This window comes from Lynx canadensis, chromosome F1 (genome assembly GCF_007474595.2).
Source record: "Lynx canadensis isolate LIC74 chromosome F1, mLynCan4.pri.v2, whole genome shotgun sequence".
Lineage (NCBI taxonomy): Eukaryota > Metazoa > Chordata > Mammalia > Carnivora > Felidae > Lynx > Lynx canadensis.
This window is the reverse complement of record NC_044319.2, coordinates 67,377,936-67,500,853: the sequence shown is the minus strand read 5'-3', so window position 1 is coordinate 67,500,853 and position 122,918 is coordinate 67,377,936. Positions and strand designations below refer to the sequence as shown.

The 122,918-nt window shown below is 49.8% G+C and overlaps 4 protein-coding genes and 2 long non-coding RNA genes across 6 annotated transcripts; 5 read left to right on the top strand and 1 right to left on the bottom strand.

Moving 5' to 3' along the window:
- The first annotated feature begins 2,899 nt into the window (after positions 1-2,899).
- Positions 2,900-19,087, top strand: DAP3 (death associated protein 3). Its single transcript, XM_030302080.1, is given in 19 exon segments — positions 2,900-3,430; positions 3,432-3,462; positions 3,583-3,636; positions 6,823-6,945; positions 8,798-8,899; positions 10,913-11,021; positions 11,336-11,428; positions 12,401-12,531; positions 13,743-13,823; positions 13,913-14,065; positions 14,486-14,491; positions 14,565-14,624; positions 15,663-15,854; positions 17,424-17,622; positions 17,921-17,970; positions 17,972-18,006; positions 18,008-18,036; positions 18,767-18,805; positions 18,808-19,087. Coding segments are annotated over 19 exon segments (1,575 nt in total). The 5' UTR covers positions 2,900-3,386; the 3' UTR covers positions 18,852-19,087.
- A 5,276-nt stretch (positions 19,088-24,363) lies between these two features.
- Positions 24,364-28,365, top strand: MSTO1 (misato mitochondrial distribution and morphology regulator 1). The gene is given in 24 exon segments (XM_030303362.1): positions 24,364-24,484; positions 24,573-24,648; positions 24,651-24,711; positions 25,015-25,092; positions 25,184-25,260; positions 25,502-25,571; positions 25,637-25,774; positions 25,952-26,027; positions 26,029-26,070; positions 26,148-26,171; positions 26,173-26,196; positions 26,198-26,284; positions 26,374-26,410; positions 26,413-26,433; positions 26,436-26,507; positions 26,510-26,523; positions 26,747-26,815; positions 26,818-26,880; positions 26,952-27,136; positions 27,359-27,463; positions 27,536-27,659; positions 27,899-27,934; positions 27,936-28,044; positions 28,047-28,365. Coding segments are annotated over 24 exon segments (1,740 nt in total). The 5' UTR covers positions 24,364-24,400; the 3' UTR covers positions 28,115-28,365.
- On the bottom strand, positions 27,718-100,469 carry GON4L (gon-4 like). The gene is given in 34 exon segments (XM_030303274.1): positions 27,718-28,580; positions 28,583-28,631; positions 28,633-28,662; positions 29,046-29,148; positions 29,244-29,859; positions 30,307-30,505; positions 31,481-31,594; positions 32,640-32,759; positions 32,862-33,005; positions 33,495-33,638; positions 35,187-35,384; positions 36,128-36,312; positions 36,874-37,129; positions 37,638-39,287; positions 39,655-39,771; positions 44,049-44,199; positions 45,733-45,877; positions 47,275-47,446; positions 48,386-48,472; positions 48,974-49,172; positions 51,503-51,606; positions 52,118-52,158; positions 57,467-57,568; positions 66,004-66,196; positions 69,719-69,889; positions 70,462-70,581; positions 71,555-71,650; positions 71,972-72,022; positions 74,702-74,752; positions 74,935-75,009; positions 75,704-75,897; positions 91,374-91,559; positions 97,733-98,263; positions 100,417-100,469. Coding segments are annotated over 33 exon segments (6,636 nt in total). The 5' UTR covers positions 98,238-98,263; positions 100,417-100,469; the 3' UTR covers positions 27,718-28,512.
- Positions 35,509-36,692, top strand: LOC115505651. Its single transcript, XR_003966079.1, has 3 exons — positions 35,509-35,704; positions 36,069-36,136; positions 36,509-36,692. It is a non-coding gene; the product is annotated as an uncharacterized LOC115505651 (long non-coding RNA).
- LOC115505652 lies at positions 38,845-39,499 on the top strand. The gene is made up of 2 exons (XR_003966081.1): positions 38,845-38,927; positions 39,076-39,499. It is a non-coding gene; the product is annotated as an uncharacterized LOC115505652 (long non-coding RNA).
- A 1,636-nt stretch (positions 100,470-102,105) lies between the features above and the next one.
- SYT11 (synaptotagmin 11) lies at positions 102,106-118,781 on the top strand. Its single transcript, XM_030303337.1, has 4 exons — positions 102,106-102,392; positions 108,191-109,017; positions 117,160-117,283; positions 117,841-118,781. Exons 1-4 carry the CDS (start codon positions 102,359-102,361, stop codon positions 118,149-118,151), a joined length of 1,296 nt encoding a protein of 431 aa, XP_030159197.1. The 5' UTR covers positions 102,106-102,358; the 3' UTR covers positions 118,152-118,781.
- Positions 118,782-122,918: the final 4,137 nt, after the last annotated feature.

The window sequence follows — 122,918 nt, the reverse complement described above, 5'->3', positions numbered from 1 at the left end:
CCAACTGAGCCACCCAGGCAACCCCAGATTTACCATCATTTTTCAGTGCACAGTTCTGTGATCTCAAATACACTCACATGTTTGTGGGCCATCACGACCATTCAGCCCCATAATTCTTTACATCTGTACAATCAGTCGGTTTTAATAGGAAATCTGCCCCTTACGTACTTTCCAGTCGTAAGCAATGTGTTTAATTTGTGCTCATGCAAAAGACATGAAGAAAAACTGAAAGGAGAAATCAGTACTCAAGTTTTTCATAGTACGAGTGGCTCTGAGCTTTTATCTTGCAACGCCCTGATTTGTGTATAACCTGAAAAGTAGAATGAGCAAATATTCCTCCCTTCTGCGTTCATTTGGCCTGTCGATAAAGAGTTTTGCTGCAAACAGGTATTTAAAAAGCTGGAAAATGTGGTTTAGTCCACGTTGTTTGCTTTGAGATCAAACTTTTGAGATTCCCCATCCCCCCTTTTTAAGGCAACTTCTGTTATTCTTACCTAAGTCGTGTGTGTGTGTGTGTGTGTGTATACATACGTGTACGTAGCCTTACTTTTTTTTTTTTTTTTTTTAATTTTTTTTTTTCAACGTTTATTTATTTTTGGGACAGAGAGAGACAGAGCATGAACAGGGGAGGGGCAGAGAGAGAGGGAGACACAGAATCGGAAACAGCCTCCAGGCTCTGAGCCATCAGCCCAGAGCCCGACGCGGGGCTCGAACTCACGGACCGCGAGATCGTGACCTGGCTGAAGTCGGACGCTTAACCGACTGCGCCACCCAGGCGCCCCCGTAGCCTTACTTTTAAAAGCAGTGGGAAGGGGCACCTGGGTAGCTCAGTCAGTTAAGCACCCGGCTCCTGATTTCAGCAAAGGTCATGATCTCACAGTCATGAGATTGAGCCCCGAGTCAGGCTTAGTGCAGAACCTGCTTGGGATATTTTCTCTCTCTCTCTCTCAATAAATAAACAAACAAACTTAAAAAAAAAAAAGCAGTGGGGAAATACTGAAGGATTTTAAAGAAGACTTCAGTGGAAAAAATGGATTGGAGAAGTTCATGGCTAGAAGCTGGTAGACCAATTGTTGTAATATGGATACAAGATGACAGTGTCCTGGTATAGAGAGCTGGTCACATTTTCCTGACCAGCATTTCCCGTACTGTCTAAATCATGGTCAGACTAATGGCCCCAATGGCCATAGGCACACGTAGGGGAAGAATTGACCTCAGGACCATGTCATCTGCTCCTTTCTCTCCGGGACCCAGCCCCCCTCCAAAGCTGCAACCCACAGCTGTCCCTTATTGGTGGTTGTACCGGGACACATTGGGAAGATTGGGGAAGCAGGTGGCGTGGGCCAGACATTGTTGGAGTCATGTTGGGATCCTAAGTGGTTTTGGAGTAGAGAAAGTCGAGGTTGAGCAGAGGGCTTAGGGCTGGGAATGAGCTGCTGTGGAAGGTTAGAATTGGCATGGAGGTTAGCTGGCACGGATGGGGGAAGGTGGTGCGAGAGGCGGACAGCTGAGGTAGTTTAGGGGAAGATCGAGGAGAGTTGAGGTTAAGAAAATTGAGCTGGTCAGAGGTGGCACTGGGTGGTGTTGGGTACCGGGTGGTGGTCAGTTGTTAGGGGGTGATGGATGCTGGGTGGTCGTAGTTGCCAAACCCCTCCCAGTTTCCAATTCTCTAGGAGGACTTCAGAGTCAGCACATAGTAGTACTTACCGCTACGAGTTATGGCGGCGAAAGGATACAGCACTGGATGAGCAAAGGGAAAGGACGCCGGGCAAAGTGGAGGAAACCAGGCGCAGCCTCCCGGAGTCCTTTCCCAGTAGAATCACACAGGGCACAGTTACTTCCGCAACAAGGTGTGACAACGGCGTGAGATGTTGCCGGCCAGGGACACTGATTAGATTCACAGTGCCTGGAACTTGGGGTCATGTAGCCCTTATTTTCTTAGCATTACTGAAATAACAGACTCCCAGAAGGAAAGCAGGTATTCAGCCTAAACCACGCGGGCTGTTTCTATAAATACTGTAGACATGGTGAGCCACTCTTACCGTTTCTGGGGATGCTGGGGACTCTCCTGCAATCCAGGTTCCTGGACGGCTGCTCAGAGGCCAGCAGGTGAGCAGGCCTCTCTGGGGACAGCAGCCCGGGGCCTGCCCTTTCGCCCCTCTCTGTGGGGTCCTGGCCGGCAGCAGGTGGGCGGGGTGTGGGGCCGGGTGAGGCAGGGTTCAGAACAGACAGGGTGCAGGGAACAGGGGGCGCCTCCCCTCTGCCTGTGGCGTAAACAGAACTTCGTCTTCAGGCCTGGGTGCTTGGTCACAGCCTCACTCCACCAGCATCCAGGACAGTGATACTAGTAATTTGCAACAACAAAATACTAAGGTTCGAAGACCAAGTGAATTTGGGTTAAAATGAAATACCTTTACCTAGTTTTTCTCAAAGACTTGAAATGTGAAATATGCTAATACGTGTTGTAATTATTCAAGAAATTAAGAGCTGTTCAGCTTTTCTCCGATTTCTCAGCCATAAGAGCATCGGTGCATTTTCTGACTAGTGAGCATTCACCCAAACTCCTTTTGGGAACTGCTGCCATATCGACCTCTGGTTTTCAGACACGGCCCAGGAGCCCTGGAACGCCACGGGTAAAAGGGACCCAAGTCAGTAGGGACCGTGCCCGTATGGTTCGTCACAGTGCGTTGTGCGCCGCGTGGGCGTGTGGCAGCACATCACATGTTTTTTGAATGACTGAATTAAAGAATGCATTGGCATCTTTATTAAACGGTAGACTTGAAACTCGTCTCTTTCCTGGGAAGCCCCCCCCCCCGCCCCCCCCGCCCCGGGTCAGCTTATTCACGGGGCCTGACACACAGCAGGTGCTCTGTCTCGGTTGGATGACTGGAGCACTGCTGTGGCTTCAAAGATTTTGGCTGGAAGAAAGGTGAAAATTATTAGCCAAAAGGAAGCGAAGTGTTACCTGGAGATTCGATTTAATTACGTTATATGAAGAGTTGCGTATAAGTATTTTAAACATCTTTCAGCTCCCAAGAGATTAGGGTTATTTTTCTGAGATATTTTCAACATACAATTGAATACAAAAAAACACAAGATACAAAAATAGTAAAACAGAACTCCTGTCCCCATTATCCAGATTAGAAGTAGATCATTCCCATTCTCTGTGCTTTGCACAGTCCTGCCCTTCACCTCCGCCCAGGAGTCAGCATTATTCCCAATGTGCTGATCCTTTCCCCTCCTCTGTCTCCCAGTGTCACCACGTATATGTATATTCCCCAATGAATGAATGAACGAAGATAATTGTATCTGTGCTCCCGGTGACAGTGTGTCCCCAGGGCTTCACAGCCTCTGTGACACTCACTCTTGTCCTCCTTTTTCCCAGCATGCTGACTGAATGGCAGCTCTCTGTGCTGGTTTTGCTTACATTTCCCGATTTGTAATGAGGATGAAAATCTTTCCGTGAGTTTAGTAGCCATTTGTTTTCCTTTGAAAAGTTTTCTGTGTCTTCTGCCCTTTCTGTACATATTCTAGGTACGGATCCATCACCCAGGTGACTTTTCCCTTTCCACTGTGTTTCAGATCGCAGCGGTGATGCTGACCAGGACGTCAAGGCTCGTGTCCGGGGCCCGGCGGGTGAGTCCTGACTGAACCGCGAGCTCTGTGCAGACTGTCTGTGGGTGGGTTTCTCATTTCGAGACGGGTTCGTTGTGTCCAGAACGAAGTCCTCTGGAGAGCTTCGGCCAGCCAGCGCTTCGGTGTCCAAGCTGACGCTCGGAGAGCAGCCACAATTCCTTTCCTCTGCCACGCGCTTCGCTGCAGGCCGCCCTGCCACTCCGCAGGTAACCGGTCTCAGCAGAACGGCGGTGTTCCAGAATTCACCCTGTGGTTGGAGAATTAACATTAAAAAAATACAGATAAATAAGCTTGGTTGCGGTTCTTTATTAACTTTTATTATTGTCTACCTGGATTAATGATTATGAAAAACAAGTTGCTGGGCGCCTGGGTGGCTCATTTGGTTGAGCATCTGACTCTTGATTTCGGTTCAGGTCATGATCTCCCCATTCATGAGATTGAGCCCCATGTCAGATTCTGTACTGGGTGTGGAGCCTGCCTGAGGTTCTCCCTCCCTCCTTCCATCTCTCTCCCCCCACTTTCTCTTCCCCCCTCCTCCCCTCTCTCCCTCTCCCACTCCTCTTCCGCCTCTCCCCCACTCCCACTCTTTCTCTCAAAATAAATATATTTTTAAAAGGGCCCAAGATGGAGTCACTTATAACAAAAATAAGTAAGTTGCTTATTTAGACTTTCAGCATCTGATTGTTGAATAAACCATAAACCATAAATCAATGAATCATATATAAAAAAGACCATTATGTCACCTTCCTCCATTCTTTCATTTATTGAGCACATATTTTCTCAGTACCTGCCATGGGGCAAGTGCACAGGACTCTAAGGGGACTCATTTCACCATCGATGGTTAATGCCGTGTTGGGCATTTGTCATGTGCCAGGCACTGTGCTAAGTGCTTTATTTCTTGCGATCTTCATGGCTGGCCCGGGACGGAGAGAATATTGTTGCTTCACAGATGCAGAAATTGAGGGTTAGAAAGGCTAAGTAAGTTGCTTCAGGTGACACTGTGTGAAGCTGTGGAGCCCAGACCAGATCCCTGGTCCGTCAGCTGCAAAGCCCGTGGCCTCAAGCGTTGTGCCGCGCCGCAGGTCATGGCCCGTGCTCTCCGGGAGCTCAGGGCCCGGTGGCGGAGTCACGAATAAACGGAGGCTGCGGGGTGGTGCTGGGACACCCGGGCGGGATCAACGGGGCCCCCAGGGAGCCCCCGGACCCGAGTGCTGATGGGTGCGAGCCAGGCCAGGAGGGCTCCACGCTTCCATCCGCCCTTTTAATTACAGCCTAGATGGTCCCAAGGGGGAGCCCTTCTTTCCGTAGGACTCCTTTTCCCAGGGGTTCGTGATGAAATGTGTGCAGGTAAAATAACCCATCGTTAGAAAATAAAATGAAAAACACAAAACCAAGGCTCAGAGGGATGGATTGTGGCCTCAGCTAATCACATTAAAGGGTAAAATTTGTTCTTCCTCAGTGGCGGACAAGAAAGACCTGAGGCTAGACTGCAGTGAGAAGTCAGTGAGTGGAATTCTGCGCTTTTTGTAGATTGATTTAAAGTAACCTTGATCAGGGGCGTCTGTGTGGCTCAGTCGGTTGAGCGTCCGACTCTTGATTTCTGCTGGAGTCATGGCCCAAGGGCTGTGGGATCGAGCCCCGTGTCAGGCTCCGGGCCGAGCATGGAGCCTGCTTGGGATTCTCTCTCTCTCCATCTGCCCCCCTCCCCTGCTCGTGCGTGCTCTCTCTCAAAAACCGAATGTTGTTCTGCTCAGGAACCGCATGATGTTCATTCTGGAACATGCAGAGATTGTTTTCCCTGCAAACACGACACTGGGCGGTGCCGTGTATAACATTGTAAGGAGTAAGGAATCCATTTTGCTAGGTTTTAATTTGCTGCAAAAAGCAGTTAACTAAAAAAAAAAAAAAAAAAAAAATCATAGGATTCTTGTAGAAATACCACCACCTTGTGGCCCTTGAATAGCTTTAATTTTCTGTTTGCTCCTCTTAGAGACCTTGTGCTTTGTCTCCGGTTAGAATTGAGAAAACTGGGTAGTACCAATACCAGGGCGTATTATTCAGGTTGCTGTGCTGATGTAGCCGACCCTGAATTCTCATTGGCTTAACACCACACGATGCTGTTTGTGTCGTTACGTGTTTTGTTTGGCTCTTGCCACCGCTGCATCTCCAAGATGGTTTGCAGGCAAGTGCCGTGTGGGAAGCGGTCGTGTGGGGTGAAGGCGCCATCTCGGCACGCTGAGTTTAAGGCTGGAACGATTATTTTGTGCCACCTCATAAAAGTGTACTCATTTGGGTTCCCCGACAGCTTTCTAGCTGGTATTTTTGCCTCTAAATTGCCTCTTTGTCTTTCGTAGTCCCAAAGATCTGTCCTCCCAACGAAAATGTTTAACCTGCAGCTAATCAGAAAGCATGGCTGGTGCCCTGCCCATGTCGAATTAAGACTCAAAGCGTCTGCGTGCTGATCACGGCCACGGGGGGGGGGGGGGGGGGGACTTCAGCCTACCCTTCTAGTCTCTTGCTGCGTAAACTCCATTTTCCAGCCCTACAGTGAATCTTTTCATTCCTACTAAGGCCTGTTACCCTTAAGCTCAGTTTTGGGGAGGGTTCTCCAGTCAGCATTTGCTCAGATCTGTCTCTGGAATATCACCCCCCCCCCAGCCTGACCTCTCCTCAGTTTGGGGGTGTCCGTGAGCCGTGTGCGAAGTTGCCCGCAGAGCGGATTCCTTCATTCCTCATCATACATCCTTAACCAGAGATGGTTCCAGGGCACGGCTGGCAAGAGAACTGCTGCCGAGAGTGGGATAATACCCCTCGCCTGGGAACGCTGCACTAACCCCGTCAATGACAGAGGCAACCCCGATTACTGGGCGGATGAGAAGGGGGCGGTCCCGGCCGTGGCCGTGGACGAGGGCACCCTGCCCCCGGCCGGCCTTGGCCGTGCTGTGCTCCTGAACGGTCTCCGGATTTGTCCGCTTCCATGTGGGACAGGGCCCTGTCCCCACAACATGAGCCTCAACAGAGTCCGAGTATGAGTAACGGGCTTGGACTTTGAGAATTATGAAAATAAGCGTTCTTTTGACGTAAAACTAAAACGTGTACCACAGTTTCCCTGTTGCGGACATGGCTCGAAACCTCAGTTTTGTAGCAGGCATTAACTTTACAACATGGAAACGGTTTCTTTTCTAGTTGGACCCTGGACGACTTTTGCACGCGGGGTCCCAGGCCCCCCAAAGCCTTGCCGCTCCCCTGGACAACCAGGCCCCAGATGATAGTCCCAGAGCAGTTTCCCGCACCAGTGAGAAGGACCCGGTGAGTTGCTGGCGCGTATGTGGATTTTCAAGTCTTGCAATTTGTGTCTCTATCGTTCTGTGTATCGGGAAAACCGAAAGCGGGAGAGACCAGGCAGGTCTTCATGCGGTCACTCAAGAGCGCGTTCCGCGGCCCAGAGCGCCTCTTCCCCGTCACGGGCTCTGGTAACCTAACACTCGGCTGGGCCAGTCCACACCTGTTCTGGCTTAATCCCTGCCACAGAGGCCTGCTCGTGCCCAGGATTTGGCCGGCATAAGGCGGGTACGCAGTACATGTACTGCGTGAATACTTAAGCTGGTAGTTGTCGATCTTGCTGTGCGGTGGGTCGGCAGACATGGCCTTACGGACAAGGTAGTATTTCAGGCTTATGAGCCAAAGTGGTCTCGGTCACAACTGCTTAGGTGTGCCATAGACGAGTGGGTGTGGCTGTGTGCCAATAAAACTTTATTCACAAAAATGGGTACGCAGCCATAGTTTACCGACCCCGGTATGGAGAGTCCGAAAGAAATCAACTTGCTTGCCCAAGATCACATAGTAGGGCACGTACAGAACTCAGTTTTCCCATTAGTCTGTCTGGTGCTATTTTCCACCTTCCTGAGTGGACTTCCTAGTATCTGGAGGGAGCACTAACTTGATGCGCTGAGAAGAACACAGTGTGTTTGTACCCAGCAGTACCCAGGGTTGCATTTTCTGGCACAGGCCCCTCAGGCCGGATGCTGATTTGTCCCTTTCCCCGGCGTTCGTGGCCTCTCATAAATGCCATTAGTCGTGTGCTCTGTGCTTCCATGTGAAGGGAACCAATAGCTTTTCTTCTCCTTTTTTGTACCTGGCCTGCCCCCGGAGTCTCCCCACCTTAACACACGCTGCGCACGTGGACGGGGTGGGGAAGAACTCGTCACCCGAGACACCGTCTCAGTAGGGTGTTTTGTGTATGTCTCTAGCATTCACCTACTTTCAAAAGCAGAAAATAAACTGAATAAGTGAATGAAGTCACTGAAGTGTTTTTGAGCTCTCCCTGTAACTGTAGTCCCTTTATCTCCAATTCCTCTGGAGTTTCTATGGAAACAGCGGTATGCAGATGATCTTGTCACGTGACTGGAACATCTCCATACCCAGCACAGAAGAATCCAGATGGCAAGAATTGTCTCTTACCTCCACATGTAGGGTGTATGTTGCCGAGCAACTGGCTTCGTCATTTAGGCCGAGAGCAGCTTTATATACACGCTGTGGATTTGAGGACAACAGCCAGCCAGCACTTTTTGTCTAAGCTAAGAGATGAAAGACAGTGGGGTGCGTGGGGGGGCTCAGTCGGTTAAGCGTCCACTGGCCCAGGTCATGACCTCACGGTTCGTTGAGTTCAAGCCCCGCGTCGGGCTCCGTGCTGACAGCTTGGAGCCTGGAGCCTGCTTCGGATTCTGTGTCTCCCTCTCTCTCTGCCCCTCCCCTCCTCACACTGTCTCTCTCTCTCAAACACTAAAAACAATTTTAGAGGCTTCCAGGTGGCTCAGTCAGCTAAGCGTCCAACTCTTGATTTCAGCTCAGGGTATGATCTCGCAGTTCGTGCGTTCAAGCCCCACATCAGGCCCTGCGCTGACAGCTCGCAGGCCTGTTTGGGATTGTCTCCCTCTCTCTACCCCTCCCCTGCTCCCGCTCAGTGTATCTCAAAAATAAATCTCTATTTCAGAAACTGAAAAAGATTTTTTTATTCAAAAAAAAGAAGAAGAAATGAAAAGAGCTCGTTCCTAGCCCTGAGAGATGAAGTTTCCCTAGTATGGTCTAGTGGGCCCTTTCCATTTAAGTGTCACTTTGTCTCTGGCCCCGTTCACACCTGTCTGCATTTTTTGTTCTGCAGGCCAGGCATGGGGAGCAGCATGAAGGTCTCCACTACAACATCCCCCTCCAGGACATGAGGACCCTGTTCCCCCACAGCCTGCCTCCTCGCTTTTCCATGCAGGTGCTCAGGAGGGGAGGGAGAGGGAGCTGCCGGTGGCGGAGGGTGGGATTAAATGGGTAGAAAACTATAAAAGATGGAATTTGAATCTAAAACAGATGAATTCAGCTATTGACTATCTTTTGTGAATAGTGCTGTGACTATCGTTATTTTAAGTCAGCGTTTATTTGTGGTTAATCATCGGAGGCAGGCAAAAATGTTCTTAGATAAACCTGTCGCACTGCTTTCGTGTTACCCACCTAACAGATTTCTAGAGACTTCGGCGTTCAAATAACTATAATAAATTTAAAATCTGTCTTAGCAAAACACCACGAAAATGACCGCCATGCTCTAGAAAACAAAATCATGATGTAGAGCCAAGCAGAAGTGATACTTGGAATAGACGCATTATTGTTCTTCATTCTCCTGGGTTTTCAGAAAATGTAGTTTCGAGGTTGTAACTTCAACCCAAAGATGTAATCTTGGGTTGCTTTGCAGACACTGAAAGAATTCATGATTAACTGCAGGCGTGGTTTGTTGGCGTAACTGGTCCTTTGGACTAATCCCGCTGAATTACTTTCAGCCTCAGAAATCGTTCCTTTCTGAAAAAGCAGGCTTGATGGTGCAGGTGATTTTAGCTCAGGAGCCAGAGGACGGCTTCCCTCTGTGTGCTTTGTTTCAAGAGAGGAGACGAGACACTACTAAGGGAGCTCATTCTAGGCCACAAACAGCCTTGGCATCAAAACTCTTAAATGTGGAACTAGGGCACAGCCAGAAGAAGTGGTCTGTAATGGCACTTGAACCGTTTAAAGACCTTTGCCGGGAGGCCTCTAGCTGGAGGGCCGTGAGGGCCCAGCGCTAATCGTCTCCGGTTGCTTCCAGACCAGCGTGACCACCAGTGCTCTGCAGAGAATTACTCCTACGTTCTTTCCATAATTGCCATTTATGTGAAGGCCAACCCCCTCACCATTGTAGTTCTGTCATATTGCCTAATATGGCATTGCTGTTTTAATGTCTGTATCGTGTTCTTGAAGGTTTCGCTTTCCGTTAAGTTTGAACTTGCCCGTCAAGTCCTTCTCCGGTCCAATTGCGTGGTTAGGATTTCTTCAGAAAACACCAACGCAATTTTAATCCTTATCTGATACACTTGTGAGTAGTTCTTGTTAGATATTTGTTCTTGTCAGCAGACATTGTTGAATACTTTATGTGCACAGTGGTGTCACGCACACCTGTGCTTCCCAGATTTTTCCACGGAAGTACTCCTGGTGACCAGAGACAAGCAGGGACGGAACTTTCTGTGTCAGTGCTCTGGCATGTCTGTGTGCCGGTGTGTCCAGCATGGGCGGGGCAGCAGCTGGTCACACCTGCTCCTGAGCTGTCACGTATATATTTCCAGAGAAATGTCCAGATGGTTCCAGTAATAAGAATTAGCTAAAAATAGATTTAAAACAATTAACATTTAGAAGCACCTGGGTGGCTCGGTTTAGCGTCTGACTTCGGCTCAGGTCATGATCTTATAGTTCGTGAATTCAAGCCCCACATCCGGGCTCTGTGCTGCCGGCTGGGAGCCCGGGGCCTGCTTCGGAGTCTGTGTCTCCCTCTCTCTCTGCCCCTCTACTTGCACGCCCGCTCTTTCTCTCTTAAATAGAAACATTAAAAAAAATAAAATAAAACGTTCGTTAAATACTTACCATGTGTCAGACACTTTGTTAAGGACTTTACATTCTTTTATAATACTTTTATTAATCCTAACTGGTATACACAGCTGTGTTACAAGATATCTACAGACGTTTGTAGATTTCAACTAATGATGTAGTATCTGCTTCATTAATAGAAATAATCAGAAGGTGACTATTGTGTTACTGGTGTGGGACAGTGTGTTTCAGATTTAGCCAAATTATATGGGTAGATTTTCAAATTCAATAGCAACCATCTCTTCAGTGACTAAATGAAAACTAGGCACTTGGATGCTCTGGCTGCTGCATCAGGCTCAGTGTGTCGCACACCCCATGCCCCCTCCTCTTCTTCATCCATTAGGTGAAAACGTTCAGTGAAGCTTGTCTGATGGTAAGGAAGCCAGCCCTGGAGCTTCTGCATTACCTGAAAAACACCAATTTTGCCCACCCTGCTGTGCGGTATGTTCTCTGTATCCTTTCCGGCCTGCCCGAGCTGTCTTGGGCCAACGGGGGGAAAGAGGAAATCAAAAAGTGCTATTTGGGGGGCACCTGGATGGCTCAGTCGGTTAAGCGTCCGACTCCGGCTCAGGTCGTGATCTCGCGGTTCGTGAGTTCGGGCCGCGCGTCGGGCTCTGTGCCGACAGCTCGGAGCCTGGAGCCTGCTTCGGATTCTGTGTCTCCCTCTCTCTGCCTCTCCCCTGCTCGTGTTCTCCCTCTCAGAAAGTGCTGTTTGTTGACAGAAGTGTCCTTCCAATGACATTTTCTTTAACCACAGGTGCTTTAGATGGGGAGAAAGGGACAGGAAAAACCCTCAGTCTTTGCCATGTTATTCATTTCTGTGCAAAGCAGGACTGGCTGATCCTGCACGTTCCGGATGGTAAGAACTTCCTTTCCTCACTGTTGAGGTGGTCGGATGGGGCCCGGGGGGCCCACGGGGGCTCCGAAGAGGCCTCTGCTCCCGATGCAGGCCAGTGTGAGCTGCTCGGTCATGACCTCATGGTGGCCACAAGTGGGGTGCATGGTGAGGTCAGCGTAGCACCAGGAGGTTCAGTGGAAGCTTCCTGGAAACTTCTGAAGTAAGAATGGAGCATTCTGGCCCAGCAGTCCTCACTTTGATGTAGCGCCCAAGACCGTAAGCTCCCTCCTTCGAGGTCAGCACAGGCTCTGTTGCCTTCAGTGAGCAGTTCTGATTAGCCGGGGGAACTCTGACACGGGCTGTTCATCAGCATTCCAGAGTCGTCAGCATGGGTCTTAGAACTCTCTTCCTTTGCATACACCCCACGTTTTATTTGGTGTTGTGTGAGCACCCGTGTTTTCTAACTACGTTTAAAAACTGCCAGGAAGCTACAGTGACCTTTCGTCCACGTGGTGTGCCTCGTGTCCAGACTGTAACCAGAAGGTCTGATCTCACAAGGGCCAGCCCAAAAGTGACCCTTTGAAGCAAGGAGACTTCAAGAAATATGCAGTGGGTTCTTAACAACACGGTTTAAACTGTGCTGGTCCACTTACACACAGATTTCTTGGAGTAAATAGTGTCTTGTAGATGTACTTTCTCTTATGATTCTCTTAGTCACATTTTCTTTTCTCCAGCTTGTTTCACTGTGAGAATACAGTTTGTAACGCATATGGTATCCAAAATGTTTGTTAATCGACACTGTGTTATCAGGAAGGCTTCTGGTCAGCAGTAGGCAATTAGTAGTTAAGTTTTGGGGGTCAGAAGTCATTCACAGATGGTCAACTGTATACGGGAAGCTAAAGCCATTTCCCACAACTGAAAGAGGCAGAGAGGATTTTGAGTTGAATACAGTCAGCTCCTGCCTGCTTTGTTTCCACGTGTGTTTGTTTCCAGCTCATCTCTGGGTGAAGAGCTGCCGGAGTCTTCTGCCCTCCACCTACAACAAGCAGCGTTTGGACCAACCTGCAGAAGCTTCCATCTGGCTGAAGAATTTCAAAACTACAAATGAGCGTTTCTTGAGTCAGGTGACCAGATTCCCAGAAGCTTGATGCCGGACAGTCTTTATTTTATTGTTTTATTTTTCAGTGTACTTATTTGAGAGAGAGAATCTAAAGCAGGCTCCAGGCTCTGAGCTGTCAGCACAGCCCTATGTGAGGGTCGAACCCATGAGCCATGAGATTATGACCTGAGCTGAAGTTGGACATTTACCAACTGAGCCACCCAGGCACCCCTAATTTTTTTTATTGTTTATTTTTGAGAGAGAGAGAGAGACAGAGTGCAAGTAGGAGAGAGGAAAGGAAAGAGGGAGACTCCAGGCTCCAGGCTCCCAGCACAGAGCAGGCTCCAGGCTCCCAGCACAGAGCCCAAAGTGGGGCTCGAACCCCTGAACCGTGAGATTGTGAGCCAAGCCAAGGTCGGATGCTTAACCAACTGAGCCACCCAGGCGCCCCAATGCGGACAGTCTTTCAATAGACTTTATCTTCTTCGTGTCTTGAGCATTTCCGTGCAAAGAATGGACTATGGAAAACTAGCATTGTAGCTGGGATCGCTATGCCATTCTGTATTTCTTTCATATGTTCTATTGGCAGCTCACAACCTGAAACTTGCTCGTCTGTGTGAAATAAAGAAGCGCCATGAGCTGTCCCCGTGCAGTCCAGATGGATTCATTGACTTTTCCAAAGCTACAGCCTCAAATTCTCTAAAGCACATTTTCAGCTACATAAGTTTCTCCAGATGAGGTCTTTCTTGAAACCAGAAATGTATTGGTAAAATGGTTCTTTGCTCTAGTGATTCTCGGATACAATCTCTAGGCCAAGAGTTTTCAACTCTGGTTGTAAATCAGAGTCTCTTCGGAGCTTGTTATAAATGTGGATACCAAGGCCTCATCCCAGACCTTTTTGGTCAGAATCCCTTGTGGGTTTTGGTTTTAAGCTTTAGGCAGAAAAGGGCTAGAAAGCATTCCCTTCCATACTGAAGTCTCTTACAGGGCTTAAAATATAGGGACGCCTGGGTGGCTTGGTCGGTTAAGCCTCCAACCCTTGATCTGAGCTCAGGTCTTGATCTCAGGGTCCTGAGTTCAAGCCCTGTGCTGGGCATCAAGCCTACTTTTCAAAAAAAGAAGGAAAGAAAAATAGATTAAACCCGACTGTAAACAACCTTACCTTCCTCCCTTCTCAGGTACAGATGGGTTCATCTTTAGGCTAAGTGGCCTTTTTTGGTTTTTGTTTGCTTTTAGATAAAAGTTCAAGAGAAGTATGTCTGGAATAAGCGAGAGAGCACGGAGAAAGGCAGCCCTCTGGGAGAGGTGGTGGAACAGGTATGAAACAAGACAGCGGCCGCCCTGTCCTCTGTCACAGCAGGGGAGGCCTCTTCTGGGACCGCCAGCCCCACCTCTCTCCCCTGCAGGGCATCATGCGGGTGAAGAACGCCACGGATGCAGTCGGGGTTGTTCTCAGAGAGCTCAAGGGTCAGAGTTCTTTGGGCGGGTTTCGCCTCCTGGTGGCAGTGGATGGAGTCAACGCTCTCTGGGGAAAGACCACACTGAAAAGAGAAGATAAAGCCTGGTAGGAAAACTGGGTTTCTCTACTCTGGTTACTCTGACTCCGGCACTGGCACACGGAGGCCGGGACTTGGCCTTGTAGCCCAGGCGGCATGTCGCCTCGCCTTAGGAGTATTTGAATTAGGAGAGGGGTCCGCCGTCCATTGAAAAGGGAGAGCGTCTAGAAGGGCACGGCACAGCAGAAGCTGTTTTGTCAGTTTTTTTCCTTCTCTTCTGTCTCCTCAGTGGGGCTGAGTGATGGCTTCTGTGTGCAGGCGGTCAGACCATGCTTCTGCAGCCAAGAGCAGAAACATCGAGGGAGGCGGTGGTGTGGGCCCAGGCCGCTCTCTCCCTTGCTGACAGGTTTTAATCAGAAACCTGGCAGAGTGGGGCACGTGGCCGCAGGCAACGTGGTCACAGAGCAGTGCAGGATTTTGTAGTCCTTGGTCTCGGGCGGGCACCCACACAGACCAAGGACTGACCTCGGCCCCGTCCCCCCCCTTCCCACCGACCCGGCAGGTGGCCCCCGAGGAGCTTGCGCTCGTGCACAACCTGAGGAAAATGGTGAAAAACGACTGGGTGAGTATGTGCGACGCCTGATAGTTTTCGGCTCCGATTTTACACCCAGAAAGTTCTTGTATCTTCCTTAATTGCCCTAGCAGTGCCGAAGTTTAAAATCGGATATTGGGGGCGCCTGGGTGGTGCAGTCGGTTGAGCGTCCGACTTCGGCCAGGTCACGATCTCGCGGTCCGTGAGTTCGAGCCCCGCGTTGGGCTCTGGGCTGATGGCTCAGAGCCTGGAGCCTGCTTCCGATTCTGTGTCTCCCTCTCTCTCTGCCCCTCGCCCGTTCATGCTCTGTCTCTCTCTGTCCCAAAAATAAATAAACGTTGAAAAAAAAAAAAATTAAAAAAAATAAAATAAAATAAAATCTGGATATTTGGTTTCCTATCTTCCTGCTCGCCTTGAATACAAGCCACTGTACTTAAATCCTGGCATACTTTGACTCTGCAGTTGTTCAGGGTGGTTTTATATCTTACCAACTTCGGAAAAGATTTTGATAAATTGAAGATCACATAGCAGTTTGCCGTCAGCGCCACACCAGAAGTGATAACCTACTTAGTTGCCATTCAGCTGTACTAAAAATCGACAGGTAATTAAAATGCACTTTTCTGGGGCGCCTGGGTGGCTCAGTTGGTTAAGCGTCCGACTCTTGATTTCAGCTCAGGTCGTGATCTCAGGGTTCATGGGATAGAGCGCCACGTGGGGCTGAGCAAGGGGTGTGGAGCCTGCTTGGGATTCTCCCCGTCTCTCTGCCCCACCCCCATGCATGCTCACACTCTAATTAAACTTCTAAAAAAATAAATAAAATGCATTTTTCTTCTTTGCATTTTTTAAAAATATTTTTTAACATCTTTATTTGAGAGACAGAGAGAGAAAGACACAGATTCCGAAGCAGGCTCCAGGCTTGGAGCTGTCAGCATAGAGCCCGACCCTGGGCTCAACCCACGAACAATGAGATCATGACCTGAGCTGATGTCCGTCACTTAACCAGCTGAGCCACGCAGGCGCCCCACTTTTTCACCTTTTTCTAATTCAGCTTTTTGTCCTTTCTTTCAGCATGGAGGCACCATCGTGTTGACTTTGAGCCAGACTGGATCCCTCTTCAAGCCACGGAAGGCCTATCTGCCTCAGGAGCTGCTGGGAAAGGTCCAATCTTTAGAAAATCTGGTTCCCCTTAGTCACTTTGTCAAAAGAGATCTCTTTTTCTTTTTGGACATAATTACAGACTTGGAGAACAACCATATTCATGTATGACTTCACCCAGATTCCTGAACGCTAACACTTTACCATATTTGCTTTCTTCTTCTCCATTTTTCCCCTGAATTATGTGACAGTAACCTGAGACACGATGCCTCTTTTCTTAAATAACACGTATTTCCTAAAATCAGAGACATTCTAAATATAGAACCACAGCACAACTGTCAAAATCAGGAAACTGGCATCGACAGAACGCTGTTACCTAATCTGTAGGACTTCTAACTTTCCCAGTCACCCCACATCCTTCACAGAGACAGAAAGTCCCCGGATCGTGCGTTTGATGGTCTTGCTCTGTCATCTCCTTCAAGGGGGGACAGTGCTTCAGTCTTTGAATATTTAGATCTGTGTGTTTGAAGCGTACTGGCCACTGTGGGTTATCTTACGGCTTGGCTGGTGTTGTCTCCTGATCATGTGCAATGGTAGCCGGAGGGCTGGGTCTCTATGGTATCCAGCATCGGGAGGCGCCTGTGAGACCCAGTTCTCCCAGTGACTCCAGGGGGAAGGTTGGACACTTGGCTAAGGTGCTGTCTGTCCATCTGGGTTCTCGGCAGTAAAGTTACTATTTTCCTCGTGTAACAAGTACGAATAAATGGACACCTACTTTGAAACTAGGTAAATACCTGTTACTCCTCAAGCCTTCCCTTACTGGTTTGAGCATCCACTTGTGATTCTCCCCAGAGTCCAGTGGAGAGATTTGCAAAATGGTATTTTCTAGCTCTCTTGTGTCTTCTACACGGATCCCTTGGCTTTCTGTCACGTCCAGGAACTTTCCTTCCCCACTCCTTTCTTTCCAGGCGGACATACAGGCTCCTCTTTCATGAGCTTCAAACCTTTACTGTCATTATTGATTTGGGTGCTTCATTTGTCCCAGATCTGGCCTGGAAAAGCCCCTTCGGGGTGGCTTCTGTGCCCTCTGCACATGCCCCCATCAGTCTGCAGGCCCTGATTTACTTCTTGGCAAGAAATAGGTTCCACACTCATCTCGTCCCTTCTATGCCCCCGTCCTAGCCATTCCTCCAGGCAGCCCTGATTCACGTTCGAGGAGAACGGTTATTTACTTACCACGGCCCGGGAGGCGCCTGGCTGGCTGAGGTGGTGGAGCGTGCGACTCGATCTCAGGGTCGTGGGTTCAAGCCCAACATCGTGTGTGGCGCCTGCTCTACAGAAGTGTTTAAAATATGCTCCCTTTAAGAGGTGGAACCAAATTCCCCACCTCTTGAGCGTGAACTGGATCTTAGGTACCAAGATGTGAGTGCCAGGTGTGCTCATAGTTGCTGGGGCATCGCTGCTAGGAAGTGTGAAAACAGACACACACGTGTGTACTGTACTCATATCTGTGTCCGTCTGTACACACCCATACTTGTCTAACATTGGTTAGAAAACCATGTGTTCACACGGATACGGGCTCGCATCACAGCGTCCCCTTACCCCTTCCCCCTTCCCGTACCTGGAACCCTCACCTCCAGCAGTAAGAAGGCCACTCTCGCATCCCGTGGACGTGTCAGCGCAGTCCGAGGTGGCAGAGTAAGCTGCGTGACCTCTCGCCCTGGACTCTGTGAGAACGGAGCCGCAGACTGGGGGCCAGTGTCTGCCCAGCGTGGCCGTGTCCGGCTGCGGGGCCCCCGGGCCAGGGCTCTGTTCGGAAGCTGGGGGAGTGTCCCTCCTCTGCCCGTGTTCGGCCTGAGATCTGGAATCCAGTTTGATCTACTTGTTTCCGTTCACGTTCCATCTACTGGGTCTTTTTCCGCATCCTTATCAAGTTTGTTTCCTATTTTGAACTTACGAGGGGTCAAATGGTTGTTGACTACTGGAGTCAAAACCGTAAAAAAATGTTTTAAATAGGTACGTATATCCACATGTTGAATATCCATGTAAACCCCGCACGCAGAAGACTCCTGTCTTGTGCATACGGCCCAGTGGCCGTGAGGGGCCGGGCGGCCCGTGAGCAAGCAGAGGGCGGAAGAAAACAGACCTTGCCGTCCGCATGTTCGAGTGCATTTGCTCTCTCCTCCGGCTCGTCACTTAACGGACACTGTCTTCATCCTTTCCTTCTCCAGGAGGGATTGATGCCTTGGATCCCTTTATTCCCATCCTGGTTTCCAACTACAGGCCCGAAGGAGTTTGAAAGTTGTATTCAGTATTTCTGAGAACAGTTGGCTCCAACATGAGAAAGGTAGGTTAATTTTTCGGGGTTTTATTGTTCAGAGTCCCACTGAGTCAGAGCCATGACCTCTTCTTCCCTCGGCAGCACCTGTAACTTGTACTTCCCTTTTTCCCTTTATCCTGACCCCTCTCTGGCTGGCTGCAGGGTGTGGAGAGGGGTGGGGGAGGGGCAGTTAATTTACAAAAAACAAGGACATCTCTCCCCAGATTCTCATGGTCCAGAATCCGGTGCTCGCGGAAAGAGGCGGCCAGGCCAAGGCCAGCCGTCCGGGGAGGGCGGGGGGAGCTGTCAGCTCTACCTGCCCTGTGTGCACGCAAGCATTCAGCAAGCATTCAGCCGAATGCCGTCTGTTTCGGTCTCGCCCCCCCTCTGGGCGCGGGGGGGGGGGGGAGACGAAAGGCTGACCGCTCTCTAGGTGGTCGGGGTGGGTTATCCGGGAAGGGAGGGAAGGGTGTGGAGCAGCTCCTGCACATGGCGGGCTGGGGGCACGGCTGGGGAGATTTCTAAGGGGGTCAGCAGGGTTGACAAGTGCTAGAGGCCAGATGTTCTTGGCTCAGAGGGAGGCAGATGCTGAGCCAGAGGAATAAACACAGAAAAGGTGGTCGCTTACCGGGAGAAAGGCTCTGGAAGCGAGGCCTTGGGAGTGTCACGTGGCCGGTGCCGACAGAGTTTTTGGGGTAACGGTGCTGCAGGAGACAACTGCCAGCTTGTGTGGTCTGCTCCCCGCCCCCCACCTTAGCTCACACAGAAGAAGGGAAAAAGGAGCTTCTGTTCCTGAGTACGCAAACCCTGGACAGCTGGAGCGGCTGTGCGCCCACCTTTGAGCCACGGTCACGACGCGCGCGGACGACAGTGGACGTTTCCTTTCACAGACCCCGTCGGGTGGGGGGGCCACACGGTCCACGGACAGAGGCCCCTGTGCCGCAGGCGGCTCCCCGTGAAGTGACCATGTGGCAGTAAGGTGTGCTCTTGTTCCCGAAACTCGTGAGAGCTTATCAGGGGTGGTTTTCGTACTGTAAGTGATTATGGATCTGTCCTAAAAATAAATGATCCTTCTTAAGTGTTGCGTTAGATTTTTAAGATGGAAAGAGCCTTCCTTTGGCCAAATTGAATTTCCCTGAATTCTGCTTGTTAGGAGTCTGAAGAGACCAGACCCTACAGAAATTTCCGTGAGTTCTATTTCCAGACTTGATGTGCTCAGGAGACCGAGATTCACACCGTAACTCCTCCCCCACAAGCACCTACACCGACTGCTCACTTCTTACTGACGCTGCCACCACCTGCTCCCGGGAGCCTGACCGAGGCCCCTTTCTGCAGGTTCCGGACACGGTGTGGAGTAAGGAGGGAGCGTGGGAGAGTGGTTCTGTCTACACAGCCACCTTCAGGGGACCGGAGGAAACGGTGACTCAGATCAGCCTCGGCACAGAATTCTCTCCCCTGCCCACACCGGTGGTGTCAGAAGGTTCGAGTCCCGGCTGCCACTTACCTGGCGGTCTTAGGGCCTCGCAGCCGATCTGCTTCGCCAGTGTCCCCTGACCTCTGCTTCACCTGGTCTGAGGGCAAGAACGCCCGCCGTCAGGGGGCCGTGAGGACTGAACCACACGGCATGTGGACGGGGCCTCACACATGGCAGCTGCTACGTTCGGGACTTGGATTTGAGGGAGACGGTCTCCCCTGGAGAGCCGGCTTCCCCTGCCTGACCCTCCTCCTCGAGGATTCCGTCAGAAGCAGAGCCTCACCCGACCCAGCCTCGGTCAGCGCAGCCAGACTCCGAGGCGAGTGCCCTACAAGCCTGCGGGGTCAGCCGCCACCACTGGAAGGCTCTAAGCCCTGTGACAAACCCCTTTAGTGTGGTTCTGCCCTCTGAACCCTGACTGACCCCCCCCCCCCCCCCACTGGGGACGGTCATGGCCAGGTTTATCTTACCCTGAGCTCAAAGCCCTCGGCCTCTCCATCCGCTCCATCACTTCCCGCTCCAGCCCCTCTCGTCCTTTGTGCCGGCCTGCTCTCCACCCCCACCCCTGCCTCCTCTCTCCCAATGCTTCTGAGGCCCTAGTGAGCTGTGCTGCGGCCCGGGTCACCCAGGGGCCTCAGTCCACCTGTTCCTGTGGTTGCCCTGTGTGCGTTACAGTTCAAGCCACAAAAATAGATCTCAGGGAAACCAACCTCCTTCCTCTCGTTCCCCTTTTCTAGAAGCAACTTCTGTTACCAAATCCTAGACCTAAAACTCTACACAAAAAGGCTTTTGGGGCACCTGGGTGGCTCATTCGGTTAAAAGTCCGACTTTGATTTCGGCTCAGGTCACAATCTCACGGTTAGTGGGTTCAAGCCCCGCGTTTGGGCTCTGTGCTGACAATGCGGAGCTTGCTTGGGTTCTCTGTCTCTGCCCCTCCCCTCAAACAAATAAATTAAACTTTAAAAAAAAAAGGCTTTTTTTTAAAGCCTTTTTTTTTTTTTTTTTTTTTAAGTTTATTGAGAGAGAAAATCCCAGACAGGTTCTGCGTTGTCAGCACAGAGCCCAACATGGGACTCAAACCCACGAAGCGCAAGATCATGACCTGAGCTGAAGCTGGACGTTTAACCGACTGAGCCACCCAGGCGCCCCTAAAGATTTTATTCTTAGTAAACTCTACACCCAGCGTGGGGCTTGAACTCACACATCCAGTGTCCAGAGCCCCACGCTGCACCAACTGAGCCACCCCACTGCTGTAAACCCCCAGCCCCCGGCCTCTGCCACTGAGAGGCCGCGGCTCCTCTCCTCCCAGGGGGCGTCTGCACCCCACTGGCAGACCCGAGCCTTAGCCGCAAATGAGGCTGGGAACCCGGCTTCCATGTCTGGGTGGCTAAAGCCATCGTCGATAGGCCTCATCTTCATTGACGAACGTGGAACAGGAAGTTGTACGGCTGTCCCACCACAGGTCCTACTGAAGAGTTACCATCGTTCCTTCTGTCATTTGCTAAATGTAGACTCAATTTTTTCCAAATCCTCTATCATAATCTACCCCGTCCAGTCCTCTTTTTCTTAAGATCCTTCTACTATAGACTCGATCCTCATGCCCCGATTTCTACTGGCTCCTTGCTAAGCCTGCCGCATAGTCTCTTAGAAGGGCTTCTCTTAATCACTCAATTGCATTGAGTCCAGATTCGAAAGTAAGAAGTAAGACTGTCTTAATTTTCAGATGACAGCCCTGTAGAGAGAAAATCTTAGACTCAAAACATCTAATATAAGTTCAGCAAGGCCACAATACAAGATGAATACACAAAAACCAATTCTGTGTCTCTGTTATAGCAATGAAATAAAACTGCAATTAAGTAATTTCAAAGAGCAGGAATACAAAGTATTGGCAATTTTAACAGAGGAACTGCAAAATTATACACCAAAAACTATAAATTATTACCGAGGGAAATTAAAGAGGATCTAAACTGGAAAGACGGTCTGTGTTCACAGGTTGGAAAACTCAGTGGGGTTAAGATGTTAATTCTCCCCAGACTGGCCGATAAGTGCAATCAGTATTAAAATTTCAGCAGGCTCTTTTGCAAAAATTGGCAACTGACCCTAAAGTTCATACAGAAAAAAAAAAAAAAAAAAACCTGGAGTAGTCAAAATGATTTTTTAAATAAGCAAACTGGGCAGACTTACTCTTCCTTTTTTCAAAACATAATCTAAAGCTACGGTAACATGACAGCGCGGTCCTGGTACAACCACAGACAACACTGAGTCCAGACAGAAGTCTCGTGTTTCCGGTCAACTGATTTTCAACAAAGATGTGAAGGCAATATATTGAGGAAAATCCCCAAAAGATTGTGCTGGGATAGCTGGTTATGGACAAGCAAAATCATGGATTTGGACCACAGATTTACACACACACTCAAATGTATCCTGGGGCTAAGTGTAAGAAGTAAACTATAAAACACTGAAAAGTGGGGCGCCTGGGTGGCTCAGTCGGTTAGGTGTCCGACTTTGGCTCAGGTTCACCGTTCATGAGTTCAAGCCCCACGTCGGGCTCTGTGCTGACAGCTTGGAGCCTGCAGCCTGCTTCGGATTCCGTGTCTCCCTCTCTCTCTGCTCTTCCCCCACTTGCACCGTCCCCCTCTCTCTCTCTGCTCCTCCCCTGCTCATACTCTGTCTCTCAAAAAAAAGTAAAACATTAAAATTTTTTTTTAAATTATAAATAAAAGAGAACAAAAGCTCATGACCTTACGTGGGACAACAATTTCTTATATATAACACCAAAGATACGGTCCATAGAATACTTGGTAACTAGACTTCATGAAATTAAAATTTTCATTCCAGAAAAGATCCCACTGATTAAATTAAAAAAGAGAGGCGCCTGGGTGGCTCAGTTGGTTAAGCGTCTGACTTCTGTTCAGGTCATGATCTCACGGTTCGTGTGTTCGAGCCCCCACGTTGGGCTATTTATTTACTTGCGTCACCATTTGAAAGGAAATTGCAGACTAGTCTTTTATCACATTTCTCCTAAGAATAGGATATTCTCCTATATAATCAAAATTCCATTACCACACCAGAGAAACCCATCATCAATATAATGTTCAATAATACTATGCTTTTTTAAATTTCTCCAGTCATCCCAACATCTTCATGGCTACCCGCCCACCCCCCACCCCCCGTTGCCAATTCGGATTCCAATCAATGTTCACAATTACATTAACAATGAATATCTCTTAAGTGTCCTGTTACCTTCAGTAGACGCTCTGGGGTTTTGTTGGTGTTGTTATTTGACATTTTTGAAGACATCTGGCCAGTTGTACAGACTGTCCACATTCTGGACTCGTCTAATTGTTCCTGCAGATACAGGTTAAAGGCTTTCGCGAGCACAGCGGGTGGGTGACGTATTCCACTGGCCACACATCACATCACTTCGGTTGGTTCCATTACTGGTGATGCTAAATTTGATCACCTGGTTAATTCTGACATCCGTCATCATAAAAATACGCTCTCGCCATGTGATCAACAGCCTAAGTTCAGCTGTGGCATGTTTCATTGAAATCTGAAACCTTCCCGTTGACCGACAAATTACCACCCACTGTGATCTTCGTCTGAGTAAGTTCTTACATTGATACCTGCAATCTAAATCGAAATTCTATCCTTCCATCTACATTTACTAGCTGCTGTTCTGTCACCCCTAACACTCTCCCCTCTTTTTTTTTTTTTTTTTAAATCTCCTTGGGGACATTTTGAAAATACGGTGTTTAAATACCCCGTGAAAATTGGAACAGACCAACAGAACAGGATCGAGAGCCCGGAACATAACATGAAAAGCATTAATATTTGAAAGGTCCATGAATGTGACTATGTTTTAAAAAGCAAGCAAACACAAACTCTATTCTTCTAAAAACTTCCTTTAAGGCAGTGAAAAAAGCAAACAGAGGCGTAGTAGATACTTTCAACACACACAACTGACAAACGGCTTGTATCCCGAATCAAGTACTGACTCCCACAGATCAGTAAGACGATCCAAAGAAAGACGGGCAAGAAACTTGAACATGCACGTCACATAAATGGATCTCCACCTGGCCGATAAACGTACGAAAAAGTGCTCTCGGCCTCGTTAGCAGTTAAAACCCGTGATGAGGACTACAATCTTTAAAGGTAACGGTGCATCGACTGAAAACTCGCCCGCACCGGTGGTGGAGGGTCACACCGGTAGAGTTTGAGAAGACAGGTTTGTGCTATTTACCAAGCTCGAGGACAGCCTCCACTCCGACCCAACGCGTCCACTCCAGGTGCGCGCCCCGCGGAAGTGCGTGCAGGTACAGCGGCACGGGGGGGGGGGGGGGGGGTCTCGGGCGCACGCCCACCAGCCGCCAGCTGGGGCGACCTCAGGGCACCCCTCGGCCGCGGCGCGCCCGCACAGCGGGGCCACGAGAGGAGCTGCAAGTACGCGCAAGGTTGGGGGAGAGTTTCTCAGACGACATCGAACAAAAGGCAGACGCAAAACACTGCCAAGGGCGCCTCCTTCACGGGACGTGACAGACAGGCAGTCAGGCCAGCCCGCACTATGGGAGGCGACGCCGACGCAGCGACCGCAGCCTCCTCCGCTCGGCCGCCGGCGGGACCCACGCGAGACGCCAGGCCCCGCCCACAGCGCGCCACGAGACGCCCGGCCCCCGCGCCGGCCACTTCCGGCCGCGCCGGGCCCCGCCCCCCAGCGAGAGCTGGGCCCGCGCCGGCCTGGCCCGAGTGGAGGCGGGGCTTCCGAAGCCCGACGAATCGCTCGCCCTACGGGAAAGGACGTACGTGTGGACCGGTACTTGCGCGGGGGCGGAGACCCCGCCCACAAGCCGACGATCCAATCGGCCCCGAGCGGCGAGTGGGCCGCCGCGCCTGCGCGACCCAGCGGAGCCGGGCGGCATGGCGGGCGGGGCCCGGGAGGTGCTCACGCTGCAGTTGGGCCACTTTGCGGGCTTCGTGGGGGCGCACTGGTGGAACCAGCAGGTGAGGCCTGCGGGCGCTGCCGCCGCGGGGCCGCTCGGGGTCTCCAGCCGCCCCCGCTGAGGCCAGGCCTTCCCCTGTGCACCCCCAGGATGCTGCGCTGTGCGCCCCGACCGGTGCCAAGGAACCGCCGGGAGAGCTGTGTCCCGACGTCCTATACCGGACCGGCGGACGCCCCACGGCCAGGAGACGTACACGCCCAGACTCATCCTCATGGATCTAAGGGTGAGGCGGCGGCCGGGGGTCGGCCAGCGCGCAGGAGCCCCCGGGCGTGCGGACCGGAGACAAGCAGCCGCAGGGACCCGGTGGACTGTGGCCCTCTTGTGGGACCCCGCGGTGCTCCCTTCCCACGGCCGCCACAGCTCACGCCCAGGCTGTGGATGGAGGAGATCTGGATTCTCCCAGACGAGGGTTTCGCCGGGCTCAAGCGTGTGCACGAAAGCTCGGTGGCAGCAGGCTGGCAGGCAGATTAGCCGGAGGCGGGGAGGAGCGAGGCCTGGACCCGACGCTGCCTGTTCTTTTTGTACAGGTAGCCTGAGCTCCCTAAAACAAGAAGGCGGACTCTACAGGGACAGACAGCTGGATGCAGCAATAGCATGGGTACTGGTGACGTTCGCAGTGGGAATGTGCACAGGAAGCTGGACAGCTGCGAGGAACGGTCACTGAAATCCTTCTCCGTTTTTTTTTGTTTTTCCCCCCCAGGCAGGGAAAGCTTACCACACACAGGGAGGAACTCTAGTCCCCAAATCCCTGGCCTCCAGGACCTTCTGAGTGCAGAGGTGAGGGCCTCTACTGCTAGAGCTAGAGTGGCCTCCACTGGGGCAGAGAAAAAGGATTTTGATCATTTTAAAATACCTTGGGATGGCATTTTGGGAAGCAGCACTTTTTTTCCTACAGAATGTGACTGTTGGGTGAAGGCAGGCTGTAGACTTGGTCAGAATCCAAGAGAATCAGTCAACTTTTGCCTGTAGACTGCCTGGAACTAAATGCAGATTTCTCTCTGCCCCTCCCCCTCCCCAGGAGTGTTGAGTAGTGACGGGATCTGGAGGGTCAAGTCCATTCCCAGTGGCAAAGGTGAGACTTCCACCAGGTACTACAGGGCAGGGAACCGGGCAGAACAGCAACAGGAAGAACACTTCTTTCGTTTTTCTTCAGGTCCCCACCGCTGACCACTGCTGCAGCCCCCAAACCATTCACCCCCACAGAGGACAGCATCAGAGTCTGGTCGGATTTCCTCCGGGTCCATCTACACCCCCGGAGCATCTGTATGATTCAGAAGTACAACCACGATGGGTACGTGGGCCCCAAAGGGTGTGAACCGAGAAATGGGATCCCCACCGGTGTTGATGGGGCTCCTGAGGCCACCTTCCCCGCTGTCCCTGCAAACGGGATCTTGTAGGGCTGGGGGGGGGGGGGGGGGGGGTGAGGGTCGGGGCTCCTGCAAGTCCTGGTTGTGGTCACGTCCGGCAGGGAAGCAGGTCGCCTAGAGGCTTTCGGCCAAGGCGAGAGCATCCTGAAGGAGCCCCGGTGCCTGGAAGACGTGGAGGGACAGGCTGCACTTCTACGTGGAGGAGTGTGATCACCTGCAGGTAGCCGTGTGGCCAGGCGGGGGGGCCTAGGCAGGGACCTCGGCCTGCCCCCGTCTGCCATCACCGTCTCCTTCCAGGGCTTCCAGATCCTGTGTGACCTGCAACAACGGCTTCTCTGGACTAGGTGGCCAAGGCCGCCGAGTTGCTACGAGACGAGTACTCAGGGCGGGGAATAATAACCTGGGGCCTGCTCCCTGGGCCCTACAGTCGTGGGGTGAGGACACACTTGGGGAAAAAGTCCTGGGGCGTGGAGCGAGACCACCCAGGGAGAAACTGCGTAACAGTCACTCTCCCTTCCCCCAGGACCCCCTGAAAAACATCTATCGTCTGCTGAACACAGCGTTGGCCTGGTGCACATGTCCGCCCCAGCTCTCTGGTCTGCCCCTTATCCTTGGGCGGGAGCCTGGGGCTGCGACCGGAGCCACCCGTCACCTTCCCCACCTGCACTATGACGTAAGGCTCGAGGTTCCTGTTGGGACTGCAGCCCCCACCCCAGCCTTTCTCTGCCACCAGCCCTGTTCTCGAACCGCCTCCGCTTGTACTCACCCGTGACACGGCCCCTTTGGAGCACACTGTCCTTTGTCAAAGCGCCCGGACGTCTCTGCCATTAGGGTTCTGCCTTCACACTCTGCTTTCCAGACCCTGAAGGCTAAGTGCCCTTCTTGTACCTTCACAGCCCTCCCTGCCCTTCCACTGTGGTGCCATCCTGGCCACAGCCCTGGACACCGTCACTGCTCCGTACCCTGCCTCCGTTCCTCGCCAGTCTTCATGGCTCGCCTGGCAGACATGCTGAACTTCTCTGGGAAGAAGGTACGGAGCGCTGCACAGGCGCCGGTCGCAGTGGAGAGAGAGCCGCTACTTGATCTCTCCCTTCTCTTTAGGTGGCGACCACAGCGGCCACCATCCCCTTCCCCTTGGCCCCAGGCCAGTCCCTTCCCGACGCTCTGGTGCAGCTGGGAGGGGCTGCCGCGTGGACCCCCCTGTCTGCATGTGGGAGCCCTTCTGGAACGTGCTGCTTCGCCCAGTCGGTGGTGCTGAGGGGTCTGGACAGAGCGTGCCACGCCAGGTGAGGGGGCAGGTTCAGGGAGCCTGTCGGACTTCGGACTCCCATCCTGGTCTTGCACACACCTCTGGACATCCTGATGGCATCGCCCCACTCTTCCTTCTTCTGCCCCTCCCCCCCTTAGAAAAGACCCTCAGCGTCCTGCTTCCGCTGATGGCCTACAAACAGGAAAATCCCTAGTTCCTGGTCCACAGATTAATGGTGGTTTGGGCTCTGTTCCGGCAGCCAGCTGGCCCCGGGGACCCCTCTGCCCTCGCCGCTGCACGCGTGCGCCACTGGGGAAGACGTCCTGGCCCAGTATTTACAACAGCAGCAGCCCACAGTCAGGAGGTCAGTGCGATGCCCACTCCCCGCGCCCAGACCTCCTTCAACTTCTCGCTCACCTCTGCTCTCGCCCCACAGCTCTGCCCACTTGCTGCTGGCTCCCTGCATGGTGGCTCCCCCGTACCCCCAGCTCTTCTCCCCAGGCCTCAGCCAGCACGGTTTGGTTGTGGATGGACCCCCATCTGGGGCAGGTACGTGGGCAGTGAGGGTATGGGAGAGGTTTACCGTATCCCTTCCTAGATGAAGGTTCTTGACAAGCCCACGGTTAAACATCCCTTTATTCACTTGGTGGCCCCTGAGGGACGTGGCCTTCCTCTGGAGCACTGGTTTACCGAGGGGGACGGCACACAATCCAGTGAGTTTCACTCTCCCGTCCGGTCTGCGCGGCAGAGCCCAGGGTAGAAAAGCCATTTTCAGGCCTCCTTTTGTGTCCCTCCACAGCCCGTGGAGAGCATCCCAGTGCTTGGGGCCCTCTGCCTCCTCCTCGTCCTTGAACCGGACCCTGGGAGACCTGGCTAGAGAGCTCACCAAGCTCGATGTGCGGCGCTGGGCCAGCTTCCTGGCCGCCGGCGTGGAGCAGGGGGACCTGACGAGGCCCTGCAGGAGCTGCGCAGCCTGGCCCAGTGCTACCGGAGTGGGGGTGGCCTCGTGGACTAAGGCTTCCCAAGAACAGGAAAGAGCTGGTTTACAATAAAAACTGCTGGGTATAGGAGCTCAATGTTCTGGGAACTGGCTACACCAACACAAGCACTTCATACGTCCAGAACCACTGTGGTGGGATCACAGAACAATAAATATGTGCCATCAGACCCGGGCGGGGAGGGGGGCGCGGGGAGAGGGGAGGTAGAAAGGGAGCCGAGCCCACTCCCTCGATGCTGTTCACGAGTACGTTCAGAAAGACCCAGAAAGACTCGTAAGCTAGCAGAGCCATCCGCCCCCAGTCGGCCTCAGCCCCCGCGCCTTCCGGCCCTGCAGCCTGAGCTCCGGGGTGGGGCGCCAGCCAAGCACAAGCACCGCCGCCGGGGCCAGCACGTGACACCGCCACGCGCCCAGGGTCACGCGTCCAGCTCCTCCTCCGACAGGAGGTCCCCGCGGTCAGACAGCTGGTCTGTGTTGCTGGTGCTGTCGCGTCCTCCTCCTCCTCAGAACTGGCCTCACAGGCCGTGTGGAAGACGCCGCATGAGTTCCCGGAAACGGTGGGAAACCTAAGGCCAGAGAGGAAGGTTCTGACGTTGACCAAGCAGTACGTGCCGATCGAGCAGTCAGGGTCTGTTCCCCACAGTGAGGTCGGGAGGGCTGTCCCCTCCCCACACGAGAGGGGACTCCGGTCAAGAGGCTTGTCGGCATCTGGCCCCAAAATCATACGGCTCCCGAACACGACCTGGAACGTCTGTGGGCTCCTGACGGTCCACCGCCCTCTCTCAAAACTAAACCAGACTCCCTGACGAGTCGGGCCCCTCCTTGGGGCCCACCTGTACAGTCGCGCTTGGTGTCCCGTCTCCTGCTTGGCCAACCCAGCCTCTCCTCGCCAGTCCGTGTGCTTGGATCCCCTGGGGCCCGGAGCTCTGGCAGGGCTTTCGCCACTCACCTCGGTCGGGGTCTTGTTTCCCAGCTGCTGGGAGATGACGCTGAAAGTCTGTGGCTGTGCCCCCCGCTCCTGGCACATGGTGAGAATCACGCGGTCAGCTTCCCTGGAACCCACATACCACGATTGACTCCAGATTAGCAAAATGGACACGTGCCCTCATTTTCCGGATACACACGCAGCGGCCCCCCCTCCACCTACCTGGTCCACAGCACCACCTTCTCCCCGGTGGAGCTGACCTTGCTGTTGTTGGCACAAACAGTAGCTTCTGTGGTCTTCGGCTGCTGCTCTCCCACGGGAGCCTTGCCCTGCACTCCACAGTCCTTAACCAAACCTCCCCTAGGGGCTTTGGAAGAAGTCTCTGAGGCGTCCGTTCCCGACAACGACTCGTGGACGGGGGACATCCTGTGTGCGGTCTTCACCCCGGCTCTGCTCGACAGCAACCAGCTCCCCGGACTGTCTGAGACCTCAGACAACCGTCTCCTCCCTAAGTCTCTGGTCCTTGAGGAAACGGGACTCAGAAAGGAAGCAGGGTTCTCCTCGGTTCCAGGCCATTTCTCAGTTTCCGGAGCATCCCAGGCGGGAACGGAAGCCCCTGGCTCACCCACTGCCTCCTGGCCCTCCCCCTCATTCCGAAGTCTAGGGGACGCCTCAGGGCAGGGCAGGACCTCACGCTCAGCCTGGTTTCTCCTAACCACGCAGAGCACAACTCCAGGGCTGGAGGAAAGCTGAGGAGTCTCGGGTGAACAGGGCGGTGGGCCCCCCGGGACGAGCTGCTCTGTCAGGGTCGCTTCCTGCGTGCTCCCCACTGCTGATCCTGCTTAGGAGGAAAATAAGGACCTAAGAGGATGGATGGGGTCAAGGTGCCCTGGGACGCCCAGTTACCACAGGGCCACACAGGTGGGCTACTGTGATGGAGCCCCAATCTCAAAGAGTGCGGTGGGGCTGGCTGAAGTCACTTAAATGAAGATAAAAGCCCGACTGTCAAGGCCCAGAATGGCAGTCTTCAGGACGCAGATGACCAGGGTCCGGAGGGCAGGGAAGGAACGCAGTCACGCTGCCTCGCACTCCCAATTCCTCGAGAGGACAGAGGCCACAGCAGAGCAAGTTAAGGCCGGACAGAAGGATCTCCTGTTACTTGTTAGTAAAAGCGGGGGTTCTCCGTCCAAGAAGGACTTGCTCGTCCTGGCTCAGAGACGTTCTTGGTTGAAGCACTAAGGACATGGAAAAGGGGGGAAAGAGGCGGGGCTGGCAGAACACTCACCTGGAGTAGGCAGAGGTCCCCTGCCGGGCGGGCCCTGGGCAGCCTCAACGCTTTCCCGCTCGTCTGGGACTTCCTCCTCCAGCAGGTCCTTGCCCTGCCCGGCCTCCTTAGCACCAGGCACAGGGCTGGCCTCGCGGTGGGGGCTGCCGCCCGCCGACTCATGGGGCTCCTTGCTCTTGTAGGATCTGCCGTCACAGACCTGCAGGAACAGCCTCCTTGGTCAGGGGTCTCCTGACTGCCTTTTTCTCTGGTGACCAAGCCCTGCCCCCACGTCCGGCAAGTACACCTGCTCCACCAACTTTAAACGACCCAGAAGGCGCCTGGTTCCACCCGCCGTTCTCCGAGCAAGGACTGTATCTTTGCTGCCAACCAACCCTACTCTAGAGACCCGGCATTACTTCGAGGGTCTGTTTTCTTGACACAAGTGTATCTCATTAAAAACAAGCAAGCAAGCAAGCTGAGAAATACTTGAAGCAGTTCATTGTTATCCAATTCCAAAAGCTTTACCCACGGGACTTTTTTTTAAGGTGTATTTATTTTTGAGAGAGAGGAGAGTGCGTGCACGTGAGCACGCAGGAGAGGGACAGAGAGGAGACAGAGGGTCTGAAGCAGGTTCCAGGCTCTGCAGTGACAACAGAGAGCCCGATGCGGGGCTCGAACTCACAAACCTTGAGATTGTGACCTGAGCTGAAGTCAGACACTTAACCGACTGAGCCACCCAGCCGCCCCATCCACAGGATTGTCTTTAAAAAGCAAATCCAGGGGCGCCTGGGTGGCGCAGTCGGTTAAGCGTCCGACTTCAGCCAGGTCACGATCTCGCGGTCCGTGAGTTCGAGCCCCGCGTCGGGCTCTGGGCTGATGGCTCAGAGCCTGGAGCCTGTTTCTGATTCTGTGTCTCCCTCTCTCTGCCCCTCCCCCGTTCATGCTCTGTCTCTCTCTGTCCCAAAAATAATAAACGTTGAAAAAAAAAAAAAAAATTAAAAAAAAAAAAAAAGCAAATCCATTGCACACGTGTAAAAGATTCTATTTTGACTCAAATAGCGCGTGCACCGCCTATCGCGTGGGTGCCGTCCTTGCAGGAGCTCAAGGCGGTACCCCGTGCGGGAGCGGACCTCACCCCGAACGGGGAGGCAGTGCGGACGCCCGCCCCTCGGTGCGGCCCGGCCCGGCTCACCCTGCTGCTGCAGCGGCTACACCCTCTTCTCTTGCTTTTCTTCAGCTTGGGATCGGGGCCTCCTTCGTGGCAGGAGCAGGCACAGTCCCGGGCGCCATCCGGCCACTCGGCCTCCTAGGAGATACCGGGCTTGGTTAGCCGCCCGGCACGTCCGGGACCGAGAGAAAGCGGAGTCGTGAGGCCTCAGAACAGGTCGCCCCAGCACCCACACCGGCCTCCTCTTTCATGAGCCCCCAACTCTCCAATCGGCCCAGGAACTCTCAATCCCAGCCTGTTCTAAATCCCCGAAACCACCCTTAAATGACCCAAAGATGGACCTCTCCCAGTTGCCCAGATGTTTCAAGAAATACGTAAGTCACATACAATCTGAGGCAAAGTCCCAGGAAAGGCCGTCACAGGGTGTGACCTGACTCGACCACCTTCGCTCCTGCCTCCCCGTGCCTTGAGCTCTGCCCCCTCCCAGCCCCATTGAGGGGGGCTTTCTTTGTGCTTTTGGAGGCCCCCACACGACACTCTGTGTTCAGTAATCTCGGATGCAAGTTATCCCAACCGACAACAAGGAAACTGAAACCGAGAGAGGTGAAGTAAGCTGCCCAAGGTCATCCAGCTAAGAAGCCGCTTTCCGCAAGGGAAAGTAAAAGACATTCAGGAAAACAGACTCCTTGGAGAGCAGCAGAGGGCAGGGAGTCTGTGCAGACCTATTCGCACCCCAGCACAGCCACTTATGGACACGAGGCCCTGGCGACGGCCTCGCCATGAATGTCCGTTTCTGCCTCTGTGAAATGAAATGAGAGCAGTCTCTTGGGGGGACTGCCATGGGGCTCACCGAGAGAACGACCAGGTACGTGCCTCTAGGAGCCACGTGCACTCTGTCACCAGTACTGCTAAAGTGGGGGCTCGCTTCTGTATCTTCATACCAACAGAAAGGAAGAAGACAAGACCCAAGAGAAATAGCTCCGAGCAAGAGAGAAGAGGGGGAAACCTCCTCCTAATGGGGTGGCCGGCGGGGTGCTCTCCAGCATCCGCACTCCTCCCGCCAGGGGCTCCACGGCCTGACCTCGGGCTCCTGCAGCACGCATGGCACACTCGGCCAGAGAAATGCTCACGAAACTCAAGGCCTGATTCACGAACGACAGATCACGCCCAACAACCCGGATACCTTATCGTGATTTTGGACCCCGATCTCTTTTCTTCTTTTGCTTTTTGAGGCCGTGGGCATCTTGGGGGGCTCCTCCTCCTCTTCCACATCAGGCAGGGCCACTTCTTCAAAGCCATCAAACTGGAGGACGAGTGGGTGCTGCTCAACACAGACCCTGGGCAGGCACCCCGCGCTCCCACGGCCATCCCGCTTCCCAAAGCCCCACGGCCCCTGGCCCCGCACCTCGTACTCCTTCTCCTCTGTCCAGTTGATCTCTTCAAAGTCGCCCAGCCGGCTGGCCGCTGGGCGCAGGTGATCAAAGAAGACGGAGAACTCATCTTGCAGGTGGTCGTGGCCCTTAAGGAGCTGCCACATCTGTGTCTTGAGCTGAGAGGGTGTCAAGGGACAGGCACGTCCCCCAGGCTTCTCCAGGTGGCCATCCCGCACCAGACCCACATACTCCCAAGGCCCACTTCCCTGGTGCCCTGAGGGACACACAGAAGCCTCTCTTTGAAGGCTAAGGGTTCTTCACTGCCCCCTCCCTGCTCGCGAGCCTGCGCTGGAAGGGTGCTAACAGTACGTGCGACCCCCAATGACGACACTAACGATACGTGTGACCCCCAGCTCAGGCAGCATCACCTGCTCCCTGCACCTCCCTCCCAGGGCACTGAGGGCACCTTGAGGCAGTCAGGCTCAGGTTTCAAGGGACAAGCCCCCCCTATTCCAGGACCTTAGGCTTTAGAAAAGCCCCCAAAGTCCTCCCCTTCTACGCCCCTCCAGACGTCCACAGTCCCGGCAGCCAGAGAACACGGCCCGGTCAGGGGACGGCGGGAGGCGCAGGTGCGCAGGGGGAGGAGGCAGGACGGGCAAGGGTACCTCGCTGATCTCCTGGGGCAGGCAGTCCGCGCAGCTCTGCAGGACCTTGATGATCTTCTGGTGGTGCGAGGGGTTCTCTGCAAAGCAGATCTCCAGCTGCCGGAGAAACTTGCGGCTCTTCTCAAAGGCCTGCTGCTCCTCAAACTACCACAGGGGAAAGAAGGCGAGAGAGTCCCCTGCGCGGCTGAGCAAGACCAGAGTGCTCTGAGCAGAAGGCAGGAAATGCGGGCCGGGGACTGACGTTGACGGGGCTCCTTTACAACCGCGAGACGGACTTTAAGACCTGGAGTCCAGGGCGCCCGGGCGGCTCCGTGGGTTGAGCGTCTGACCTCAGCTCATGATCTCACGGTTGGTGAGTTCGAGCCCCGTATCGGGCTGTGATGACAGCATGGAACCTGCTTCGGATCCTGTATTACCCCTCCCCGCCCCACCCCCCACCGCCACCTCTCTCTGCCCCTCCCCTGCTCATTGTCTCTCAAAAATAAACATTAAAAAAAAAAAAAAAAAGAATATGCTAAAAGAGCCAGGCGTCCACCCGAGGGCTGCAATGTCAGCCAGCCCACGACACCGGGGACGTGAACAGGCCCAAGAGAAGCGCACGTCGGGGTGCTGGGGTTTCGTGGACTGTGAAGTCACACACTCAAGGCCCTGTGGCACCACTCGGTTTACAAAGCTCTGCACACGAGTGCTCGTCTAAGCCTCATAACCACAGGGGAAGAGCGGATGGCAGGGTGTGCGATCACCCCGTTCCCGGGGCACCCGGGTGGCTGTCGGTTGAGCAGCCGACTTCAGCCCGGGTCATGATCTCACGGTTCGTGAGTTCGAGCCCCACATAGGGCTGGCTCTCTGCTGTCGACACAGAGCCTGCCTTGGATCCTCTCTCCCTCTCTCTGCCCCTCCCCCACTTGTTCTCTGTCTCTCCCTCTCTCAAAAGAATAGACTTAAAAAACAAAAATCACCCCACTCCCACGTGACTGCCTCAAGACCATCAGAACCATCTCGTTGCACCACTCATTCCGGTGTCTCTCAACCATGACAAGACATCCAGAACTTCCGGGATATTCCCTCGTGGTTACACATTTCTCTCCAAAACTTCAAATGCCACCTTACGTGCCGGCCATCCCACACCACCGTGCACGTGATACAACTGGAGTCCCCTGCCCCATTCCACCGACAGCCCTCACTCCTCCCTCCCGACGTGTTCTTCTGTGAGGCCTTGTCACCAGGAAGCGCTATGCACATGTACTATTTCTGTCGGCTTTCTGATCCTCAAATCTACTTACTATATACATTTCACCGTTTATCACCTGGCTCTCCCGGGAGAGCGGAAGCTCCACGCGGGCAAGGATGTCACCCTTTTGTAATGGCGGTACTCTCGGCACCTAGAGCTCTGCCCAACATGTACTAGGCACTCGGTTAAGTGTGTGTCGAACGATCGCCTGTTTTACAACGGTGAGGCGCAGAGGGCACATGATTTACCTGAGGCCCGTGAGGGCAAGCAAAGGTACGACCCCACATGGCACACATAAAGAAATGGGGAGACGAGGGGCCGGGAAGATCACCTCTTGAAAAGAAGAGGGCTCTGCGGGCCATGCCAGGGTCATCTGACCAGGGGCCGTGGGGGACGGGCGCAGTGTCCGTGAACCTCGCTCGGCCCCACTGTCACCGGACCCAGCAACCCCATCCACTTACTAATCCACAGGCCAGAGCCTGCTCGGGCAACAGGAAAGCAGCAAAGTCCTTGAGCAGCTGAGGCCAGTCCTGGAGCAGGATCTGCAGGCTTCTGTAGAGATCCACAGCGGTCTGCCGCTGAGGACTTGACTCGAACTCATAGATAACCTGAAGGAAGTCCTCGTACTTGCCAGGGGCGTGCCGCAGGGCTTCTCGCACCTGCGCAGGAGACGTGCCACCATCAGTGCTCTGTCCGCGGGCCCCAACACGAAACAGCAGCACGGACCGAGGAGCAGGGGCCCCGCTAGAGAGCTCCGAGACCCGCCCTGCACAGGCCGCTCCTGACAGATCCCCAGATCTGTTCGTGGCGGACACCGCGCCGAGCGAGGCACAGCTCTCTTCCGGTGGCGGGCGTCCACAAACCACAGCCCTGCCCACAAGACCAGCAAGTTTCTCTAGCTCACAGTCCTACCCTGTCCCGGACTTCAGCTCCCCGCTGAAATAGAGAAGGAGCGCCCTGTGCACAGCATCAACTGAGGGTAAATAATACAGGAGTCAGGAAGGTGAGGCAGGACTGTCACTGCGAGCACACCCCCTTGCTGGGGGGGGGGGCGGGGGGCGGGACCAAGAGAATGAGACTGTGGCACAAGACAGGAACAGGCTGGCTCATGTCTCTGGAGACCAAGGTGCTTCCCTGAGGTCCACCCTCGGGCCGATGCACAATAGGTCTTTCTTCTCAAGCTGCGAGCCCAGGAAAGGCCCTTATTAGCCAACCCGTGAAGTCCCCCTCACGATGATGGTGGGATCACCTTTCCCAGCTTTCTGAACAACAGAGGGGTGATGCTCAGGGACTACGACAAGCCACGTGTCACTGAGCCCTGTGCCTCGCGGCCCCTCACACAGATCCCTGGAAGAAGCAGCCGAGCTCGGAGGGACGGTAACAGGAAGCGGCATCTGCCTACCCTGGTCAGGTAAGCCTGGGCGAAGGCCAAGTCCTTCTGCTCCCTGAGTGGGTCCCGCTCCAGGATGTCCTCATCGTACAGCAGCAGGAGCTTGGAGGTGTCCTTGCTGGCCCGGGCCCGGCCTCCCCGCCGGCCGCGAGCCCTCTGGCTGCTCCGGCCCTTCCCGGCAGCCCTGCCACCCTCTCCTGGAGAAGACACCAAGCCCGCGGTTGCTCCGACCCCACCGCGCCACCCTTCCGCCCCGGCTCCTCAGGAGACCCCACCCCCTGCTCCGGGTCTGGGAGGGCCTCGGGAGAAGAGCTGGTGGGAAAGTGGCAGGAAGGCAAGACTGGCAGGTGAGCCCTGTGCGGGCTGCACAGCCGTGCTCTCTGGGACGCTCAGGGCACCTCCGCTACTGTGCACTGAGAAAGGGAGTCCTGAGAGCGAGCACAGTCCTACGCTGGGCTCTCGGAGGACTACGTGTCGCTGAGGAACGGCAGTGTGTTCTGAAATAAACGCAGCTCTCAGCCTCACACGTGACAGATGGATTGAGCGCCACCGAAAACCCGGATGAACCCGGTAACAAATCTAACAGCTGGTACAAACCAGCACAGGCACCGACCGGGCAAACGTGTCTGGGGAGGGCGGAGGGCAGGGGAGGTCCAGAGGATTTCCTTGGAAAACTCACACCTGGTTTCTAGACTGTTCTGCACGCCCAGCAGAAAGGAGGCCAGCTGGGCCCCGCACACGCCCGCACGCACACTCACCTGGCGGGGCGCTGCCGGCCTCCGCCTCCGGAGCTGTCCTGGGAGAGGCAAAGGTGGCCGGCGGCTTCTCAGCAGGGTCTCCGGCGGCCTCGTCTGTCATCTCATCCTCCTTCTGCAGGCTTTCCATCCCTTCTGCCTCTTCCTCCTCCTCCTCCTCGGGCTCAGAGTTCTCTTCCTGGGAGTTCTCCTCCTCGGACTCGCCCTCCTGGCCCGCGCGCCTCTCAGAAGCCAGCCAGGTCAGCTTCTCCATCGTCTCCTGCGACCCCCCACCGAGAGCATCCCCAGGGCTGGCATCGGCTCACCAGGAGCCATCGGCACAACCCCCCAGCACAGACACCGGAGCACGGTCGCCTGGGCACAGCCTCCGGGGTCCAACGTGGAGTCGGCACCCAGGGAGAGCTACACTTGCAGCCTGGTGGCAAGGGACAGTGGGAAGAAGATGCGTTTTGAAAGGCCACCCTCTACCCTGAATACGGCTCTCCTTTGCCAGGGTCCACGCTCAGGACCTACACACGTAGGCGTTCAAACTGTGCACAGGTGATTCGATCTAACAGTTAAGGGACCCTGTGCCAAGCGAAACTCGTAAGTACAAGTTCACCCTTTTCCTCCCCTCGCCTCCACCCCCACAGCGTGTCTTGCAACGTTTTCAGGAGTCAAACTGAAGGCAGGACTATCTAGAGGCAGCAAGCAAGCAGGTGGCCTATCCGTAAATCAGGCAAATGGCTGAGACCACAGAACACATGAGAACATTCCCTGGCTCTCACCTGGAGCTCGGGGACAGACAGCACAGACTCCTCCGAGGCCGATGACATCTCGTCCTCCTCATCTTGGGTGAGGTCGTCAAACTCCTCCTCCTCCTCCTCCTCCGGCCCGTCCTTTTCCGCCCCAGCTTCCGGCCCAGCCGGGGTCCCGGCCGCCTGGCAGTCAGCGCTAGCGAAGCCCTCAGACTTCCCGGGGGGGCTGCTGCGCGCCGTGTCGGGGTCGGCACAGGAGGAAGCGGTCCTCGGAGAGCCTTTGCTCACGGCTCCCGAGTGTCCCTCGTCCCGAGAGGCTGAAGAGGTTCTCGCTGGCTGACTTCCCTCCTCCTCCTCCTGCTGTAAGACGGGCGGCCTCCTTGGCTCCTCCCCTGGGAAGCCAGCGTCCAATCCCACAGAACACCCTGCCCTGCTGTCCTCACAGGCGTCCTCCCCGGGGTCTTTGGGCTCCATCTTGACGACGTCCTCCAAGTCCCGGGGGGGTGTGCTCAGAGACTCTCGGGAGCCCAGGGGCGGCTCCAGACCTTGCCCCCCATCCTCTGCTTTCACAAGAGTCCAGCCACAGGCGCTGTTCTCCGACAGCTCTTCCTGGCATACACGGTCTGCTGCTGGTGGCCCTGGGCTGTGCTCCTCTTTGGGGAAGACAGGGGCACAGAGAGGAGACAGTTCCTGGGGTTCTAATTTGGGTTCTAGGCCTTGAAAGGCATTTTTCCCTTCAGCCAAAGGACAACTGATGTCCACACTCACTGGGGCCTTATCTTCAGGGGCGGGCGGGACAGGAAGACTCACAGAGTTGCCGGAGACAATCAGGGGTGGGAGAGAGGAGGCCACAAGGGGCTGACTCAGTGGGCAGGGGAAGGAAGTGGGGTTCACCAGGAGGGTGGTGATGGGAATGGCCTGTGGACTCTGGGCCACAGCCGCACTGACAGGCTGGATCACGTTGCAGCCACTGCCAAGGCTCACCACCTTGACCGTGGCAGCAGGCACAGTGAAGATAACAGGTACGGGGTGGATGAGGGAGGCTGGCTCCAGACACAGAGAGGCCTTGGCCCCCTTTCTCTTTGAGGCTCTCGGCCTCGCACACGGCTTTCGAAACTTAGATGGGGCAAGCGAGGGCAGCATCACCTTGGGCACAGGGGCAGAGGGGAGCGCAGTCTGGGGCTCAGACAGGGGGAAGCCGGTCCTGGCCTCAGGGGTCGTGGAAGGCAGTGCCGTTGGAGACTCAAAACTGTCCCCGCCAGGGGCCCCCGGCGGAGGGACACCTGGCACCGTCTGCACGACAGCAGCTGGCTGGATCACGTGAGGAATTCGGACCACCATTTTGCTTGGAGGGGCTTCTGGCGGAGTGGACCTCGCCGGTGTTTTCCCGGGGGTGGAGCCAGGCTGGAGAGAGGGGCTGGGTCTGATTAGGAGGGGCTTCAGGACTGACGGCCGCTTCTGTCTCCAGGCCTTCCTGGAAAAACAGTTGGCAACTGGCTTCAGTTTCAGGACCACACCCTTGGGCAACAGCAGTGGGTACGGAGTTTCACTCCCCAGTTCCGAGCTGCCTGTCCCCAGGCCTGGCTCTGAGCTGACCTCAGCGGCTCCCGTCACACCTCCTACCCCTCTGGCGCCGTCAGCTCTGCGCCACAGCTCCTCCTGGATGGACGGCAGGCTGGCCTATTGAGAATAAGAACACACAGATCCAGCACATGTCAGACTCTGGCAAAAAGAACAGGGCTTCCTGGATTTGAGGGGCCTTTCCCGGACAGTCTTGAGAAATCTTTCTAAGGTTTCTCCTGCAGGACACAAAATTTCTACAAAGACTACATTCCAATCACAGCCTCTAGAAATGCATTTGACCCACCACTTATCGAAGGCTGTGGAGCCACCTGGGGGAAGGACAAGAAGCAGGAGAGGAAGGGTGCATGAGGAGGAGTGCCTGGGCCCCAGTCCTGCAACTCCAGCTCCGAAGGCATAAAGTGGCCCTTGACGTCTCTGGCAGGGTGTGGTGTCATGCATGCACACTTGGGGAGCAAGGCTGCACCTTTAACCAGAATGGAAGCCGGTGCTCCTCCCTCTCTACAGGCGGCCTCCACTGATGTGGCTGGAGCTCTTCACAGCACTTCACCAGGATGGGCAGCTGTTTGGTCTTCTTATAAAACTGAGCAAGAAGGAATGAAACACGAGTTACACTCTGTCCAGAAACACTGCCCTGTCAGGCTGGGGAGAGGAGTGTGCTCTAACATACACACACACATACACACACACACACAGCACATGTTAAATGCTTCTACACCTCAAATGACACTAATCTCCAATAAAGATTTTACAACACTCTGTGTCATCAGAGTGTGACAAGTTTAGGTCACAGAGAAAAGGAAGCAGATGGTCAGAGTGCTCATACTTAAAACCTGCTCCTACTCAGCTGTCATGACAGTGCCTGAGCCCTCATCCGGGACACATGGACACTTCCTATTAAGGAAATAACGGTGCAAGGGACACCAGAAAGGAGGGAAAGAAGAAGAAAAGAGAGACGGAGACAGTGTTAAGAGTAAATTTACAGGGAAAGTGAACTCACGGTGACAGTAAGCATCCATTCAAGCAACATCTGTGCTACAGGCTGAGGGTACAAATAAGAGAAGACATTCCTGCCCCCCAGGGGCTTACAGACTAGTAGGAGACAGTCAAAGAGGTCAACAATGACATCCTCTGTGAAAGAGTACAAAAATGCACAAAACAATGACACACATCTGACATTTGAACAATAAGGATATTTCTGGAGCAGATGCAACTACAGATGAACCTTAAAGGCATAGAGTTTGCTGAGCAAAGTGGCGGGGCGGGGTGGGGAACGGGCAGAGCAGACTTCTGGTTCCAAACCTTGAATGCATGTAAGGAACCACAGAGACTGGTCTGGCTGCAACACAGGAACATGGAGAGACTTTCAGAGACAAGTCAGAGGTAAGACACGGCGGGCCTTCTGTGCCACACCAGGCGGTCTGACTCGTGTCCAGAAAGGTTATCTGGAGGTGGCTATGGCAGCTACGTGAGGGACAGGATAAATGGAGCCAGAAACCGCGGGTAGAAACTAGCGTGTTCCTCACGGTGTCGCCCAGGCCAGCACTAAGCCAATGAGCAGCAGGGCAGGAAGCAGGTTAAGACAACAGAGGACTTGGTGACGCAGCAGCAGGCAGAAGTGATCACGCTGCAGGGGTCAAAGAGAACTCGCGGCAACGTGGGCTGAGACAACAACCAGAAGGAGCAGATCATAGCAGGGGCGAGTGGTGTGGCGGGGGAAGGGGGGGTCTGCTGGTGGGGGAGGTTGGTGGCAACACCTGGAAGGGGCAAAGGGACACGGTTCAGACTGAGAAGTCAGCAAGGAGACCGAAAGAAGACTTCCTGGCAACAGTTGGCGACGCGACGCAGACACTTGGGAGAAAAGTCCAGACCGAAGACACAGACCCGAGGACCGTGAGGAGACAGATCGCGCCAACACGCACGAACGTGGAAGGGCCCACACGCTGCAAGGCCCCTGTGGAACACGGACACTTGAGCAGGGCAGGCAGACTTGGGGAAGCAGCCGCAGTGAGAGCAAGAGGGGGTTGCAGAAGTGAGCAAGCTGCAGGGTCAGCGGGACAGCCACCCAGAGGAGAGCCAGAGAGCAGCCCCCAGATCGCTAACGGGAACACAGCCCCCGGATCGTTAGCAGGGAATGCACTGAGGTTTTGCAGGGAAGACGTCCACACTTGCAGCAGTTACTGTTAAAACAGATTAAACACATCCATTTAGCTTTGTTCTTTTTTTTTTTTAAATGTTGATTAATTTTTGAGAGACAGGGACACAGAGCATGAGTGGAGGAGGGGCAGAGAGAGAGGGAGACACAGAATCTGAAGCAGGCTCTAGGCTCTGAGCTCTGGGCTCTGAGCTGTCAGCACAGAGCCCGACCCAGGGCTGGAACCCACAAGCTGTGAGATCATGACCTGAGCCGAAGTCGGACGCTTAGCCGACTGAGCCACCCAGGCGCCCCAGCTTTGCTCCTTCTTAAAACCCCATGAAAACAGAAGGGAGCTGTGGTGAGGTGAAAGCCTATATGGAGAGCAGATGGAAGAAAAGGTAAAAGCAACACAGTCTTCAAAGCTAATGAGTGGACGGATGAGTAGAGACGCGGGGAAAGGAAGAGCCAGATCCCACACGGAAAGAAGTTTCAAGGACCAGCTAGACAGATGTTGGAGAAAAACACAGAGAAGTGGGGGTAAAGCTGGAAGCAGAACCGGGTGACGAAGAGGACAGGTGCCGCCCAAATCCCACCCCATTTGGTGTAGCCAGACGGCGGCCTCCCCCCAGCCCAACAGCAGCGGCTGGACTGAGGCTGCCGGAGACAGGTCCAGCCTCCGTCCTGTCCTGCTTCCCACGCACCCTCTGCCATCCACCATTAAAAACTATTCAGTGAACAAAAAAAAGCTATCGGAAATTAGAAATATTAACAGGAAAAGCAAAGAGAAAGAAAAAGTCACAAGAAAAAGAAAAAGCTGAAGTAACATGCCAGAAAGGCCAACAGAAGATCGAGTGTTGGAAAAAGAGAAGACAGCAGGAGACCACCGCGGGGAGGCCGGGCACCTGACACGGACAGGCCAATGGTGGGGGCCGCCCAGTCCTCGCAGAGCTAATGACAGACCCATACTAGGCATTCTAGGCATTCATATTACCATGAAATTCCAAAACAATGGAGAAAAGGAAAAACCCTACATGCTGTAGGGGGACAGGAAGCGCAGGTGTCACACAGGTTCAAGAGGCAAAATGGCATCAAATCTCTAGAGGCGGAAGTAGCGACTAGGAGAAAATGCAGCAAGGTCCTTCGAAGAGTCAGACGCTTAATCAGCGAAGCCACCCAGGCACCCCAGCCCTTCAACTTTCTAAGAACAATTATTTTCAACTTTGGGGCACCTGGTGGCTCAGTCGGTTAAGCGTCTGGCTCTTGATTTCGACTCAGGTCATGACCTCACGGTTCATGAGATGAAGCCCCGCGTCGGGCACTGCACCGGGTGTGGAGCCTGCTTGGGATTCTCTCCCGCTGCTCTTCCCTGCTCGTGCACTCGCACTCCCTCTCTCAAAATTAAATACATTAAAAAAACATGATTTCCAACCTCAAATTCCAGACTTACTAAAGGTGGCGAGTAGAAAAGGGATATATTTTTCAACGTGTTATTTTCAACAATTACAGACGCATAAAAAGTTGCAAAACTAGAAAGGTCTTACGTAGCTTTCCCCCAGGTTCTCCCAATGGCCAGACCTTATGTCACACGGTGACAACAGTTACACACACAAACCAAATATACAGCACAGCAGCTAAACCGGGCACGGCTTCTGGTCCAATCCGCGGAGCGTGAATACCGTGAAGACGGACAGTCTAAACGGAAACACCTGTTTCTCTAGCATTCTCCCCCAGATTGCTACGAGGCTGTGCTCCACTAAAACAGGGTGAATAAAGCAGACGAAACAGATGTGGGTTCGGGGACTAGGAGGATGCACACAGGTAAGAGGCACAAGGAAGCCCCAGGATGATGGGGAGGGGAAGCCCAAGAAGACACTGTGCGACAAGGCGAGAGAGCAGCCTGTCCAGAGGGAACAGCCTCAGAGGAGTCAGGGACGGAACATCCACACTGTGAACACACTCAGAGGAGATGTGTAACATGGAGGTAAAGTCCAGTGCTGACCAGCTAGCACACACCCTTGAGAGCGAGCTCTACCCACTCCCCCATACGCAACTACTACCCCACAAAACACTACATGCCCGCAGGAAAAGCCAAGCAACCAGGCTGGACCACACCGCTCAGCTGCGAGGAGCGTTCACAACGCGCTATCACGTTTTAACGTGAGCCCTGAACACGATCTAGCCAACTGTGGTCTCGTGGGAAAGCCAGACAACAGGAGATGCCACGTGATGACAAGGGGTTGTGGCACGGGGAGGAGGGGAGGGCTGAGTCTCGGCCGCCCTGGTTGCACTTGAGTTAAGTGACGCCTCAGGGCAAAACGTCAGGCGGTGGCAACGACCCGCAAGCCACCCGGACACAGAGGCAGACACGCCACCCCTCAAAACGGCAGCAGGAAACGGAGAGAGAAATACCAGTTTTCATGATCAGCCTCACAGAACTATCCGACTCTTCAAAGCTCTTAGGTACCTTTTACGAAGTATGTACTTTTAACTTTGACAGAAAGAGCCAAGGACAAGGATACGGTGGAATGTCGTTCACCCTTTCAAGAAGGCTGGAGGCCAAGAAGACAGGCGGCTAGAGGGAAGCATGAGGTCAAGAAATATTTTAAGAGTTGGGATGCTTTTATTTTTAGGAGAAATGCCTGTAAGAGGAGGACGAGGGACTTCGAGGGGAGGAAGGGCTGCCCGGGAGCCCCCAGCTGGGGCGGGAGGAGCCAGGCACTCACTTTGATGATGTTGTCGGGCGCGCGGTTCATGTTGAGGTTCTTGATCCGCACGGTCAGCTGGTGGGCGGTCTTGCAGGTGAGGAGGTACTTGCTCATCAGCAGCTTCGGAAACTTGGTCCCTTCAAAGTGCTTTAGCCCTAAAGCCAACAAACTGAGAGAGGGGCAGTGCTGACCAGCGGGGCAGTTCTCCCCAGAGAACTCCGCGGGGTACGACCCACCGTTCCCACACCTCATTCTTGCGTGAGTCGACACAGAGTGGCCGGCGTTTCCTGAGAGCTGGTAGGTTCTAAGACCTGCTCAGCTCAAAGGAAGGCAAAGGAAGGAGAATGGAGCTCAGGGAACAAGTATGAGATGAACAACGGGCTCCGTGTGACGTTAAACTCAGCACCAACGGCCTCCCCACACGACCCACTCAACCGCGGCACCTGTACACCACAGGCCGCCACGGCAGTGGGCGGCACAAATCAAGAGCCGTGAAAGTGTTCATGACCTTCGTCAAATAACCTCACACTTGGCAATTTACCCAAAGGGGTAAACCCAAAATACTTTCAAAAGCTCTATGCACACAGATCCTTGGGGAAGCCTCGCTACAACAGCAAAACAAGAGAGGAGAAAAAATAAAAGTGGCAAATAAAAGGACTATCGTAAGGCCATTAAATATCACTTTAAAAGACAACACACAGAAACAAAAGTAAAGACAATGTGACAGTACAGAAGAACAATTTCAAGGCGTTAGGTAAAAACAAAACAAAACAAAATTATACTTAAATTGCCAATAAAGATTATATGGAAAATGCAAAAAGAAAAATCATTGGAGGCACTTGCTGGCTAGGTGGATAGAGCATGTGACTCTCGATCTCAGGGCTGTGAGTTCAAGCCCTACAGCAGGAGAATTTACCAAAAAAAAAAAAAAAAAAAAAAAAATCCACAAAGGAAAGAAAAAAGGAAAAATCATTGTCTTAGGGTGGTTAGAACAACAGATAAAAATTTTTTGCCATTGGGGCACCTGGGTGGCTCCATCGGTTAAGTGTCCCACTTTAGTTCAAGTCATGATCTCCGGTTCATGAGTTCGAGCCCCGCATCGGGCTCTGTGCTGACAGCTTAGAGCCTGGAGCCTGCTTCGGATTCTGTGTCTCCCTCTCTCTCTCTCAAAAATAAATAAAACATCAGGGTGCCTGGGTGGCTCAGTCGGTTGAGCTTCCGACTTTGGCTCAGGTCATGATCTCACGGTCCGTGAGTTCGAGCCCCACGTCGGGCTCTGTGCTGACAGCTTAGAGCCTGGAGCATGCTTCGGATTCTGTGTCTCCCTCTCTCTCGGCCCCTCCCCTGCTCACGTTCTGTCTCTCTCTCTCAAAAATAGACACTTTAAAAACATTTTTTTTTAATCTTTTTTCCTTTGAAAAATTTCTTCTACCAGTACTGTGAGACTGGTTTTTACAATAACTCAAAAACAAAACACAAGTTAAAAATGTTTCAAAACTGCACATTGTTCCCCAAAAAGAGCAGTCCCCCTCGCACTGCTGCTGCGGACACAGCACAGGAGTGGGCCCAGAGAGACCGCTTTGCTTCTGGCCTTGTGTGTCCATGTCTGATGACACACGCCCTATCTCCCCTGAGCACAAGAGAAACAACTAGTTCTCCTCGGGTCACCCTGTGCATCTGTTCCCCCACAGTAAACTCTTACTTGTCCTCGGCCTTCGTGAAGAAAATCTTATCCTGGGGATTCTTTGCCTTCAGAGAACACACTGGAAGTAGCTCTGGATACATGAACACCTTGCTCGTGGCCAGGATCCAAGCCACTTGCTTTGGCAAACAGGGAAATTCATCTGCTGTGAGAAAACAAAATCCTGTGGTAAATGAAATTCTAGAACAAAAGAGGGCTTCAAAAAGCTTCCGAACGCATTCTCGCATTTGTCTAGAGCCGTCCCTCCCTAGGGAAGCCCGCCGTCCTGCCCTGCCTCGCCCAAGGTTTCAGCCAGCGTCCTCGGCCTGACACATGCCTGCCGGGAGTCCCCCGTGAGCTCCTGCCAGCTAGTCCTCTCACCCTTCCCGTGTGGGACCCCTAACCCCTAAGTAACAGGGACACTCACAACACTGATGACCGAGAACACCCGGCTCACTGTGTGCTCAAAGTCGTTACCTCCTCTCCCCCTTTAGATCCTTGGAAGATAAGTGACCTTCAACAATGCTTGCTTTCTTCCAGGGTAAGATGTGAACTTCTTCAATCTCCCTCACAAACCTGGTATTCCAAATTTTATTTGATTTGATTCTTACTTAACTTTCATTAAGTCCTCCCAGAGTCCTCCTGGGGTTGGGAACAAAAGCCATAGGAGGAGTGAGACACCTCCGTCTCACTCAGTTCTGTCCTGCTGCCTCAGCCTCTCAACTCCAGGCCTGTCTGCCTCTCCAGAGAGAGGAAACACGACTGAATTCGTGGTTCTCCCTCCACAAATGTTTTTATCTCCCCAGAAGAAACCACGGGACCCCACAGGCAGCATTTATCACCACGGTGTGCAAGTTTTCATTACCAACACAGGGCTAAGAAACTAGTTTGAGATCCCTGTGTGTGACACAGTGTACTTAAACTCAATTATATTCAACCTCACTGCAAAAGTCAGGGATTTAAAAAGAAAATCCGAAGACCAACACACCCGGAGCAAACCACAACTAATCTTCTAAACCAGGAAACAAATCAGAAGCAATCATTTCATTCAAGGGAACAGCACACATTTTCTCACAAACTACTCAGCGATGCAAGGTAGAAAGCCAGCCAGCACCATCTTCAGAATATCGAACGTGGCAAATGTTCAACACGTCTGATTTGTGCCTAATCCCCAAATCAACATTTCATTCAAAATGGAGACACCATTGCAACCATGAAGGAAAATAAAAGTTTCTTAATGAAAAAGAGAGTAAAACCCTAACCACAAACCAACTTAAGCACTTGACTTTCATCTTTGCCAGACCCCAGGCTGTCCCGACCTCGCGCGTGGTACTTCCCACCCTCACATCTATCTGGGACACTTCTCAGCACGGAGCGCACGTCTCTGCCCCCTGCACCGTCCTGTCCACCGCCCCGGCCCTCACGGAAGCCCAAGCACTGTCACGTCCTTCCAGAACTTAGGCAGTGGGTATAAACGTCCCGTCTGCTAGGACGACAAGGATGGGATGAGACTCCCACTTGTCAAGGCAAGTAAAGGCAGAAGCGAACAGATCTGTCCCGTACCAGTCTTCTTGACAGTTTTCCGCGGACTCCAGTCGACGCTGACATGTGTGCTGAAGGCTTCCACGAGCTGCACTGCCCCCGGCAGGTTACAGGGCTGGAACAAGGTCTGAAACCTCGGGTTGAACTGATGGCGGAGAGCGACGGAGCTCTGAGCAAAGGTTCCCAGCTCTTTCTGGGAAGATAGGGCACAAAGGAGACCTCAGTCCCAGACGACTAACACTGGCGGCGCCCCTGTCAGCCTCTGCGGGGAGACCTGCCCTCCAGCTAGAGGGCGAACACAGGTAAAAATCAATCACTAGAATTACTCTACCCAGAGCACTCTGTGGCTGAGCCCTCGGATATCCAGGAGGGGCGCCGACACTCATTCCGCCGCTCAGCCTGCAGGATGCTCGGTCTGGCTCCCCAGCTAGAACTAAGGTTCTCAAGAGTGAGAACAACTACTTTTTAAAACTTCTTCTTTTCGGGGCGCCTGGGTGGCGCAGTCGGTTAAGCGTCCGACTTCAGCTCAGGTCACGATCTCACGGTCCGTGAGTTCGAGCCCCGCGTCGGGCTCTGGGCTGATGGCTCAGAGCCTGGAGCCTGCTTCCGATTCTGTGTCTCCCTCTCTCTCTGCCCCTCCCCCGTTCATGCTCTCTCTCTGTCCCAAAAATAAACGTTAAAAAAAAAAAAAATTTAAAACTTTCTTTTGGTTTCTCTGAATAACACCTAGACAATTCAAAATTAAAACCCTTTCCTCCAAAATGCTTAAAAATGTCAGAACCGAAATTAATCCTACACACGTAGCTATTGAGCCAGATGAACGGACAATGAATTCAGTAAAAAGAACAGAAGTATGGAAAACCTAAGAAGTCAGGGTAAGTCTAAAGATGAGGAAGAAAGCCCAACAAAAAAGTCACAGAACAGTCCTAAGAAAACCGGATGGCTCTCTGGTCTTTCTGGGGGTCAGAGCCTCATGCTCTCTTGGCAAACGCAGGAAGCCACAGGAGTAGCTGCCAACGTGTGCAGGAGACGAGAATGAACGCAGACGGTGGCGGGTGAGCATCTCTGCGAAGCGACCTCCCAGGCTAACCGACCCCCAAGTCTGTAGAGGGAAGGACAGGTGGAGCCTTACAAGAAATATCCTGGTGGTGCTGGCCTCCGAAGTGAGGTTGGGGTTGGAGGAGGCGAGAAGGTGAATCTGCGTCAAGAGCTGCACGTGCTGAGGAGGGAAAGGAAACGACACAGCGACACGTTACGAGGTTGTCACTCCAGGGACCCGGAAGGCTCTCCCAAGATGTCTGCCACTCGACCACACGCTCTGCTTTCCGAAGAGACGAGGAGATGGCACCTTCGCGTGGTGTGAGTCTCTCAGAGATGTTCCTCCAGCAAAATGACAGAGCCAGAGGAATCTTAGCCTCAGACCAGAGGGACTGAAATTAGGAAGAAGAAAAAACTCCTCCGGGAAGTGAGGCTGTTCAGTTCAGAACGGATTAGGAGAGGCGGAAACCTGTGATCCTAATGTCAAGGGTGGCCACGCGCACGAGTGCTCTTGCCTGAGCCCTACGGGTACAAACACGGTGCCTTCCGAGGGCCTAAGCGATGAGAAGGCCGCGGCCCTCTGATTCCAAGGCACATCGAGCCACCTGCTCCAGATATTCAGACCACCGCTTCAGTGGCGGGCCGCGGACGACCCGGCGCCGGCCTCGCCGAGGGGTCTTACCTGCTGCATCTGCTGCTGAAGCCGCCGCCTCTGCGCCGGGTCTAGAGTCAGCGTCTGGTGGACCTTCTCGTTCTGGGGCTTCGCCCTCTCGACCTCCTGCTGCTGTCTGCCCGAAGACTTCTTCACCTTCAGCTGTTCAAGCTGCTCCTTCACTGTGCGGTGCTGCTCATTTAGCAAGTTGGCCAGTGGTTCCTCAAACCTATCCCCGACAGGGAGGTGACCGCACGTGAACATTCCCTAGGTCCCCAGCACGTCCAAGTCCCCCCGACGACGGCGGGCTAAGAGTCTGCGTAACTTCCACCTTCTGCCGACTCCCACATCCCACTTCAGCCAACAAACTCCCAGTCTATCCAAATCTGTTAGCATAAGCTGTTAGCAAAAATTCAAATAAGATGGTCCCGAACTGCACTGCCCCCTCATTCTTCCACGATTAGTCCTCTACATAATACACAAATGAAGGAGAAGTTAGACAAAAATCTAGGAACAGAGAAATGTCTGGATAACAAAGGAGTCCGGGAGCCAGCGGGAGGAGCCCCTCATCCTTCGGGCCTCCTGACATCCACAATTAACCTGGGACGTGTCCCTAAGGGTGACACGGAATCTTCTCCAAACCCAGCATCTGTTCCCTCACTCACACATGACCACACCCCAGGTCTGGCTTCTGCCCTCCTGCCACTCCCATCCATCTAGGCAGCCCTGCCTTCCTTTCTGACCAAGACCTAGTGTGAAGGGATCCACTAAACCACAGGACAGCTGGGAAACACAGTGAGAAGCTGGTTCAAGTATCGCCCTGCCTGCCCTCGAGCACCTCCCCTTCTAGCCCAAATCCCTCCCCTCGGCTGTGGGACTGGCCCCCGCCTCCTGAGAGCGGCCATCCAGGGCTGAAGCACCCACATGCCTAGCTCCCAGGCCGGTTCTGAGGCAGAGCCCCCGCACTCCAGGATTAAGGCAGGACGGGGGTTCTGTGCAGTCAGGACACAACCAGCTCCAGCAAGTATGAAATCTCTACGTGGCAACAAGAGTAACAACAGCTACATGGTAACTTTTCTGTAGCCTCTGGAGATAAACACTATGTTTCCTTTCACAGTTTTTAGCAGGCACAGGCTAAAAACCTAAAGTCATGGCACAGGCCTGGGTACAATGTTTCCTGAGATCTGAAAACTCCATTCATTGTCTGTGCTCCTGGCAGAACAACAGAGGAGCAGAAGCACGAGAAACGTGGATGAAGCACAAACAGCCCACAGCTGGTTTTACAAAGTATTGCTCAGGTGGCTGACAAGGGGGACACCGATGGCTCACTTTCCCTGCGACCAAAGCATGTTCACAAATCAACTGCATTATGAACTCAGAAAGTGGGTCAAAGAAAGACTCTTAGAAATCTTGAAAATGTTTCCCCCCAAAAAAGTAAACAGGTGAAATGATAAAGTGTTCCCTAACTCGATGGGGGGGGGGGGGGGGAGGATCTTTCACAATGTAAACTTTTATCCTATCACCATGTAGCACACTTTCAGTATCTTACAATTTTGTCAATTATACCTGAATAAGAGGGCGCCCGGGTGGCTCATCAGCGGGTTGAGCGTCCAACTTTGGCTCAGGCCATGATCTCATGGTTCATGAGTTCGAGCCCCACATCGGGCTCTCTGATGACAGCATGGAGCCCACTTCCGACCCTCCGTCTCCCCTCTCTCTGTCCATCCCCCACTCACACTCTCTCAAAAATAAACAGTAAAGAAAATTATACCTCAATAAAGGTTAAAAACAGAAAAGGGAGGGGGAGGCTATCCCGAGATTGTGTTGTAATTATATTATGGTATTTATTATAATGGCGTGTATCTCGGGCTTTTATGGAACGGTCAGCAGACCTTGTTTCCTGTACTAAATTGCCGTTCCCTGAAGGCCTAGCTTTCCGATGGCTCCCAAGCTCTCCGATCAGGTCACGCTGCTAAGCTCACACACAGCACCACCCAGGCACAGAGCACACCCTGACCACCAGCCAGTCACCTGACCACATGTGCTGCTACGCAGAAAGAATGGACAACACACTACAGCCCAGATGGACCGTGCAGACCCGTCACACGTGGGGGTGGAGGGGCAGTGCGACTCCAAGCCCCGGGCGTGACTGCAGCTGGTCCGCGGGCTGCTCGCCTACTGCCGCAGCCACAGACTGTCACTAACACTGACACAACGCCAACGGCCAATGAGGAGGACAAAAGGGACACAAGGCTAGTATGACCGGGGGTGGTTTCTGTGGCTGGCCACCGAGTCCTCGCACCGCTCCAGCACCACTCACCTGGAGAGGCTGCTATGGACGCCAGCTACTGTTTTCTCTCCCTTCCCAAACAGACGCAGCCTGGTCTGTGGCTGTGCTGCCCCATAGCAAGGAGACTGATTCACTCAGGGAGGTGACATCAGTGATGGACCCTCCTTCCATCAGTGACAGCGGGGAGTTAGCAACGGGAAACCGGGAACCCGAGCGTCTGAAAACACGCTTTTCTCCCCTCTGCGCCTCAACGTCTCTGGCTAGCCTACCGCAGGGCTTGAGGGGTGTTGAAGCTAGGCCGGGGCTCAGCCACGCGCTCCTCCTCCTCTGGGCCGTCATCCTCCACGTTGGACAGTCCCATCTCGTCCTGGAACTGCGGGCAGAGGGGATGGGCATGTGCGTGTCACCCAGCGGCGGGAGAGGAGGGAGGACTGCAGGCAGGAGCTTCCTCACACGTCCTCACTTCAGAGCGCCCACGATCGTGCACACGGCTGACCGTTAGGTCAGGAACAAAGTGTCTCAATCGACCACTTGCAGTGGTGAAGACAGAGCAGTATCTTTTAAGAGACAGGTTTATGAGAAAGGCTAACTATCTGTGCCCAGAATATCCCAAAACTAATCTGCAATCTTTAAGGATGATGAATGACAGTTGGGGAGGCCACCCAAAGTCTGCAGGGGGGACTTTACTAGGAAGAACCCATATATGGGTACTCAAAGTTTATTAGTTAGCGAAACTCTCCTCCCACCATACTCTCTCCCAAAGGCCCTGCACTGGCTTGGTCAAACCACCCTCCCGGACGGAGAGCCCCGGGACCAAAGGACAGAGCTCGCTGGTGAGTCCACAACCACCACCCCGAGTCCCCACTCAAGGACCATGTACTCACAGTTTCAAACAGCTCTTCCATGAGTTCATTCACTTCCTTCTCTGGAAAAAAAAGCCACACAGAGTTGTTGGCTCAAGTTAGTTTTGTTTTCCAATTAGAGGGAATTCCAAGAAGACAGTATGTCTTGTTTTCAGCAAGACATTTGATAAAATCGTCATGGCTATCATTCATTCATTCATTCAAAAACGTGTCCTGAATACCAGCTATGCTCAGTCCCTGTTCCAGATGCGTGGGGACACATGACAGAACGAACGGACCCTTCAGAAAATTCTGCTGGGAAGACGTACAGGAACATAAGCTAGATGACCTTCCCGTAACGTAAATCCAGTCCTGTCCTGGCCTACTGAGTGCAGTCAAGACAGAACCTAAACCATCAAGCAACTGCATCAATGACCCAGAAGACCCAAAAAACACACTTATCACATCTGTAAATCATATAAAGCTGGAAGGGACTGTCAGACCAACTGATGACAGACTTAAAACCCCATGTGTTGTCAAATTAATTGGGTGAAACTTAACAACTTTAAAGTCTTACATTTAGGATTCTTCGAAATCAGGGTGTTTTTTAATTTTTTTTAAAATGTTTATTTATTTTTAAGAGACAGAGACAGAGCGCAAGCAGGGGAGGGGCAGAGAGAGAGGGAGACACAGAACCCAAAGCAGGCTCCAGACTCTGTGCTGACAGCACAGAGCCAGACGCGGGCCTCAAACTCACCGACCGCAAGATCATGACCCGAGCCAAAGTCGGACGCTTAACCGACTGAGCCACCTAGGCACCCCAAAAATCAGTTTCTTAAATGGATGAAAAGGTGAAATGGCTCAAAACAATCTGAAAAAGATGTGAATACTTTGGTTGACCTCAAGTTTAATATGACACAGCCAGTCCAAAACCATGCGACTATCCAAGAAGGCAAGCCTGTCACTGAATGAGTGCAGAGTCACAGGCCGGGTCCAGGGGACTGAGGCAGGTCTGTGACCATCTCTGTAAGAGCCCCTCGGAGATGGCAGAAAGAGCCATGCAAATCCATGAGAAGGACAATGAAATCCACTTTGACAAAAGGTCTGATAATTCCCTCTAGAACTAAGCACGCATCTACCCTATGACCAGGGATTCATCTCCTGGACAGCTGCCCCAAGACAAAGGAATCATCTGTCTTGAAACAAGAAAGTTCAGAGCACTTCATTCAACATAGCAAAAACTCAGAAAAACCCAAGTGTCCGTTAACAGCTGGGAACAGATAAAAAAACAGATGACCAAAGAGGTGTATTTATACAACAGAATCCTGCACAGCGATGGAAGGAAAAAAGCAGTGATACTTGCAAACAGATGAATCTCAAAAACCGTGTGCGGAGTGAAACAAAGAAGCTCTACACAACAGAGCATATACATGAACTTCTGAAACAGGCAAATCTAACCTGTTACTGAAAAAAATCAGAACAGCAGGTGCTTCGGGGAGGCTGGGTTGGAAGGGGCATGACGGAGCCTCCTGGGGTGACAGTTCCATATTCCCACAGGGGATTATTACACACGTGGAAGCATGTCAAGACTCACTGAATGCTACACTAAAATTTTGTGTAATACATCGTGTATAAATTTACCTAAAAAGAGAAATTGTAGAGGGGCGCCTGGGTGGTTCAGTGGGTTAAGCGTCCGACTCTTGATTTCGGCTCAGGTCATGATCCCACAGTCGTGAGATCAAGAACCGCGGTCAGGCTCTGTGCTGACAGTGCACAGCCTATTTGGGATTCTCTCTCTCTCTCTCTCCCTCTCTCGCTCTCTCAAAATAAATAAATAAACTTAAAAAAAACTGTAGATAAATGCTGAACTCCAATTAATGATACGCAGGCTGAAATGTTTCAGAGTGAAGAATGCTGGTGTCTCCAGCCCACTTGGAAATCAGCATGAGAATAACCCACATGGATTGACAGATGGAAAGAGAGCCGGATGCAGCTGCTTAGGATAAAACAGATAGATTAAAAGTGAATTACAGAACCTAGGTGGTGGGTATGTGGATGTTCAATGTATAATTCTTTCAACTCTTCTACGTATTTTTTAGAAGTTCCATAAGAAAATGCAATGGGAGAGAAGTTTATAAGAAATAAAGGCCATGGGGCACGTGGGTGGCTCAGCTGGTTGAGCGTCTGACTTCAGCTCAGGTCATGATCTCACGGTCCATGAGTTTGAGCCCCGTGTTGGGCCCTGTGCTTGACAGCTCGGAACCTGGAGCCTGCTTCGGATTCGGTGTCTCCCTCTCTCTCTGCCCTGCCCCCGCTCACGCTCTGTCTCTCTCTCTCAAAAATAAATAAACACTAAAAAAAATTTTTTTTTTTAAAGAAATAAAGGCCAGAACGCAGAGGAAGCTGACTAGGGCAGCTATGTTTGGAGAACTGAAGAAACAGTACGTTTGACACAGCAAAGAAATAACGTAGGGAAAGGAACATCTCTTACTATGCACACTTGGGACAAACAGAAGTACAAGGGCACACCCAGGTTCCGGAGGGAAAATGTTAGGAGGCACTCAGCGCTCAGCACTGGGACGCGCCACCCTCACCACTGAGAAGCTCCCTGACACTGGGTCACCCACAGATGAAAAGGCCACATCACAGGAGCTACAAACACACCCTCAAGTGGGAGGAAAATACATGACCACGTGAAGCTTTCCAAACTCTGTGATTCTACACTTAGTTTTTAAATGTTTGTCATCCGTGTAAGGACACGTCCTCTTATACGGATCATAATATGATAACGTCACACATAAGAGGATACAGGGTAGGAATAAAACCGGAATTCTACCTCAGTTTTTACTTATGATCACAACCCTACAACAAGAGAGGATGGCCCTTCATCTAGGCATCCCAGAGATGTTCACTATTTGGCTGGCAAAACCCATGACTGCAAACAGGAGACACTCCCAAAGAAGCTACAGGCCTGGGGATAAGATGGTTAGGACCTGGGCAACCATGAGGTGGTCACTAAGGACACATAAAGTCGGGGGAATCGCAAAGCAAGAACAGTCCTAACTGGGAAGGTCTTCCTGAGAAATGGTCTGTAAACGGAAGAAAGTGACAGATGAAAAGGGAAGACAAGCATGCGCCAGGCCGGGAGCCACGCTGGAAGGAGATCTTCCCAGCACCCGGCAGACATGTCTCATCACCAGATACGTGGGCCAGTGGATCCTGGAACAACTCATCCCTTGGTTTCTGACACTAGACATTCTTGGTTTTTCTCATAGTTTCCTCGACTCTCCTCCAGCTTTCTCAAAGCCTAAGTCCTCAAGCCTTTTCAGTCTACACTTTGAATCCTTTCGATGCTTCCTCTAACGTTGTCCTAACATACCAAATAAGGGAAGATCTTCCTAAAAGAAATGGCATTCCACATTTTAAAAATTTTTTTATGTTTTAAGCAGGCTTCACACCCAGCACAGAGCCCAACATAGGACTTGAACTCACAAACCTGAGATCAAGACCTGAGCTGAGATCAAAAATAGAAAGCTTGAGGGCCCTGAGTGGCTCAGTTGGTGGAGCACCTGACTCTCCATTTTGGCTCAGGTCATAATCCCAGGGTCATGGGATTGAGCCCTGCATCACGTTCCTCGCTGAGCAAGGGGCCTGCTTGGGATCCTCTCCCGCCCCCTCTCTCTCTCTCTGCCTCTCCCCCACTCGTGCTCTATCTCTCTTTCTCTAAGTAAATAAGTAAATAAAAGTCAATACTTCCTGAAATATATGTTTTCTATCATCGCTAACATAGCCAACGAAATAATTTTTAAACAAACGTCTCCAGCCAAGTCATTTAACTGTTCTTCGTACCTCTAATCCTTCTCTCTTTACCCACCAAATTAATACATTAAATTGGTGTTAAATCAAAGTAGTATTTTTCAGAGCGCCTGGGTGGCTCAGTCAGTTAAGCATCCAACTTCAGCTCAGGTCATGATCTCGCAGTTTGTGAGTTCGAGCCCTGCGTCAGGCTCTGTGCTGACAGCTCGGAGCCTGGAGCCTGCTTTGGATTCCGTGTCTGCCTCTCCCTCTGCCCCTCCCCTGCTCATGCTCTAACTCTCTCTTTCAATAATAAATAAACGTTAAAAAAAAAAAAAGTATTTTTCTTTTTTTGTTTTTATTTTTGGTTGTTTTTTTTTTAATTTTTTTTTTCAACGTTTATTTATTTTTGAGACAGAGAGAGACAGAGCATGAACGGGGGAGGGGCAGAGAGAGAGGGAGACACAGAATCTGAAACAGGCTCCAGGCTCTGAGCTGTCAGCACAGAGCCTGACGCGGAGCGCGAACCCACGAACTGTGAGATCATGACCTGAGCCGAAGTCAGACGTCCAACTGACTGAGCCACCCAGGTGCCCCTCTTTTTTTGTTTTTAAAGGACAGAGAGTGAGCGAGCAGGGGAGAGGGGCAGAGAGAATCTTAAGCAGGCTCCACACTCAGTGCAGAGCCCGATGGGGGGCTTGATCTCACAACACTGACGTTATGACCTGACCTGAAATCAAGAGTCAGATCCTCACTGAACCACCCAGGCGCTCCCAAAGTAGTATTTCTAAAATCCCAATCAGTTCCTATTAGTTTCTCGCCTAAAACTCTGAGCTCTCCTTTTGAATAGATTAAAACGCAAATTCAAGGTTCTCCAGGATCTGAACACCGCTCACCTTCCACACCAAACTCCTTACTAGTTTCCAAATGCAGTTCTGTTGCTTCACAATCCTGTGGTTTGTGAACACTCTTCTGCCTATTTGCAACATCCATCGGTCCCCATTCACCCCAAATCTTTTTTATAAGATTTTATTTTTAAGCAATCTCTACACCCCATGCGGGGCTTGAACTTACAACCCTAAGATCAAGAGTCACACGCTAGGCACCTCTCACCCAAAATTTCTTACTCTTCCTTCAAAACTGAGATGAAACTTCTCATCATGTGGGTTCTTCCCCAGCCCACCCACCCTACTGCACACCGTCCACTAGGAGATTATACCCTCTCTAGGCCACTAGTAACCTTATATACAACCTATTATAGCACTTGTCATTTTGTATTGTAACTTTTTCTGTTTGCATCCACTATTGAGCTGATGTCTTACAGGGCAGAGGCCATTCCTCATTCACTGTGGCATCCTAGGAACGCTCTCTGCCAGATGTTGGCCACAGTGCGTGACTAGGAGATGCATAAACGAATGACTCAGAGGCTTCCAGATATATATATGTAAATTTAAAGAGTTACAGAAATAAACGGGAAGAGTAAGCTCAAATGTCTTAACTCAGATGGGTTGTAAACATCACCCTCAAAAATCTACAAAGTAAACAAAAGTAGATGCGGAACAGTCCAAAGCCGGTTCATAGTAAACGCAGACTCACTGGTGATTCTCACTGCCCGGTCAGTGCGGAAATCCTCTGTATCTGGTTCATCAAGATCTTCCAAGAAGTTATATTCTGGATCGTCATCATCATCGGCCTCATCTAGGAAAAAAAATTATTGCAAACACTTAGTTTCCACTCCGAACTCCCATCTCTAGTGAAAATTTAAGATTTTCAGCATTGCCAGAATCTATTCCAATAAAGCACATTTATTCTTAAGTTTTTTTTGAACGTTTTTTTTTTTTTTTTTTTGGGACAGAGAGAGACAGAGCATGAACGGGGGAGGGGCAGAGAGAGAGGGAGACACAGAATCGGAAACAGGCTCCAGGCTCCGAGCCATCAGCCCAGAGCCCGACGCGGGGCTCGAACTCACGGACCGCGAGATCGTGACCTGGCTGATGTCGGACGCTTAACCGACTGCGCCACCCAGGCGCCCCTATTCTTAAGTTTTTAAATAACTTCTTTTTCTCCCCCGATGAATTGCATAGCTCATTTCCCACAGCTGACACATCTCACCTACTCTCTCCAAAAAGCCAAGTTCTTTCCTTCCTTTGAAAAAGACTTCAATCTGCCAAAACTGTAGCAAAAGCCAGAAAGCTAAACATGTAATTTATCTCAGCAACCATACTTTGAGTAGTGCAACTCAAAATAACACTTTTGTAAAACTACTTACACAAAAGCATGGATGGGGCACCTGTGGGGCTCAGTCCATTAAGCGTCTGACTTCGGCTCAGGTCATAATCTCACGGTTCGAGAGTTCGAGCCCCGTGTCGGGCTCCATGCTGACAGTATGGAGCCTGCTTAGGATTCTCTCTCTCCCCCCCTCCCTCACTTGCACTCTCTCTCAAAAATAAAGAAATAAACTTTAAAAACATCATAACAGAGGTGCCTGGGTGGCTCAGTCAGTTAAGCATCTGACTTTGGCTCAGGTCATGATCTCGAAGTTCGTGGGTTTGAACCCTGTGTCGGGCTCTGTGCTGACAGCTGGGAGCTTAGAGCCTACTTCAGATTCTGTGTCTCCCTCTCTCTCTGCCCCTCCCCTGATCATGCTCTCTCTCTCCAAAAACAAAAAAGCACAGATAGTGATAAAAACATGACTTTGATGCCCAGTGATTAAGGAGTGACTACAGTTATGATGCCTTAGTATAAAATAGTGTACATGTACAAAATGTAAACATGTAACCACCTCATGAATGTTCACATATGACAAAATATAACACACATGTAATAATCCTTAGTATGAAAAAGTATGCCCCTACAATAAGACTCAAAATAACTAAAAAATAGGGGCACCTGGGTGGCTCAGTTGGTTGAGCATCCAACTTTGGCTCAGGTCATGATCTCACAGTTCGTGAGTTTGAGCCTCGCGTCGGGCTCTGCACTGACAGCTCGGAAGCTGGAGCCTGCTTCAAATTCTGTGTGTCTCCCTCTCTCTCTGCTCCTCCCCCACTTGCACCCTGTCTCTCTCTCAAAAAATAAAATAAACAGTAAAAATTAAAAAAAAATTTGGGGGGGGCACCTGGGTGGCCAGTTAAGTGTCCGACTTCGGCTCAGGTCATGATCTCGCGGTTTATGAGTTCGAGCCCCACGTCGGGCTCTGTGCTGGCAGCTCAGAGCCTGAAGCCTGCTTCCAATTCTGTCTTTCCCTGTCTCTCTGCCCCTCTCCCTCTCGAGCTCTGTCTCTCTCTCAAAAATAACTAAACATTAAACAATAATAATAAATTTAAAAAATAAATTAATTAAATAAATGGACAATAGAAGAAAAAGAACTAAAAATATACAAAAATAGTACACATTTTGTGATGTGAGGGCATAGGAGGAATCCTGGTGTTTCTCTCCAACATAACTTTCTCCAATGCTGATGCCACGATCGCTAAATAAAACCTGTGAAGAGTCACTGGATTACAGAATCGTCACACGAAGGTGGTATTTTTTCCAGGACGTTAGATAAGAGCCGTCTGGCAGAACATTCGGCAACAGAGGAAACGTCCTAGTGCGCACAGCGCGGTAACGGCAGCTCCCGGCAACAGGCGGCACCCGAGAACTTGAAACGTGGCTGGTGCCACCAAGGAACTGAATTAAAAAGACGGAAAACAAACAAAGTCTGCCAAAGGGGAATAACTGAATCCCTGCACCCCCCCCCCCACGCAGGCAGAGCCGAGTGCGCGTGTGCAGTGGGAAACGTCTGAACTGAAGGCCTCCGTGAAGGAAGCAAGTTTCAGATGCAGAACTCGGATTCCTTCCACCAGGAAGCAGTCAAGGGGAGGGCATGCCAGTCCTCACACACAGAACATGAGTGAAGAACAGAACTCTTCTTTTCCACTTTGTCCCCCTCCATCCCTCCATAAGTCACTTTTTGTAAAAAATGAGTGCCTTCCATTAAAAACAAAAAAATATACACGTTTTTGATTCCTTATCATGGGAAAATCTGTTCTGATCAACCATAATCTAAGCTGATATTTTTTACTCCACATTTATAGTCAGGTTATATTAATTTCCATCGTCCATGACGTAACTATTTAAACGTCAAGTCTCTTCGTCGATTTGTGCGTTTACGTCCCCAAGTACAAATTCTTCAAATCGTCACACAGAGAATCCTGTCTTCCCAAACTTCCTGGGACTCTCCGAGGACGTCTCCCGACAAACACGCCGAGGGAGGGAAGTCCTGTGGGAAGGGCTACGACGGGCGGGCAGCGCGGGCAGGTTCGAGCCCCCTCATGGGATGGGAGAGCTGCACCAGACACACCACACCGATGGGCCAGCCAATACTCTCCGAGCGCCCATTTGGCAAACACGATGAAAGGTCATGCACGAAGGTTTCTTCCGAGCTCTCAGCTTTTAGTTCCCCGGCTGTGGCCTCTGCCCACTTACTCTTCTGGCTGACCAACCCCGGCATCCACCCAGCTGATCTCAGTCTGTTGTTCGCCTCCAGCGCTGCCTCTTAATTGTTTTTTGGCAAATGGGACTCTCAGTTTTAATAATACGCAGATCAGATGGCACAAGGAACACGTAAAAATAGCCACGTCGTGCTACAAAAACATACCAGCATCTGGCTAAAGTTAGGGACTGGGGTCTGTATGTAGCATCATTTCCTATTCGTCAGCACTCAGTAATTCAGCTGGTGGACAGGGGGGTCCACGCCTTCCCTAGTCACTGGCTTTGTGTTCTCTTTTTTAATCCGTCCTAATACATAAACAGTGACAAAAAATACTGAGATTTAAAGAAAGAGGCTCTCCACCCTCCCCACTAACCATTATTCCATTTTCTCAATCCACCCTTACCATACACGCTTACTTCTCCCAGATCAGCAGTCTCCAATCTTTAGGGTGCGTGAGAATTAGATCCCTAGACCACACCCATTGGAGATTCTGATTCAGTCAGTAAGAGGGGAGGCCCTGGAATCTGTATCTTTAACACAACCCAGCGCGCACACCCTTCCATTCCTTGACTCTGACTCCAGTTCTAGAGATGATGCCATGAGCAGCACGACCTTGGACCCCAAACTCCTGATACCTGAGATTCCGGCCCTTCCTCCACAACAGCCACCAGCTCGGCTCTTATGGCCACGACGATGGAAACCAGGGAAAATCAGGGCACCAAAGCTGCCAGCACAGAGAAAGCCACGAGGTCCTGCTATGGTCAGCATTCGGCCTTAACTCTGGCCTAGGGAACGGGCAGCAGGGCTTGCTAGGGAAGAGTCCTACCCACCTAACACCTTCTGTCCTTGACACCTCCTTCAGTGGGACACGTTCCTAGAACACTGAGCTGGGCTCGAGCCCTAGAAGGAATAAAACTGGTCAATGCAATGAAATTCTGAGATTTCTGTGAAATGGAAAGGACTATATTTGTCCCTGGTCATGGCTTTCTGCAGAGATTCTGAGCCTTGGTATCACGGAACTTGGGATAGGTTGGTAGGAAAAGGTTGTATCAATAAATGAACACCTAGAGATTTATAAATCCCGAAATAATATTCAATGAAAAAAATCCATGATCCCTATGAATCATGAACCGTCATCGTGGAGAGGGGCTTTCATAGTTTTCTTTTTTTTTTTGAAGTTTATTTATTTATTTTGAGGAGGGGAAGGGCAGAGAGAAAGAGAGAGGGGGAGAGAGAGAGATTTCCAAGCAGGCTCTGCACTGACAGACTGAGCCACCCAGGCACCCCTCAGTTTTCTTTTTTTTTTTTTAATTTTTTTTTTTTTTAACATTTACTTATTTTTGAGACAGAGAGAGACAGAGCATGAACAGGGGAGGGCCAGAGAGAGAGGGAGACACAGAATCTGAAACAGGCTCCAGGCTCTGAGCGGTCAGCACAGAGCCCAAAGCAGGGCTCGAACTCACAGACCGCGAGATCATGACCCGAGCCGAAGTCGGACGCTTAACCGACTGAGCCACCCAGGCGCCCCTTAAAGTTTTCTTTATACAATGTTTGATTTCTGTCCACCAGGCATGTATTATCACAAGCAGAGAGCAGAAGACTCCCAGGAGGACGTGTCCTACAAGACCCCTCACCCATAACGTTACCTATCCCCTCGCTTGCCCCTTCCTCACCCTAACTGGCACCAATGGCAAACATCCTTCAAAGGTCCATCTCAATTGCCACCTCCTTCACAGAGCTGCCTCTGATCATCCTAAACAGGAATTCTCTGTCCCTCTTCTAAAGCCAGTATTCATGCCACTTTGATGGCGCATCTGAGTTCATCCAACTTCGTTCACCTGGGGTGCACTGCGCATCTATGGACCAGGCACCATTCAGCGGGTATCTCAATCTGGCAAAACGATCATGCTCGTTTCCCTTTCAGGATCCTAGTACAATGCATCCTAGAAGGAAAGTACTCAATAAAATTTGCCAAGTAACGTATAATATAATTTTAACAGCTTCATAAGGTATATTCAAGGAGGGGCGAATGGGTAGCTTAGTTGGTTAAGTGCCCGACTCTTGATTTCGGCTCAGGTCATGATCTCGGGATTGAGAGGCGGAGCCCCACATCAGGCTCCAGACTGGGCATGGGACCTGCCTGGGATTCTCTCTTCCCGTCTCCCTCTGCCCCTCTCCCCAGCTCTCAAGCAACCATGCGTGTGCACTCGCTCGCTCTCTCTATCTCTCTCTCAAAAAAATAAGGTATATTCAAAGACTTATTCTCTTTCATTCATTTATCCTGACTTATTCCTAGCCTTATCTACACAAATATTTATTCGGTCTATTTCCGTTAAAGCTACACATTATTTATCTTTTTTTTTTTTTTTTTTTAATTTTTTTTTTTCAACGTTTATTTATTTTGGGGACAGAGAGAGACAGAGCATGAACGGGCGAGGGGCAGAGAGAGAGGGAGACACAGAATCGGAAGCAGGTTCCAGGCTCTGAGCCATCAGCCCAGAGCCTGACGCGGGGCTCGAACTCACGGACCGCGAGATCGTGACCTGGCTGAAGTCGGACGCTTAACCGACTGCGCCACCCAGGCGCCCCCACATTATTTATCTTAAAGCATTACTCTTCAACACATAAATCTTATGGTAGTTGTTCTCAGAAGACAGGGAAAGAATGAAAGATGTGCTCTGCAGGTTGTCTGTAATTAGATTTTTTTTTTTTCTAAAGTGTGAGTCTTCCACAACACAACCAATATTAATATTTGGGTCACTCTCCACTAAAAAGTCAAAAAGAAACAACAAGAACAAAATCTGCCCGATTCCAACCAGAAAAGACCCCGAATAGCCAAAGCAATCTTGAAAAAGAAAACCAAAGCAGGAGGCATCACAACCCCAGACTTCAAACTGTACTACAAAGCTGTCATCATCAAGACAGTATGGTACCGGCACAAAAACAGACACTCAGATCAATGGAACAGAATAGAGAACCCAGAAATGTATGGCCAACTAATCTTTGAAAAAGCAGTAAAGAATATCCAATGGAATAAAGACAGTCTCTTCAGCAAGTGGTGCTGGGAAAACTGGACAGCGACATGCAGAAGAATGGAACCTGGGCCACTTCCTTACACCAGACACAAAAATAAACTCAACATGGATGAAAGCCCTCAATGTTAAGACAGGAGGAGAAAGCAGGCAAAAACCTATTTGACCTCAGCCGCAGCAACTTCTTACTCAACACGTCTCCGGAGGCAAGGGAAACAAAAGCAAAAATGAACTACTGGGACTTCATCAAAAAGCTTCTGCACAGGGAAGGAAACAATCAGCAAAACTAAAAGGCAACCGACAGAATGGGAGAAGATGTTTGTAAACAACATAGCAGATAAAGGGTTAGTATCCAAAATCTATAAAGAACTTATCAAACTCAACACCCAAAAAAACAAATAATCCAGTGAAGAAACGGGCAAAAGACATGAATACACTTCTCCAAAGAAGACATCCAGACGGCCAACCGACACATGAAAAAATGCTCAACATCACTCATCATCAGGGAAACACAAATCAAAACCACAATGGGATGCTACCTCACACCTGTCAGAATGGCTAACATTAACAACTCGGGCAACAACAGATGTTGGTGAGGGTGCGGACTGCTGGTGGGAATGCAAACTAGTGCAGCCGTTCTGGAAAACAGTGTGGAGGTTCCTGAAAAAATTAAAAGTAGAACTACCCTACCACCCAGCAATTGCACTACCAGGTATTTCTCCACGGGATACAGGTGGGCTGTTTCGAAGGGACACATGCACCCCCACGTTTACAGCAGCGCTATCGACAACAGCCAAAGGACAGAAGGAGCCCAAATGTCCATCGATGGATGAATGGATAAGGAAGATGTGGTCTATATACACAATGGAGTATTACTCGGCAATCAAAAAGAATGAAATCTTGCCATTTGCGGCTACGTGGATGGAACTGGAGGGTATTATGCTAAGTGAAATTAGTCAGTCAGAGAAAGACAAAAATTATATGACTTCCCTCATACAAGGACTTTAAGAGACAAAACAGATGAACATAAGGGAAGGGAAGCGAAAAGAATATAAAAACAGGGAGGGGGACAAAACAGAAGAGACTCATAAATATGGAGAACAAACAGAGGGTTACTGGGAGGGGGGATGGGCTAAACGGGTAAGGGGCACTAAAGGAATCTACTCCTGAAATCATCGTTGCACTACATGCTAACTAATTTGGATGTAAATTCAAAAAATAAAATTTAAAAAAAATCTGCCAGATTCCATCAAAAGAATGACATCACCTGCAATCACTATAGACTAAGACAATCTCTAACATCTAAATCTACTGAAGCTTATTGCACAGAATCAGGAATGATGCCCGATTTCCACTGTAGTACACAAAGAAAATCACCAGAGACAACTTCTGTAATGTTGATTTCACTAAATTAAAGCACTAAATTTTAGTACTGTTCTAGAGTAAGGGTTGCAGTAGGGATTCTCATAGCACGACTGTATGCAGTCAACACTGTTTCTGTCTGGGCACTGCTCTGTGCCCACTTCTGGCCACACTATTACATCCGGGTAACTGCCTAGCCCACGCTCACCACTGCTAGGCACTGCCAATCCTAGGACCCAGGCTCACACGGGCTTCCATCACCACCAAGGGAGCGGGCCCGTGACCAAACAAGGCCAGTCTGGGTTGTGCCTGTGCATTTTTCAGACTGAAGCCTGCAGGAAAGGGTCCCTCTGGTGTGGACGCAAAGCAAGAAGTGAACGGTGAGCTGATGACCACCGTGCCAGCCTTACACATAAACAGGGCTGGGCACGGGACTGACCCATGAGAAGGAGTCAAGACGCTGGCTCCAGAGATGGAAGGAGCCACAATGGGGCCTCAAAGCCACTGCCGGTTCCCTTGATCACCCCAAGTCTGGTTCCATCCGACGTGCACTTGGCACAGCGGCAGCTAGCGCTGTCACGTGCATCACACAGGTCCCTGGCTGGCACAGCAGTCCTCCAGGGGGTCAGCGCACCCTCGGGCAGTCATATATAAAATTATTTCTGCATTTATGTTTCATGGGACGACTCTTAGCATTCCAAAGATTCCGAAAAGGACTCTGAACCAGCACACCATGCAGAGTACCATCCACGGAGCTGTCATAGCACCACAGGCTGACAGACGACACCGTACACGTGCCAAGCACAGCACAACATACAAACATGTCGAATCGCCATCTTGTACAACCTGTAACGAATGCAACCAGTGCGTCAACTATACTCAAAAGATTCTTTTTTTTTAATTTTTTTTAATGTTTTTATTTATTTTTGAAGGAGAGAGAGACAGAGCATGAGCAGGGGAGGAGCAGAGAGAGAGGGAGACACAGAATCCGAAGCAGGCTCCAGGCTCTAAGCTGTCAGCACAGAGCCCGATGTGGGGCTCAAACTCACAAACTGTGAGATCATGACCTGAGCCGAGGTCGGACGCTTAACCAACTGAGCCACCCAGGCGCCTCACAAAAGAAAAGATTCTTAACCCAAAAAAAGGAAGGGACTTAAGTACTGATTTAAAATTGTGAGTTCAATAAAAAATTAAGTTCAGTTAAGCTTCGGACTAATGACAATTCGACCACAGAGTGGAGAGTGCACACAGACATGACCACTTACCCTCATTCCCCACGTCGTCGTTCATGAGCCCGCCCAGCCACACTTTCCAGTCCTCGTCATCTGCTGTATTGGGGTCATACATGTCTGGCGTGATGTCTGGAGCCCGGAGTTCTGCCTCCAGCTGCCCCAGGGGAACGTCTTTTAGAGGCATCTTAGAGCGGGTTCGGAATGCAATGAGGCTATCGTCCATGGGCTTGTCAACAAAGAAGGGATGACACGGGTCACTCAACGCCTAGTGCTTCCTAATTCTCCAAACCTCCTCACACCTACACCTCATACCCCTGCACTGTTCTTCTTGGCTGCAATCACAAGGTCTCCTCTCTAAACAGGTTGGGTTTCTTATTCTTTGAAAAACGTTAAGGACAATGACATCAGCTTTAAAACAAACATTAAAAAAAAATTTTTTTTTACGTTTATTTATTTTTGAGAGAGAGAGAGACTGAGCATGAGCAGGGGAGGGGCAGAGAGAGAGGAAGACACAGAATCCGAAGCAGGCTCCAGGCTCCGAGCTGTCAGCACAGAGACTGACACGGGGCTCGAACCCACGAACGGTGAGATCATGACCTGAGCTGAAGTCGGACGCTCAACAGACTGAGCCACCCAGGCACCCCTAAAACCAACATTTTAGTGGTGGCTCAGTCAGTTGAGTGTCCGTCTGACTGCTGACGTCGGCTCAGGTCGTGATCCCACAGTTCCTGAGTTTGAGCCCGGCATCGGGCTCTGTGCTGACTGTGGAGCCTACTTGGGATTCTCTGTCTCCCTCTCTCTGCCCCTCCCCCACTCACACTCTCTCCCAAAATAAACAAACATAATACAATAAGATAAAATCAACATTTTAGGAACATCTGTAACAGCTTTACTAAGATATAATTTCCATACCATAAAATTCATCCTTCTGAAATGTGTAACTGAGTGGATTTCACTGCATTCATAGAGCTGTGGGACCATCACCAGTATCTAATTCCGGAATACTTTCTTCGCCGCTAACGGAAATCCCAATCTGATTAGCAGTCACTCTCCCCTTTCCCCCCTCTCCTGGTCCCTGACACCCATGATCTATTTTCTGTCTCTACATTGGCTCATGCGGGACATATCAAATAAATGGAATCATACACTATGTGGCCTTTTGTCTCTGGCTTCTTTTACTTAGCATAATATTTTCAAAATTCACCTGTTTTGTAGTGTAAGTCAGTACATCATTCCTTTTCATTGCATGATAGTGTTCCATTTACACTTTGGTGTATCCACACTGCAGGGAATGAAAATCTGCTGTTTCCACTTTGGGAAAGTTTATTATGAGTAACGCCACAATGAACGTTTGTGTACTCGCTTTTTACTTGGATGTAACGTTTTCAATTCTCCTGGAGTGGACTTTCTGGGCCACACAGTCACTATGTTTAATGTTCTGAGGAACCACCAAACCATTCCCCAAAGCGGCCACACCATTTCACATTCCCACCAGCAATGTGTGCGGGTTCTCCACCTCTCCACATCCTTGCCAACAATTGCTACTGTCCATGCGTTCACCCTAGCCGTCCTGGTGGCTGTGAAGTGCTGTCTCATACTTTTCATTTGCATTTTCCTAATGACTAATGATGTTGAGCATCTTTTCACATGTTGACTGGCCATCTGTAGGTCTTCTCTGGAGAACTATCTATTCTTATCCTTTGCTCATTTTTGGCTATTCTGGGTCCCTTGCATTTCCATGTGAATTTCAGGATAAGCTTATCAATGTCTGCCCAAAAAGGACAAAACAGCTGGGATGTGGATAGCGATGATACTGAAGCTGTAGGTTAAGTCAGGAAGTTCTCACTGGATGACTGCAGCCGTCTAGTAACTCTTCTGTCTCCTCCCTCGCTCTCCCACCTTAACCAAAGGAGAGTTTTTAATTCTTTTTAATGTTTATTTATTTTGAGAGTGCAGGTGTGCATGGGCACGCTGAGCAGGGGAGAGGCAGAGACAGAAAGAGAGAGAATCCCAAGCAGGCTACGCACTGTCGGTGCAGAGCCTGACGAGGGGCTTTATCTCATAAACCATGAGCTGAGCCAAAATCAGGAGTCGGACGCTCAACTGACAGCCACCCAGCAGACACCCGGATGCACAGCTCCTTCTAATTCAGATCTGGGCTCAAACTCAACAATCCCAAGATCAAGAATCACATGCTCCACCGACTGAGCCAGCCAGGCACCCAGGGAGGCCTTTTCTGATCATGTTATGTGAAGTACTCTGATAGGCATTACCATATTTCTTCGCTTTTACTTAGTTCTTACTTGAAATGATTTGTTTATGGTGTCTCTCTCTCTCTCTCCAATAAACTATAACCGCCAAGAGGAAAGAAAGACCTTTTCTGTCTTATACTGCTATTCCCCAACTTCCATCGTTCAGCAAGTATACGAATAAACGGTTACATAAAACACTACTGCCCTCTAAACACTATGCACTCACCCCCAAAGCAGTGTGATTAAATTAAATGACCCTTTCGGGGGTGTTCCATTCAATATTCTGTTTTTAAATTTTAGAACAGACATATTTTTCATTAACCTACAAGACTGGTGGAGAAAACCTAGAGCCTTAGAAAGAACTGGCTAAATGGTGGAATTCAGAAAGTCCTCAATTGACACCAACCACAGCAATGACTGTTTCCAGCAAGAAGAAGCAACAGATGCTTACTGGCAAAAAGACGTTTGGCTTCAAAGTATATCCCATAAGATACATATGAATTTAACAATGGAAAATAGGAACATTATCATGAAGAAATCAAGCAGACATCACCATGACCATGTGATCACACCTCACACAGCAGGTGTCACGTCCCTCCGGATATGATGCACTAGAAAGGACATAATCCCTTCTGTGCTGCTTGTGCCAAAAGCGTGTAACCTGAATGTAATGATGACGAAATATCAGAAAAATCTAAATTGAGAAATATTCTGTAAAATTACAGTCCACACAGTTCAAAATGTCAAGGTTATGAAAGACAAAGAAATGCTGAGAAACTGTTCTAGACTAAAGAAGGCTACAAGGGGCACCCTGGCTGAGTCAGTCAAGGGAGCAAGTGACTCTTGACCTCAGGTCGTGAGTTCGAGCTCCACACTAAGCACAGAGACTACTTTAAAATAAAATAGAATAGAATAAAAATAAAATAGAATACAACAAAAATAAAATAAGATAAAATGCAATACAATGCAATAACAGCGTATGAGGTAAGACGCCATATGTGTAATCCTGGACTGGGTCCCGCATCACGGGAACTTGCTTCTTTTGCTAGAAAGGACATTACTGGGACAACTGGTAAAAATCCAAAAGAGGACTTCACTAGATTAGATAATATTACTTCTTTTCATAACAGAATGTCCTATTTTAGAGAATACACATGCAAGTGTTCAGGAGAAAAAGAGCATTGTGACTGCAACATGAAGTGACTCAGGAAAGCAAGTATGCAGACAGAAAGAAAGCGGCAGGAGTGGCAGCACAGCCACGGTAAAGGTCAGGACTCGGGGGCCGGCTGAAGGGGAGGCGTCCTGTGTTCCACAGTTTGAAATGCTCTGCATCACGTACCCACTCCTTCCCCAGGGGCTACAATTCTCCCAGTAAAGCGGCCTGAACCAGAGGATCAAAGGCCTGCAATTTCACAACTTCCCTTCTCCCTTCCCAACCCGAGCAACAGCTACGTGACCCCGTCCGACGTCACCAGTGACAGACCTCCACTGCTCACCTGGAAAGAGTCCATGCACACCGGACTGGAGGCCAGCTCCTCATCTACTGCGTGCAGCTTCTCCATGAAAGTGCTGTCCCTGCTCTGCTTGGGCTTTGGGGGAGGTGGGGGCCCCATGGGCACGACCTCAGCGCTGATGTGCCTAACGGCAGGTGTGGGGACTTTCTCAGCCTGAATGAAAGAGGCAACGATGTTAAAAAGTGAAAGGGAGGGAGGAGAAGAGAAAGAGAGGAAAGGAGAGAAAAGAAACAAAAGAGGTGGGCAGAGACGGGCACATCTTTCATATGCCAGTGATCTTTCCCTTGCCATGTAGACAGAGCTACATAAAAACAGATACACTGTCAAATACATTAATCTAATTAGGTTCCATCCTATTTCCAATGAAGCCAACAGGATGCTGCCTAGGTGATCAAAAGTGGAAAATCTAACAAAAATGGCTTTAGGACAACATTAGAAAAAAGACAAAGCTAGGAGAAAAGGAACCGCTACTCACCCATATCTGGCTGCTCGGAGGACTCAGAAAAGCGCCCCCCACCCCCATCACTGAGCTCCAGTTTTCCTCTCAACGGCTGGCTGACTTAAATAAAGGACTCTGAAATCTGAACACTTCTGACGAGGCACAAGCAACAGCACAATTAGCGGGACCAAGTGGCGTGTGCTCAAGGGGGACGGCTCAGCATCCCACGGACAGCCACCCTGCGGCGCAGTCCCATCCTCGTCTCTTGTGCTCGGTGCCGACTCACCTCCGATAATACGCCGCCCTCCTCGTCCGTTTCAGTCACCTCGGAAGCCTGCCTCAATCTGGATTTCTTTGCCCCACGTGGGGACGAAGCGGTGCTTTCAACATCACTTTCCAATAAACTCTACAAGACAAACCCAGTTCGTGTTCACATTTCTGCCCCTACGTCATTCCACTGAGTCTGAAGTATCTCAAGAAAATGAATCAATTTAAAGTAAGAGAAAATAAACCTTAAACAGAAGTTTAATATTCGGAAGCTAATCAGATTGGTCTTCTCATTAAAATCACAAGACATTGGCTTAAAATCCTTTTACAAACAAGTCAAAGAATGCACTAAGAAACAATATTACACAGCAATGAGAACGAACAAACTGTGGCTGTAAGCAACTGTATAGAAGAATCACAAAGGGTCAGCGATGAAACAAAAAAACAAAAAAGCCAGACATGGGGGAGCACATGTAAGTTTAGAAGCAGCACGCGCAGCGCTGCCCACTTAGGCGACAGAACCACAGAGAAAGAGGACGCGGGTACGCTGGTGGGGCTGCATTTAAGGAGTATGGAGAACTCTCGGGAGGACTGGCTTTATAATTATTTAAGCTGTATTTAAAAATTTTTATTCCGGGGGCGCCTGGGTAGCTCAGTTGGTTGAGCACCTGACTCCGGCTCAGGACATGATCTCGCCGTCCGTGAGTTCGAGCCCCGCGTCGGGCTCTGTGCTGACAGCTCAGAGCCGGGAGCCTGTTTCAGATTCTGTGTCTCCCTCTCTCTCTGACCCTCCCCCGTTCATGCTCTGTCGCTCTCTGTCTCAAAAATAAATAAATGTTAAAAAAAAATTTTTTTTTTAATTTTTTTTATTCTGTGCGCAGTTCTATACATTAGATGTGTGTTCTATTTCATAACATAAGACACGAAAACATTAAGGGAGTAGTAGGAAGAAGAGAAAATGCCCCGCAGTCTTGGATTTATGCAAAGAAATGAGCAGAAAAAAGAAATGTGCCTCGTTCCTCTCTACAGGACAAGTGACAACACTAAGGAGGCCTTCCTGGGTCTCATTTCTTCTCCATTAGCAGCTAACACTCACGGGGGGAGCCACTGACCTCTTCAGCCGTCTCGTCCTCCTCTTCTTCATCTGGCTGGTACTCCTCATCTGAGGAGTCATCCTCCTCGAGGTGAATATCCACAAACTGAGGGGGCTGCGTTAGCACAAATTATAGAAAGAATGAAGTTACAGGAAACACAAATCATACGTACTTGGAAAATAAGAGGAAGAAAGCAGAGCAGGAAAGAAATAAATCCTAACAGCACAATGAGCAGCTATAGCAAGTAACAACAGGCAGCGGGCAAAGAGATTCCTAGCGTGAGAGTCAAACCTAAGAGGAATGGAAAGGAAAAAAAACAAAGATCGAATTAAAACAAGAAGACAGATCCCCCAAAAATTAAATAGAAAGGAAGTACTTAGATTTCAAAACTGATGAAGTCTTTCTGGAAAAAAGAATTACCTCTTCCAAGTTTACCTTAATTTCATTGGCCTTCTTAATTGGTGAAATATTCCATGTTGGAATTACCTACCAACAAAGAATATAAATAATTACGTTCTCTTCACCGAAATAGACGGCTTTTCAATTTTACCTCCTCTTCACCATCACAAAGAGCCATCCATGTACCTAACGTGTAGGTGCAGGGATCAAGGAATATTAATTATCTCCAAGGGTATACTCTCAATTGTTTGTCAGAGCTTATCAGATGAAAAGGAGAGAAGAATCTATTTCAATCTAGCATCTCTGCCTTAACCCTAGTGAGACTTTATTAACTATAAGTAGAAAAAGCATCGGTCTTGCCTACTTTATTTACTTATATATTTTAAATAAACTCTAGCCCCCACTGTGGGGCTCAAACTCACGAACCTGAGATCAAGAGTCACGTGCTCTTCAGCTGAGCCAGCCAGGCACCCCTGACTTTCTATCACAACTTGGGTTCACATGGATTAATGAATTTGAAAACTATCTGTGAGGCACCTGGGTGGCTCAGTAGGTTGACTGACTTTGGCTCAGGTTATGATCTCACTGTTCACAAATTCAAAAGCCACACTGAGCTCTGGGCTGACAGGTCAGAGCCTGGAGCCTGCTTCGGATTCTGGGTCTCCCTCTTTCTCTCTGCCCCTCCCCCACTCATTGTCTGTCTGTCTGTCTCTCTCTCTCTGAAAAATAAACATTAAAAAAAAACTATTTGTAAACTATAATAATACACATACCTAAGATACTATAGGTGACGGTAGCCTTTTTGACATCGGTATTTTTTTTAATCAATCACATAAATCCAACGTAAATGTGCCTCCCAAGAGCCAGCCATGACCAGTTCTTTTGGAAGGATTTAGGGGTAAAGTATCAAATTGTCCTCAACTTATTTTCAAATAGTACAGGAAAAAAACAAGAGATAGATATAAACATATAAAGTAAAATATGGCAAAATTTTACAGTTAAATCTAGATGGAATCTAAATTTCCTATAAAATTATTTTAACTTCTTGTATGTTTTAAAATAACAGAGTTGGAGTGAAATGTTTTTAAAGAATTTTTTTAAGGCTCTTACATGCTGCTGACAAAAAGTGTATAATTTCTTGAGCATTTAAGGTGACCCAGTGAAAATCGGGTTAGTGAGCACAACCCAAGAGGCACTGGGTTCTATCTCCACAAGGAGCCTCAGCCTCTCCACATCTCCTCAGCCCTGCCATGTCCCAGCCCCTTCCCTTGCTCTGTTGAACTAGGCCCAGTATAGGGTAAAGGGAATGATGTGATTCTGGTCCACACTCCTTCCCGGGTGTGTTTCTAAACCAATCAGGTTCCCTACTGCCAAATCCATCCAAAAAGGCGGGGCGAGGCAGCATCCGGAAGTGTGCTGGAGTCCTGGAGTCCGTCTATTAAGCATTAAGAAGCAGGAAACTTGGACTTCAGTCCTTGCTGTCCCACATACACTAACATCTTGGGCTGTCCAGCTTATCTATTCTTACTCACGGTTGGTAAACACAACCCAGAGCCTGCTTTGGATCTCTGTTTCCAAATCAAATATGGAATTACTTTCAATTATACTTTGTATGTCAGGCAGACTTCACAGAACTCCCATCTCACTGATGGCTGCTTTCATCAGAGCTACCACAGGCTCATGTGTGATTACTTCCCGGAGAAATGAAATTTCACTATATGCAACTGGGGTTAGCTGATCAGACAAAACAATACAACGGCTGTCAAAAACAAGCCAATGCAATCCTTGGCTGCATTAAGAGAAATACGGTACCTGAAACACGGAGGGGATAACCTAACTTTAATCCATACTAGTTAAACAACATCTGCAGCAGGAGACTCCACGCATACTTTTAAAAGGACACGGACAAAGTAGGCACATGCAGAAGAAAAGGATCAGATTAGTGTATGTACTCAAAGCCTTCTCACGTGAAGACCAATAAAAAACTGAGAGACATTTAGCAAGAAAAGAATATTACAAAAAGACATACTAGTTTTCTTCTACTAGAGGGAAGGTCACGTGGACTTATTTCTTCTATACAGCTGCAAAGAACAGAACCGGAAAAAAGACAAGAACACCAATACGCATCATGAGTCCTCAAGGCAAATCTTCCCTACACTGGAGAGAAAGTGGACCGCCTCAGAACTATCGCCCGCCTGTCACAGGTGCTGAGCACATACTGGACTTGTTGAGTAGGATTTAAATGGCTCCCAGCATCTGCACCAGAATACTCCAGAAGTCTTCAAATGGCTCTCATCTCTCAGTGTGCAAAACAGCCAGCTGCTGTTTCCAATAATGCATGTTCCCAGGCCCTACATCCAGCTCCCCGTTCTGGGTCTGAGGCGAGCCAAGGAATACGCATTTTTCATTAGCACTCCTGAGGGACCCCACGCCAAGGTGACATTGATGCAAGTGCTCCCTGGAACATACTTGGAAAAATGCTATAATGCCACATATAACGTGAATAGGAAAACTGACCCTGCTCACGCTTTCAACCGTGCTAAATGGTTATCTACCCAGCACTTCCAAAAAGCAAGACCTCCGCATCAACTAGAATAATCTCTGATATTGATTCCACATGTTGTCTCTATTTCTCTTTCACAAGTATTTCAGGATGCAAACCCAGACCATAGTAAATCCTTCCTATATATTTTTCCCCCGCAAATAACCTGTAATTAGATTTTATTTACCAAACTAAATAAAGAAAAAAAAAAACAGAACACCCACCACTCCTTTTTCCACCACTTCCTTCAGTTTAGAGCGTGTCATTTTGGGCTCCTGAGGCAGGGAAAATGAGAAGAAAACAGTCAATAAAAATCATCACGTGTACCTGGGGTTTTGAGATGCTACCTCTGCCCCCAACCACCAAGCTATTTACACGGTCCCAAGTAACGCCCTACGCGCAGCCCCGTTACATAGCTCAGTTCCCTGACATTAAAGGGTAACAGTCAACTACTCACAAACATGGGCATATCTTCCGTCTCACTGATGGCTGCTTTCATCATAGCTACCACATGTTCATTTGTGATTACTTCCTGGAGAAAGATGAAATTTCACTTTATGCAACAAAGATGTGTAATCTAGACAACGCTCAGTCCTCTGTAACTCTGCTAGAGTGGACACATGTCCACTGCATGTGGACACGGAATGGACAGATGAGAGCCAGAAACTGAAACGGCTTCAGACTGGGGTAAAGCCAGTTCTGGACAGAAGCACACAGTTCAAACTGTAATAAAGCAGCAAACAGATGGATCCCATTGGCAGCTACCAAGAGCATGAATGAGATTCCGAAATAACGGACTACGTGCTTCAGAGAAGCAGTAACAAGCAACGAAGGTTTTGTAAATGGCCGTGTTGATACATATCAAAGAACAGTAACAGCAAATGTGCACAGTAAACCGTTAACCTGGCATCTTTTCAGATCTATCAACCCACCAAAGAGCAGGTCCACTGTGAACATTATCATCTCTGAGTCTGCCAACCACGAGGACAACCCATCAAGTCAGTGGAGGAAGCAGAGGAACAGTTTACCTTCCCAGTTAAGGTCTCTTTAAATGTGTGTTCAGATTTCCAATGCGTGCTGAGTGCAATGAGAAAGCGTGTTGGGAGGGAAAAAGTTTTTTGGCGCATGCACCTCACAAAATCACCAATTCCCATACTAAGAACCAAGAATTCCCTGAGTGTTTCACGTGCTCTCCAAGAGGCGTGTCCATCGCGTTCCTTACTCACGTGGAGGATGTTGCGCACGTTGACCGCGGTCAGGTTGTGCTGCTTGGCGCCGTCCTCCAGCGTGCGGTCCAGCACGTCGTCCAGCTTCAGGTCGCAAGCCCAAGTGCCTTCTTCTTGACCCCTTCCATCTCGTTTCCTCTTGGTACCCTTTTTCTTTTTTCGCCTTTTCTCACTTTCTTCATTGCCTTGCTCTTCTGCAGATAAACCGAGAACACCATCAGAATCTCCAAAACAACCGCTCCCAGAACTTAACCCAAGAAGCCAATCGTAAATGAAAAACAAGCTGCCAGCTCACTGGCCTTGGAAATCAAAGAAGCCTACAATGTGGCGACAGTGACGGTGGAGTGGGGAGAACCGTCGTAGCGGTAACACCCGGTATTTGCTCAACATCTGTCAGGTATTCTGCTACACACTATGCATATTTATTTAGTCCTCCTAACAACCACGGGAGGCAAGGACTATTACCTCTCCCACTGTACAGACGAAGAAACTGAGACAGATTACGAACCTGTCCCAAGAGCTAGTAGTGACAGGGCCATGCTCTGAAACCACGTTCTCTAGCCCTGGAACCCACAGTCTTAATTCCTGCTCTGCACTGCCCAGACAGTACACCAGACACCCTGGCTTTGTGTTTCAGTTCTGGGCAACCTCGGCCAGAGTCTCATTTTCTTTCTTCTGCGAATATAGACATCTGCCTCACAGGGATGCCACCAGATTAAGTGAGATAACTATATCGAAGTGCTTCATAACCACTGGAATGTTACATGATGTAATTTAACATCATTATTAGACTCCTCCATCTAGAAAGAAGAAAAACAAGGAGCAAACAATAAAAAATTCACTCTGAGCTCTACAAGAAAAGGGGGGAAGAATCAGAGTTCTCTCCATTCTACAAGAAGGGAGCATATATACAACCAGACAAAGGGAAAATCTTCCTGATTATTAGAATCTGTTAAGTCTTGAAACAGACTATCACGTAATCCCAAAACGAAGTTCTCATCCGTCCGACGTTCTCGGCCTGCTGCCCTCTGCGAACACGTATTAGAGAGGAGTCACATGAAGATGACCTTCTCTGTTTAAAAGGATTTTGTGACCTTCAAGCCACAGCCTGGCAATATTTGCATCGCGAAAAATTATTAGTGACTTGTGAACACACACCAAGAATCTGATCATTGTGTATGACTCCCAACCCAGTAATTCTTATTCTTAAGGAAATAATTAGATCTGCACAGACTAATCATCACACTGTTCATTTCAACATTATTTTTCTTCTTCCCTGAAGTTCATTTATTTGAGAGTGAGAGACAGAGCACACACACAGGGAAGGGGCAGATAGAGAGGGAGAGAGAGAATCCCAAGCAGGCTCCATGCTGCCCAGCATAGAGGCAGACGCAGGCTCGAACCCAGAAACCGCAAGATCATGACCCGAGCTGAGATCAAGAGTCAGACACCCACCCAACCGAGCCACCCATGTGTCCCAACATTAATTATTTTAGCAAAAAGATGGAAAACACCTAAACATCCAATATTACAGGAGTGGTTAAGTGAACAATGGTACATTCATACACTGGACTGTAACTGAGTCATTAAAAATTGTCTTTTTTAAGCAATTGTGGAGGGAGGAGACAAGTAAAAATGTATTCTTTTTTTTTTAACGTTTAGAGAAAGAGAGAACACGCGCGTGCAGGTGTGGGGGAAGGGCAGAAAGAAAGGGAGACCAAGAATCCCAAGCAGGCTCTGTGCTGACAGCAGACAGCCTGACATGGGGCTCGATCTCATGAACCATGAGCTGGAGTTGATCACTTAACCGACTGAGCCACCTAGGCGCCCTAAAAATAAACATTTTTAAAAACCTTAAAAAAAAAAAAAAAAAGAGCTCTCAGTGAAATGGAAATTTTTCTGATAATGATTTTTAAGTGAAAAAAAAAAAGAAAAGGTAGAATTCAAACATGAGCGTCTTACAGTCGTGACACCTAAACCAAATGTGCTGCTTCAAGATGTGCCGCAAAAGGACTATAAAACCTCACAAAGTGTCTTAAGAGTGATAAAGCTCTTGACTGATGCTTTTTTGAGAAAGCAACAAAGGGAGAACTACATCACACAACACACAACAAAACTCCCCAAAGGCCTCTGTATCCACATCTTTCCCCCAAGTCTCTCTTACCTCACCGGTTCTCCATGAATCCCAGAACTCCTCTCTCGTCGAGTCTCCTGGATGCCCTCTCTTTGCGCCCCGCCCTTCCTCTCGCATCCTCTCTCATGCAGACCGGTTGGGCCCGGACTGGCCCGGTCGTGGTACTGCCATCTGCCCTTGCCTCCTCATCTTCCCTGGGCTGCAGCTAATAACGACCCAGCAGTTGCAGAACAAAGATTTCTGAGACCCGAAGAAGCTCTGATTCCACCTTCCAGTCCTATCCTACCATGTTATTAGTAACACTGTCAATTGCAAAACTGATCCAGGGGGGAAAAAGTTTCAAAGAAATGACAGAAGTTCAAACTATTAATACTATACTAGAAGCAACAAAGTTTGTTAACTGAGACATCACCAAAAAATGTAATCTTTATAAAATTTAGACGTACAAAATGTAATCAGAATTCACTAAAATGAAGGCCAGAAAAGGAAACATATAATGGAAGCAGCTAAATTTTATAGAATTTTATATAGTTAGTTGATGAGGAACCAAACTATCCTTTAAAACAGAGCTTCTCAAGGCACCTGAGGGGCTCAGTCAGTTGGGTGTCTGACTCTTGATTTTGGCTCAGGTCATGATCTCACAGTTCATGGGTTGGAGCCCCACATCGGGCTGGCTCTGTGCTGACGGTGCGGAGCCTACTTGGGATTCTCTCTCTCCCTCTATCTCTCTCCCTCCCCTGCCATGCGCTCTCGCTCTCTCTCAAAATAAACTAAAAAAAGAGCTTCTCAGGAACCTGGGTGGCTCAGTTGGTTAAGCATTCATTCAACTCTTGATTTTGGCTCAGGTCATGATCTCACAGTTCGAGGGATCAAGCCCCACATTGGACTCTGCCCTGACAGCATGGAGCCTGCTTGGTATTCTCTCTCTCTCTCTCTCTCTCTCTCTCTCTCTCTCTCTCTGCCCCTCCCCCACTCTTGAGCACACTCTCAAAATAAATAAACATTAAAAAAAAAAAAAGAATGGGGGTGCCTGGATGGCTCAGTCAGTTAAGTGTCTAACTCTTGATTTCAGTTCAGGTCATGACCTCGAGGTCCATGACTTTCTAAGACTCACATCCGGCTCTGTGCTGACAGTGCAGAGCCTACTTGAGATTCTCTCTCTCCTCTTCTCTCTGCCCCTCCCCACCCCTCTCAAAATAAATAAACTTAAAAAAAAAGAACGTAGCCATCATGTCAAATGTTATGAAATTTCTAAACTTTCACTCTCAGTTTCCATAAATTACTTTGTTTCAAATTAGTTCTCAAACTTGGCCCTGGTTCTCAGACCACACTTTGAGTAGCACTGTCTTAGGATATACGCTGAAAAACATTTATCCCCGCTAGAAATAAAATAAAAAATGAAATACCAAAATAATTTAAATGAAGAAAAATAAAAATAATAACAAATGAATTGTGATGAAAGTTTATCATGAAATTGATTTTTTACAATGTTTATTTTTGAGAAAGAGAGAGTGAGCGAGCTCAGGAACTGGGAGGGTTGTTGGGGGGGGGGGCGAGGATCCTAAGCAGGCTCCACGCTGACAGCACAGAGCCCACGGAGCCCAATGTGGAACTCAAACTCACCAACTGTGAGATCATGACCGACCCAAAGTCGGACGCTTAACCAACTGAGCCACCCAGGTGCCCCATCATAAAATTTAAATGCAAGTATTTTTTCATGGAAAAATCATTAGAGTTAGTATAATTACATTTAGAATATAAACACGGAATCAAAGTGAAGTTAAACCATCTCAGTGTCTAAATTACATTACGCATACATATTTCTCCTCTGATTTCTGATTGTAATGCTGAGTTTTTATTATGGAGTGTATGTCTGTAAGGAAAATCTAATGCATTCAAATTCCAAAACACTACACAGTCAATCCAAAAAAGAACAGATAGTTCAACTATTTGCTATTCTGTTTTAAAACTAATCCTTTATCTTCTAAAATACTGGGATACCACGGACTCTATGAATTCTAAAGAGTTGAAATTTAAAATTAGAAAAAGGAAGCCCCTTTTTTTTGGCTTCCAAAGACCAGACTGGAAAAGATAAAGAAGAAAATCTAATTTTTCCTTCCATGAGATAGAAGATGGCTAAAAACAAGCCATTCCCTGAAAAATAGATCCAATGATGTAACCAATAAATTGAAAGTAAAATACACTATAAGTGTACTGTAAAGTGGATGAAGTCAGTAAAAATATAGGTGGGTTCTGTAATATCACCCAAACTGCCATGATGTATGAAAACAGTTGCTTAAGAACCTTGTCAAAAACACACCCAGGACCTCTGATTCTGGCCACAACTATGTTTGTTTGTTTTTTTAACACAGGAAACCTTCCCACCAAAAACAACTGTAAAACTATGTAAAACTACAATTTACCCTCAGACAACACAGGTTTGAACTGTTCACATCCACTTATATGTGGATTTTCTTTCAATAAATACAGTATAGGCGTGCCTGGGTGGCTCAGTTGGTTAAGCATCCAACTTCGGCTCAGGTCATGTTCGTGAGTTTGAGCCCCATGTCGGGCCCTGTGCTGACAACTCAGAGCCTGGAGCCTGCTATGGATTCTGTGTCTCCATCTCTCTCTCTCTACCCCTCCCCTCCCTCTCAAAAATGAGTAAACATTAAATATATATATATAAATGATCCCAGATAAAAACAAAGCAAAGAATTTCAGGATGAATCAAAGCACAAGACAGGTTAGCTCTATGATCAATATAAATGAATACTGACTGGCTAACATAGTAACAATAACGTCTTAGGGGTTTAAAACTTATGAAGAAGTAAAACATAACATCAATAGCACAAAAGGCAGGAGTAGATATATGTAGTGAAATGGCTATAAAATTCCTGTATTGTTTTGAAAGTGGTAAAAGCACACATTTAAGGTACAATGTAATAATTTAGAAGATGTATATGTTGGGGCACTTGCCTGGCTCAGTTGGTAGAGGATGTGACTCTTGATCTCAGGGTCATGAGTTCAAGCCCCACAGTGGGCATATAGCTCACTTTAAAAAAAAAGAAAAAAAAGTTTTGGGGCATATGAGTGGCTCAGTGGGTTAAGTGTCTGACTCTTGGTTTTAGCTCAGGTCATGATCTCATGGTTCATAAATTTGAGCCTCACATCTCCCTCTGCCCTGACAATGTGGAACCTGCCTGGGCTTCTCTCTCTGCCCTCTCTCTCTCTGCCCCTCCCCCACTTGCACTGTCTCTCTCTCAAAATAAACTTTTAAAAAATTTTTTTAAATTTAAAAACATAAAAACACATCAAATCTTGGACTACTTTTAAAAATAAAAAGATGCATATTGTTAATCTATAGAGTAACACGTGCAAGAAAAAAGAATATAAAACTAAAGAACTAATAACGAAGAAAAATAAAAGTACTTGGTTAATCAAAAGAAGAAGAAACAAAAAAAAACAGGAAAATAGAAAATTCAACTTACGTTACGTTAAAGATAAACTCAACTTATGTATAACGTTAAATATAGTAATACATTAAACATAAACTCAAATTACATTAAATATAAACAAAATATATGAGCTAATTAAAAAGCAAAAATGTTCGGACTAAGTTTTTTTAAAAAAGACTAGGCTACACATAGGAGAAACATTTAAAAACAATTTTTAATACATTTATTTATTTTTGAGAGACAGAGAACAAGTCAGGGAGGGGCAGAGAGAGAATGAGACACAGAATCTGAATGAAGCAGGCTCTAGGCTCCGAGCTGTCAGCACAGAGCCCAACGCAGGGCTCGAACCCACAAACCGTGAGATCATGACCTGAGCCGAGATCAAGAGTCAGATACCCTTAACCGACTGAGCCACCCAGGCACCCTTAGGAGAAACATTTTAAAAATAAAGGCACAGGGGCGCCTGGGTGGCGCAGTCGGTTAAGCGTCCGACTTCAGCCAGGTCACGATCTCGCGGTCCGTGAGTTCGAGCCCCGCGTCAGGCTCTGGGCTGATGGCTCGGAGCCTGGAGCCTGCTTCCGATTCTGTGTCTCCCTCTCTCTCTGCCCCTCCCCCGTTCATGCTCTGTCTCTCTCTGTCCCAAAAATAAATAAACATTGAAAAAAAATTTAAAAAAAAAAAAAATAAATAAAATAAAGGCACAAAAAAGGTTGAAAGCAAAAGAATATAAATACTATATACCATGTATACACGAATATCACAAAGAAAACTTTAAGGCAAGAACATAAAAAGGAACATTTCATACTAATTGAGTTAATTCAACAGGAAGACAAAACAATTCTAAATTGGTATGCATCTGATAATAGAGCTTAAATATATAAAATAAAAGTTGACAGGGAAAAAAAGGATAAAGCCACGGTCATATTTGGAGATTTTGACAAATGTCATTCAGTAACTAATACAACAGTAGACAAAGAAATCAGTAAGGACATAAGAGATCTGAACAATATAAATAATAAACTTGAACTTACAGACATATGTAGAACACAATACTTGATCTAAATGACAAGTGTCTAGATGACACCCACAAAATACATTATTTTTATGGGCACATAAAACAGACCATATGCTCACTAAGGCTCAACAATTTTCAAAGGTCAGGTATCATACGGAATATACTCTTTGACCACAGTGGAATTAGCTAGAAATAAATAAAGAAGTTTAACTGGAAAGATCCTCAAATATTTGGAAAGTAAGCAATGTATGTCTAAATAATCCATAAATCAAAGAAAAAATCATAAAGGAAATTAGAAATATTTTAAGATGAATGAAAGCAAAAATATGACACATCATAGCTTGCAGAACGCAGCAAAAGCAATGCTTCAAGGGAAAGTTACAACTGTGCATGTATATATTAGAAAACAATTGAAAATCTTATAAGAGGCTAGAAAAGAACAAATCAAATAAGGTAAATTTCAGGAAGGAAATAATGAACGGAAACCAATGAAACAGAAAACATAAATAGAATTTAAAAAAAAGAAAGCCAAAAGGTGGTTCTTCGAAAAGATTAATAAAATTGATAAACCTCAAGCCAAACTTACCAACAAAAAAATCAGACTTATCAACAAAAAGTTTCCAACCAGAAATAAAAAGGACAGGGGTGCCTGGGTGGCTCAGTCAGTTAAGCACCCAACTTCAGCTCAGGTCCTTATCTCATGGTTCATGAGTTCTAGCCCCTCGTTGGTCTCTGTTCTAACAGTGCAGAGCCTGCTTGGGATTCCCTCTCTCTCCTTCTCCCTCTGCCCTTCCCCAACTCACTTACTCATTCTCTCTCTCTCTCTCTCTCTCTCTCTCTCAAAATAAATAAATAAACCTAAAAAAATCTTAAAGATACCCCAAAATAGAGGCACTTGGCTGGCTCAGTTTGGTGGAGTGTGCAACTCTTAATCTGGGTGTCATGGAGTTCAATCCCTGTTGGGTATGGAGATTAGTTAAAAACTAAAACCAAAAAAAAAAAAAAAAAAAAAAATCCCAAAATAAGCCTTTTATAAACAACTTTACATCAAAATATTTGACAATTTAGAGAAAACGTACAAATTCCTTGAAAAACACAACTGACCAAAACTGACAGAAACAGGAAATCTGAATAGTCCTAAAATTATTAAAGAATTTACTCCATAATTTAAAATCCTTTTGACAAAGAGAACTCCAAGCCTAGGTAACTTCTTGGTGAAGTCTTACAAAATTTTGAGAAATAAATAATAGCCTTACATAAACCTTCCAGACAGTGGACAATGATGGGAAACTTCCCAATTCATTTTATTATTTTTTTTAATGTATGTTTATTTTTGAGAGAGACAAAGTCAGAATGCGAGTGGGTTAGAGGCAGAGAGAGAGACACACAGAATCCGAAGCAGGCTCCAGGCTCTGAGCTGTCAGCACAGAGCCCGACACGGGGCTCGAACTCATGAGCTATGAGATCATGACCTGAGGTGAAGTCGGATGCTCAACCAACTGAGCCACCCAGGCACCCCCCAATTCATTTTATAAGGCCAGTTACCAAACACCAACACATGAAAAAGACATTATAAGAAAATTAAAGCCAGTACCTCTCATAAATAAAGACACAAAACCTTGAACCATGTATCAGGAAATGGGTCCAGCAGCTCATGGAAAGTCTGATACGTCATGACCAAATAGGTTCATCCCAGAAACGCCAGTTTGCTCTAACACTCAAAACCCAATCACATTTGTCATTAGGTACACGCACCTAAACACAGAGTTTTAAAATATGCAGACCAGGGGCACTTGGCTGGCCCCATCAGTGGAGCACACAACTCTTGATCTCAGGGTCATGAGTTTGAGCCCCACGTGGGGTATAAAGATTACTTAAGGGGCACCCGGGTGACTGAGTCTGTTAAGCATCTAACTCAGTTTCGACTCAAGTCATGATCTCACAGTTTGTCAGTTAAAGCCCCACAATGGGCTGTGTGCTAACAGCTATAGAGCATGCTTGGGATTCTCTGTCTCCCTCTCTTTATCTTCCCCCACTCACTCTTTCTCTCAAAATAAGTAAATATTAAAAATAATAAAAACCTTTTAAAATGAATAAAAGTATATAGAGCTAAAACTGATAGAGCTAAAAGGAAATACAGACAAATCCACAACGATAATTGGAGACAGCAACATTTCCTTCACAATAATTGACAAATAGACCTTTCCCCAAGAGAAAAGTAGGAAGAGAAGAACTGAACAACGCTATCAATCAACTTGACCTAACTGACATTTATAGAACAGTGCACCTCGAAACAACAGAATACATATTCTTTTCAAATACATATGGAAGAGCTACCACAAAGATTATATTCTCAAGGTGCCTGGGTGGCTCAGACAGTTAAGCGTCCGACTTCGGCTCAGGTCATGATCTCACAGTTCGTGAGTTCAAGCCCCGCGTTGCGCTCTGTGCTGACAGCTCAGAGCCTGGAGCCTGGTTCCGATTCTGTGTCTCCCTCTCTGTCTCTGCTCCTGCCCCACTCATGCTCTGTCTCTCTCTCTCTCAAAAATAAATAGAACATTAAAAAAATTTTTTAAAAAAGAGAGAGAGAGTACATTCTGGGCCCTAAAATAAACCCAATAAACAGAAAAAGAATGAAATGATACAAAATAGGACCTGAACTCAAGAGAATTAAATTAGAAATCAGTAACAGAAAGATAGCTGGAAATTCTCCAAATATTTAGAAATAAAACTACACACTTCTGAATAATCTGTGGGTCAAAGAAGACATCCCAAAGGAAATTAGAAAATATTGTCAACTGAAGTCCATGAAATATAACATATCAAACAAAATTTGCGGGGCACAGCTAACACAAGTGTTTAACAGGAAAGTGACACATTAAGTACTATTAAAAAATAAGAAAAGTCTCAAATCAGTGATCTAAGCTTCCACTTTAAGAAAACCAGAAAAAGACCAAATTAAACCCAAAGCAAGGAGAAAGAAAACAGACAAAAATCAATGAAATAGAAAACAGAAAAATAGAGAAATTAATGAAATCAAAAGCTTGTCCTTTGAATTCAAAGATGAATACTGAAAACCGTCTAGCCAGAGTGGTTAAGAAAAAGACACAAATCACCAGTATCAAGAATAAAAGAACAGACACCGCTGCAGACCCTACAGATAATAGAAAGATAACAAAGGAATATTATGAAAACATTTATGCCAATAAATGTGACAAGGTAGACGAAACAGACAAATACCTTGAAAGATACCAACTGTAGGGACACCTGGGTGGCTGTCAATTAAACATCCAACTTTGGCTCAGGTCATGATCTCACAGTTCATGGGTTCGAGCCCCATGGGTTCTACATTAGCGGCACAGAGCCTACCAGGGGATTTTCTCTCTCTCTCTCTCTCTCTCAATCTCTCTGCCCCTCACCAGCTCATGCGTATGTACTCTCTCTTTCAAAATAAAAAAATAAATATTAAAAAAAGGAAGAAGTAATACCAATTCACACACGCTCTTCCAAAAACAAAAGCACAAAAAGGGAACACTTCCCAACTCAGCATGACCCCAATATCAAACCATACAAAGACAGTACAAGAAAACTATTGACCACAGATACAAAAATCTTTAAAATACTAGCAAATCAAATCCAGCAATGTATAAAAAGGGTAATATATCATGGCCAAAAGGTGTGGCTTACCCCAGAAATGCAAAATTGCTTTCAAATTTGAAAATCAATCAATATAATTCACTATATCAACAGATCAAAAGCAAAAACAAAACAAAAGACAATCTCAATAGAGGCAGAGAAAGCTTTTCACAAAATCTAACATCAATTCACCATAAAAACTCTCAGCAAGTAGGAACAGTAGGGAGCTTCCTCAATCCAATACACCACAGCCATGAACCAGCTTCAGCTCCACGGTGAAAGACGGAACATACTTCCCTGAGACCAGGAACACAGGAAAGACGACCCCTCTCGCCACTTCCCCTCAGGGTTGTACACAGTAAAGGGGGACCGACAAATGCAAAGGAAGAGAAAGAGGGAGGGAGATATAAAGGGAAGAAGAGGAAGAAAGAGAAATGAAGGTCAAAAAAAACCCCTTGTTCTCAGATGACATAATTATCTCTGTAAGAAATTGTTAAAGAATCTGTAAAGTAAGGGTGCCTGGGTGGCTCAGTCCATTAAGCGTCCGACTCAATTTCAGCTCAGGTCACCATCTCACTGCACTGTGAGCGCAGGGCCTGCTTGGGATTCTCTCTCTCCCTCTCTCTCAAAACAAATAAACTCTTCAAAAACAAAAAAGAATGGGGGCACCTGGGTGGCTCAGTTGGTTAAGCATCTGACTTCGGCTCAGGTCATTATTTCTCGGTTCGTGGGTTCGAGCCCCATGTCGGGCTCTGTGCTGACAGCTCAGAACCTAGAGCCTGCTTCCAATTCTACGTCTCCCCCTCTGTCTGCCCCTCCTCCGCTTGCACTCTTTCTCTCAAAAATAAATAAACATTAAAAAATAATAATAAAATAAAAACAAAAAAGAATCTATAAAGTATATACAGCTAATAAATGAATTTATAGCAAAGTCACAAGATAGACTGATATACCCAAGCCTAGTCTATCTGTATGTTGGCAACAAACTAGAAGTTGAAAAGAAAAACTGACATAAGCATAAAAAAAAATGCATGTTTCATAAATCTAAAATATAAGTGAAAAATGTATATAGTAAAAACTACAAAATACTGCTAAGAGAAATTTTTAAACGTCTAAATAAATATATGTATCTTATATGAGTCTACGGATTAGTAGACTCAATACTGTTAAGATGACAACTTTCTTCCCAAATTGATCCACAGATTCATTTCCAATCAGTATTTCAGCAAGTATTTTTGAAGAAAAAAACAACCCAATTCTCAAATTTACATGGAAATGCAAATGACCTAGAATAGTTTAATAACCTTGTTTTAAAAAGGCGGGGGGGGGGGGGGCACCTGGGTGGTTCAGTCAGTTAAGCATACAACTTCCATTCAGGTCATAATCATGTGGTTCCTGAGTTCGAGCCCCACATCGGGCTCTGTGCTGACAGCTCAGAGCCTGGAGCCTGCTTCAGCTTCTGTGTCTCTCTCTCTTTCTGCCTCTCCCCGGCTTATGCGCACGCATTCTCTCTTTCTCTCTCTCAAAAATAACATTAAAAATAATAAAAAATAAAAATAAAAAGGACAAAGTGAAGATTCATACTACCCGACCTCGACACTCCCTGTGAAGTTATACTGATCGAGCCTGTGTGGTGTTGGTGAAAGGTTAGACACACAGATCAGTGGGACAGAACAGAGTCCAGAAAAGTCCACACTAATATGGCCAAGTGATTTTTTTACATAGGTGCAAAGGTAACTTATTTTTTCTTAATTTTTTAAATGTTTTTTTTAATTTATTTTTGAGAGAGACAGACACAGAGTGTGAATGGGGGAGGGGCAGAGAGAGAGGGAGACACAGAATCCGAAGCAGGCTCCAGGCTCCAGGCTCCAAGCTGTCAGCACAGAGCCCAACGCAGGGCTCGAACTCACAAACTGCAAGATCGTGACCTGAGCCAAAGTCGGACGACAAACCGACTGAGCCACCCAGGTGTCCTATGTGCAAAGGTAATTAAATGGAGAAAAAATATTTTCCAAAAATAGTGCTGAAATAAGTGAACATCCACATGCAAGAGAGTCTCAAACATACCTCACACATGATGATACAAAAATTAACACGGTTCATACACCTAAATGTAATATGTAAAACCATACAACTTGCAGAAAAGAAACTCTGTGACCTCAGTTTGGGCAGAGTTCCTTTTCTTTTTTAAATCATTTTTTTTTTAAGTCTGCTTTCCTCCCAGTGTTCAGCTCGACCTCACAACCCTCTGAGATCCAGAGCCTCGAGGTTCCCCAACTGAGCCAGCTGGGTGCCCCAGGATTAGGCAATGTTCCTTGATATGACACCAAAACCATATTCCACAAAAGTAAATCCTGGAGTATCTCCCTGTAGCTAACACTAAAACAACGTGAGCAAGATAACGACAGTACTGCATTGTAACTCAAATAATAAAATAAATATCTCAGTCCACACTCACATAAAAATTGAAAAAATAAATAAATAATGAAGAAGGGACAGGTCCTCTTTAAAGTTTATTTCTTTTCAGGGAAAGAGAGTGAGAGCATGTGTGAGCAAGGGAGAGGTGGGGGGAAGAGAGAGAATCCCAAGCAGGCTCCATGCTATCAGTGCAGAGCCCAACGCAGGGCCCAAACTCATGAACTCCTGAAACATGGGATTATGACCTGTCTGAGCCAAAATCAAGAGGCGGACACTTACTTAACTGACTGAGCCACCCAGGTGCCCCAGGACAGCTCTTCTTTATAGAAAATCCCAATTAATAGAAGTAGAAGCCATGAGAGAAATAAAAAAATTGCCATTAGAAGAACACAGTAATGGAGCATCTGGGTGGCTCAGTTGGACATCCGACTTTGGCTCAGGTCACGATCTCATGGTTTGTGAGTTTGAGCTCCGCGATAGGCTCTCTGCTGTCAGCACAAAGCCTGCTTTGGATCCCTCCCTCTCTCTGCCCCTCCCCTGCTGGTTCTCTCTCTCTCTCTTTCAAAATAAATACATAAAGTTAAAAAAAAAAAAAAAAAAAGCCTGTTACAGGCAATCTACCAATGGATGCTAAAATTAGTGGACAAAGATTTGAAGATGAACAGGATAGACGCATAGTTTTAAAGTATTTCCTGCAAGATATGTACTAATTACAAAAGGAATGAAGGCAAACAACAGAACAACGAACTAACATTTCACCAAAAATGATCTACAGATGGCCATAAACACATGAAAATATGCTCTGGAGCATTATTCCTTGGGGAAATGCAATTGAAAACCAGGAGGAAATACACCTAGTAGAACGGATAAAATTAAACGTCTGACAGCGGCTGGCTGGAGGCTATCAGCTGCAAATCTCACATACTGCAGGTGGGAGTGTAAGATGGTCCGGCCACCCTGGAACACAGTTCAGCAGTTTCTTACAAAGTTAAACATAGGGGCACCTGCGTGGTGCAGTCGGTTGAGCGTCCGACTTCAGCCAGGTCACGATCTCACGGTCCGTGAGTTCGAGCCCCGCATCGGGCTCTGGGCTGATGGCTCGGAGCCTGGAGCCTGTTTCCGATTCTGTGTCTCCCTCTCTCTCTGCCCCTCCCCCGTTCACGCTCTGTCTCTCTCTTTCCAAAAAAAAAAAAAACATAAAAAAAAAAAAAAAAAAACAAAAAAAACAAAAAAAAAAAAAACAAAGTTAAACATAAACCATAAGCCCCAGCAATGACACCCTTAGTTACTTACCCCAGAAAAATGAAAATTTATGTCTATCAAAGACCTACATGTGAATATTTATAGCAGTCTCAGGCAAAACCTGGAAACAATCCAAATGCCCATCAACTGGTGAACAGGTAAACAAACTGTGGTCCTTCGTTGGAACAGAATGAATACTACTCAGCGATGAAAGCACGAATGAATCTCAAAGGCATCAGACTAGGTGAAAGATACCAGAGGCGCAAGGCTCCGTACTGTATGACACCACACGCGTGATAACACCGTGGAAAACGGGAACCTGCCAGAACAGAAGGGAGACTGGCAGGTGCCAAGGGCGGAGGATGAAGGCCTGCAGAGGGGAATGAGAGAACTTCTGCGGTCAGAGAGACATCCCATATGCTGATGGTGGTGGCTGTTACATAATTTTTCTTAATTTTTAAAAAATGTTTGTGGGGCGCCTGGGTGGCGCAGTCGGTTAAGCGTCCGACTTCAGCCAGGTCACGATCTCGCGGTCCGGGAGTTCGAGCCCTGCGTCGGGCTCTGGGCTGATGGCTCAGAGCCTGGAGCCTGTTTCCGATTCTGTGTCTCCCTCTCTCTCTGCCCCTCCCCCGTTCATGCTCTGTCTCTCTCTGTCCCAAAAATAAATAAATGTTGAAAAAAAAAAAAATTAAAAAAAAAAAAAAAGTTTGTTTATCTATTTTGAGAGATAAAGCTCGAGCAGGGGAGAGGCAGAGAGAGAGAATCTCAAGCAGCCTCCACAGTCAGCACAGGGGCTTGATCACATAACCGTGAGATCATGACCTGAGCTGAAATCAAGAGTCAGACACTTAACCGACTGGGTCACCCAGGTGCCCCTAGAAGTCTTTACTCACTTGTGCGTATGTGTTATAATTCACAATAAAAAAATACAATATTTAGGGGCACCTGGGTGGCTCAGTCAGTTGAGCATCCAACTTCGGTTCAGGTCGTGATCTCACAGCTTGTGGGTTCAAGCCCTGCGTCCGGCTCTGTTGCTGACCGCTCAGAGCCTGGAGCTGCTTAGCATTCTGTGTCTCCCTCTCTCTTTGCCCCTCCCCCGCTCACACTTGCGATCTCTCTCTCTCTCTCTCTCTCAAAAATAAATATTAAAAAAAATTTTTTTTTACGTACAATATTTCAAACAAATGTAAAGAGGCCTAATCCTATGACCTAGCAATTACACCCAAGGAAAATCAGGTGCAGACGCTCACCCAGACACCTGCAACAGGACCATCCACGGCAGCACCAGTCAGAGTAGCCTGCAACTAGAAACCATCCTAATGCCCGGTAAGAGCTGATGGATTAAGAAATAGTAGAACACTCCAACAGGCTACTACACAGCAATGAAAACGAGCAATCCACAAGTACGTGCAGCAACGGGGGCCAATTTCATAACACGACAACACAAGTGGAAAAAGGCAGTCACAAAACACACATACATATGATTCCACTCATAAAGTACAAAACAGGTGAACCAGGAAGTCAGAATAATGGTCCCGCAGGGGTGGGGTGTTGGTAGTAACTGAAAGGGAGGGCCCTGGGTACAGGTAATATTCTGTTTTTGATCCAGTTCCTGCTTGCATGGGTGTTTGCAATCTCTGAAATTCAGTGAACTTGGATCTCTTAAGATACGTGCAGTTTTCTCCACATTGTGCTTCATACTATACTTCAATAGAGAGGATTTTTTTTTTTTTAATTAAAAAAGAAAAAAAGAGAAACAAAGCCTACCCATCGGAATGAAGAGTCCGCCGTCCTCTGTCTCATCCTCAGCTTGCGGAGCCAGAGTCCCAAGTGGCTTCTCTTGGGGACAGGCACAGACATGTGACGGAGGGGACTTCCCAGGCAGGGCTCCCGGTTTGGCAGAGTGGGCGCCTAGAGGCAGTGAAGGCATCTCCCCTCCAGACTGAGGTTTTCCTGGAAGAATCACAAGGGTTGCTCCACACTGTGCCCATTTGCAATCATACCAGGTTGCAGAAATCAGCATTTTGTTATAAAGTCCTCTTCAGCTGGGTAATTTCATTAATGATGCACATACCACATAGGTATTCCTCTCTCTTAAAGACAGTATCCTAAGAAAAATACCGAAATCAAAGCTCAGATCCAATTTGCTCACCTAATGTCAGGGAGCTGAACCAGGTAATTGCTAAGGTCTTTCTACTTCTAATATGCTTTGAGGTATGCATTTTTTTCCTATGGAGAAATCAGAACCATAATTGTGGGGTGGGGGGTGTTATACTTCTGATGACAAAGGGACATTTTATATGGACAATCATTAACACCACATTTAATCTCTATAAATGATATCCATTACAAAATGTCCTGAACTTTCTGACTCTGTAAATTTTACAGAGCAGTTGAGTAAAAACCACCATCAAATTATAAATACGTGGTTGATTCTATGGTTCACTAGATAACTTTCTCCTTTTCATCTCAACTCTTCATCAGTGCCATCGTTGCTTCTTCTGGGGAAGATGGGGTGTTCAAAAAGCAAAGCATTCATGCTGTATCAAAAGTAAACATTAGAACCAAGTTGTCACCAGAAGAAGAATACATACAGGCTTGTGTACGGGCGGAAGATCTAGACTATACACAAGGGACTGCTGAACTGCCTGCCTGCTTCTAAGACAAAGACCTGGGGTCCAGAGGACAGAGTGAAGGGGTGCCTAACTTTTCACTATGCACCCTCTGTATTTATGAAGTTCTTCCATGTCTGCATATCATAAAGTCAAAAAATTTTAAGGGGCACCTGGGTGGCTCAGTTGGTTAAGCGTCCAACTTTGGCTCAGGTCATGATCTTGCAGTTTGTGGGTTCGAGCCCCGTGTCAGGCTCTGTACTGACAGCTCAGGGCCCGCTTTGGATCCTCTGTCCCTCTCTCTCTGCCCCTCCCCGGCTCGCTCTCTCTCAAAATTAAATAAACATTTTTAAGAAATCCATTAAGAAGGAAGATCTCATAAAATAAAAATTTTTTTTTCAAAAAAAGATCAGGTTGTTTATCACTGAGCTCTACCCAAAGTAGCCTCTATACTCTAGACTACTACCTCATCGACATGGCCAGTTTCAACTGGCGTAAACAGGATTTGAAACCGGACCACCCTCCACACTCCAACAGAGAAAAGAAGTTTTAGTTTTAAATTAAGTATGAATCAATCATTGACTGCGTTTACTCTTCAATCTTCCGTCCTCCATTTCTGGAGCCCATGGTTACTCCATGACGTCAAAACATCTGAGGGCTTTTGCTTTTAACGGGGACTGGACAAGAAGTGAAGCCCTGAGTCCGTCAAATCAAAAGTTCCTCTCAGTCAAATACCTTAGAAAAGAGAACTTCAATCAACAGCACAGCGTAGTGCTCTCATTTTTAAAAAAATTTTTTTAATGTTTATTTATTTTTGAGAGAGAGAAAGAGACAGAGCGTGTGCAGGGAGGGGCAGAGAGAGAGAGAGGAGACACAGAATCCAAAGCAGGCTCCAGGTTGTCTCTGAGCTGTCAGCACACGCCTGATGCAGGGTTCGAACTCGTGAACCAAGAGATTATGACCTGGGCCGAAGTCAGATGTTTAACCAACTGAGCCACCCAGACGCCCCAACATAGTGCTCTCATTTAATCAACAATCTTCATAATTTTTAGATTAATGGTGTCAACATTTCAAAACTGAACCAACATAAAAGACGTTTTAAACAAACATACGAAAAGCTCACTTTGGTAGCTAGTTTCCATCGCTACTTTTACTACGGAAAACACATCTGGAACTACTCTAACACTGTCCCTACCGTTTATAGGCTGCACCAGTCTCTACATAGAGAAAATGTTCCTTTTTATTTTTCTTTTTTATTTTTTCAGTTGTATTTAAGTAATCTCTACACCCAACAAAGGACTCAAACTCGACCCCAAGATCAAGAGTCACACACTCTTCCAACTAAGGCAGCCAGACACCCCGAAAATGTTCCTTTCCTATTACCCAATCATGTTGCTTCTCAACTTAACTCTCCTCTCAGAGAACCCCCACAGGACCCCCGCTTTTCCTTCCCTCTGTCCATGTGCTGGAGGCTGAAAGCCCCTAGAAACGGAAGCTGAGAAGAGTAAGACAGACCCAGAAGGGAAAGCCTAACACAGAGCACATCTGTAACTTGCTTACTGCCAGCCTAAGAACTGCGAATGGATAACATGAAAGTAATTCGCTGAGAAATGCCCAAGTCCACTAATTACGAGCTGAAATCTGCCGAAGTTAATCATTTTTACAAAACAGAAAAAAAAGCACGAGGAGAAATTAGATCATATAAATCAATTTTAAAAGAACAATTAAAATTCTGAAGACAAAACAAGAGGCTGGGGGTGGGGGGAAAAATTCTGTTAGAACACACACCAGTGCAGATGGAGTTTAATCCCTAGCACCTGCAGCCTAGAAACGATTTAGCAGGTGCACGGAATGTAACAACTCTAACAACTCGCTGATCGGGTAGCCCTGGGACATGTGTTCCTAAACCCTCGGAGACGTCTGACATGTCCCACAGTACGAACCCTTATATTCTATGTTCTTTCCCATACACACCTAGGGTAGTTTAATTTATAAATTAGGGAGGTTACCAATAACTAATAATAAAAGAGAACAATTAAAACAATATACCGTAAAAAGTTACGTGAACGTGCTCTCCCCTCTCAAAATATCTTCCTGTCCTGTACTCACCTTTCTAGTGATGACGTGAGATGATGAAATGCCTATGTGAGGACAGGATGTGAGGTGAGTGACGCAGCCTTGTGACCTGGTGTTAGGTCACTACTGACCTTCTGACGACAGTACGTCAGGAGGATCATCTGCCTCCAGACCGAGGTTGATTACGGATAACTGAAACTACGGATAAAGGAGAACTACTACACTTCAACCCAGGCTTTTTTGTCCTTGTTTTTGTTTTTTTATGTACTCATAATACTAAAATGTTACTTACAAGAGAACAAAACAACTAAAAGAACATACAATAAATTTTTCTTAAGGTTTCTTTTTTTTTTAATGTTTATTTTTTGAGAGAGAGAGCACGCAAGATCACGAGCAGGGGAAGGGCAGAGAGAGAGGAAACACAGGATCGGAAGCAGGCTCTGCACTGACAGCAGAGAGCCCAATGTGGGGCTTGAGCACGAGAACCATGAGATCATGACCTGTGCTAAAGCCAGACACTTCACTGACTGAGCCACCCAGGCACCTCTTTAAGATTTCATTTTTAAGTAATCTCTACACACAACGTAGGGCTTGAACTCACAACCCTGAGATCAGGAGTCACATGCTCTACCGACTGAGCCAGCCAGGCACCCCTGTACTAATTTTAGTAGTAATTACTGGGTGATTTTTTTTCTACCTTAAATTTTTCAGTATTTTTAAAAATGCACGTATATGAATTTTTAGTCTTCTTTTCTATTTTGTATGTTACATTTCTTTTTTTATGTTTTTAAGTTTATTTATTTAGAAAGAGAGCTTGTGCACACGAGAGAGAGAGAGAGAGAGAGAGAGAGAGCGAGCGAGAGCGCGCACACAGGGGGAAGAAGCAGAGAGAGAGGAGAGACAGAATCCCAAGCAGGCTCTGCACTGCCAGCCAGAGCCCAAAGCGGGGCTCTCACAAACCGTGAGGTCACTACCTGAGCCAAAATCAAGAGTCAGATGCTTAACCAACTGAGCCACCCAGGCACCCCTTGTATATTACATTTCTATTCAGCAAAAATTAAACAAAAAGTTACTTACGGAGAGAAAAAGGATTCTGGACAGACACTCTCATAAGGTCCTTCTTTTCCAGGTATTGCTTGTATACACAGCTCATTACAGTGCAAGATGGTAGAATTCACTTCTAATCATCCAGCCTCGTGAGGGGGGGTGGTATTACAGCTGACCGCAAACAACGAACGTTTATCTCATTCACCCACACTTGGACCTCTGAAAACTAACCCCTGGAAACGTGTGTAGACCCCACTCCTCATCAGCAGGTGACTCTGAAGCCCTGGGGGATCGCCCACCCCGCCCTACTTGACTCCCGGGCCCTTTCCAGATCCGCTGCCTTCACGTCACAAACACGCCCGGGCCTGAAGGAGACATTTCAGTGGCCCTGCTGTCCCCCAGGGCCATGTCCACCCTCCTGCTGTGGAGCAGACACTGCTGCTCTCCTCCTCCCTCGCCACACCTCCTCGTCCCAGAAACTCCCCTGCACCCTCTCCAGTGTAGCCTTCCGTCAGGCCCCATCCTCCTCTTTCCCTAGTCACGAACTTTCAAATGAAGTGCCTTGCTCTGGACACTCCTCCTTCCTGAGATTTCTCCTATCACTTCCCCAGTTTTCCCTCTCTGCCATCTTCTTCCTCAGCCTTAGGTTGTCAACTTCCTCCACGTTCCTTTCCACAAAGAAGCACAACTCACACTTTGAACATTTCTACTCCGTCTCACCAAACTCCAATCTCAGAGTTGTATTTTATCTTGACGGCCCCAAATCACCTCAGGCAGCACACATGGAAGGACGAACTCCTCTCCAAGTGCCTCAGTGCCTGTGCCTGGAAGATGTACGACCAGCACTGGGGCCAGAGAACTGAAACGATGCCAGTCTCTGAGCAAGACTAATTCTCCCTTCTGATGTCTCTAGGGTACGCCTTTTTTTCTGACCTCACTGCCAACATCCCAGACTGACCCCTCTGTAAGGTCTCATGGGGAAGCCAGCAAGGCTCTGTGTCATCCGCACCCGCACTGCCCCTGGGAAGCCCTGCTACATGCCCGCACAAACAGCACCTCAGCGGGACGGCGGAACCTCCGGGGGACGGCGGAACCTCCGGGGGACCGCGGAACTTCTGCGGGACCGCGGATCCTCCGGGGGACTGCGGAACCTCTGCGGGACTGCGGAACCTCTGCGGGACGGCGGAACCTCTGGGGGACCACGGATCCTCCGGGGGGCTGCAGAACCTCTGCGGGACGGCGGAACCTCCGGGGGACGGCGGAACCTCCGGGGGACCGCGGAACCTCTGCGGGACCGCGGATCCTCCGGGGGACTGCGGAACCTCTGCGGGACGGCGGAACCTCCGGGGGACGGCGGAACCTCCGGGGGACCGCGGAACTTCTGCGGGACCGCGGATCCTCCGGGGGACCGCGGAACCTCTGCGGGACCGCGGATCCTCCGGGGGACCGCGGAACCTCTGCGGGACCGCGGATCCTCCGGGGGACCGCGGAACCTCTGCGGGACCGCGGATCCTCCGGGGGACCGCGGAACCTCTGCGGGACCGCGGATCCTCCGGGGGACTGCGGAACCTCTGCGGGACGGCGGAACCTCCGGGGGACCGCGGATCCTACGCAGGGCTGCAGAATGTGCTGCTCCACCTCCTCCCCTTCCCCGCTCTATGGGACCCCACCAACCCAGCCAGTCCCAATTTCAAAAATCCGAATGACCCGTACCAGACACCCCAGCGCCTACATATTGCCTTCAACTGCTCCAAATGGATAATATGTTTATGTCTCGTCTTCCCAGCTACCCTAGAAAAAAGCTTCCTGAGGGGAGAACTATGCTTTCTGCTTCTCTTACTTGTGAACCAGCCATCACCTACAGGACGAGGTCCAATGCTTGAGCATGAAAAACGAAGCCCTTCACAGTCTATACACAATCCACCACCCGGAAGTCATCTCTCACTTCTTCCAAGCAACCCCCTCACCATCCTCTTCTGCCTCGGCGCCTACTACTCTTGGCCTAAGATACCCCCTGCCACCATCTGTCAAACTACAACTCCTCCCTCAAGGGTTACATCATCTCTTCAGAGCCCCGCCCAAAGTCCCAGGCAGTAGTGTCTCCTTCAAGCGGCTGCCTCTCCTCCAAAAGCCCTGCTGTACAGACACAACTGAATCACAAAAGGCCACATAGTTCACCCCTAGAAAGGAAAGAAAAGGATACAGAAGAGGATCTAGGGAAAGGGAGGGAGAAGGTCTCCACCCACTCATAAAGTTCACTGCCGACCCCCACGAGCTCCACAGTCCCAATCCCACACTGGGTCAGTTTCCCCTTTCAGAAACACTGCTTTGTAAAGGAATGCCACCTAGCACCGACCGGGGAAACGTGGCTTAAGACGTTTCATATCTTACCTCCTTCTTCCTTGACTTCTTCACTAGGCTCTCCTGAAAAAGGCTCCTTTGTAACAGGATGATCTCCTCTATCTTCTTGGGGAACTGGCCCAGGCCTGAGTGCAATCTTCTTCCCTCTCCTTGAGCCAGGGGCCTGGAGCTTTCCTTTACCAGTATGTACAATAAGAGGCTGAGAAGACTCCAAGGAAGGTAGGGCGATGCCCTGAGAGATGGCCGCGTCAACAGCTTCCAGAACTGGTGCGTTTGTGTCCTGGGTGAACACCCTGGAGCTCAGAGGTGGATCCTCCTCGCCAAGCTGATTTCCTGCCTCCTGCACGGACTGCACTTGGAGGCCAGCCGCTCTGCCATGACTTGGACCCCCAGAGAGTGACGCTGACCCCAAGTCTTTCACCTGGTCAGACACTGGTTTAACAGCGGACTCCAGGTCTAGGTCCTCTTCCTCCTGGCTGCCCTGGTGCTGTGGGGACCCAGTCACCGTAGTCCTTCTCTTCTTACAGGGCAACATTGTACAAGTCCCACCTGGGTTCCATCCTGAAAGGAGAAAAGCAAGTTCTTATCACCTTCATATTAATTAATGATAACAGCATTTCTTCAAGCACCTTTCCACTTATTCATGTTCAGTCAGGGACACAGTACTTTATACCAAATGCACAACTTCCCGTTTTTTTTCTTTTTTTTTTTTTTTTTACATCTATTTATTTTTGAGAGACAGAGTGAGACAAAGTGAGAGTGGGGGAGGGGCAGAGAGAGAGGGAGACACAGGATCAGAAGCAGGCTCCAAACTCTGAGCTGTGAGCACAGAGTCCGATGTGGAGCTCCAGCCCACAGACCGTGAGATCATGACCTGAGCTGAAGTCGGACGCTCAACCAACTGAGCCACCCAGGCGCCCCCGCAACCTCCCATTAGATGGGAGAGGAGTGACTGTGGTCAGAGTGCCGGGTTCAAACCCTAACTCCACCACCGATTAGCATGTTATCTTGGCTGAGCAACTTAACCTCTCTAATCTTCAGTTTCCTCAACTGAAAAAGATAGTAATTGTTCTTACCTCATAGGGTTGCTCTAAAAATCAAACAGTAAGTGATTAGTAAACGTCAGTGATCGTTACTATCAGGGAGGCAGAATAGCATGATGCTGAGAGCAAAGTGGGAGTCAAACTGTCTGCATTTGTTTCCCAAGTCAGCTTCTCTCCAACTTTCTGAAACTGCATAAATTACTTAACCCGAATCTCAGTTTCTTCAGCTATAAAATGAAATAAAAACAGCATCTATGTCATTAAATAGTAATTTATCACATCAATAATGTTTGCTATTGCTGTTTTCATAAACAGGTAGTCCCATCAACAGAAACAACCCAAAAGCAAAGTGTGGTTGTTTAAAAAGGTTAAGCTATATTAATAGAAATTCTGTTTTGAAATGAGATTCCTATCATTCTCTATGCTATGTTACTTCTCAACTCTTGGCCTCAATTCCAGTTTTCACATCCTAAGGGCAACAATTGGAGGGCATCTTCTTTTACATTCTTATAGCACCTGTTTGTAAACCTCTTTTACAGTATTTATCACTTTTGTTATTCTCTTGTCTGTCTCCTTCCCATCTCTCCTTCCCTCAAAACTACGTGCTCTTTGAGGAAAAGGATTCTTTCAACTAGTACCCCTAGTACTTGGCAGGATGTGCCTACTGGATACTCAGTGAATGCTCCCTGAAGAAATGAAATAATGAATGAAAGCGCATGAACTTCTGAACTTCCTATCCCTAGCTTATCCTATGCATTTGGACCACGAGTTAAGCATCGTATAGAAAATGACTACATCATTCTACCCAGAAAAACTTTACTCTCATTAAAATAGGTCCAAGAGTAAAATAAGTTGCCTAGTGTTATGCTAACAATGCTCAGGCAAAGTCTGAATGCCCATCTATCAGAGCACTACATGAAAGCCTGGACTAGAGGAGTAAGAAAGTTCTCTTTCAGTCTCAACTGTGATGTTATTTTAAACCTCCCTAATTCAGGAACGCCCGGTTGGCCCAGTAAGTGGAGCGCAGGACTCTTGATCTCAAGGTCATGAGTTCCAGTCCCACGCTGGGGAGATTACTTAATATAAGTGAAATAAAAACTTTTTAAAAACAAATAAAATAAGCCTCCCTAATTCAGGCACCAGGAAATCCCCACCCCAAAATCAGCTGATGTCCTTTTCTTAGTTATTAAAGACTTTGTCGACCCCCGTGAGGGAGGGCGGTGAGGTTAAGAGATGGACTGGGAGCAGCTAGAAGAGTCCTACATTTCAGAGATGAATGACAGCTTCAAAAAAGAAAAAGGACAGAAAGAAGGCAGCTACTAGTCAAAGTCAGCAGCGCGCAGAGATGGGCTCCAGACACTTCGAACGCAGCAACCCTAAAAAGGCCCCCGCTTTGGGAACTCGAGTCACCCTTAACAGGGTGAATGAACGCGACTCCGGGGCAGCGCCAGCGCAGGCCGGTCCGGGGAACAGATTTCACCAGGGGGTCCTGAGCGCGCTTCCCACCGCGGCGCCGAGAACCGGCCGCGGTCCCCACGCCCCGCCAGACACCTTCACGCTCCACCTCCTGTCACGCACCCCACGCCAGCCCTCAGGCCCGACCCCTCGGCCCGGACGTCCAGCTCCCACCCGCCTCTTCCCGCCCCACCGCACGCGCCCCGCCGCCCTCACCAGCCGACCAGATCCCGCGGAAACCCAACTCCGCTCCCGCCGGAAGTCAGCCAACGGCAGCGACCGACGTGCGCGCCCCCGAGGCGCGGTGCGCGGCGCCAGCCAAGGAGCATGCGCTGACCTCCAGGCGCCATGCTAGGTGCGGGCGGACTGAAGCCGGCACGTCGGTGGTTGGCGAAAGAATTTAAAGGAATGTCTCGCTTTGAGCTGTCCCACTCAAAACAAAGCTGGGGGTTGCAATTCAGTGGCTTAGGTTGACATCTCTCTAATCCTTCTCGCCGCGAGATACCAGGAATCGGGACCGAGAAATGGCGAACTCATAAAATCGCAGAAAGAGGACTCCTGGCTTACAAATAGTGCGGTTTTCTGAATAAAGTGAATGCAATCTTGAACTCAACCCGTAGTGATTATTGATGCTGTATCATACTCTTCATTTCACAAAATGTTTTCATTTACGTTATCATAGGTGATTTGATCTTCACAAGAAACCCGATGGGACAATGTATATTATACCTCCCAATTTACACGGAACAGAAATTTCTGTCTCAGCTGGAAAGGTGGTTTCACAAAGACACACAGCTATCAAGGGGAATCGGGCATCCTCTAGCTTCTAGTGCCATGATCCAGTGCCCGGGAAGGTGCCTGGGGCAGAGAGTCGATGTTCATTAATTCAATACATGGGTTTTGAATGATTCCTAGAACCATGTTCTTTACACTTTTCTAGAAGGACAATGCCGGAGTTGAAAAAACACTGTCTCAATTTACAGGTGAAGCATCAACAAATATTTATGCACTTAAATAATTTGATCCTGATCCTGTCTGTAAACAAGATGAAAGCATCCACAGCCAAAGAGAGTGAAATTGAGGTAATCGTGGAGATTACTGCCAGTAGTCTATAACCTGAATCACCCTACCTCTCCCAAATGCCAAGGAAGTCTCTAGAAGGTTGGAGTTTTGTCTGTGTCCTGTTTTTCAACCTGCAGAATACACAGATCTGTTGGTTTGCTCTTGTTCTGCCCTTATCTCTCTCTCTCTCTCTCCCTCTCTCCCTCTCTCTCTCTCTCTCTCTCTCTCCCCCTAAGCAGCCCTATGCACTTGAAGCTTTTGGAAGAGAAATAGCCACTACCTTTGACACACGAGCCTTAAAAAAGAAAAAACAAAAAACAAAACAAAGCTTTAATTTACACACCACAAAATCCATCCGTAGATTGTAGAATTTTGCTTCTACAATTATTCCCAGCAACTTTTCAGAGTTATGCAACATCACCTGGTTTAGTCTTTAATCAGAGCTGCTGAAGTTTAAATAAGTTCCCATAATAACCTTTAGCGGTCTCAGAAATGCCTAACAATAATGGCAAACGATACTGAAATGCAGGCAGTATAGAATTTTCTTTTTCCAAAATGCTGGAGTCCCTGTCATCCAGAACATTCTGCCGCTATATTAAGCCCCGGAACCCGGAATCACAGGATGCATAGGACCTCAGATGAAAATGTACCTACACTTCTGGCTCGGGCCGCGGGGCTTCTCGCCTTAGGGACCCACAGCCCGCCAGTGGGCGGGGTCTCGTCCCCCAGAAATCTCGGCGACGGGAGGGGTCCCCTCGCGGAGAGCTTCCGGAAAGGGGCCGGGCCTGACTTCCGGAGCTTTTCGGACGGAGGCGGAGTCTTCTGCCGAGGGCCGTTCGGAAGAAGGCGGGGCCTACCTCGCATCAGGACCAGTCTGGCTGCACCTGCATCCTTCGCTCAGAGCATCCCTGGAGCATCTTAGGAGGCGCCCGCAGCTGGCAACCAGGGGCCCGGCCGTCGCAGGAGGCGTCCGCCAGATACCTCCCCCCCTCCCCTGAGCTAGCGCTCTACCGCGGCGGCCTCGGTGCTGGCCGGGCGTCCCCAGACTTGGCCGACCACTGAAAAAGCATTTACAGCAACAGCCTCTGATTACGACATGGCTGAGATCACCAATATCCGACCTAGCTTTGGTAAGTACAGCCGGGAAAACTAAGCCCGGGCCAGTGGAAACGTCTGCGAAGCCGGAGGAGCCCAGTGCTGGGAGGGAGCGGAGCCCACACCCGGCCCCCAAGCGCCAGCCCCCGCCAGGATGGGGCCTGCGGCGGCGGGCGGCGCCTGAACTTGAGCTGCGGGCTGCAGGGCTGGCCAGGCCCGGGACTTGCCGGGGGTCGCGGGTCCCCACGGCCGCCGAAACCTGTGTGGGCCGCGTCCGCGCGCTGGAGGGGGATGTGGGGGAGGGCGGGCGGGCGGGACGCGGACCCCTCCCCCTCGGGGCGCGCAGGGCGGTGCCCCCTGCTCCCCCTCCCACTGCTCCTCGGGCTGCGGGGGAGGGCGGCGGCGGGGGATGGGCGCCAAGATGGCAGCTGGGGGGGACCTGGGGGAGGGGGGCTGGCGGCGGGGGGCCGGCTTCGGGGGGGAGCCTGGGCTGCGGGGGCGCGCGCGGGGAGCCGCTGCCCGGCCGGCGGGGCGCGGGGCGCGGGGCTGGCGGCCGCCGAGGGCCCTCGAGCGCGGTTCTGCATCGTAATGGTGGGTCCGTCCGCTGCTACCAAATGGCGCTCGGCGCTGCCGAGCCGGGGATGACGTGATGTCTATTCTGGGCCTCCTGGCAGCGCCCAGGCCCCTCTCCCCGGGCCTTTGTTCCCCGTTTCCCTGGCTGGCTTTTCCGAGAGGGGGACTCACCGCGCTGGCGCTGGCGGGGGCGCGGGCCCGGCCGGGGGGGAGGGGCGGGGGAGGCCGGGCCCGGGGGAGGCCGCTTTGTGTACCCGGGAAGGCATTACGTCACCTCGGAGCGGCTGGCCCCCGACCCGGGCCTCCGGGCTCTCGGCTGGGCTGCACGCCCAGGGGCGGAGAGTGGAGTGGAAAATGGGAGGAAGAAGGGAAAGGAAAGCTGGGCGCGCAAGTGTTTTCCTCTGTGGGGCTTCCTCCAAAATGGGCCAGGGGTGCAGACTTCCTGGGCCAAAAATCGAGGAGTTGCCCTGCTCCTCCCTCACGTCTACCCCAGCTTGGATGAGCGTCGCTGCCGGCCAAGGGGTCCTTCACATCCCCTAAGACAGCCTGTCTGTCCCTCAGACGACCCAGAAATCTTGATCATGCAGACTACAGCTTTTAGGGTGGGGCCGTAATCCAAGTAGGAAATGGCTTTTCTCACTCCCCAGTAAGGGGTTCATGGAAACAGAACCCAACGAGCTCTCCCACCTCACTGTCAGAAAGAAGACATCAGAGCAGGGGAAGCATCCAGAAAACAGATCACACCCATTAGCTACTGGTTCCCACTGATTCCCAAAGGCTCAATCTTAGCTGTATTTCTGTCTTACACCTCATTCACCTTCTGCGTCTTTGTCTTTGAGTCCTGAATTTCCAAAATAGGTGGCCCTTTTGTGGTTACATGAGCACTCCGTGATTTTCGTACCACCGTTTTTCTTCTTACACCTTCTTTCCAACATACTCTTTTCTCTAATTGCAGTTCCAGATTCCTGAGAAAGTTAGAAGTTATGAAACATAATGTAGCAGTTTCTTTTAGGGGGAAAAGAGAAAAAAGATTCTTCAAAGACGGGGGCACCTGGGTGGCTCAGTCGGCTCAGACCATGATCCCGGGGTCATGGGATCGAGCCCCTTGTTGGGCTCGGCACTGAGTGTAGAGCCTGCTGATGAGTCTCTCTCTCTCTCTTTCTCTCCCTCTGCCCCCATCTCCCCTCTCTAAATTTGAAAAAAGAGAGAGCGAGAAAAGATTATTTCAGCCTTTTACGTACTCCATTTTATTCCGTCCTTACGGTATCCTCCAGTTTTAGCATTATTATATATATTTGCCAGATGAGGAAACTGAAGTTCAGCGAGATAACGTAACTTGGGGTAAAGTCAAACAAACACGCAAGGGTAGTGCTAGGATTCAAACCAATGTCCAGTTGACGCCAAAACAAAGTCCGTTGTCATTTCACTGTGTCACCCTGGCCCACTTGACAGGGAAAGGCTGTTTTATGTTTTAGCACAGGGAGCGTCGACAGCAGGTCTGGTCAAAGGCTGAGAGAGCTGGGCACAGCCCCAATATGGCTCCCAGGTCTTTAGGCGTGTACAGAGGGTCCTACATAGCTGCCACTTCTGACTTCCTCACATCTCCTAGAGTACTTCATTTCAGATGCCTTAGCCCTCGGGAGATACACCAAGCCAACACTCAATTATCCGTGACCTTGGAGGACAAAAGGAGCAAGCAGCACAGTCACTGCAATTTACGACTAGACTACTTTAGAACGCTGGCTTCAGCCATTAGTTCCAACTTCCTTTTCCCACCAAGCTTTTGACTAAAGCAAGACAGAGGGTTCTGAGTTTCAGCATCTCTGCTTTTTTCTAGTTCACTGCCTTAGGTGTGGGGGAGAGAGACGGGGGTTAACAGATATGAAAATGAAGAAGAAAATGGGGCAAGAGTGGGAAACCCGGTAGAGGAGAGCAGCTAGATAAGCCACGGATGGCTTCATCTGCTTGTCTTTTTTCCCTTCTCTATCCCCCTGAAAATGGGAGTCCTTCCTCTTCTCTCTACCCATTCCACCCCCATCTTCTTTTTTATTATTATTATTTTTTTAACGTTTTTATTTATTTTTGAGACAGAGCATGAGCAGGGGAGGGGCAGAGGGAGGGGACACAGAATCGGAAGCAGGCTCCAGGCTCTGGGCTGTCAGCACAGAGCCCGACACGGGGCTCACACTCGCAAACCAAACCGCGAGATCATGACCTGAGCCGAAGTCGGACGCCCAACTGACTGAGCCCCCCAGGCGCGCCCCCCACCTCCACCTCCATCTTCTAACCGCAGACGTGGAGGCATTATAAGCAGTAGTGGGTTGTTGCGAGATCACAGAGTAGATCTAGAGTGGAGCCAAAAGGATTACTCCAGTGTCCCCAGCCTCGGCCTTTACATCTCCCTTTCACATCATTGTCAAAAATGTGCCTGTCTTGTTGGTTTCCTGCTTTCCTCTTCTCATGGAGGCAACCAGTTTTCACTGTCATTAGTCAGTAGCAAGCAGTTTTCAGGAATGTCCCTGGTTGGTGGTGAATGGAAAGCCACTTTTTCACATTGTGCCCATTCTGATTGACAACTGAATCCAATCAGTTGGTCAAACAAATACTTACTGAGCTCCTATTAAATGCAAAGACTCAGGGACTCAAAGATGGACCGCATGTTATTTCCACGCGCCTTCAAGGAGCTTACCGCCAAGGCTGCTCCTATTTTATGAAACCTGTCACTAACAACTCTTATTTCACTTAGTATGTGAGAATAGACATTATTATTATTTAAACCTTGGTTTATTTTGTTAATGGCTTCACTCCTTAGTATTATTTAAAAACGTAATGTCTTCTTTTCTTGCCTGATCCCAACTTTCATAGCATCATGGGATGTTGGAGAAAGAACTTAAGAGACATTTAGTCCAATCTCTACTGAAGAGATCTCTCTTAGAATATGCCTGACCAATGGTGATCAAACCTCCAGAAGCTTTCAGTTGGAGGTTCACTGCCTTATGAAGCAATCTGGGCCATTGTGAGGCTGAACTAATAATAATTTGACTCTTTTCACTGAGTCAAAATCTGTCTTCCTGTAGCTTGTATGCACTGGTGCTAGACCTGTCCTCTTTGTAAAGTCAAATCAGACCTTTTCCATCAAAATGCCTTGAATAATTGAAGAAAGTTGTTATTCCCAGACCCCTCAGCTCCAGTTCCTTCAACTTTTCCTCATTTGATACGGTTTCCAGGGCTTTTACTATCTTGATTATCCATTAATGAAGAGGTGCTCTGGGGTCAGGCAGACCAGGGTTTGGATCCCATCACCGCCATTTGCTACCTCGTGGCCTATGGCAGATTCGAGTCCCCAGGTTCCTCAGTTATAAAGTGAGGATGTTAGTGGTACCTAGTCAGTGAACTCATTGATTCAGAGAGAGCTCTAGAACAAGGCAAGGACACAATAAATGTGCACAGAAAAATAGCGATTTTTATTCTTGTCATTGCTAGACAGAACACTCCATATATGTTATGCCAGTGCAGATTAAATTATGCTACCCCCAACCCTGTCATCGGGACATCATACTCCTGGTGTAGGTTGGCATCAGCCTAATTATACTTCGGAATAAACAACTAGATTATTTCTGCTCAGACTTGTTAAGTAAGGCCTCCCGTTGTGTATCGACAGGTTTTTGAAGGCCAATGTAGAATTTTACATTTATCCCTGATGTATGTGATCATGCGGACTCCTTTTTTTTTCCTGTCTGTGGAGGCCGTCGTGAATTCACTAATTCATTTCTTCAGTGACTCCTTACTATGTGCCGCATGGTTCTAGGACCTGGGGATATAGCAGTGATCAAAACAGACAGTCACTAATCTTATCTAGTAAGGAGGACAGGTGAATATATGTCAGGAGTACTAAGTTCTATGAGGAAAAATAAAGCAGAGTGATGGGCATATTATCTCACTTGGGGCAGCCAGGAAATGCTGCTCTGATAAGGTAAGATTGGAGCAGAGGTCTGCAGTCGGTGAGGCGGTGAGCCGGGCAGATACCTGTGGAGGGATGTTTCAGGAAGAATCTGGAATATGTTGAAGTCACGTTTATTTCCTTAGTCCTCCCTGCCCTACGCATGGCTTCCCCAAAAAGTAATGTGGGCAACCAGAGGCCTTATCTAGACCTTTAAGGCCCAAATCCAGTTTGGCTTCAGTGAACTTAAAGGGCAAAAGAAACCCCAAACTTGTTAGGGCCCCAGCTTGTGTGGGAAAGGACAAGAGGAGAGGAAGGGAAGGAAACGGTCTGTTTCTCTTTAGTTATCTGTTCATGCAACAAATATGTTCCAAGTACATGTTTGTGTTTTCAACATTGGGGATACAGAAATGAACCCAACAGACAAAATCCCTGTTCTTTAGTGAAGAAGTTACTTATTGTAGTAAAATTATACACGTGTGTGTGTTCCTATATATATTATGGGGGTGCACACACGCTTGTGTTTTGCCGTGTGTGAGACAGATAGACCTATGGAGACGATGACACAGGGTAGGACCCCGGGGGCGGGGGGTCTAGGTGGGAAGACGGTTGAGCTTTGAGGTAGGGTGGTCAGGGAAGGCCTTGCTGAGGTGATATTTGAGCAAAGAGCTGACATTTTGCACAGTCCCTGTTTCTTCCTATTTAAGATGCAAGTGTTGGGAACTGGGAGCTGGAATTTGGAATGTATTTTTAAAATACTCAGATCCAGACTTCTTTTTACCACCCTTGAGCGCACTCCCCAAACCACCCAGGCTCAGCCCTACATTCTTCCACCCCAGCTGCCAGGCGGCCCGCACAGGCCCACGGCAAACCCTGTGATGGATGCCGTGGAATATTCTCCCGAAGCCAGACGCAGCCTGTGCCCTTGAGCGTTGTGTAACAGTTGAGGTAGAGGTGACTTTGTAACACCTACAGGGTAGCTTTAGGTGAATCACAAATCAGTAGGAGCGACCCAAGTCCTTAAGTGCTGCGAGAGGGCCAGGGAAAGAACGGGGAGTCGGGTGGGGCCCTTCCCGGAAGGCTTCCTGGAGAAGAGAAAGACTTCACCGGGTTCGGGTTCGGTGGAAAGGAAAAGCCGTGGTTGGTGGGAGGGGATGGCGCGGGGCATCCCCGGGAGAGGGGAGGTTCTCAAGCCCAGACGGGCCGGATTGGCGGTGCAGGTGCCGGATTGCCTTGGCTTCGCAGAGGCCCCCAGTGGAGGAGCTGCAGACGGGGGTTGAGGTCCACCTGCCTTGACGCGTCTCTGGTCTCCACCTGCAGATGTGTCGCCGGTGGTGGCCGGCCTCGTCGGGGCGTCCGTGCTTGTGGTGTGCGTCTCGGTGACCGTCTTCGTGTGGACGTGCTGCCACCAGCGGGCAGAGAAGAAGCACAAGACCCCCCCCTATAAGTTTATCCACATGCTCAAAGGCATCAGCATATACCCAGAGACCCTCAGCAACAAGAAGAAAATCATCAAAGTGCGGAGAGACAAAGACGGCCCCGGGAGGGAAGGGGGGCGGGGGAGCGTGCTGGTGGACGCGGCGGAGGCTGGCCTGCTGGGCCGAGACAAAGGCCCCGGGGGCCCCAGCTCTGGATCTTGTATGGACCAGCTACCTATTAAAGTGGACTATGGGGAAGAACTGAGGAGCCCCGTCGCGAGCCTGACCCCCGGGGAGAGCAAAACCACTTCTCCGTCGTCTCCGGAGGAGGACGTCATGCTAGGATCCCTCACCTTCTCGGTGGACTATAACTTCCCGAAAAAAGCGCTGGTGGTGACAATCCAGGAGGCTCACGGGCTGCCGGTGATGGATGAACAGACCCAGGGCTCCGACCCCTACATCAAAATGACCATCCTTCCCGACAAGCGGCATCGGGTGAAGACCAGAGTGCTGCGGAAGACCCTGGACCCCGTGTTTGACGAGACCTTCACCTTCTACGGCATCCCGTACAGCCAGCTGCAAGACCTGGTGCTCCACTTCCTCGTCCTCAGCTTTGACCGCTTCTCCCGGGACGACGTCATCGGGGAGGTCATGGTGCCGCTGGCCGGCGTGGACCCCAGCACGGGCAAGGCACAGCTGACCAGGGACATCACCAAAAGGAACATCCAGGTGAGGAGGAAGAGTGTGTTGGCGGGGGGGGGGGGGGGGATGATAGGTTGGGGGAGATGAGAGCTCGGGGGACAAATGGAGGGCAGGGGCCGGACGGATGGAAGGAGGGGCTGTCAAGAATCAGCAGTGGCCGGAGTAAAACGGAGGGCCCGTCCAGCCGAGTCTCCTCCAAAAGGCACTTGGCAAGGACAGAGGCACAGGCAGCTGCTGAGATCTCACCCAGTGCTGGGCATCCTGATGCTAAGCCGGGCTTGCTTGGAGCGGGCTGGCCCCCCGGTCCTGGACCCTCATGACATCAATGCTGTGGGGGCCGGTTTCTTCACCAAAGTCATGTGTGACCTTCCTCTGCTGAACTGTGACGGGGCTTCGGTCATCTTGCCCTCAGCTTCCCTTTCTCAGCCCAGATCGCGGGTATAAGTAGTATCGTGTGTCTGTGTGTTCGCAGCCGTTCCATAAATGCCGTGTAGGGACTCGATTCACCTCCCAGGCCCTCTCCCGGGCCTCAGCCCCGCCACACATGCTCATCCTCGGCACCCCGTTTGCACAGATCGGCCGGGGAGTCAGGGCCCACCCTCCTGCCTCCTCCCCGCTGGGCAGCTCTGGCTCTTGACCTGTAGTTTCAGGGGCTCAAGAAACGTGCCCCCCCCCCTCCCAGTTCGCCCGTTTCTCCCACAACCGGGGGAGCAGGGTGGTTCTCCGTGGAGCGCTCCGGCTCTGGCCAGACTGGCTGACTCCAGGCCCAGCTCACCACCTCCCAGCCGAGTGGCCCCGGTGAGCGCCTGAACCCTCCTCAGCTCGTTTCCCCGTCTGTGAAATGGGGCCGATAATACCGTCTTCCTTGCAGTGTTATGAGGATTAGGTGAGATAATGCGTCCGGCACGTCGTTGCCCTTGAGGGGCCTTTACTTTAGTGAAGGAGAAAGACGGTCTTGACAACTGCCAGGTGGTCAGCGTGGAAGAGGTTGTTGGCATTTTAAGCGCAGAGTTTCATTCCTGTTGCAAGATACGACAGGACTGGTTACTAACAGGGGCTTTGAAGTCGAACCCGAGTTTGAATCCAAATCTCGCCAGCCAGCTGACCTTGGGCGAGCTGCCTAGCTCCTCTGATCTCGGTTTCTGATGGGAACTAAGCGAGATGGTACCTCTACATAGCCCCAGGCACACCGTAAACCTTCAAGAAATCGTACCCGCGACTGTTATTGCTGTCATTAGTAAGGTTTGGACCCTGGGAGGTACGTGTGGTTAGCAGACACTTATATTTTAACAAAACGAAGGAAGGCAAGGGGTGTGCGGAAGGAGGTGGAAGGTTCAGAAAGGATGTCAGGGCCGCTGAGAACAACTGCTCACCTTCCAGAAAGAGCCGCGGCCCTGGCTGCCATGCTTCTCTCCCGACGCCTCCTCCACCTCCAGGCCCACACTGGCCTCAGCAGGGAGGCAGGAGGGCCAGGATCGGACAAAGGAGGCTTACGGGGCCAGTAGAGGCCGGGCGTGCCCTGAGCGCCGGGCACAGTTTACCCGCTGGACGAGGGCGCGTTCCTCCCTTCCATGCTGTGTCTCTGGCACCTGTCACAGCAGCCGCCCGGCCACGCCACTGCCCGGGGAGCTGCGGCTGCCGCGTGGCACACCAGCCCTGCCTCCCAGGGGCCAGGGAAGCCCCCGCATCTTGAAGGGCGTTAGAGGTGCTCTTCGGGTCCTAAACGCTGGTCCCCTGCCAAGACAGGGGGAGACGTCCGAGAGCCCAACACAGCAGAGGCTCTTGTACCCTCGGAAGCACGGGTCGGAACTGCGGCGGTGACATGCTTTCAGCCCCCTCCACCGCGTCCCCTTCCCCGCCGTCTCCTTTCCTCGGAGCTCTGCTGAGTCCTCCCTGCTCCTCCTTTCCAGCAGCCCCGGTGCTCCACTGCCTGCCTTCATCAGCGCCGCACACCGTCCTTCCCTGCAGCCCCAGCCTCGGTGAAGCCACCAGCTGGCCAGACTCCCCCAGACGGCTCGTGCTCTTGCCGCCCAAGGCTGAAAGCAGGCGATGGCTCTGTGCCAGGCAGCAGCTGGGGAGAGACTGGCCAGGAAAGGGACTGATTTGGGCTGGGAACAAAACAGCCTCAAATCCCGGACACTGGCCAGGGAGCACAGACAATGGCATTTGCTAAACCGCCAGGGGCTCTTGGCAAGAGCCACGTTTCTTTCCACTTTATTAACTCCCTTCAGGAGGGACAAGCCAGGGCGAGGATCCTGAGCAACAGGCCCCCTGGGAGAGGCGCAGACGGGACACGCAGAGCCCTCCAGCCCGCTGGACCTCCTCAGCGTGTTTCTGCAGCCAGCGCCTGTGGCCAGGGCTGCGCTCCGTCCCGAGCCACGAGTCCACACGCCTGCCTGTAGCACGGCCTCCAGATGTCTACCCTGCACCCTCCCTGCTGTGGCCCAGAGTCTGCCCTTTCTGGGTCTCCCCTTGGCTCAGCAGTTAGAGCTGCTCTGGACCGTCCCGCACTCTATGAAGAGCTTTTTCTGGTCTGTGGAAGGCATCCGCTTATAATACAGGGCCACGCTCTCTTCTCCCACCCGGAGGCTTGGGTGGGGACTGCTGGGAATTGGGTTTCCCCAGGTAACCCCACACCCCTACCTGAACTTCCTTCAGCAGAAAAATCGCCTCTCATCCTTCCTTTTACCTAGTGTGGTCTGGTTGAGGAAGCCCAGGACTGGCTGTCATGTGTGACTCCCATTTTAGTCCTCACTCGGGGCCAGCGGCCCCCGTTTCTCAGCCTTGATCCTTGGCAGAGAAGGCTAATGGGATCACGGAGAGCGCTCTCAGCTCTTAGGAAAAATTAGCCCTTGATTATTAGTAAAAGAAGATCACAGTATAAATTCTATAATGCCCTAAATCTCTGAATTGGACTCTGGAACCAGCTTTTTTTTGGGGGGGAGCGGGGGGCAGCTATTTCTCTAATATTTCATTTGGTTAGAAATTATTATTATTGGGGCGCCTGGGTGGCGCAGTCGGTTAAGCGTCCGACTTCAGCCAGGTCACGATCTCACGGTCCGTGAGTTTGAGCCCCGTGTCGGGCTCTGGGCTGATGGCTCGGAGCCTGGAGCCTGTTTCCGATTCTGTGTCTCCCTCTCTCTCTGCCCCTCCCCCGTTCATGCTCTGTCTCTCTCTGTCCCAAAAATAAATAAACGTTGAAAAAAAAAAATTAAAAAAAAAAAAAAAGAAATTATTATTATTATTTTTAAGTACGCTCTATACCCAACGTGGGGCTCGGACTCATGACCCTGAGGTCAAGAGTCTCCTGCTCTTCTGACTGAGACAGCCAGCCACCCCTCAGATAAAAATCAAAGTGAATTAAAGTAGAGTGAAAATTCAAGTAAATTCCCATAAAAGATCACCCACGAGGGGGAGGGAGGCGGCCCAGAGGGGGCCTGGGGGCAAAAGAGGGTGGAAAGAGAAGTAACTGACAAGCGGGTCTTGCAGAGCTGTTAGATTCCCCCGAATCTCTTCGCGTCATTGTTTTCCAAATCTCTTCCCATCTTTCCTGGGCCACATCTGGTGCTGATGGCCTGGGACAGTGGTCGTGGGAATGCCAGGATTCTCAAAATCTCAGACTCCTAAGGAACCTGAGAGGTCATCCAGTCGAGCCAAAAGGGACTGAAAAGAGAGAAAGAAATGAGCCACGGAGAGAGTGGCTGTGTGTGTGTACTGGGGAAGAGAAGATGTGGTTGAACATCAAGGTTTTTGTTTCTCTTGTTTTCCCATGACTGTGATTGGTGTGGAGGTGGCCCCAGAGGACCTCTGGCCCCAATAAAGTTGTACTGAGGACGCATGGGGCCACCTGGTGCAAAGACTGTGTGGCTCGCCAGTCACTCTGGAACGGACCCTCACCCTACCGTGTCTTCCCTACCCCCAGTTTCTGTTCCTCTTCTGCACTGTGGGAGAAAGGCGCCTGAGAGCAAAGCCTCCCCGCTCTTTCAGGCACGGAGGACACCCTTCCTCCCCCTGCACTCCTGCTTGTCTGCCCCCAGCAGGGTTTTTGCCTCACTCGGCCAGGGGGCTGGGAAACAGAGCTCACTCCCAGCCCCCTTGACAAAGATCCCTTGAGAAAGAGCCATTGACAATGCCACTCGCAGTGGGAATTGGGTGGAAAGAGAAGGGGGGAGGGGAGGGGACGTGAGATCTGGCCTTCAGTGTGGAGGCACAGTGGCACTCGGGTGCTATCGTGGCTGCAGACTTGACCTGGGCTTCACCGGGGGCACTGGACGGGGGTGGGCGTTCTGCCCAAGTAAGATGACCAGAGGTGAAGTGGGGGGGATCAGATGGAGAACAACTGCCTGAGGGGTGATTTTAGGGGAGAAAAGAAAGTTGTAACCAGAAGTTGTTCACTTTCCCTGAGAACTAGGGAAGGGACATGGGGATTTAGACTAGAAAGATTTGGCTATAAGGGATGATTTACAAAACACAGTTTTAACCAAATAATTAGGAAACATAAGCTATAATTTTATAGCTAATGCTTTTTTTTTTTTTTTTTTTTTTTTTTTTTTTTTAACAAATAAAACACTTGGGTTTTTGTTTTTAACGATCAGGCTCATGTAACTTTTTTAAAGGAGGCTCCATACCCAAAATGGGGCTCGAACTCATGACCCCGAGATCAAGAGTCAGTCACACGCTCTCCCTGGTGAGCCAGCCGGGCGCCCCCAGAAAACTCTTTGTTGTTTAGAGTTTCCCTTTTACGCCATCTACCCTTCTTCTGTGTACAAAGTGAGAATTATATTTAATTGTATATAATTAATTTTATGTAATAATGTAAGATTATATTTAAATCTTTATATTTAAAGATTGTGCAGGGGCGCCTGGGTGGCTCCGTCAGTTAAGCGTCCGACTTCGGCTCAGGTCATGGTCTCACAGTTGGCGAGTTCGAGCCCCGCGTCGGGCTCCGTGCTGACAGCTCGGAGCCTGGAGCCTGCTTGGGATTCCGTCTCCCTCGCTCTGCCCCTCCCCCACCCATGCTCTACCCCTCTCAAAAATAACTTAAAAAAAAATTAAAAAAAAAAAGATTGTGCATATTTCGTGTTTAGTGCCAGTATTCAAGGATGTTCCAGACCTCAAATCTAGTTAACATTTCTTCAGGGCTTGGGGAATGAAGTGGTGGCCCAGATCACCCAGAAGTTCCTTCTAGATCAGTGCTCACTGCCGGAACTCTCCGTGACGGTGCAAATGTTCTGTACGTGCGCTGGGACACTTGAAATATGGCTAGTGTGACTCAGGAACTAAAATTTTAATCGTACTTAATTTTAACTAATTTAAAATTAAATTTAATCGGACACTTGGAGCAAGTGGCTACCGTATCGGAAAGCTCAGTTCTGAATGTTCCTCTGGAAGGCGCTTAATTTCCCTTATCGCGTGGGATGACTTTCCTGATGCCATTTGGCCGTACCTAATAGTAAAAATGAGTTTACGTTCTCTGATTGCGTTCTGACTCACGTCAAAAGGAAGCAGCCCAGAAGTATACTGGTTGGCAGGGACAACCAGCCTGTGATCCTAAGCTGGCCGAGGGTACTTCCGCGGACATAATCGAGAGCTGACAACATGTATGTTCTGGGAAAGGAAAAACCGTGGGGCTTCAGTCTAGCAGAGAAAAGCCGTGCAAATCTTTTGTAAGTCTGTTCGCTTTTGGACTTCGGTTTCAAAAGCTAGCGGGTGAGTTTAAATCTTAGTCCTGTGATGCCCTACCACGGACCTTTGCATACGTTCCTGGAACGAAATGTAGCCTCAGGAAAGTTTCTGAACCAGGCGAGCTATTACTCAGTTTCATTCCTTGAGGGGAGTTAGGCTTCTAATCAAAGCACAGATTTTTAGGTTTCTTCCCTCGTTTTCCACTGACGAGCTAATTAAATCACTCGCTGCTGTTCTTTCCTGCACAGGCACCCTGAGCAGGTAGCGCAGAAGTCTGCGAGCTTCTCCAGATAGGGCTTCCCGCCGCCCCCCGTCCGGCCCCAGCCGCTAGCATCGCGCCTTCACCAAGCAGGTGCACAGAACGTTGTTGTCGGGAGCGCGTGGCACGGGTAGGGCTGGTGGTGAGTGTAGCCCGGTTTTGCGCAGTCTACGGACTCCTGGAGTAGGTGACATTTCTTGAGGGCTTTGAAGGACATAGGAATGAGACTTGGTAGCGAGGGAGTGGTTTTTGTCCCAAATTTACCTTATTATGTCCAGTGTTCCTTGAGCCCTACCTCCTTTTTGTTTCCTTTCTCCCAGCCCCATCCTCACTTCATGAAAAGGTAGATACACATTAAAATTTTTAAAGATTTTTAACGAGAAAAAAAATTTTTTTTTGATCACAATTTTAAAAATGAGCTAAGAAACAAGAAATTGCCCTCCATTCTCCCCTCCCACTTCCACTTTCGTCAGTTCTTCCTGACACATCTTGCCCCACACCCATCCCCGGGTCCCGGCCTCAGTGTCCCCTCCTCAGCCTCAGGGCCGCCTCTGCTCTGTCTGTCTGTCTGTCCGTCCGTCCGTCCATCAGTTGTCCGGCCTCCACTAGAACAGTAGCGGCCTTCATAAATCGTCGACGGCGGCAACGCCTGTCGCCCCTGTGCTGGTGGCTGCCCTTGGCCTGTGTGCTGCGGCTGAGTCTGCTGTTTGGTTCCAAGGCCCTCGCCTGACCCACCCCCCAGGTTCCCTCCTCCCGGCACCTCCCCCCAACTCTGGGAACACAGGGGACCCTCTCAGGACCCAGTGCCTTCATAGCGGCCATTCCTGCCGTTCGTCCTGACCAGTCTTCCCACGGACTCACTGTCATAAACTCAGCCCGGAGGTCGTGTGGCAAACCCCCCTCCCGGGGGTCCCCCAGCAGCACTGGGACAGGTCCTGACGGCCCCGAGGAGGGCGTGTTTGTTTGCGCCTGTCTCTCTGGACATGGTAAGCTCCCTGGGAGCAAGAACCAGATCCTGGGCGCCCGGCTGGCTCTGTCCGTGGAACATGCAACTCTTGATCTTGGGGTTGTGAGTTCAAGCCCCACCTTGGGCATAGAGACTAGAAAGAAAAGAAAAATGTGGGGAAATGAAAAAGAAAGAAAGAAAAAAATAAGGATTTGGGTCCTATTTGCTCCAGATCCCCAGCACCCAGCTTGTAGTAAGTATCCAAATATTGTTTCAAGTGTCCTTAGAGGGGTGCCTGAATGGCTCAGTTGATTAAGTGTCCAGCTCTTGGTTTTGGCTCAACTCATGATCTCATGGTTTGTGAGTTCAAGCCCCACGTCAGGCTCTGCGCCGACAGAGCAGAGCGTGCTTGGAATTCTCTCTGTCACCTCTCTCTCTGCCCCTCCCCTGCTCTCTCTCTCTCTCTCTCTGCCCCTCCCCCACTCATGCTGTCTCTCTCAAAATAAATAAAGTTAAAAAAAATTTATTTTTTAATGTCCTTGGAGGACCAGAGGGTTTTTTCAAGCTCAAAGTAGAACCTGGCATAAAATGTAAAGAGGGGAACACGCAGACGTGAGTGGGGGAGGGGCCAGCACTCCGAAGTGCTTTCAGTGAGGCAGGAGGAGCAGGTGTGGACATCCAACTTGTGAAATGGAGGAACAGTCGCCGGAAAGTGCGGGAGACTGCCCAAAGCCAGGTGGTGAGTAAATGGCAAAGCTAAGGCTCCAACCCAAGTTTCCTGCCTTCCAGTCTACAGTCTCCAAAACTTTCAGCGCGAGAACCAAATGAGACCGTCGGAGACAATGTGCTTCTGTCTCGCGCCCCGTGTGCCAGGCACTGGCACAGGTAAACGTTTACCAATTTTAACGTATTTAATCGTCTTGATAATGCTTTGAGGTCAGTACCGTTTGTATCTTCATCTTTCAGCTGAGGAAGGTGACACAGAGACGTCCAGTTCTTGTCCCAGGTCACGCAGACAAGCATTCGCAGCAGGACTTGGATCCGGCCTCGCAGTCTGCGCTCTTGAATACTAGTCGAGGCTGCCTCTCCTCGCAGATGATTTTATTTAGTATCAGGATTAGAAGTAGAGTACTTCCGTTTTTCTCTCCCCGTTACTTTGGTAGCTACATCCCTACAGGGCGACCGTCTCCCCTGTGCCTCCCCCGTCACTGCTGCGCACTCACTGTGCCAGGCTCTGTCCCTCGTGGTGGGACCCTCACCTGCTGTTCCTTCTCCACAGAAGTGCATTAGCAGAGGGGAGCTCCAGGTGTCTCTGTCATACCAGCCCGTGGCACAGAGAATGACAGTGGTGGTTCTCAAAGCCCGACACCTGCCGAAAATGGACATCACCGGTCTCTCAGGTAGCAGCTATTTACTCCAACCTACTTCTGTCCGTCCCAGCACCACCGCGTCCCGGCCTGGGGCCCCGACAGCGCCCGCGTTTTCGGACCCCTAGCACCCTGTTCCTCTGTCCACGCTCTCCTCGTGGCGATTGCCTGGGTTGTAGGTCTCCCTGGCGGGGGCGGGGGTGCTTTGACTGGGCGTATGGGGTCTTGACGTTTGGTGGGGTGTCGGGGCCGGGGTGGGTGTGCGTGCCAGGTGCTGAGCCCCCGCGCCAGGCGAGACATCTCAAAAAGGCTGCGGGCTTTTGCTAGTCCCGGCAAAAGGAGGGCCCTTGCAAACGCCTCCTGGTGTCACGGGGTTTCTTCAGACCTGACTGGAGGAAGTTCTGTTACACTCCTGCTTGGCTCCCGTGGCCCCCCTACCCAGGCAGGCAGACGCACGTAAAGTCAGAGTGGGTTTGGTGTGAGGGGCCACCAACGAGAGGAACGTCAGAGCCCCTCCCTGCCAACACGAAACCAGCAGGAGGACCGTGTCATGGGTCTGTCTCCCTCTTTTCTTGTCTCTTTGGCGGCCCCAGATCCTTACGTCAAGGTGAACGTCTACTACGGCAGAAAGCGCATCGCCAAGAAGAAAACCCATGTGAAAAAGTGCACTTTGAACCCAGTCTTCAACGAGTCTTTCGTCTACGACATCCCCCCTGACCTGCTGCCTGACATCAGCATCGAGTTTCTGGTCATCGACTTCGACCGCACCACCAAGAACGAGGCGGTGGGGAGGCTGATCCTGGGGGCACACAGCATCACCACCAGCGGGGCGGAGCACTGGAGGGAGGTGTGCGAGAGCCCCCGCAAGCCCGTGGCCAAGTGGCACAGTCTGAGCGAATACTAATCCTGTGCTCCTCGCCTGAGCCCGGGGCTGGGCAGGGCAGGCGGGGAGACGCCAGGGAGAAGCAGACTTAAAACCTCATTTTAGTTGTAGAAGAAGATTTCTTACAAAATAAACCCCACGAAGAACGCCCCGTGACCACAGCTGCAGATCAGTTCTTAGTGATGATGATTTTTCTCCTTCGCAAGGCACTAGAAATTTTTTTTTTTTTTTAATGGGGAAAAAGAGAGGGAAAGGCCTCACCAGTCTATATATAACAATGTAACCTTATACTTGCATGTCTAATACAAACTGAAGAAATTAGCCTAACTGCCAATATCAAGTTACAGATTTTGATCCATGAAAATTGTGTTTTGTGCCGAATTGTATTTGCTGATTACCTGAAATTGGCCTCTTTTTACCGGGCTTTGCTGGAGAGGCGCCGTCTCCCCCCCCCCCCCCCACCTCTGCAGGTGAGACCTCACGGCTTCATCTTCCCCGTGTTCTCTGACACCCCTGCTCTTTGGCTGAGCCCAAGGTCCAGAGGTCCAGAGTGAGCCAGGAAACAGGCCAGGTGGACGAGGCAGGGTTTGCAGGGGAGAGAGGATCCGAGGCGGGGGGTCTCTGCGCCAGCGTTCCCGCGGGGAGGGGGCAGGGGCAGTCTGTGATTAACTTGTGACAAAGCACATGAACACAGCAGACTCACTAGGTAGAATTCGGGTTTACGGAACTAGATGACTGCTCTGGAGGGAGCTTTGAAGACTTCAGATCTGGCTCTCCGGTGGCACCAGTGGGCTCGTGCGGCCGGTCCCAGACGCTGTTTGTGAGCGTGGGCAGAACGGAGGTGCCCGTCACCACCTTGCAGCTACACCAAGTGACAGCCATTTGTTGGTTCGAAGGATGAAACTGACCTTTTTTTTTTTTTTCCAGAAATGCTCACCATGGAGAAGCTGCAGTCTTCTCAGGTAGCTTAGAGGAGGTTGGCTTTGCTTCATAAGGAAAAGGGCCTGCAGAAACTAGTCTGTATCCTTAAATTTTTCAATCACGGCTCTTAAAAATAACAAAATAAGTAAACGTTGAGTTAAGGAGTGATCAAGGTAACCTGGAATCTTCTATAACATCCCGTCCCTCGTGGTTCTTGGGCTCCAGGGGTCGAGACCAGGTGGAGGGATGGGATGGGGGCAGCCCAGGGTGCGAGGGATTCAACTTCAGGCCTCCTGACTCCGGGCGGGCGGGCGGGCCGTGGCTGAGGCCAAGGCCTCCCAGAGGGCAGACACCTGGTCTGCTGGCTGCAGGCGAGCGTGCAGGGCCAGCAGGCCTTTCCTCTGGCCTGCGCGGGGGCTCACGCGAGCAGCAGCCGGAACCAAGGCCCGAAGGGGCCGCCGAGGCAGGGCCACACCGGACAAGAGCCGTCCTTCCCTCTGGCCTCCGAGGAGGCCGGGCGTCCAGACAGGGCGGCGATATTGCCTTTGACGTTCCCCGAGCTCTTGCGGATTTAAAACCAGTCTGCTCCCCCTGAATCCCTTTAGCTGTTCTTTCTGAAGCCTGGATTCTTGACAGTGCGGAGCAGTGCTGAGCAGGCCCGGAGCCCACACCGCCGGCCCCCGCCCTCGTCTGACTCCCCGGCCCGGCGGTGTCCCCACTGGTCTCCAGCCTATACTCCATGGAATGTAAATACTGTATCATACGTAGAAGAAAATAATTTTTGTTTTCTAAAAATGCATTTTGAGATAGTTTAATGTAAATCGGACAGGAGCGTCCTGAAGCCCCCTTAGGAAAAAACCTGCTTCCTCTTCATCGCCTTAATGTCTGAAGATCAGAAACCGCTGAGCACCCCGCTCGTGTCCTTCCCAGAAACAGTGCAAAGCAACAGGCGAGACAGTCTGGTGTTTGCCCCCGCTGAGTGCCTGTAGCCCCTCCTGCGGCCCCCTCTCCCAGTCTCCCCCCCGCCCCCCGCCTCCAGGCGGCTTTCCTCCCTCATTCTTCTGGGCTGTTAAGCAGTGGGCGGTGAGGTGACAGGGCGGGGACCGTAGTTCTGGAGCCAGGAGTGGCCTCCAAGGAGGCAGACAGCACAGGGCCCCTCCCTCCTACCTCACGCCTGAACCATCATGCCCTTGGCTTTGCTGTCCCAAAGTTTCCTAGCTGCCTTCGGCTTTCACCCGTGTCCCTCCCAGAGCCACCTGAAAGGGCGGAGGAGTAGTGTCCTCCTCGGAGTCAGTTGAAAGACAAGAGAGTCGCACCCTAGCTTTTGCACAAGGCACTCGTGGTCGGGAACGGGTTAGGGAACGGTCACTTCTGATTTTCCAAGAGTCAGTCCTTCTCTGCTGATAATCTTGATTCCTTTGGGAAGACAAGAGTTTTTCGTAATAACAAAAGTCCCTCTATGAGTTATTCCTCCGTTCGGTTCTTCTCGGTGGAGCACAGCCACGAGGTACGTGTCCATGAACATGCTCTAGATATGAAAACAGAGAGAACTGGTTTGTGGGACAGGAGCGGCTTGCTCAGGAGAGGGAACGGTACGAGTCCTTTTTCTTGGAAGGCTTTTATTATGGCCACGACAGTGACATTGCCCTCACCATGATCCTTCTCCGATGTGGTCGTCTTTCTTTACCTTGTGTCTTCTCTTGTAAAAATGAAACTCAAAATAAATGTGTCAAATTCAAAAAAAAAAAAAAAAAGAAAAAACGGAAAAAAGCTAACATGAGTTGTGTGAAACTGCATAATGCTGTAATGCTAACCTACAATGTGTAACGCTATCTTGTACGTGGACTTTGTTAATGCACCACACAAGTGCAAAATAAAGACTGACTCACATTAAACACGCACAGGGACGTGTGCATGGTTTTCTTGAGAGCCGGTGACTGGGAGTGAGGTTGGTCCTCAGACTCCGGGATGTTCCAGGGCGCGCTTTCCAGTGTGGGCCCCACAGCACCTGATCCGTGGCCATCTGGAGCACTTGTTAGAAAAGGCAGAGTCGGGGGGGGGTGGGGGGGGGATGGGTGCCCTGCTGGCCGAGTTGGGGGAGCCTGCAACGTCTGCTCTCGGGGTCGTGAGTTTGAGCTCCACACCGGGTGTAGAGCTTACTTAAAAAAAAGAAAAGGGGCGCCTGGGTGGCTCAGTAGGTTGAGCGTTCGATTTAGGCTCAGGTCATGATCTCGCGGTTCGTGGGTTCAAGCCCCACGTTGGGCTCTGTGCTGACAGCTGGGAACCTGGAGCCTGCTTTGGATTCTGTGTCTCCCTCTCTCCCTGCCCCTCCCCAGTCATGCTCTGTTTCTCTGTCTCAAAAATAAACGTAACAGGGGCGCCTGGGTGGCGCAGTCGGTTAAGCATCCGACTTCAGCCAGGTCACGATCTCGCGGTCCGTGAGTTTGAGCCCCGCGTCAGGCTCTGGGCTGATGGCTCGGAGCCTGGAGCCTGTTTCCGATTCTGTGTCTCCCTCTCTCTCTGCCCCTCCCCCGTTCATGCTCTGTCTCTCTCTGTCCCAAAGATAAATAAAAACGTTGAAAAAAAAAAATTTAAAAAAAATAAAAATAAAAATAAATAAACGTAACAAAAATTTAAAAAAAAGAAAAAATGCAGATTCCAGGCTCCAGACCTAAAATCCTTTCTCTAGTGTTTCTGTTTTCCTCTCAAAATGTTATTCCTAAGACCATAACCACCAGGAGAGAGAGAAGGACTTTGATGCTAATTAGCCTGTCCCTGTAACTGGAAATATTTATACCCCGAAGTATTTCTACCCCCAGAGCGATACCAGAGGGCTGATTCTGTTCTCACCTTCGTTCACTCCTCAACAAGCACCTGTCCTTGAGCACCCAGAACTTTATACCCGGCAAAGTAAGAGGCCCGCCCCTGTGCGCCTTCAGCAGCCGACCAGCTGCCCTCCGGTCAGAGCACAAGTAAATATGTAATTACAGATTTCCAGAGAAACGCTCTGAAAGAAAAGACCTGCAGGTCCCTGCTCCCCTCTCAGAGGTCGCGCCCCGGGCCGCTGTGACCCCGAGGCTGCTCCACGGACCCCCCTGTGCACCCTGTGTCTGGAATGATGCACCTTCCCTACCTTCTGCTCTGGAAATTGCCTCCCTGTGTGAACATGCTGGAAGCAGGAGAGAAAGCCCCCGCTCTTTTCGAGTTCCAGTGAAGGAACTAAAAACCATTTTTATTTTATCATTTTTTTAAGTTTATTTTGAGAGAGAGTGTGTGTGGGAGTGGGGGGAGGGGCAGAGAGACAGAGAGGGAGACAGAGTCCCAAGCAGACTCTGAGCAGTCAGCACAGAGCCCGACCGAACCGTGAGATCATGCCCTGAGCCGAAACCAAGAGTCAGACGCCCAACCAACTGAGCCACCCAGGTGCCCCTAAAAAACAGTTTTAAATGACAAAGTAATATAATAGGCATATTATACAAAAATCGGAAAATAGAGAAAAGGAAAAAAACATTGGTTAAGATTCCAAACCTTCCCAACCATTCTGTCTTCTAGTCTTCCTGGGCATTTCTTTCCTGATGTGTCACACAGGGTCACTGTAGAAAACATGTAAACTAAAGTACAAGTTCATAGAAGCAGGAAAAAAGTCCATCTACAGGCAATCATCACTAATTTCAGCACATCTTCCTATCTGAACTATCTTATGATGACGGGTGCCTGGGTGGCTCAGTTGGTGGAGTGTCCAACTACAGTTCGTGAGTTCAAGTCCCACGTCGGGCTCGCCTCTGTCAGCACAGAGCCTGCTTCAGAGCCTCTGTTCCTCCCTCTCTCTGCCCCTCCCCTGTTCACGCTCTCTCAAAAATAAACAAA

Coding starts and splice junctions, on each gene's coding strand:
- SYT11 (XM_030303337.1), top strand. CDS start 102,359: ATGGCTGAGATCACCAATATCCGACCTAGCTTTG. Junction 102,393..108,190: donor CAATATCCGACCTAGCTTTG/GTAAGTACAGCC, acceptor CTCCACCTGCAG/ATGTGTCGCCGGTGGTGGCC. Junction 117,284..117,840: donor CATCACCGGTCTCTCAGGTA/GCAGCTATTTAC, acceptor TGGCGGCCCCAG/ATCCTTACGTCAAGGTGAAC.